This window comes from Denticeps clupeoides, chromosome 1 (assembly GCF_900700375.1).
Source record: "Denticeps clupeoides chromosome 1, fDenClu1.1, whole genome shotgun sequence".
NCBI lineage: Eukaryota > Metazoa > Chordata > Actinopteri > Clupeiformes > Denticipitidae > Denticeps > Denticeps clupeoides.
In genome coordinates this window covers 27932252-28058180 of record NC_041707.1, presented here as the reverse complement: position 1 = coordinate 28058180, position 125929 = coordinate 27932252, and the positions used below count along the sequence as shown (strand labels likewise).

The 125929-nt window shown below is 40.9% G+C and overlaps 3 protein-coding genes, 1 long non-coding RNA gene and 1 other non-coding gene across 10 annotated transcripts; 2 read left to right on the top strand and 3 right to left on the bottom strand.

Moving 5' to 3' along the window:
* Nucleotides 1-3644: 3644 nt before the first annotated feature.
* Nucleotides 3645-46871, bottom strand: sdsl (serine dehydratase-like). 3 transcript variants are annotated; one of them, XM_028972954.1, is made up of 9 exons: nt 46839-46871; nt 32557-32711; nt 24467-24637; nt 24120-24165; nt 23904-24043; nt 22721-22809; nt 10714-10941; nt 4394-4518; nt 3645-4162 (listed from the first exon to the last, which is right to left on the bottom strand). In XM_028972954.1, the coding sequence occupies exons 3-9, from the start codon at nt 24626-24628 to the stop codon at nt 3972-3974; spliced, it is 981 nt and encodes a 326-aa protein (XP_028828787.1). In that variant the 5' UTR covers nt 24629-24637; nt 32557-32711; nt 46839-46871; the 3' UTR covers nt 3645-3971. The 3 variants fall into 3 exon arrangements, with proteins under 3 accessions (XP_028828787.1, XP_028828778.1, XP_028828797.1); XM_028972945.1 differs by lacking the exon at nt 46839-46871 and adding an exon at nt 40169-40219; XM_028972964.1 differs by lacking the exons at nt 32557-32711; nt 46839-46871 and adding an exon at nt 24941-25001.
* A 761-nt stretch (nt 46872-47632) lies between these two features.
* On the top strand, nt 47633-50171 carry LOC114786122 (uncharacterized). Its single transcript, XR_003749166.1, has 3 exons — nt 47633-48125; nt 49547-49610; nt 49815-50171. It is a non-coding gene; the product is annotated as an uncharacterized LOC114786122 (long non-coding RNA).
* Nucleotides 50172-55041: 4870 nt separating this feature from the next.
* LOC114786093 (uncharacterized) lies at nt 55042-59883 on the bottom strand. 2 transcript variants are annotated; one of them, XM_028972924.1, is made up of 2 exons: nt 58668-59883; nt 55042-58423 (listed from the first exon to the last, which is right to left on the bottom strand). In XM_028972924.1, the coding sequence occupies exon 2, from the start codon at nt 58220-58222 to the stop codon at nt 55529-55531; it is 2694 nt and encodes an 897-aa protein (XP_028828757.1). In that variant the 5' UTR covers nt 58223-58423; nt 58668-59883; the 3' UTR covers nt 55042-55528. The 2 variants fall into 2 exon arrangements, with proteins under 2 accessions (XP_028828757.1, XP_028828766.1); XM_028972933.1 differs by having other exon boundaries at nt 55042-58043; nt 58668-59882.
* A 1423-nt stretch (nt 59884-61306) lies between these two features.
* LOC114788346 (zinc finger MYM-type protein 4) lies at nt 61307-120677 on the bottom strand. 3 transcript variants are annotated; one of them, XM_028976840.1, is made up of 28 exons: nt 120401-120677; nt 120241-120292; nt 119814-120095; nt 116603-116761; nt 116482-116531; nt 114124-114264; nt 112819-112894; nt 111296-111545; nt 103983-104154; nt 103634-103846; nt 98834-98972; nt 95705-95820; nt 95229-95600; nt 86793-86943; nt 85976-86148; nt 84808-84970; nt 84510-84641; nt 84122-84165; nt 83806-83956; nt 78533-78663; nt 73479-73575; nt 72338-72432; nt 72054-72204; nt 66706-66860; nt 65926-66040; nt 63749-63991; nt 63193-63316; nt 61307-61762 (listed from the first exon to the last, which is right to left on the bottom strand). In XM_028976840.1, exons 1-28 carry the CDS (start codon nt 120422-120424, stop codon nt 61558-61560), a joined length of 4176 nt encoding a protein of 1391 aa, XP_028832673.1. In that variant the 5' UTR covers nt 120425-120677; the 3' UTR covers nt 61307-61557. The 3 variants fall into 3 exon arrangements, with proteins under 3 accessions (XP_028832673.1, XP_028832681.1, XP_028832689.1); XM_028976848.1 differs by having other exon boundaries at nt 114124-114216; XM_028976856.1 differs by lacking the exons at nt 61307-61762; nt 63193-63316; nt 63749-63991; nt 65926-66040; nt 66706-66860 and adding an exon at nt 71257-71581.
* trnag-gcc (transfer RNA glycine (anticodon GCC)) lies at nt 64694-64764 on the top strand. The gene has a single exon. It is a non-coding gene; the product is annotated as a tRNA-Gly (tRNA).
* Nucleotides 120678-125929: the final 5252 nt, after the last annotated feature.

Here is a 125929-nt window from a genome sequence, read left to right as displayed (position 1 = left end):
AGTTGCACCTCAGTGGCACCTGGACAGATCGGGATTCGAACCAGCAACCTTCTGATTACAGTGCCAATTCCTTAACCGCTAGGCCACCACTGCCCCATATCATATGATACTATAATTTTGGGAAAAATTTCACACAGAATACACTCAAACATCATTTTATTACACATATATGTGATCATTTATATAGCGCAATTTGTCAAGTTAAAGTCAGTTAATTTATAGAGGACATTTAAATACAACAGCAGTTGACCAAAGTGCTATACAATAAGTATTTAAAATCATTAAGAATATAACATTTAATGGAAAAAATATAAAATAATTGCCAATAACAGGAACACAAATATATGTAATAACTCAGAGTTAAAAAACCAATGTATAATAATGCATTTTTTGCAGTGATTTAGAAATATCCAAAGATGGTGAAGAGCTGATGTGCAGAGGTAGTTAATTCCATTGTCTGGGAGCAGCAACTGCAAATGACTGATCGGTTTGGGTTTATTTTGTGTTTTGTGTTCTTTGGTGTTTTCAGGGTGCATATGTGTTTACACATCTGGTTGTGGTTTTTGTGTGATTTCATACTTATGTAACATGAATCAAGAATATATTTTCTCACTGAAGGAACGTTTTCTGAAGACCTGGGATGTAAGTGAACCTTTATGCAATTTGCACATTTGGTAATGATGTGATTCAGAATTCTAATTGTTTATTTGACAAACATATACAGTACAGGCCAAACGTTTGGACACACCATCTCATTCAATATGTTTTCTTTATTTTCATGATCATTTACATTGGGATATTCTCACTGAATGCATCAAAACTATGAATGAACACATGTGGAGTTATGTACTAAACAAAAAGTGGAGACCTGGCCTCCACAGTGACCGTACCTGAACCCAATTGAGAAGGTTTAGGGTCAGCTGGACCGCAGAGTGAAGGCAAAGGGGCCAACAAGTGCTAAACACCTCTGGGAACTCCTTCAAGACTGTTGGAAAACCATTTCAGGTGACTACCTCTTGAAGTTCATTGAGAGAATGCCAAGAGTATGCAAAGGAGTAATCAGAGCAAAGGATATAAAACAGGTTTTCAGTTATTTCACCTTTTTTATTAAGTACATAACTCCACATGTGTTCATTCATAGTTTTGATGCCTTCAGTGAAAATCTACCAATGTAAATGGTCATGAAAATAAAGAAAACACATTGAATGAGAAGGTGTGTCCAAACTTTTTGCCTGTACTGTATGTCAACTGGGTCAGTGTCAACTGGGTCAATCATTATATATGTCAACTGGTTTTGTGTGCCTTTAGTCAACATGATATGTGATATGTATGAATTGGTAGATGTTTATGGGCCTAGGTGTTTAAGCACTTAATGGTCTCACCCTGCAGTACCTGATATTTTTAGTTATTTATGATCTGCCTTTCAAAAAAGAGAGGGACTAGACAACAGCAAATCAGAAAATAGCAGCATTGTATCTGGGTAAAATGCAACAACCATTGAAAGGCCATCCTAGAATTCTATTATTTTGCTAGTTTTAACAAAATCTCCAGAAAAAAAATTGTTCAACCCATCCATAGGCGCACTGAGCATCATGTTTGACACAAACAATGACAATTTGACTGCTTTTAAATAAGGTTACAGAGATAATTAGCATCAGTTTTTCAATGCTAAGTGTCTGTAGCCTAAACTTTTACAGCTCGTTTACTGACAACACCTGTTCAGAACAAGTAGTCTTTGTCAACAATTCATTATCACAGGATCACAGACATATTCTCACATTATTATCATCTCTCCATTCAAACAGGCTAAATAACTGTATTGAATTACCTGTGCCATATATCAAATCTTTTCTTCTGAGCAATTGACAACAACAAGAACACTAATAATAATTGTATTAATTAAACATCCCCTGGTGGTGTGGTTTAGTGGAATGTCACTCTTACCTGTCTTCTAAACTGGAGAACCCTCTGTTAAATTAGCTTTTATCTACTACTACTTGTGGGGATGTGTCAACAATAGAGGTGGTCATAGATTAATTTTCTTTATCTAGATTAATCTCACTGTAATCTTGGAATTAATCTAGATTAATCTATAACAATCTAATTCAATATAGATTAATATATAGCAATCTAAATTAATCTAGATTAATTTTAAAAATTAATTTTCCCTGACGCAAACCCGGTGGCTTCATAGCTGCATCCATGTTTCCACGACACGTGATGTGGTCATTTCTAGAGCTGTGCGATTCATGACTCACCCGGGTTAATTGCCCGGATCCTTTAAATGACTCATGAGTCACGAATCTGAGGTCTCCATTGAACCGAATCCTTCGAGTCCTAACTACACCATGTCTAAATTGTAAACTCCAATATATTGGCTTACATGAGTCCGGTTGTAGAGGAAGTTAACCGCCAGGAGCGCTAACCCAATCTCTGATCCGGGTGCGTACTGACTCAAGTGACTCAAGTGACTCACGCACCCGGATCAGAGAGCGGGTTAGCGCTCCACTCAAGTGACTCAAGTGACTCACGCACCCGGATCAGTTTAGTGAGTGACTCAGAGGGAGCCGAATCCTAAAAAGGATCCGAGTATTACAGCTCTAGTAATTTCACAGTTCGAAGACTCGTTCTCGCCCCCTACAGTGCCCGCTAGGTATACATCCGCTAGGTATACACATCCGCGCTAAAAAGACACAACTAAAAGACACAAGAAAGAAGAAATATACTTATAAATCTAGTGTAACCATTTAACAATAGCTTGCGTAGTATAGACCCAGCTCCCAACCCAACTTTGTGAATAGATTAACGGCGATATTTTTTCTCACGTTAAAGCAGCACGTTTTTTATGGCCGATAAAGAGTCTCACGTTAACGCAGCACGTTAACAGCGATAACAGCCCACCACTAGTCAACAACCTCAGGTTTATAGTTTTTTTGTATTTCCTTGTACATATTTAAAATTTGCAATCTGTTTATTTAGATAAAAGAATTTCTAAAACAAAGCTGTATGATTCTTGTGAGTGTATCTAAACTAGCAGTGGAATGTAATGCGAAGCAAGATTGGTCAGGACTACATAAGAAAAGGCAAATGGAACGACTGCATTAATATGGACAATTTCCCTTCACACCCTCAGTCATAACACTTGTACTACATTGACATTTTTTAATAGAGAATAATAAAAAAAATACTATTTTAAACTAAAAATTAGACTAATTAGACAAACATATTCATGGATAATTCTGACTAAAGTAAGACTAATATGCTCAGTTTTAGTTGACTGAAACTTGACTAGACAAGGCTAAACAAAAAAAATAATTGTTGTCTAATCACAATTATTTATTTTATTTGTGGTATCTGGTGCTTACAATGAATTGCTGACCCCATCACCCAGCCACAACACATTCTAATACCACATCCTGAGTAAGTACACATCTGTTCCCTGGTATAGTGAGTTATTTACATTTACATTTAAGTCATTTGGCAGACGCCCTTATCCAGAGTGACTTACAACGCTACAAGTTATAAAAAGTGTTAGTAGCCTAGTGGTAGAAGTAGTAGTAGTAGTAGTAAGTTGTAGTAGCCTAGGAGTAACACAATCGCCTATGAATCAGAAGACCCAGGTTCAAATCCCACTTACTACCATTGTGTCCCTGACCAAGACACTTAACCCCAAGTTGCTCCAGAGGGACTGTCTCTGTAATTACTGATTGTAAGTCACTCTGGATAAGGGCGTCTGATAAATGCTGTAAATGTAAAAGTCTGTGATTAGATTAATAATATGATCTAACATACATTGACCACTGACTGGTCTGACAACAGAAAAAAAATAACTGTGCAGAGCTATAAAATATTGATAATCTAGAGATTGTACTATTAGAGTTTTAGTTTCACCCGTTTACTGGATATTGATGTATGAAATAAATTGGAATTACTGTAGCTGGGTGGGGTCAATAATGAGTTGTACTCGCTCTTCAGCAAAACAGCACAGATCGGAGCTGAGACAGCTGGGCCCGGTCTATGCTGCTGCCACCACACACTATCACCACCAGAGAGCTGAGAGGGTTGGGGAGGCGCCCCAGTTTCTGAAGTCTCTGCACAAGCCCACTATAGACAGCAGCTAGAGCTGCTCCACAGGCCATTTCCACCAACACACGCTCTTCATCTGCAGACACACAGAATAATAAAAAAAAATTTTATTATTTGAATTACACATCAGCACTGGAGATGCACATGCACACAATGTATAATGTAATTTGGCACTCTTTAAGGTGCTGCTCTGTTTTGTGAAATCATTCTTATTGCCTCTTGACAGCACCAATGAGTGCACTCTATGTGCAATACAAAATGCACCTTAAACAGTGCCAAATGAATCCCCAATATTCATAAAACTTACCTAAAAATAGCTCCATAGCTTCCAAAGTCTGCTGGTCTGTGACCAGCTCTGAAATAAGGTTCACCTCTTTTCTGTACTCAAATGCTTGTCTGCACACTGTCTTTGCCCCCAGACACGTTGCCTTGCTGCAAAATAGAACCAAATAGTAAATATAATCACAAAAGCTTGTCATTTTAAAAGTTGGTCATTTTAATCCCCTACATAAAGATTATTTCAGACCAAGTGGGTCATTCAGCTGAGATGACCCATGCAAACTAATTTTCCTAGCATCAACGTTTTCACATACACTGTTGAATAGCACTGCTTTTGTTTCATCTACATAAATCAGCTTTATATCCAAGAAGGATAAACAGTACATTTCAAAGGCTTGTGGGGGATTTAAATGGCTAGTGGGGGATGGGGGAGTGAATCGTAGACAACCCATAAAATTTACTGCATAAAATCAGCATAAAATGATTTTCTGACATTACTATTTAAAATGTACACTTATAAGAAATTTGAGTCATAATAAATACATTGAAATGACACAGGGAATAAGTGAAAATGCCATAGAAAGCCAGGAGATCACCTGAAATCTGTCAGAATTGAGAGAGAAACCGTGACCCCTATCAGTACTAATTGGTATCAGCTGCTTTAGTCCTCATTGATGGCCTATAAAGGCTTCTCATTACCCAGCAGGCACACAGTAAAGACTTCATGATGGGTAAAAGCAAAGTACTCTCCCAAGATCTTTGTAACCTTATAGTTGAAAAGCATTCTGATTGGAATGGTTATAGGCGCATTTCCAGAATGCTAAATGTTCCTGTGAGCACTGTGGGGGCTCCCTTTCGAGGAGAATAATCAGGAGAGTTCTCCAAGAGCCAAGAACCACTCGGGCAGAACTTTAGGAAGACCTTGGATTAGCAGGTACTGTTTTTCAAAGCAATGCACTGAACCGCCATGGAATCCATGCACCCAGCACATCATCATCATTAAATATGCTAATGAAACAACATCTTAGGGCTCATCAAGAGGGGGGATGATTTCAGGGTGACAGGAACAACATTCTTTCTCTACGGAAAGGAGAATGACCTCATCCTCAGGAAGAACCCTTCCCCTCTATACAGCCTCTTATCATCAAAGGGAGGTGGAGAGGGTCGACAGCTAAGATTCATGGGACTGCAGACCAGAACTTGGGACTGCAACACCACAAATACCGGGGGGAAAAACCAACAACAAAGGGTTTGTTTAATTCGGCTGCTCAGAATATCCGGTCTGAACAATCACTCTCTCTCAGGCCTAAAATAAAGAGCAGAGAGGATCACAGGGACAAAACTTACTTCCATGCAGTGGCAGGGCTGTGACGTTTTAAAATATGGCTTGACTTAAAGATCACACACCATTTTGAAAAGAAATTGCATTAAAGGGTTAAATAGCACTGTATTTCTTTGGTAAGACATGCCACCCCAAATAATCCTGGCCACCCCACTGAAAAATTCCTCGCTCTGCCATTGCTTCCATAGACACTATATATGTGCAATGTTGTCAGAAAAGAGCTGAAAGAATTAGAGACTTTATCACACAGCTCACTCAAATGCTGCAAGACACAAACACTGCAAGTACAACCTGAGACACAGTGGAGCAGACAGTGCAATCACTGATAGAACATGATTCTTCCCTGCCACAGTCAGACTGATGGCGAAACAGAACTGCTCAATATGTACAATAATATCGAAACGTTCCCTCTCTTCAATGACGACAATATTTATTTCTTATACAGCCCATAATCACATACAGTATGTCTCAATGGGCTTTGACAGGCCGTACAGTTGACGCCCCCACTTGACCATTCTGCACACAAGGAAAATGTCCACATAAAAAACTTAATAAAAGACTTTGGTTATTTTGGTTACCTGTATTCTGGTGTGGGTAAGGGAATTATAATGACAATCCGGGTGTTTGTTTAATTGTAGAATGTCGAAGTGTGTTAGTGTTTCTGGTTATGTCAAATGTTTCTGTATTTTTGTTTGTTCAATTTATGGTTATTGTAAAAATCACCCCCTGACAATTGTTTGGATGCGGCCGTGCCCTTGGGTTAGTGGGTTGGAGACCCGATTCAGTTCTCTTGGACACATGGCGTGAGTTGTGAGAGGTGCGTGGGGTTATTTCTTTTTTATTATAAATTATGTACATATACATATTTTGGATGTGTTATTTTGTGAATTTTTTTACGTTCCGATAATACTGTATATTTTAGAGAGAGGTGCAGAATGACGCAATGTGTGATGACGATGATATATTCTGACATGACCTTGCTTTTGTACAGGTATGCAGTATTATAAATTGTAAATACTTAATGTTATTACTCAGTTCTCTTGGACACATGGCGTGGGTTGTGAGAGAGTGGTGCAGAAAGACGCAATGTGTGACACGATATTCTGACACGACCTTGCTTTTGTACAGAATACACGTGGCACAGAAAATCTCTTGGTATCAGCTCATCATTTGCGGTTTGAGAAATGAAAAAAAAATAAAAAATTACACAACGCAGAAGGCATGGGGAAAGCACAAAAATAGTTAGTACTGACATAAGTCAACTGACATAAGTCAAGATGGAAAAATGAAGGTTCACCTTGCTATGCCAAAGAACCCTAGATGAGGTCAGTATCTTGTTACATGCACAGCTGTTCTGCTAAATACCAAAATACATTAGTCACAGACAACAACAATTACTGAAGAATGTCCTATAGACCTACATCCTGTGACATATATACTGAATAAAAATATAAACACAACACTTGTTTTTGTATGAGGTGAACTCAAAGGAGTAAACATTCTCTACATACGCAAAAGACCCATTACTCTCAAATACTGTTTACTAAATCTGTCTCTGGGGTAGTGGTTGGTGTTGATTAGACAGCATGAATATTGCAAAGGCGTGCCTTAGAAAACCAGGACTCATCTGTGAACAGAACGCCTATCCAATGTGCCAGACACCATCAAATGTGAGCATTTGTCCACTCAAGTTGGTTACGCTGATGAACTGCAGTCAGGTCCAGACCCCAATGAGGGCGACGAGCCTCCCTGAAATGGTTTCTGACAGCTTGTACAGAAATTATTTGGTTATGCCAAAAAACTGTTGCTGTAGCTGTCCGAGTGGCTTGTCTCAGACAATCATGGAGGTGAATATGCTGGATGTAGAGGTCTTGGGCTGGTGTGGGTACACATGGTCTGTGGTTGTGAGGTCTGTTGGATATACTGCCAAAAAAAAATTAAAATCCATTTTATGGGCAACAGATCTGGTAGACATTCCTGCAGTCAGCATGACAATTGCACACTCCCTTAAAAGTTCCGACATTGATCAAACTACACATTTCAGAGTGGCCTTTTATTGTGGGCAGTCTAAGGCACTCCTGAGCAATATTCATGCTCAGTGGCAGTCCTAGCCTGCTTGATGCCCTGGGCAAACACCCCCCTCTTGTCACGTCACCCCAACAAACACAGAAACATAAAACATTAAGAATTATATATTAACATATTTATTGTAAAATCTGTTGTTGGAACCATACTGAATTTAACCAGATAAACACATATGGGGCTTTGACCTTTTTTGTCATTTTCAAATGGTGTTTTTTGCACTTGTCAACACCCATCTTCCAACCTGAGAATAACCACAATGTTAACTTTTGGTTTGTTTTGCACAACCCAGGAAAAATTTATTGTGACATAATGAACTTGGATTGATATTGCTATGAATGAAATGTGCTTTATTTGGAAGCAGCCCCCTTTAGACAGGTGTAACTTCAGCCCAGCATCAGCTGCAGCAGTAAGCAGGCACACTTGCGCTCACATTCCACATATATGGGTGTGATAGAATTTAGAGTACAGAACAACGCTGAAGTTGGCTCATTATTCACAGCTCCTTATTCAACGTGTCTGTATTGGCTGCAATACTATTTATTTGACATAGAAATGTCCATATTTATCATAAATTAATGTGCACATGAGCAAATTTTACAATGCAAGGTATTACTTGATTCTATTTTACACTAAACCACTTTCTTTATTTTTTTAAAGAATGCCATTCATCCAATGTACAGTTCCTATGTGAATTTTTCAGTGAAAACAATGTTTGGCCACACAGGTAATACCATTTACATAGTTCAGAATTTTGAGTGGGCACAAAGATGATCACTATGTAGAGATTTAAAACGTTCTTTATTTCTGAAACAGATTTTCTGGCTGTAAGCCTCGCTTTAAAGTAAAGTGTAAAGTGAAGTGATTGTCACTTGTGATACACAGCAGCCCAGCACACAGTGAAATTTGTCCTCTGCATTTAACCCATCACCCTGAGTGAGCAGTGGGCAGCCATGACAGGCACCCGGGGAGCAATGTGTGGGGACTGTGCTTTGCTCAGTGGCACCTCAGTGGCTATTTCAAGTGGCGGCAGGAGATTGCTGCTTCAAGTGGCGGCAGGAGATTCTCTGATTCGCTAACTTCAGCATTGTGTTTTACTTTGTGAGCTGGTTTATAGATGCTGCTCCAGCAAGTCAGAGAATCTCCTGCCGCCACTTGAAGCAGCAGGTGCATCTTGCAAAATGAGGGTCCCTTTACTCCCTGCAAACCGCAATTTCCCACTTGTGGTACTAATAAAGATCTATCTTATCTTTTCTTTTCTTAAACGGGGATAGAAAGCATGGGTGCTCACACGGGAAAAAAAAAAAAAAAAAAAACACCACGATGCCGCCCTGGGCAACTGCCCATATCGCCTATATCAAATAACGCCACTGTTCATGCTGTCTAATCAGCACTTTGATATGCCACATCTGTGAGATGGCTGTATTAACTCGGCAAAGCAGAAGTGCTCACTAACACAGATTTAGACAGAATTGTGAACAATTATGGGGCAGTGGTGACCTAGTGGTTAAGGAAGTGGCCCCATAATCAGAAGGTTTCCGGTTCAAATTCCGAGTGGGCGCCTGTCATGGCTGCCCACTATTCACTCACGGTGATGGGTTAAATGCAGAGGACAAATTTCACTGTGTGCACCGTGTGCTGTGCTGTATCACTAGTGACAATCACTTCACTAATGGGTCTTTAGTGTTGTAGCGTCCTATAGTGAATGGCTACTAATCAATTCCTAATTTACTTTGGAGTACTATACTTGCCACCTTCTGACCTTTCTTTGTATGGCTGTAGTATCTTCAATTTAACCAGGCCGTGGATGGGCAGAGCGATTCTCCAACATGCAGCCTGAGGGTTCCCTGTTACCAGTGTATAACTCTGCGTGGTTCATGGTGGTCTATGTGTATCAACAGGAGTGTGTGTGTGTCCTGGACTGCTCATCTGCAGGAGAGCTGGAAAGTGCTCATAACTGTGCAAGGCTTAGGACTTGTGAAGGCGGGCAAGCAGGCAGCAGTATCAAGCTGCACGGATACAGCAGAACTACACACAGCAGTGCAATGCATGGTGGATTGTTTAACCCCAAAGATTTCCCTGTACCACAATAAATTGTGTTCTTCCATTTTCCCTTTTTCATTTCCATTCCCCCCATGGTCATGACAACTATGCTATTTTGTACAGAGGTGTTAGTTAGTGAATATTTTAATTTCCTTCTTTAACCATTACTATCATTATTATTATTATCATTATTATTGCTGTTACTATTATTAATGTTATTATTATTATTTTACTATACGACCCAGAGTTGCAGAAATGTACTTTCAGCCCCTCAGAACTTGCCTTAGCTGGCAATGTGTAGTCATGTGCTCTTGCGAGAGTTGGTGTTGGTGCTCTGAATGTTCTTGGTTTTATGCATGTGCCTTCTGCTTGGTGACATAAAGGGTAAACATGAGGGCAAGCCTAAAGTCAAGTCACAACTAAGTGTGACTTAAGTTTGAGTCTCAGACTCGAATCCCAATATAATGGTGGCATATGATGAATGACATCAGTCACACTTAACATCACCACCACTCCCATCACCAAGAAAGCTATTCATATACAAAACTCATAGTCTTGTTAATATTAAATGACCTTTATTTACTATTACCTTATTGTTTAGTCCTTGAACTGTAATATAAAGACTACAGACTTCTCAAAATCAAGTGAATGAAAGTTTGACTGATTTTGTGATTTCAGATGGCCCCTTAAGGCTCTTTAGGAAAAAATGATAGCCGATGAATAGATCATTAAATGTACGTTTCAACAGCATAGACGTGCTCTAGTCCATGGTAATATCAGAGGTGATCAGAGGCTCTGACTCTGGCCATGTTTTTGCACCACTGTTTTAGACACAATCATGGCACTTTCTAGTGCATTATAATAGATAATCCCAGTCTTACCTGGTGATGTCTGGTAGAGTAACTGGCTGGCCTGCTTTAATTGCAGCATTGAAGCAGTTGGCTCCTACAGTCTCCATGCAAAGAATAGGGATGTCCTCCCAACCCACCTCCTTCAGGCCTTGCACTAGCCCACAGAAAAGCCCTCCACCCCCCACAGACAACACTATTGCCCCTGGCTTCTCTGACAGGGAGGCTTTCAGCTCCTTCACCAGACTGGCGTGGCCTTCCCTGCAAAATAGAGCAAACAGTATATAACTTGCAGATATGTATTATAATCTTTTGGTTGGAATCATTATGTAATTATTTTCTCTCTCAGAAGTTAATATGGAATAATTTGGAATGCATTTAAAAATGTACAACATTAAAACTGAACTAGATATTATGAAATTTATTGTAGCGAGGGGTGTGGATGGGGAGTAAAGAGAGTCAAGATGTTCTGCCATGCTTGTATTTATTTAAACCTGAACAGCAGTATGCACTCAGTATGGTACAACCCAGTTCTAAACTCCACCCCTATCCAGAACATGAACTCACTAATCCCACTAGTATTCACTGCATGAACTCACTAATCCCAGTAGTATTCACCCAGACGGTGTGTCAAACTCTCCCGGAACACCTTGGATGCAATATATTGCTTCAGTAGAAGCACTTTAATTCATGAACATTTACCTAATTAATGTTTACTTACATGTAATTGGGAGAATGTGCGGTGGTAGTAGCCTAGTGGGTAACACACTCGCCTATGAAGACCCAGGTTCAAATCCCAATTACTACCATTGTGTCCCTGAGCAAGACACTTAACCCTAAAAATGGCCCCGGGAGGGACTGTCTCTGTAACTACTGATTGTAAGTTGCTCTGGATAAGGGTGTCTGATAAATGCTGTAAATGTGTTTTTAAGAGCAAAGACGCTGTGACGGGACGCTAGCATTAATGCTAACCGCATCACAGCATCATATCTTAAACCGGGCTGGATATAAGATGCAGCGAGTACATCAGTCCAGCAGGAGCAGTTGAAATAATGTGAATTCATGAAAAGAAACACACAAAAAATGCTGCATATAACAAGATTAGCATATGTTACAATGGCTTATATCGGCAGTGGAACATTTGTACAATCCCCCACAAACAGCTAATTTCTCTGCACTGCCCTGAGCGACCAAATTGTGGAAGTTCAATTCCCATTAACTTCAACGTTAACAAATAAATTGCTATAAAGAGAATCCTGAACAGTGTCAAAAAATGAATAAACCAAAAGAGTAAATCACTATGATAAAGTGATGTGAAATAAAATGAAGATACGATAAACAGAGTGATAAATAGAGCGATTACCCCATGTTATGTCAATGGGAAAATATAATATCCAAAAAATAATTATGAAAAGTGGAATGTCATATTGCTTATAAGCACACACACACATCTACAAAATATGAAGTTCAATCCCTGAAAATGTATAATGTATAAATGTAGCTTAAAAGATGTGGGGAGAAAAATTGCAGAGAAAAAGAATAATAAGAAGAAAAAATAAAAAAATAAAAATTTGTCTGATTTCGTCAGCCAACGAAACAAGAAAGATAAGTTTTTGAACACACTTCATGTTGGCCTGGCAAAGCCACAAAAAACATTAAAAGAGAAGAAGCTAAACATATTTAAACTGACAGGATTTTTGACAAACTGAACTTACATGAATGATCGTGCATGATTTTTTTTATTCAAGACATGTTGTGACGTCCCGTGGCAGACTATGGGTGTTTTGTGTTGTGTGTGTCTCTCTCTCTCTCTCTCTCTCGCTCTCTTTCTGTCTCTGTAATGTTGCAGGGTGGCTCCTCATCAGCCCATGATTGGACTCCTCCCACTTCCTGCCATGATTGGTAGGCTGTAATAGGGAAGAGGATTCAAAATGGCGGCTGCTTTGGGACAAGAGGAGGATGTTGGGGAAGAGAGGAACAAGACTTAGACTTAGACTGCCCAGACCTGTTTTGTGTTTGTTTTGTTGTTTAAATGTCTTTGTTTATAATAAAGTATTAGCCTTAAGTGTTGTTGCATCGTTTTGGAGTTTATACTCCTATGTCCCATTTGTTATGTCCCTGACCCTAGACCGGGGACGTAACAAATCTTGGGGGCTCGTCCGGGATTTCCTATCGCGTAGGTAGGATATTGTGTAGGCTGTGGCAACTGTTCTCATCTGGGTGAGTTTGAGTTTTTTTCTGTTTATGTGGGTTTTCTGGTGAACTCTGGTTAGGTAGAGCTGTCCAGCTGGATTCTGCCTTGAGCGGGTCCTTCCAACGGATACTGTTTGTTATGTTTGTTTGTTGTTTTGGTTTGTTATTTTGGGGGGAAAATCCAGGGGGAGGTACGTGTCGAGCATTTCTGTCTCAGTCAGAGACTGTAAATGTTGCGAGATTGCGTTTAAAGGTGGCTAAAATTGGTAACTTCCCCGAAGATTATCTAGATCTTATGTAGCTGGCTGGTTAGGTATATTAGGAGCTGGAGTTCCTAGAATCCCACAGGAGCAGACTGATCCCAGTGTGCCGTTGTAGTTGGGTCTGTGTAGTTTCTTTTTGTATTGGTGGGGTCACCAAGTTATTCAATTTATATTTTGCTGTGGGGTTAGAATAACAGGTCACAATGGCAACAGGTTTTGTTGAGTTCCCTTCCGATGAGATGCTAGGAGAGTTAACCAAGGAGCAGCTATTGGGTGTAGCTGACTTCTATGGCATTCCCATTACCAGTGCCGATAGAAAGTTGAAAGATTTATTAGTGAAGGCATTAAAAATCGGGTTGGTGGAAAAGGAGGTACCATGTTTTAAATCCGGTAGTCCACTCTCGGCAGAGGGCTTGGAAGAGTCCGGCGAGAGTTTTTCTAGTGAAATGCGGTTAAAGGAAAAGTCACTGCAAGAGAAGATGCAGCTTGAAGCAGCAAAACTGCAGGCTGACAGAAAAGCTTGTGGGCTGCGTGAGAAGGAACTAGAGCATCAGCTACAACTCAAGCAATTGGAATTGGAAGAACGAGATCGCGAACTCCAAATGCACCTTAAGCAATTGGAGTTGGATGAACGTTTGAGCGTGAACGTCAAGAACGAGACCTAGAATTAAAACGTCTCGAACTTGAATTGGCTTCCAAGTCTGTCCTGTCACCTCCTCAAATCCAGTCGCAAACACCTGTGGGGAAGGCTCACGAAGTTTACTCTTCTCTTTCTGTGAAGTAGAGCTCTGACTATGATGTGGTAAAGACTTCAATTCTGAATGCGTATGAACTTGTCCCGGAAGCGTACCGTCAAAAATTCTGGAAGTCTAGGAAAGGTGAGCAAATTACGCATGTGGAGTTTGCTAGAGAGAAAGAAGCTTTGTTTAATCGGTGGTGTGTTTCCAGTAAAGTCAGTACGTGGGAAAAGCTTTGTGAATTAATCCTTTTGGAGGAATTTAAAAACTGCGTCCCGGAAGCTGTTGCCACTCATCTGAATGACCAGAAAGTGTCAACGCTGGTGCAGATGAATTCGTGCTTACTCATAAAGTTGTGTTTTATTCAGTCTCACGAAAACAAGATCGGGATGTGAGTTTCTGACTGGATCGGAACGTATTTCGATCTTCGCCCATTTCCTTTAGTAATGGTCGTGCATGTTTTTATTGTCACGAGACCAGCCACCTCATTGCTAAATGCCCAAAACTTATAAAGAAGCACGGTTCACCTCCTAAATCCTCACCAAAAGGGGCTTGGTTTGTTCAGACTGCTGTGAGTGTCCCCACTATTGTTCATCCTGTTTATGAACCTTTTGTGCTTGCAGTTTCCACAGCTGCTGGAAACAGCAGTGCAGTGCCAGTGCGCATTTTACGAGACACCGGTGCTGCGCAGTCTTTTTTTTTTAGCGAATGTCTGGCCCTTTTCTGATGACACGTTCTGTGGCTCTTATGTACTGGTGCGGGGTATTGAATTGGGCATCGTTAAGGTGCCATTGCACGTTGTAAACCTGCACCTGCTTTATTTTTTAGGTTCGTGCAAAGTCGCAGTGCGCCCCGAACTGCCTATGCAGGGAATCAATTTTATTCTTGGGAACGATTTGGCTGGAGGGAAAGTTCTTCCCCTTCCGGAGGTCATCAATAACCCTAAGGTTCCACCCTCTTCAGTGGTGCCGGGTTATGAGTCAGTTTTCCCTGCTTGTGCAGTCACCCGAGCACAGGCACGCCGGCAGAGTACGGATGAGCTATATGATATGTTTATGGCTGTTTCTGACCCTCTGGTCTCCCATGCAGCGGCATCAGACGGCGGAGTGGTGGAGGGAGCGCTGCGGATGCGCGCTGTTAATGTCCATGGTGATGAGACAATGTCACTGCCTGTAAGTAAAACGCTTATGTCCCAGGAGCAGCAAAAAGACTCTACATTAACAGGGTGTCGTTCGGCTGTTGTGGAGAAGGCCAACATAACTGAAAAATCGGTAGCCTTTTTCTGGGATAAAGGGATCTTGATGAAGAAGTGGACTCCTCCAACTGCTGGTGACGTAGGTTGGAATTCAGTATATCAAGTGGTGGTTCCTCTTAAGTTTCGGTCCCAGGTACTGTGTTTAGGGCATGACAACATGATGTCTGGACACTTAGGAGTAACAAAAACATATAAACGGATTTTGCGCCATTTCTTTTGGCCTGGGTTGAAATCCGATGTTGCTCATTATTGTCGATCATGTCACGTTTGTCAATTGGCTGGCAAACCGAACCAGTCAATTCCACCCGCGCCACTTTGTCCTGTGCCTGTCCTAACCAAACCATTTTCTAAGATAATTTTAGATCGTGTTGGTCCACTTCCTCGTACCAAAACAGGTTTTAAATACTTGCTGACTATAATGTGTAGTGCCACACGTTTCCCAGAAGCAGTTCCGTTATGCTCTCTAAAGGCTAACAATATAGTGAGAGCCTTAGTGAAGTTCTTTTTTACTTTTGGACTTCCAAAATTGGTCCAAACGGACCAAGGTTCGAATTTCCTGTCTCGCCTTTTTAAGCAAGTTTTGGAGGAATTACAAATAAAGCATCTGGTATCAAGTGCTTACCATCCTCAGTCACAAGGAGCATTGGAACGTTTTCACCAAACTCTAAAGTCCATGCTCCGTACTTATTGCTTAGCTTCAGCTAAACAGTGGGATGAGGGTCTCCCACTATTGTTGTTTGCCATTCGTGAAACTGTTCAGGAGTCTTTGGGATTCAGTCCTGCTGACCTTGTATTCAGTCAAACTGTGCGTGGTCTTCTCAAGCTGCTTAAAGAAGCCTGGGTAGCTGAACCATTTACAGATACTAATGTGCTGGATCATGTCAGTTCCTTTCGTGAATGGCTTCATAATGCTTGTGTTCATAACCGCTCGAGCTTCCTTACAACATGCACAAGGATCTATGAAAGCCCGATATGATCAGAAAGCAGTCTCTCGATCTTTTCAGCCGGGTGATAGGGTTCTGGTTTTATTACTGCTAATGGAGTCTGCTCTCCAAGCAAAATTCTCAGGTCCTTATGTGGTGGAGTCCCAGTTAAGTGACACTGATTACGTTATTCGCACTCCTGACCGAACACGTAAAATGCGTGTATGTCATGTGAACATGCTCAAGAAATACGTTATGAGAGACAGTGATTCAACAAAGGAAAATGTAGATCCACCAGGAAAAGGAGCTGCTGTGTTATCTGTGGCTTCTATGCCCCTGCTGGATGCTTATTCTCCTGAGGAGGATGGGTTACATCATGGAAATGTTCCTGTGTCTTCGCCCCGATTACACAACAGTGTGATCTTACAAAACTTAAACGCACATATGTCACATTTGCCTCTTAACGAACGGGAGCAGGTTATGATTTTAATTCAGACATATAAGATATTGTTTGGTGATGTTCCGTCATGTACTACAGTGTTAAAGCATGACATTGATGTTGGTGAATATGCCCCAATCAGACAGCACCCATACAGACTAAATCCCACTGAGCGTTCGGTAATGAAGTCTGAGGTCGATTATTTGTTGGAACATGGGTTCTCCGTGCCAAGCTGTAGTCCATGGAATAGTCCCTGTCTGTTAGTACCTAAGCCTGATGGTACAGTTCGTTTCTGTACTGATTACAGAAAAGTAAATACAGTAAATTAGACTTGCATCGTGGTTACTGGCAAGTTCCGTTGACTCCCTGAGCTTCTGAAATTTCTGCTTTCGTCACACCGGATAATTTCTTACAATATACAGTTATGCCTTTTGGGTTACGTAATGCGCCAGCGAGTTTTCAGCGTCTAAAGTGCTTTGTGGAATTAAAAACTGCAATGCTTATTTAGATGACATTATTGTCTATTCGTCCACTTGGACCGAGCATATCCACACTCTGACAGCTGCCTTCAAGCGGCTGCAGGATGCATCGCTGACTTTGAACTTGGCGAAGTGTGAGTTCGGCAAAGCCACTGTGACTTACCTAGGTAAAGAGGTGGGTCAAGGCCAGGTAAAACCTGTGATTGCTAAGATTCAGGCCATTTTTTCCTTCCCAGTTCTCACATCAAAAAGGGAACTGCGCTGATTTTTGGGAATGGCTGGATACTACCGGGCTTTTTGTAAAAACTTTTCAGAGGTAGTGTGTCCGTTGACTCAACTGCTGCGAGGCAGAGTACAGTTTAGTTGGAACGATGAATGCCAGAATGGTTTTATGTCTGTGAAAACCCTTCTTTGCAGTACCCCTGTTCTTGCTGCTCCTGACTTCCAGCGCCCTTTCAAACTGGAGGTGGATGCCAGTGCTGTTGGAGCTGGGGCTGTGCTGTTACAGGAAGATGCAAATGGAGTTGATCATCCCAGCTGCTTCTCAAAAAAAGTTCTTAAAACATCAGGTGAACTACAGCACCATCGAAAAGGAGGCGCTAGCACTGATTTTAGCATTACAACATTTTGAGGTATACATTGGGTCCACCGCTCAACCTGTTTTAGTTTTTACTGACCACAATCCCCTGGTGTTTTTATCTTGGATGAAAAACACAAATCAGTGTATTATGCGCTGGTCCTTGGTTTTGCACGGTATCAGTTTAGAAATTAAATACAAAAAGGGATGGACAATGTTTTGGTTGACTCCTTGTCACGGGCCTTTTAGTTTTTTTGGGGTGAATCAACATAGTACGTTGATTTTTGGTGGTGGGGGTGTGACGTCCCGTGGCAGACTATGGGTGTTTTCTGTTGTGTGTGTGTGTGTCTGTCTCTCTCTCTCTCTCTCTCTTTCTGTCTCTGTAATGTTGCAGGGTGGCTCCTCATCAGCCCATGATTGGACTCCTCCCACTTCCTGCCATGATTGGTAGGCTGTAATAGGGAAGAGGATTCAAAATGGCGGCTGCTTTGGGACAAGAGGAGGATGTTGGGGAAGAGAGGAATGTTGGTGAAAAGGAGAGTGTGGTGTGGTGTGAGGAAGAAAAGAGGACGTTGTTGGTGAAAATAGAATGTTGGTGTGAGAGAAGAATGTCGTAAGTGAAGGATTGTGACCAGAAGACAAGACTTAGACTGCCCAGACCTGTTTTGTGTTTGTTTTGTTGTTTAAATGTCTTTGTTATAATGAAGTATTAGCCTTAAGTGTTGTTGCATCGTTTTGGAGTTTATACTCCTATGTAAAGCATTGGTTGTATTCCCCCATGTTAGCAGCATGCATCGCATGCCAAGTTTGTTTGCTTACTATCTAAAATACGGATGGATCTAAACATGGATCTAAAATATGGATGATAAAAAATGCATGTGAATGGATGTTGCTGTTAAAAATGCTAGAAAGCACATAGCTACAAATGGTTAATTTTATATTTAGTTGTTTCTAAATTTCTTGTTTAATAGGCATACATCATATAAAATGTCACAGAGGAATAAAAGAAAGACAATTACTTTTACAAAGTTATGGTTAATGGTCCTGGGGCGCCTGTCATGGCTGCCCACCAAGAGTTAAAAGTAGAGGACACGTTTCGTTGTGTGCACGTGTGCTGTGCTGCAGTGTATCACAATGACTATCACTTCACTTTCACTTTTCAACATCATAACTCTGGATAGTCTTTCTACCTTACCAAGTGCAGAAGTAAATTATCTAGTTCAGTGTTTCCTTACCTGGGGGCGCCAGAGATAATTGTATCTATGCTGAGGTTACCAAAATTATTTTTGTAAACATTAAATGTATGCTAAATATACTAGGGCTGTACATGTTTTCAATCCTGTAAATCTTCGCACTCCATTTCTATCATTTTATTCGGGCTTGGATTGGGTCGGTCTTCAAACATAAACTTCTGATCTGTAGTACTGTCAGGAGGAAGGTTGGAGGATGCAGACATGGATATGGGGTGCATGGAAGCAGTGTCCACTTTTATTTACAGTCACCTAATTAAGCAAAAACAGTGTTCAATTCACCTTAGTTAGGCTATCCTAGTTAGGGTATCGGGCCTCTATTGCACTAGTATACAGTGGGCAGTGGTGGCCTAGCGGTTAAGGAAGCGGCCCCGTAATCAGAAGGTTGCCGGTTCGAATCCCGATCCGCCAAGGTGCCACTGAGGTGCCACTGAGCAAAGCACCGCCTGTCATGGCTGCCCACTGATGGTTTAAATGCAGAGGACAAATTTCACTTTGTGCACCGTGTGCTGTGTATCACATGTGACAATCACTTCACTTTTACGTCATACCACCCTAACCACGTATTTCTGTTGAACAATACCACAATCTGCTGCTGCTGTTTCTGTTTGTTCTCTCCAAGGCACTGAATCAAGTGCCCAGGACTCCTCCAGAGTCCATTGATGAGACCACCAAAGGGATCCTGGTGTCTGGCACTGAGCTTCTGATGAGATAACCCAGCATGAAATGTACCAGATGGTCATCATAGCCACCATCACCGTAACAGCTAAAGCTTCAGGGATCAGTGGATGCAGTGTAGGCAATGAAACTAAACTAAAACCTACTCTGCACTTTCCACTACCTTTAAACATGAACATTTTCAACCACTATACTGGTTGGTGCTTTTTTCTTGGACAAATCATTATCATCTCCCTTCTAGCTGGTCTACCACTATGCACCATCCGACCTCTACATCTCATACAAAATGCAGCAGCACGACTGATCGTCAATCTTCCCAAATTCTCCCACACCACCCCTCTGCTACGCTCCCTCCACTGGTTCCCAGTAGCTGCACGCATCAGATTCAAAATACTGATGCTGGCCTACAAAGCCAAACATGGAGTAGCCCCATCCTACCTCACAGCCCTTATTACACCTCGCACTTCACCTCGTATTCTCCGAGCCTCCAGTACTGCTAGCCTGGTCCCTCCATCACTAAAGGTAAAAGGAAAACATTCATCTAGACTCTTCTCTGTCTTGGCCCCTCGGTGGTGGAATGAACTTCCCCTCGAGGTCAGAACAGCTCAGTCAATGAGTATTTTCAAATGACAGCTCAAGACCTTCCTCTTTAAAGAATATTTAATTAACGTGTAACTTTCTTATTGTTGAACTTGTGTACAGAATCTACAACAGAGTGAATAAAAAGATTGTATTTATAGTTGGGGTCTTAGTGAACCGGACTCGATCTCTTCATTGATGGTAACTTGAAAGCACGTTGTAAGTCGCTCTGGATAAGGGCGTCTGCCAAATGCCGTAAATGTAAATCATCAACCCTGCACTGACATCAATTACAGGCTCACTCTACCCTAGAAGTGGGTCCCCAATGTTTCTTTCTTTTTTTCTCTCCCCTAAAGTTTTTTTAGTGGATCTTTTTCCTTGTGTGCAGAAGGTTCATGTGGGGGGTGTCAAATATGGGGGGTGTCAACTGAAGGGCCTGTCAAAGCCCATTGAGACATACTGTAAGCTTTACTTTACTTTACTTTATTCAGCAGACGCTTTTATCCAAAGCGTCTTACAAGAGGAAGACACCAGCAATTCTCGTTCGATTTCTATAGAATATTGAGTTTACAAACTAAGAGCCCTCAAACTAGTCAGTGAAGAGCATGCTCAGAGATTGTTAGGTGCTAGACGAAGAAAAATTATAGTGTATTTATACATTTTGTATTGTTTGTGCAATGTGTACGCATGTGCGTGTGTAAGTGTTAGATTTGTCGGTAATATTTTTTGAACAAGAGGGTTTTCACCTGCTTCTTAAATGTGGTGATAGTCTCGGCTAGTCGTGTGGAGGAGGGCAGGTTGTTCCACCAGCCAGGGACAACAACGGAGAACAGAGATGATTGGAATCAGAGACCCCGTGAAGAAGGAATTTTTAGTCTCCTTTCGTTTGCTGATCTGAGAGAGCGTGCAGGAGTGTACCTAGGTAGTATTGTGTTGATGTAGGAGGGTGCAGTTCCATTTACAGCCCTGTAGGCAAGCATCAAGGATTTGAACTCAATGCGAGCAGCTACCGGGAGCCAGTGGAGGGAGGTAAGAAAAGGTGTAACATGGGTGTATTTTGGCTGATTGAAGATGAGACGGGCTGCCATATTTTGAATCATCTGGAGTGGTTTTATGGTGACTGCAGAGGCTCCAGCCAGGAGAGAGTTACAGTAGTCGAGTTTGGAGATGACCATTGCCTGGACGAGGAGCTGCGTAGCCTGTTGTGAGAGAAAAGGCCGAATCTTGCGAATGATGTAGAGAGTGAACCTGCAGGATCTGGAGATCGCAGCAACATGATGGTTCAAACTCAGTTTGTCATCTATCCAAACTCCAAGGCTTTTTGCAGATGCCGTGGGTGTTAACAGTAGCGAGCCAATTTGAATTGAAAGGTTTTGCTGATGGGAATTGTTGCCCGGAAAGATCAGAATCTCGGTTTTGGATAGGTTGAGTTGGAGGTGTCGCTCAGACATCCATGCCGATATGTCTGAGAGGCAGGCCGAAATTTTTGTTGCTATAGTAGCATCTTCTGGTGGGAATGACAGATAGAGCTTAGTGTCATCAGCATAAGAGTATGCGAATTTGGGCTATATAAAAATAAATGTTGTTGTTGTTAAAGTTTTCATCAATGTTACTGCAGAGGTAGGTAAAACTATCCAAAAATGAATGGAATATTATGAAAGCATTTAACCCTATACATTAAATGATGTATTAAAAACCACTGTTAATTAGTTTATTTCTCAGCTACACAAGCAGTAACAAAAATGCAATTTAGTTTTCATATTCAAAGTTGATTCTTCTTTAATAATCTATTAATAAGTACATCATATATTTTAGAACACTTTTTTTAAACTCAGTCCAATATATTGCCGTACAAAATAATAACTAAAACAACTTTTCTCATGAAAGAAGTCACATGTTTCCATCCACTGTTGAGGTCGCGTGTTTCCACTGCAGTCACTGTGAGCGCCACACCTCACAGTTGCTGCAGCCAGACCCTTTTCAATTGGACAGACAGGCAGCGAGTACCGTAAACACTGTGCATGGTCACAGTAATAATTGGAAAGTGACATGAACCCAAATGCAAACCTGAGTGTTTGAAACACATTTTTTGTTTTTCTTATTCTGTCCTGTTCTTTGTACAGTTTTGTATGTTCCCTGTGTGCATTCCTCACCACAAGGAGCGAACGAAAAGGGAGCGCTGTTGCCAGGGGCTGGATGCCTGAACCACCAGAGCACCCCATCTATACCTATTAGCTCCACTGGCAGGACACTGGAACGCCTTGGGACCTGGTTGGAACCATTCTCTCTTTAAAAAAAAAAAAAAAGCTCCTCTTTTATGGGGCTGGCCTAGACTATTTTACAGGAGTACTGTTTTTTTTTTTGTTTTTTTTTACAGTTTTGGACAAAGGGTCAGAGTGTTTATAGCCATATATAAATACATGGATTTATGGCAAACAGGTGTTTTGTGCTGGTGGTTTCCCTGACCTATACATTTCTATAAAATCTAAATGGAAGTGCTTAATTATAGCAATTATAGTTTCTTTTAACTAAATAACAATGAATGTAGCATACTTAAAATGTTGTTTCATTTCACTATGTACTGTCTAACATGTAGCTTAAATTACAATAAAGCTCAACTTCAACTTTGTAAATTTAAAAGAAATTTAAAAAAAGCCCTGATCTCACCAGATCAATGGGTGGTCAAATGGTGGGACAAAGGTCAGACCTTCTCTTTCAGCCAATCGTAGTGCCTCAGTATTAGCATCATCCCACACCTGCAGTGACCAAATGAAAAACAAGCCACCAAATTACAAAGTTCCTAACATAGTGAATAATGGGAAAGATGGAATGAGTAAATACTTTGAAAAGACCCACAGCAGCCTTGATTCAAAAATGGTTCAAGGATGGTTTGAAGACCACAATATTGTTTCACTCTCCAATAATATTGAACTTTGGTAGGATGCACTACAAAAAGATCTGCAACTGATGACATGGTGCTGAGCTTATTAAAATATTTAATTATATATATAATGTGTGTGTGTGTGTGTGTGTGTGTGTGTGTGCGTGTGTGTGTGTGTGTATTTAAATACATTTACAGCAGCATTTACCAGACGCCCTTATCCAGAGCAACTTACAATCAGTAGTTACAGGGGACAGTCTCCCTGGAGCAACTTAGGGTTAAGTGTCTTGCTCAGGGACATGATGGTAGTAAGTAGGATTGGAACCTGGTTCTTCTGGGTCATAAGTGAGTGTGTTACCCCTTAGGCTCCTACCACCCCCACCATATATATATTGTAGCGATGGGCTCCGTGATGGGGAGAGAGGAGATGCTTGACACAGCCAAGTAGCTCAGAGAAGCATTTATTCAGCTGGTACCTTTAGAATCAGATATCAGCACAAGAGATTAACAGCAGGGCAACCGGGGAGGCATTCACTGTTAGGGTGAATGTTGGGGGATTTAGTGGGGGGTAACTGGAGCAGGCAGGGGGTTTGTAATGATCCTGGGTGAATGCCTCCCCTGTTGCCCTGCTGTTAACCTCTTGTGCTGGTACCTGGTTCTATAGGTGCTACCTGAATAAAAGGCTTCTCTAAGCTACTCCGCTGTGTCAAGTGTCTCTTCTCTCCCCATCACGGAGCCGGTCACTACAATATGTTAATTGACTATGATACTTATGGGTTAGGTTATGTTTAAAGATTAAGTTCCAGTCATACTTACCAGCAAAATGGAAGCACTGCTTCATACGTTCTAGGAAAGTATGCCATTGTAACACTATCTAATTTAGTTCCTGCACTTATTTTAAATGCTTATTTGTATTCTATGTTTGTATTCTATGTTTGTGGAGTCCTGCCATTACAGTCGTGCCATTACCTTGCCTAGCACCTTAACAGTTGCCCCATGATCCCTCAGTTTCTGCACCACCAGTTCAGGTGAAGACAAGGGTACAATGATTGTGGCTGGGATACCAAGTTTCCGTGCTGCATAAGCTGTGGCCAGACCGGCATTACCTCCTATTACAAAGTGGAACAAGGCTTCAGTAGGAACTGAGTTTAGGACATAATAAAATTGAATACATTAGATACCAACCTGAAGAGCACACAACACCCCTGGTGTCAGAACCTGCACCAGCAAGCTTTAAAAACAATTGAACAAGACAAAAAATTGTAGGTTTGGAAAATAGCAACAATAAAGTATAATTATGATAAGATTATAAATTATGTTGACTATTTGAAATACTTTACCAAAATCTTTTATCAAAAACAGTACTTTTATGTTCATTTCATATTCAGAAATGAGAAGTACACATAGTTAGTCTCATGTAGTGAAAACCTCAGTTTTAAAATTAAATCCTGACTGAAGCATCTACCTTCTTACACAGAGGTGTGATCCATATGGAAACTGAAATGCAGCACACACGACCACCTGAAACCCACCTTCTGGCAGAGGTGTCCGATCCCACGAATTTTGAACGAGCCGGAGGGCTGAACGTTTTCCATCTTTAAGTAGACGCGGGTCCCAGACAGTTTAGAGAGGCTAATGCTCTCCAGAAGTGGTGAATGAATGTGAAATCTCTTGGGGTTCTCCATGGCATACATTCATATACACTGCAGAAAATACCACAGTTTGCTTCAGCCAAATGTGTAGCTGTTGTCAGTTTTACTACAACACTTCTAATAAATTTCACAGAACTCATTCTCCTTACAGTTGCACTCTAGACTCAGACTATCCAGCCATGTTACAAAGTTCACGCTTATCTTTGGCAAGGAGACAAATTGTTCAGAGGTATAGTTTGGGACAGCAAACGGAACTGTACGCCCTCTACTGAGAACATTGAAATAATTTTTTAATGTGAATATTATTATGACCACTAACAGAAGAATTATTTTTTCTGTTTTATTTACTCTTACCATGACACCATCGCAGCATACTGTGATTGGGCAACAAGGTCTTCTGGAGCCTTTAGCCTTGTGCTCCATTTTGCTGGATTAAACATTGACTGTGGTGTCATTTGTCCTGCCCACTGTATGTGGATACATTGGTAATCCTTGCAGATTTGCTAGTAGCTTCCACCCAGTGCAAAACACTGCCTGCTTATTTTGATTCTGCCAGTTTTCTATTCATAAATTGATCCATAAGGTTTAATTGTTAAAAGTTATAATAAACTGCCATTTTGGTGTCTATTTCTTCAGTTATTCATGAGATTCATGTCTTCAGCTTTGGTATACATTTTTAATAATATAATACATTTATAAAATACTCTTGGTGAAATTCCCAGAGTGGCGCAGTGAGACTATTCCAAATTCTTTATTACTTTGGGGATGAAAGCTAGAAAGCCTTTATATTGACTGGCCATCACTCTTGATGGGTGGTTGTAGTAACCACATTTGCTTATGAACCAAATGACCACATGGTTGCTCCAGAAGGATTGTAAAGTGATTGTCATTGTGATACACAGCAGCACAGCACACGGTGCACACAGTGAAATGTGTCCTCTGCTCTTAACAACAACATTTATTTCTTACATAGCCCAAAATCACATACAGTATGTCTCAATGGGTTTTGACAAGCCCTACAGTTGACACCCCCACACTTGACCCTTCTGCACACAAGGAAAAACTCCACACAAAAACTCTAGAAGAGAGAAAGAAAAAAAAAAGAAAGGAAGAAACCTTGGGAAAGAGTGATACAGTCCTACAGATGTAGGACTGTAAATGGACTTCTCCAACCAGGAATCTTCAAATGGACCATTAATTTTTCAATTAAAAATATAAAGCATGAAGAAAATGTTTAATGGCTTGTGTTATATTAGATACATATAATATAATTAGCTGTTAAATAAATATGTTGGAACTTAATGCCATTATAATGCCCTAGTGGAATTTGCATTATGATAAACTGTTGTGCTTGAGAGAAACCATCAGATCAACTAAAATTCCTTGTATGTGTTCCCTCACATACTTGGCCAATGAACTTGAATATCAGATGTCAATGTCTTATGGAGTTGGCAAAATGTTCTGTTTTTTCTATTTTAAATTTACGTTTTGTTGTAGTGTCATAGATATTTAATAGATTTCTTTTTATTTGAAGGGTACAAAAATGGTGTTGTCTTATCCAGTTTAGAAGGTAAGAAAATAAAAAGTATATAAAACATTTTATAAGTAGTTTTTATTACATTGTATATTAATACTTAAAAGAAAGAAAGTAAGATCACCAACTTTTTCACAAAAAAAAAAAAACCAAAAAAAAAACAGTTGTCATCACAGTCTGCTGTGTTGACATAAAATGCAAAAAATTGATAATGCGAAACCAAAAAAATGACAATGCAGTGGTGCCAGGCTCAGACATCATTGTGCATAGGGGTTGGCATGCTGGGGTTCTCTCTGACAGGAGCCAACAGACAAAATGTAGATTAATAGGGATTCCCAGGGCTTACCCTTGTAATGTGTTTTGTAAATAGGTACTAGTGTTTTTTTTTAAATATTCAAACAGTATAAAAATTGTGCCTTTCAAGGTCTATACATGGGTCAGTCATTTTTATATGGATTTAAAACACATTTTTCTATCTACTGCAAAGCAATTGTTTCTTTAGCTCAATAATCTAGTACATATTAGCACCATTAAGCACCTTGTAGATTATTCTCTGGACCAGGTCAAACTCCCCTTCCAGAACTGCCCCCACCCAGCAGCAGAGCCACAGATTAAACTTCACCCTCATGCTGTGACCTGTTCACTCAGAACCTGGCCTTTTCAGATGAATATAGAATTATCTTCAGAAGTAAATAAAGCATTTACACTGATACACTGGAAGATATTTGTAAATCTGTCAATTTGTTTTGTATAACCTGATTAAAGGAACCCAGAATCTTTATAGAACATGCCTTAACTCAGCAAGGAGCAGTTGGGGGTCAGATTACTTAATTATTAAAGAACTACAAAGGCTATGTTTCAAAGCCAGTGTTGCATGTTTGACAACATAGTGCATAATGTGCTGACTAAAAGCTGCTTTGAAAAAGATGACGCAGTTGTGCTAAGATTAAGGTTAAAGGTGATAAGATAAAAACTTTTATCTTATCATTCCCTTGTTAGAGCATCTAACATCTAAAATATAAAACATATAAACAAACATATGCATATTCATTGTTGATAGTAGCCTATGGGTTCGACTTTCTGGTTCCAGAAGACCAGAAATTCATGGGTATCATTGAGTCCCTGAGCAAGATACAGTGAGTTTATCCCAAGGGATAGTCCCTGTATATACTGATTATAAGGCGTTCTGGTTAAGGGCATCTGATATATGCTGTAAATGTAAATCCTGGAGCTCTTAGATTCACTGATTAATTGTTTTGTGGGTATCAGACTGGATTGCTACTTTTCAGGGTTGAGCTGCAGATGTATATTGTTGCTGTTGTCCTCTATGGTATCCATTGTTAGTACTGACACTGGCAAAGGAACCGGGGAATCACTAGGTGGTTCACTCCATATTACATTGGTTATTGGGGGAGCCATCGTGTTTTCATCTGTTGATTGAGTGCAGACAAAAGGGATCTGGGTGTCAGATGCGTACTCTACTGCCATAGGAGGTTCTGGATCAGTCAGTACCTGTGTGTGCCCAAGGTGGCTCTCAAGCTGATAAAAATGGGGAGCCAGCTGTGCCATATTAACAGCAAGTGTGTTAAAGGGTGGGTATCAAGCTTGTTCAGGACCCTAAGTCAGTTTCACTCTAATAGTGCATGGAGAGTGAGCCACTTGTGTTAGTTGGGTGGAGATTAAGGGCCATGGCAAAAGGTCCACACTGGGGGAAAGAAGTGGGGTCCTACTCATTCATGTTACTCTGCTGCTGGAAGGGCAGGACTGGTGTACCATACAGTACTGAATGAAATGGAGAAGGATGGATAAATGAAGAATAAAGAACCACACATTTATCCACATATATCAGATCCCTTCGTCCAAGCTTACTACACTGTGTGGTACCTGCTTTAACTGAAGACTTGCTGCCACAGCCACTGGGTGTGAATTGCGTCAGGTACATGTGGTAGAAGGAGTAAGAATTTATAGCAGCCAGACAGTTCCATGGAGACTGTGGCTGTTACCCACCGTACAAAACAAAGATCAGAACATTCACCAGTGACCAACAAAAAACCAGCCTCAGAGGATGAATACTGAATCTGCTGGGTGACTGAGACAATGTTGGAGGGTGGAGATAGCCTGTGCCAGAGCAGCATTCAGGGATCAGAGCAGTGCAGTGAGTTGAGGCCAGATGTTTGGCTAGGGCCATCAATACCTCCAACAGTCTGCTGTAGTTTACACTCTACAAAAAAACAGCAAAAAATAAATATGCTGTGTCTTATTACTGTCTTGTGATCTCATTTTGAAATGTGTAGTGTGACGAGATATACACTGCTCAAATACAAACAAACAAATAAATAAATAAACACTTAAACACAATGCAACTCCAGTTCAATCACACTTCTGTGATTGGGGCAGTGGTGGCCTAGTGGGTAAGGAAGCGGACCCGTAATCAGAAGGTTTCCAGTTCAAATCCCTGAACTGCTGAGGTGCCACTGAGCATGGCACCGTCCCCACACACTGCAATCTGCAAGACATTCGCAATAAAGAAGTGGTTCTGCAGATGGTGATGTTACATCCCTGGACGTAAGCTTCCACGTGTTCTGTTGCTGGCTGTGGTTTTGTGTCCTGTCTCTTTTAGGGTGACTTCGTGGGAGGAATTGAAACTGACCAGCTCCACCTACCATCTGCCTATTGGTCACCTCCACCTATATAAAGAGACTTCAGATGGTGTTCTGGAGGTCCCCAGGGTCTGCTAGGCACTTACATTTTTGGGAGGTCCCCAGGGTCCACGGAGATCTTCAAGGAGCTCCGTTAGGGATCTCATTCGTGTGTCTTGTTGCTTTGTGCGATAGACCCTTTGTTGTTAGCCTGTTAGCTTTATGTGCCCCTTTTGTTAACTTATGTGTGTGTTTGAGTTATCCCCACTGGACCATCCCTTCCTTTAGGCTGTACTGATGTTGGTTAGCTATGCTACGTCTGCTGTTTTATTGTACCTGTTTTTTATTTACAGTGTGCTCACTGTAAATAAAAGCAATGTTTGTATCCTTTGTTTGGTTGTGTGTGTATCAGTGGACCTCCTCCTCTCCACACCCTTGTCATGTTCCTAGGAATGTGACCATGATCACAGATCACTTATCAGTTCCTATGCTTGCTGCCTGATGTTTTTGTCACTTTTGAATGCTGGTGGTGCTTTTAGTCTAGTGGTAGCATGAGACGAAGTCTACAACCTACACAAGAGGCTCAGGTAGTGCAGCTCATCCAGGATGGCACATCAATGCAAGCTGTGCCAAGAGGATTTGCTGTGTCTGTCAGCGTAGTGTCCGGATCATGGAGGTGCTACCAGGATGGTGAGACAATCAGAAACAGACTCCATGAGAGTGGTATGGCTTACAGCCCAAAACTGTGTAGCACGTTTGGCGCCACTGTGTAGCACCACTGGCGCCCTGTGCTCTGCACAGAAGACATGGTGAAGGCACAGCTTTATTTATGTACAGTACATAAATAAAAAAAAAAACTTTAACACAGCACATGACCACTGAAACTATATATAAACTATATATAAAACAGCACAGAATAATCCAAATGATATTGCAATATACTGTTTTTTTATATGACGTTTATGTGATCAGTCAGGCTAGGCTACAGGATCAGAAACACCGTACACAACAAGACAAAAGTAAAATGTATTATTGGTCAGAGATTGTGTTTTTCCATGATTTATGCAGCTACTATGACAAAATGACAAAAAACGATGACAAACCACAGCGAGGCGGCATCAGTACCTCCATGGCAAAAAGTCTGGTAGTTCATTATGTGGCACGCAAAAAAAAATAAGCACAAGGGTTTCTCAATGGCCCTTTAGGGCTTCCGTATAATTCAACAATTTAAGGATGCAATCCTGTACTAACGAAACCCGGATGTCTCTTTATTTTCTCCTCCTGTGAGTTAGGTCCGGCAAATGGTGGTGCTTGTGGGTATTTATTCAAGTGTGCGTCCATTGCACAGTAAGTAGACCCCCTCGGATATTTCCATTCCTTTAATACAAGGACACGCACAATTGGTGGGGTCATTTTGTTTTATTAACTGCCTACAAGTTGTGCTATAACGGCATCAGAGTATGTGTATATGTGTAGTTATGTTATCAAATGCCTGACAGTGTATATTGTTCGGAGTGTGATCTCTAGATGGATCCCAATGAAATTGACCAAGCCACTAAATGCCTAGTATGTTAAATAATATAGCTCCCCTTAAAACAAAAATAATCAGAAAGAAAAAGTTAATACCCTGGTATAATTATAAGATGCATATGCTAAATGCAGTCCACCTGAAAATTTGAAGGCAAATGTGTCAAACTAAATAAATTTTATTTCACCTAGCACAGAATGAGAGCCTCTATAGGAAAGCTTGATCAACGTATCAGAATCAAAATAATCCCAGATTCCAGTTTAATACCATAGACAAACCAGGAATAACACTGACACAGGGACTCTCACTCCATATAAGGGAAAAGTGGTTACGATCAGGGATACAATTCAAAACTAAACAAACAGCTCTGTTGACAAAATTTGTTGCCAGATCTTACTGTAAATGTTGAAGTATCATACCAGTATCTTAAAATTATTGGATTTTGAGAACAATTATCGTACACACTGAATTTCCATTCTGATGTTGCTCAGAAAATCTGCTTCAATAACACATCATAGACTGTGCAACTTTTACCTACATAATCTTTGTAAAAACTACCTCTGGGCAGAACAGTGCCTCAAATGAGACCCTACACTGAACAGACATGAATTTGCACGTTACAAAAGCAACAGGAAGCTTTACTAGTGCTAGCTTCTTTGCGTGCTCCATAACTGCAACTCTGTAAAGAGTAAATGCACAGCAAATGCTTGGAATTGCATGCCAAGCTTAAACCACTCATCGTTGTTTACTTTTGCATTTCCACATGTTACATTGTGAAATAATTGGCTGTTGAGGTATGTGAGATGACTGCACATAAACAAGCCAAGTATGTCTGTACAACCAGATGAAAACAGAAATCTGTACGTTGTGCTAATGAAATAACTTGCCCATAAAAAGAAGGGGTAAATTTATTGTACATTATGGGAGTACAATTGTACAGAGGCTGTACAATTATGGTACAAATACAATAATTATCATACATCTTGCAACACTGCCAACACTTTCTGCTATAGAGCAAGTATTCCATAACTGCACTTGATATGTACACAGGCATCTAACCTAACAACTCAGTCCTATAGCCACCTGAGTCTTATCTGTTTCTCTTTGAGCTGCTCTAGATCCTGGTTCCTGGCAATGAGCTGCTGACGAGATGAACCACCATGAAATGTACCAGACAGTCACCAGCCACCAACACCATAATGGCTAAAGTTACAAGGATCTTCAAATGGACCAGTAGCATTATAATGGACATGCAGTGTAGATCATGACACTGGACAAAAACCTACTCTGCACTGTCCAATACCTCCAAACATTGTCAGGTGCTCTATACTGCACTTTGGAATTTCCTACAGCTACACATGTTAAACTATTTTTTTCTTGGACAAATCATTACCAACCCTGCACTGACATCTATTGCATGCACACTCTACGTTGGAGTCATTCTCTGACTCACTCTTTCCCAAAGTTTCTTCCCTTTTTTAGTGGAGTTTCTCTCTATGTGTGGAAGGATCAAAGTGTGGGAGGTGTCAACTGTTAAGCCTGTCAAAGTCTATTGACTTTACTTTACTTTTCTATTGACTTTATTTTACTTTACTCCAAAGCAACTTACAAGAGGAAAACGCCAGCAATTCTCGTTCAGTTTCTATAGATTTTGAAATTACAAAACTAAGAGCCCTGATAAGGCCTAACTTGTAAGAAAAAGAACATGCTTGGAAATTGTTAAGTGCTAGACAAAAATGTAATTTTTTAAAATGTATTTTGTGCAGTGTGTGTGCATGTGCATGTCTTATTGTTAGACTCTTCTGAAATACTTTTTGAACAAGTATGTTTTCAACTGCTTCTTAAAGGTGGTAGTAGTCTCAGCTAATCGAATGGAGCAGGGCAAGTTGTTCCACCAGCCACGGACAATAAAAGGAGAATAGATACTTTGAGACATATTGTATGTGATTTGGGCTATATAAGAAATAAATCGAATCTGTCTTCTTCATTCTGTTTATTAATTAAACCCTGTTTATGTACACTCACAGTTGGGTTGGTGTTGATTTTTCCAAGAAAACAGTCCAATAAGGGTTAGAACAAGGTTAATTTTAAATAGTCCCACATGGTGCACTGGCGATAGGGTCTATCCATGTTCAAAGATACTGGACAATGCAGAGTAGGCTACAACTAGTCCAGCATCATGGTCCACTTTAATAAAATTTGTAAAATAAAAATTGTGACTGTTATTATGATGCACAGCAAACAAAGCACACAATAAAACTTGTCTTACCTTGTTGAGCAGTGGGCAGCCATAACAGTCACCCTTGGAGAAGTGTGTAGAGTTTGTACTCAGTGGCACTTCAGTGGAATCTTGGCGGTTCAGGATTCAAACCGGCAACCTTCCAATTCCGGGTCCATTTCCCCTCCCACTAGGCCAACGACTGCCTGGGGAAGGATTTTATAATTGATAAACAGATGGATGGACATTCTCCTTCAGGATTTTTTGGTAGACAGCAGAATATTCCAGGTCCTGAAGCAGCAAAACAGATCATCACACTACCTACACCATATTTAAATGTTGCTATGATGTTCCAAAAATGTTCCAACTTTTGTCACTGTGGTTTGCTAGGGTCCAAAAGATTTAGAAATGGCATTATAACCTTTTCCAGACTGATAGATTGCAATTACTTTGTACCTGATCTGTTCCTGAATTTATTTCGATCTCGGCATTATATCTAGCTTTTGAGGATCTCTTGGTCTACATCACTTTATCAAGCAGGTATTTATGTAATTTCTTGATTGAGAACAGATTTGGCAGTAATCAGGCCTGGGTGTGGCAAAAGATTTTGAACTCAAGTATGATGAACCACTTTTTCTTCTTTTAGTAATAAACCTAAAGACACATTTGGTGTTTACTTGTTTTGTTTAGTCTTTGATTAATATTTAATATTAATATGATTTGATGATTTAAATGTGACTAACATGGAAAAGGGAAATCAGAGAGGGGGGGAAACACTTTTTCACACCACTATTCTATTTTGTGGAATCACTGATCACTACATAAACTCAAAGCCTGCATCCATAAAGATGAGAATTGCACTGGATAACAGAAGCCATGGTTTGCATGACAAAGCATTTGGTATTTCGCAATGTACAACAAACAGCTAAGCTGATCCTTTATCTTTATATTGCAATAATGACCTTACGACCTTAATAATGAGAACACAACTTCCAGCATGCAGTATATTGCGCAATAAACCCATGTGCGGATGGGTCCCACACTCATCTATAAACCAGAAGTAAACTGAAAGTGATCACCCTTGATGAGCAGTGGACAGCCATGAGAGTTGCCCAGCGAGCAATGTGTGGGGACAATGCTTTGCTCAGTGGCACCGTGGCAGTTCGGGATTCAAATCCACAACCTTCTGATTACGGTCTGCTTGCCCGACTAGGCCACCATTGCCCCATTAGAAAAGAAAGTCACAGGTTCAAACCCCACTTTCTTACCAATTGTGTCCCTGAGCAAAACACTTAACCCTGAGTTCGATATCTGTAGTTCCAGATGCATTTTTTCATCCCTTCTCAGAAACATCTCTCAGTGCTCTCCTGTTTAACTAAGCCCTGTAAGTTCTTATTTCCCTGTTATCTCAATTTAGACGTGTCAGCAATTGTCTGAACATTTACATTTACAGCATTTATCAGACGCCCTTATCCAGAGCGACTTACAATCAGTAGTTACAGGGACAGTCTCCCTGGAGCAACTTAGGGTTAAGTGTCTTGCTCAGGGACACAATGGTAGTAAGTGGGATTCGAACCCGGGTCTTCTGGTTCATAGGCGAGTGTGTTACCCACTAGGCTACTATCACCCTCTCACATGCACGGATGGAGCCAGGGAACTACAATACACTCCTCCCACTGACATGTCCAGAAATATATCCTAGAAAAGCTCACATTCAACCAAAGATGCAGCTTGTTCATGGCATCACATTTTGAGAATCTCAAATAATATTATTGTTTCATTTTTGTATGTTGTTTATATTATATTGTTTATTAGTGCAATTAGTAATAGTTTATACAAATTAGGTTCCTCTGATCATTAAAAAACTGGGAAAGTCATGCAATAAAATTTTTTAAAAAAAATTCTCAAAACAGGTCTCAAAAGGTTTTTCAGTAATGTACAAAAAAACACAGGAAAATGGAATCCAGCTCAGTGGTGAAGGATAAATATCAAACATTGCAGTGACCTTGTTTATCTGACTCCATTAATTATTAGCAATCTATTAAAACTCAATCTGATGCTACCTGGACATACAGAGATATGGCACAATAGAAGTTATGAACAATTTCTACATTATTAACAGAGTTACATTATTATTACAGTGACCTGTTTCTTGCAACACCAATATTACAAAAAAAAAAAACAAATTAAAGGAAAGTAGAAAGAGATATCAGGTGGCCAAACTCCAGAGAGGGAGGTTACACCTTGGAGGAGCACGGAGGGAGAAGAAGCCCCCGAATGGTTTGAACACTTCTTTTATACTGGCTCCCAAAAAGGTTGTCAGATTGTGCTAAGATGGTTGTGAGAGAGAGAACCCCGATACAGGAATATGGTCATGAAAATTTGCAGTAGAGCAGGGGTGAGATTTAAGTTGCCCAAAGCTTTTAAACCCTATTTATGTTTCATGGAAATGTCCATAATCATCATAAATCTGGGCAAAGTTTCCAGGTGAATTTTACAGCAAAAACGGTGTTGGGAAAGGCAGGCAATGGGTGCTAGTATTTCTAATAGTTCAGAATTCTGAGTGATCATTACCATATACAGCTTTATACAGATTTCTCTGGGTACAACAAGGACAGTGAAAGACAGGTACTGTGCAGTGGCAGAAGTTATTTCAGTGCTACTGTAAAACTTCTCCAAACATTTCAAACCTTCAGGATCATTACGATTTTCTACATCTTCTTCTACATTTGAATTTGAAAAAGATCTTGCTGCACCCACTGAGATCTTGATGTTATGATACTGGTGCAGCTTCTTGTGCATCTGTGACTAATTTTAATGGGATCATTTGGATCCTTGAATCCTGCTTACATATTAATTTAAACTAAAAAAACGGAAGTTCGTGACCAAACTTTGATTTTGACTTGGAAATCAACAAATGGTTAAAAGACAAGAGGATGAAAGGATGAAGGGTGAAATCATTGTTATATTAGTTAATCTCACGGAATTGGTAAAATTGGAAAAAAAAAAGAAAAAAGAATGGACTCAAAAATGCGACACTCAAAATTAACCAGAGATGAAGAATAATAAGAAGAAGATTTTTCAAGACAAAATATCAAGGTCCCTGAAAGGTACTCTGGTCTTAATTCCATTGATTATCATTTACAGACCCTCTGGACCTTACTCCAAGTTTCTTAGTGAATTTACAGATTTTGTCTCCAACTTAGTTGTATCTGTGGATAAAGCCCTAATTATCGGCGACTTTAACATCCACTGTGATAAATTAGAAGACTCAATAAGAACAGCATTCCTGTCTATACTAGACTCAGTTAGAGTTAACCAACATATAACAGGGCCTACTCATGAAGGTGGCAGTTTACAGCATTTATCAGACGCCCTTATCCAGAGCGACTTACAATCAGTAGTTACATGGACAGTCTCCCTAGGGTTAAGTGTCTTGCTCAGGGACACAATGGTAGTAAGTGGGATTCGAACCCGGGTCTTCTGGTTCACAGGCGAGTGTCTTACCCACTAGGCTACTACCACCCCACTTATCCCTACTTATCTTGACTTTTCATAATTCTACACGACTGGCTCAGGTGACACGTCATGTTCCTACGTCTAGGGGTCTAAGAAACGCAACAATGGTGTGGAGAGGAGGACGTCCCCTGTTACACACACAACCAAACAAAGCATACAGTGCTTTTATTTACAGGTACAATAAAACAGCGGACTCAGCACAGCTAACCAACATTAAAACAGCCTAAAGCAGGGATATGCACAAAGATAAACAAAAAGAGCACAGAAAGCTAACAGTCTAACAAAATAAAAGGTCTATCACACAAAGCAACAAGACACACTAATGAGATCCCCAACGGAGCTCCTTGCAGATCTCTGTGGACCCTGGGGACCTTCCAAAAGATTAAGGGCCTAGCAGACCCTGGGGACCTCCCGAACACCATCCGAAGTTATTGTAGCTGTTAGCTCGCTGTAAATAAAAGCACTGTTTGAATGCTTTGTTTGGTCCTGTATGAAACAGTGGACATCCTCCTCTCCACAGCCTTGTCTCATTTCGTAGACCCCTAGACTTAGGAACATGACACCCTTTCCATCCTTCAGTGGGGTTTTGCCTCTTTTTGCAACCATTCAGTCTTTGTTATCAGGAGTCTCAGACTCCCCCATGCACAGTGTGCCCCAAAATGAAGTCAGGAAGAGGCTGCCGGGATCTAACTTGAAGGAACAGACTTGGAAACGATTTTATTCTTGTACAAGTCAGCAGAGTGGTGCAGGAAACCTTCTTTAAACAACCCTACACTGGCAAATCTACCACTATGGAACGCATTAAATACAGTAGAGACACTCTTGCTTCTATTAGTATACAATGCACTTACAATACGAAGACTTTGACTGCTTTTCCGGATCCGAGCTGATCGAGTGAAATCCTGAGGAAGAACAAAGGACGCGACGCAAAGTGGCGGCCCCGGGGGAAACGAGCCGCCGTCAGGAACAGGCTGAGGGCCCGTGCACACCTCTGCCTAGCATCCTGCGTACCGTTTGCGTACCGTAGCAATAGGAGCACAGAGGATGCAGTCTCCATAGCGCTGCACTCTGTACTCACACACCTGGACAAGCAAAACACATATGCACGGATGCTGTTTGTTGATTTCAGCTCAGCATTTAACACTGTCATCCCCTCTAAGCTAATCTCTAAACTTAGAGCCCTGGACATCAACACCTCACTTTGCAACTGGATTATGGACTTTCTGACCAGCAGACCACAGCATGTAAGGTCAGGCCACATCCGCTCCACTACTGTCACGCTCAACACTGGTGTACCACAGGGCTGTGTGCTGAGCCCCTTCCTCTACTCCCTCTTCACCCATGACTGCCGACCTATGTATGGATCAAACTCCGTTATTAAGTTTGCAGATGACACCACGGTGATAGGTCTCATCGACAACAACGATGAGACTGCCTACAGGGAGGAGGTCCAGCATCTGGCCACTTGGTGCACAGAAAATAACCTTCTTTTAAACACCACCAAGACCAAGGAGCTCATTGTGGACTTCAGGAGGGAGAGAAGAGGCTCGCATGATCCCATCCACATCAATGGGATGACTGTGCAGCCTGTTACATCCTTCAAGTTCCTGGGGACCCACATCTCAGAGGACCTGTCCTGGAGCATTAACACCTCCAGCCTGGTCAAGAAGGCTCACCAGCGCCTCTTCTTCTTGAGAACATTAAAAAAGAACCAGCTACCCACTACCATCCTGTTGAACTTTTACCGCTCTACAATAGAGAGCATCCTTACCAGCTGTCTCACAGTGTGGTATGGAAGCTGCACTGTTGCTGAGCGTAAGGCGATGCAGCGGGTGGTGAAAACTGCCCAGCGCATCACAGGGACTCCACTTCCATCCATTGAGGAAATCCAGAGGAAGCACTGTCTGCGTCGAGCTCACAGTATTCTTAAGGACTCCTCCCACCCGGCCCACGAACTGTTCTCTCTCCTGCCTTCAGGCAGACGGTTCAGGCTACCACGGACAAGAACCAGCAGACTTAGGAACAGCTTTTTTCCCAGAGCTGTTTCCTTGCTGAACTCCTCTGCCCCCCCCATTCACTCTTGATAATCACTGCACTGCACATATCACTTTGTACTGCACATATCACTTTGTACTGCACATATCACCTTATGTATAGCACATATCACTTTATGTATATATATATATAACTTAACTTATTTGAACTGTATCCTGCACTTGCTGCTTATTGCACTTCTGGTTAGACCTAAACTACATTTCGTTGCCCTGTACTTGTACATGTGTAATGACAATAAAGTTGAATCTAATCTAATCTAATCTAATCCTGCTCGCCAACGTCCAGTCACTGGAGAACAAGCTCGATGACCTCAGGGCCAGGGTAAAGTTCCAGAGAGACATCCGGGACTGCAACCTCCTCTGCTCCACCGAGACATGGCTGAACCCAGCGGTGCCGGACCACGCCATCCAGCCGGCCGAGTTCTTCTCGGTCCATGGACAGGACACGCGACTCGGGGAAGACACGGGGAGGCGGAGCGTGTTTGATGGTAAATAACAACTGGTGCAATTCTGTTGTCCCCCTCACACACTCGTGCTCACCGAATCTGGAACTATTGTCCATCAAGTGTCGTCCCTTTTACCTTCTTCGGCAGTTCACATCGGTCATCATCAGTGCCACTTACATTACACCGAAAGAAGACACGGACACTGCCTTATGCGAACTGCAGGAGGCGCTCACACAGCACCAAACACAGCACCGGGACGCTGCGCTTATTGTGGCAGGAGATTTCAATAATGCCAGCCTCAAACGCGCAGCGCCGAATTTTCATCAGCACATCACCTGCCCCACCAGGGGCGAAAGGACACTGGACCATTGCTATACTGTCCATATAGCAATGGTCCATTGCTGAATGTCAATAAGCAGTTTCCTTAAATTTAAGGGGCAGTGGTGGCCTTGCGGTTAAGGAAGCGGCCCTGTAATCAGAAGGTTGATGGTTCGATTCCCGATCCGCCAAGGTGCCACTGAGGTGCCACTGAGGTAAGCACCATCCCCACACACTGCTCCCCGGGCGCTTGTCATGGCTGCCCACTGCTCACTCAGGGTGATGGGTTAAATGCAGAGGACAAATTTCACTGTGTGCATCGTGTGCTGTGCTGCTGTGTATCACATGTGACAATCACTTCACTTTCACTTTCACTTTACTACCATAAAGGACGGATACAGGGCACAATCTCGTCCACTATTTGGAAAATCCGACCACGCCGCCATCTTCCTCATGCCTAAATACAAACAGGCTTAAACAGGAAGTTCCGGTTCAGAGGGAGGTGGCACGCTGGACGGTCCAATCGGTGGCCGCTCTTCAGGACGCACTGGATGACGCAGACTGGGGCATGTTCCAGAGTAGTTCCGGAAACATCATTGAGTTTGCGGAAGTGGTTGTGAGTTTCATTGGGAAAATAATGGACGACACTGGGAAACGTTCTGACGATCGTTTTCTGAACAATCAGAAGCCGTGGGTAGATAAAACCATCCGTGATGCTCTGAAATCTCACACCATGACCTATAACGCGGGGCTTGCTTCCGGGGACATGGAACCATACAAGGCTGCGTCGTACAGCGTCAGGAAAGCGGTGAAGGAGGCGAAGCAGTGCTACGGGAAGAAACTGGAGTCGCAACTCGAACAGAGTGACTCTAGGAGCCTGTGGTGGGGACTAAGGACAATAACGGACTATAAAGCACCAACATCCGGTACGACGAAGGCGGACGTGTCTCTGGCAGACGAGCTAAATACATTCTATGCTCGCTTCGAGGCTGCAGCTAAAGGCGCTAGTGATGCTACGGCTAGCGGCTCCAACAGCTGCAGACAGGAGGACACTGCCAGCACCGAGAATGCATTTGTCATCTCCGAGTATGACGTGAGGAGAGCCTTCAAGAGAGTGAACACCAGGAAGGCAGCAGGACCAGACGGCATCTCGGGGAGAATCCTCAGAGCCTGCACGGACCAGCTAGCACCTGTGTTTACAGAGATATTCAACCTCTCTCTATCTCAGTCGGTGATCCCCACATGCTTCAAGGAGTCAATCATTGTTCTGGTCCCCAAGAAACCCCATCCTGCCTCCCTCAACGACTACCGCCCTGTAGCCCTCACCTCAGTAGTGATGAAGATCTTTGAACGGCTGGTCAGAGACTTCATAATTTCTTCAATTCCAGATACACTCGACCCACTACAGTTTGTGTATCGTCCCAACCGGTCCACAGATGATGCCATATCACATCTCCTCCATACAGCACTCACCCACCTGGACAATCGGAAGGGAAATTATGTTAAAATGCTTTTCATTGACTACAGTTCAGCATTTAAAACAATAACCCCTTCCACACTCACCACCAAGCTGGAGCACCTGGGACTCAGCTCATCTCTCTGTCAGTGGATCTCCAACTTCCTAACCGGGAGACCACAGGCAGTAAGGATGGGTGGACTTGTCTCAGCCTCCATCACCCTCAGCACTGGAGCCCCCCAGGTGTTTTGAGCCCCCTGCTGTACTCCCTGTACACCCATGACTGTACAGCCACTACTAACTGGGCCTGATCTCTGACAACGACGAGACAGCTTACCTGGAGGTGGTTGGAAATCTGGTGAACTGGTGCCAGAGGAACAATCTCCACCTGAATGTCAGCAAGACAAAGGAGTTAATAGTGGACATCAGTACAAAGCAGGAGAGGACCTACCAGACCCCTGTTATCAACAGGAGCCCAGTGGAGAGAGTGGACAGCTTCTGTTTGTCACGTTCCTAAGTCTAGGGGTCTCAGAAACACAACAAGGGTGTGGAGAGGAGGAGGTCCATTGTTACATACAGGACCAAACAACGAGTACAAACAGTGCTTTTATTTACAGTGTGCTAACAGGTTCAATAAGACAGCGGACTCAGGACAGCTAATAAACATCAAAACAGCCTAAAGGAAGGGATGGTCCAGCGGGGATAACTCAAACACGCACAAGTTAACAAAAAGGGCACATAACAGGCTAACAGCTAACAGGCTAACAACAAAGGGATCTATCACACAAAGCAACAAGACACACGAATGAGATCTCCGTGCACTCTGGGGACCTCCCAAAAGCATAAGGGCCTAGCTGACCCTGGGGACCTCCCAAACACAATCCGAAGTCTCTTTAAATAGGTGGTGGTGACCAATGGCAGATGGTAGGTGGAGCTGGAAGGCAACTCCTCCCATGAAGTCAACCTAAAAGAGACAGGATGCAAAAACACAGCCAGGCACACAGAACATGTGGGAGCATACGTCCAGGGACGTAACACGTTACCACGGTGTTAACATCACGCAGGACCCATCATGGTCCTGTCACATCCACACCTTGGTGAAAAAGGCCCGGCAGCGTCTCTACCACCTCAGACGCCTGAGAGACTTCAGACTGCCCTCCAAGGTGCTCAGGAACTTCTACTCCTGCACCATAGAGAGCATCCTGACGGGAAATATCTCAACCTGGTTCGGGAACAGCACCATGAAGGACAGGCGAGCCCTACAGAGGGTGGTTCGATCAGCCGAACGAATCATCCGTACCAAGCTCCCTGACCTTCAATCTATCTACAGCAAACGGTGCTGTACCAGGGCCAGGAAGATAGTGAAGGACCTCACCCACCCCAACAATGGACTCTTCTCTCTGTTGCGCTTTCGCTCCCCTGATCCAGCACAGAATGAGGAGGAGCTTCTTCCCGCAGGCTGTCCGAGCTCTCAACAACAACAGTACATAGAACTCCAGCACTTTCACTTTCACCTCCAATCACTCCGGACTCTTTTGCACAAAATCACTTTATTGTTTTGCTCTTTTTGAATCACAATCACAATTTCACTTTATTGCTCTTTTTTTTATGGCTCTTTTCTCTTTTCTTTAAACATTGTCTTTAACTCATTTGCACACCTTCGCCCTACCAGTTACACATATTTTATGTTAAAGATTTGGTTATGTTTGCAATATTTGCATATTGGTTCATTGTATACTTGCAACATTTGCAACCAGTAGTTACTGTCCCTGTAACTACTGGTTGTAAGTCGCTCTGGATAAGGGCGTCTGGTAAATGCTGTAAATGGGTCTGTAGTAGTCGCAAAAAGCATTTCACTGCATATCATACCATGTATGACTATGTATGTGACAAATAAAATTTGAATTGTCATTAGAAATAGGAACAGCATGTTAGAATGTAGTATTAGTACAGTTGGTCATCAGGTGATGAACCTAATGTGGCTCTTTCACATGCAGTGTTAATATGAGTTAGTCTGAATGCATTACATGCAGTGTTAGTAAGCATATCTCAGAGGCTTCGAACTTCCATTCATCCTCCTTGCATTTATGGATTTTATACAAATTCTTCCCAGCCAATTGGAGATTCTTCTTGATCTCCAATCTTATTAGCCTCAGTATTAGTTTATATCAAATCCTTGAAACCCAACATATATACACAAATACATGCATATATGCACAGAGTAATCAGGACAATCAAGAAAGCCCATGACAATTTCTTCATAAGCTTTACCATTCTCTCTGACACCTTTACTTTACTTTACTTTACTTTATAGACTTTTTTTCTTAATCACAACAATAAAATCAAACATTACATCCCAAACTATTATAAAGAGCAAAATAAAATAGCAAAAATGTTTTTTTTTTTAATTATAATTAAGCATTTAATCAAAGTTAATTTTAAACTATTGTTCAAACTTATTTGACTGAAAAGGATATTCAACTAACCCAATATATTTTAAATCATCGTTTAGTCTTGGTCACATTTATTCTAGCCCATTTAAGTCTAATACTGAACTGCTTCAAGAATAAGCATTTTACTCTTAATCTACACAAACACTTTTAATCTACAGCAAAACATTTTAATCTTAAAAATGTTTTGCTAATCAGATTTTTGTCCCTATGTACTCAGTGTCTAACCCCTGCATGTCTCTAAACCAACACACTCTTCCCTATCTAACTTTACCTCAAAAACTAATCTTTATAAGGGGCAGTGGTGGCCATGGTTAAAGAAGCGGCCCTGTAATCATAAGGTTGCTGGTTCGAATCCCGATCTGCCAAGGTACCACTGAGGTGCCACTGAGCAAAGCACCGTCCCCACACACTGCTCCCCGGGCGCCTGTCATGGCTGCCCACTGCTCACTCAGGGTGATGGGTTAAATGCAGAGGACAAATTTCACTGTGTGCTGTGTATCACATGTGACAATCACTTCACTTTCATCGATTTTTCATCATTTATTACATTCCCTATTACTCTCCCTTGTCCCTGCTTCCTGTGTGTTTTGTTTGTGGTTGTATTTTTATAATTGTATATTAAACAGGCCCTAAGTAAGTCCTTATACTCATAATGGATTTAAAGATAATTTAATTACATAAGTAACATAATTTTGTTTCTTCTTTATTTATTATCTATTATTTTGTTTGTATATTATGGCTGTAATTGTGGTCAGGGGTTAACTGGGCCTGGACTGTAATACAAGGTGCTATTTTTTTGTTAGTCTTTATTTATTTTTTTTTACGTGTTTCCTTTGTTCTATATATTTATTTTGAACAACCTAATTGTATTGTCACTACAATTTTTATTTATGAATCTATTTTTATTATGAAGTAGTTGAACTTTTAAGTCCCCCCCCCTTATTACTAAATGTTTTTATTACTGTTTTTTTTTTTATTACTCCTTCCTAGGCTGATGTGTCTCTAAGATTTACCACCCTTACTTACAGTTGCTGTTGTGTACAGTTGCTCTTCTCTCACTTCTGTATGGGGAGGAAAAAACAATCTATACCTATCTGTTGCACTCTTTTCCTTTATTACCAGTAACTGAAGTTCTCTTTCAAACATTTGCTCGGTATCTCACTATGGGAACGCCCTCAGCGTGACCGATCGCGGAAGCACCAATGACACCATGTCCGTCACAGACGGACCAATGGCAGCTGCACCCCGGGAGCCCCGCCTCCCTATATCAGGTGCTGCAGCCCACCGGAACGGCCTTCTCGCACTCTTCCCCGTGAAGATCTGCAGACTTTCCTCAGCTGCCCCCTGCTTACAGTTCACAGGCGAACCGTCAAGGACCTCACCGCAGAACGCAGGTCTGCAGTCACCCTCCGCGAGGTACTGAGAGGTCTTCCTTTCACTTAGTTTCTGTGGAGGAACAGTGGGCTCAACCCCCGCTGCCCTCCGAATACCTCCTAATGCGTCAAGGCGAGGGGGTAGGAAAGCAGAAAAAAAGCGAAAGGACGAAATTCGACGCTAACGCGTTGTGGCGAGTGTCCCCGGCCATTTAGAGCTCTCACCAAGTTCTAATGGCTAACCCCTCTCCTGCCGGGTCCTCCGGGACAAAGGACGTTGTGTCCCACTATTGTCGCGTCATCGCCACCGTTAATTAACAGCAATGGGGTGAGGCCCCATTGCTGCAGGAAGCCGCAGGAAGGTCTGAGAGATGCAGCCTGTGGTTTCAGTATCTCAGGCAAGGACCCGCACCCCATGTGCATCACGTGCATTGGGGTGAAGCACGCTCAGGAGTCGCTTGCGGGCCCGGATGGCTGCGCTCACTGCAAAGCCATGTCGGTCAAAACTCTGGAGAGGAGACTACGTATCGCCGCGTCCACACGCACCGACACGTGTCTGCTGCCTAAGACCGCGGCGGAGGGCGCCTCAAAACCCCCTCCACCCCGTGCCTCCACGAGTTGGGCAGACATAATGGACGGCGAGTCCTCTATGCTGCCCCCGCTGTTCGACGAGCACATGTTCGCGGACAGGGAGGAGGCAGACGTCGAGGAGGAGGATGACGATCAGCTCCTCCGAGACGAGCCAGAGGAGGACGACGAGGATGCCATTCTCCCGGATGTGCAGCCCTCTAGACCTCCCAGCGCTCAGGGCAGCGAGCCCTCCACGGGGGACTTTGGTTTGGTCGAGGTTTGTAAAAGAGCCGCGGCCAGGCTGGGCATTGCATGGCCAGCCCCCCGTGGTGACCTCGGGGTCGAGAGGGACTTTTTTTTTTTTTTTGACGGGAAAAGACTCCCTTCTCGTCCGCCCGCATGCAGGCAATCGCTTCCCGCGGTGCCTGCGTGTGTGACTGAGGTCAGATGGTCCTGGGATAAACCCTTTTCTAACCGCATTCCCGTCAAGGGCTACTCGGTTTTGGATATTGGCGACATGGAGGAGCTGGGGCTCTCCAGCCCCCCCATGGTCGAGGTTTCGGTAGCTCATCACCTCCACCCGACCAGGAGGGCTTCATTTTCTTCAACAGGATCGTCGCTCCCAGGTAAAATGGATCGCTTCACCGCGTCCATTTATCAGAAGATTTTTAAATCTTCTGCGCTTTCCGCCAGAGCGCTTAACGTGACCTCGCTCCTGACGGCATACCAAGCTCGAGGAGCTGGGAAAGCAGCTGGACTCCAGCAACCCCAATCCAGCGACCTGGGAGGAGATCTGCATGATCTCAGACCTGAATCTGCACACTTCACGCGGCAGTTGTGGCTGTACAATGGGTCTCGCCGTCGCGGGCGAGCGCTCGTTGTGGTTAAACTTATCCAGTCTCACCGACCGGGAGAAAGTTGAATTTCTCGACGCGCCGGTACACTGTAAGAGCCTTTTCGGCCCAACAGTCGAGGCAATGCGGCAGAGGTGCAACCTCCAGAAGAAAGAAGGAGAAGCCTTCGACTTCTGTCTGCCTCGCAAGCCGGCGCCGCGCGCCCCCCCCCCTCGCCTGGGACCCTCGCCTCAAAACCGAGGTTTCAAAACTTCTGGTCACCTGGCCCGCAGGCCACGGGGAGGGCAGCTGAACCCCGAGCTCAACACCGGGCTACCAGCTTCAGACAGGGGACAAAGCAAAAGCCCAGGGGTAAGAAGCGCCGGAAGACATAGGGATTCATTTCCCTCACAGCAGGGGCGTCGCCAGCACCACGTGGTCACAGTTCTGTTCAATGTTCAGTGGCCACTTTTGTTCCCCCGCTTCATTGCAGGACCAAAACACCAGTTCACACCGTGCTTCCTCTTACGCCCTCCCCTCAGCTCGTTCGGTCGAGCTTGAGAGTGGAGCGGGTAAGACGGGTTTGTCCCAGTTCATTTTCCCCTTGGCATTCTCAGGGTTCATTAAAAATTGCGCTCTCGCATCCAAGCCTTAAGCGGAGAGCGTCATGCCTCTGCGCCTCCACCAGATGGTGCTCACGCGCCGCTGGTGGGGCATATGAACCCCCTTGTACGCCGTGTCGACAGCTGGCGCGCATGCGCAGTTCACCCCTGGGTCCTGGCGACGGTAGGGAAAGGTTACAGGCTGCAGTTTGCGGCACGTCCCCACTCGTTCAACAGGGTGGTTTCGTCGCTGGCAACTGGGGATACCGCTCAGGTTTTGGAGGCAGAAATAACCTCCCTTCTGAGCAAACGAGCAATAAGGCCCGTCCCCGTGGAGGAAATGCAGCAGGGTTTTTATTCTCGCTGTTTCCTGGTTCCAAAACGGGACGGAGGGCTCCGCCCTATTCTGGACCTGCGTGTTCTCAACAAACACCTCAGACAGTTCAGATTCAGAATGCTCACTCACAAGGGCCTTTTTCGCTCGGTTCGTCCCGGCGACTGGTTCACTAGAGTGGACCTGCAGGACACGTATTTTCACATAGGAATCTATCCTGCCCACAGGCGGTATCTCAGGTTCTGTTTCCACGGTGTGGCTTACAAGTTTCTCACGGTCCCGTTCGGCCTGAGTCTCACGCCCCGTGTGTTCAGCAAATGTATAGAAGCAGCTCTGACCCCGCTCAGATCATCAGGCGTCAGGGTTCTGGCTTACCTGGACAATTATCTGCTCTGCGCCCGATCAGGCAGTGCACGAAACGAAGGTACTGGTGACCCACCTCACCAGCCTGGGTTTCAGTATAAACTACACCAAGAGCGCACTGGTTCCGTTCCGGACCAGAGAAATTCTGTGTCTTTTCGCGCTTCACTGTCCGAGAGACGCGTACTGTCGTTAAAACAGGACATTGGTCTGTTCAGCAGTGGCAGAGCGGTCCAGTTCAGGACCTGCCTGCACCTGCTGGGGCTCATGGCTTCTTTTTTAAAAAAATCGCTGCTTTTAAGAAGTCCCCTGTTTTTCTCTCTGAAAGACAGCGACGCGCCGTTGGGGGTGGACGAGCTTGCGCACCCGTGGCCGGACACGCTGATGTGAGCATTCCCACCCCTGAGCCTGATTTGCCCCACACTCTCGTGAGTGAGAGGGCGGTCTGACTCTCCTGCTGGTGGCCCCCCGCTGGCCGGGGCGGCTGTGGCTGGCAGAGATATTTCAGCTTCTGTGGGACGAGCCCTGGCAGCTCCCGCCGTGCAGGGACCTTCTGTCACAAGCGCGCGGGGAGATTTTCCACCCCTCTCCAGGTCAGCTGAATTTATGGGTCTGGCCCGTGAGAGGCTGAATTTGGATGTGGCTGGTCTCCCTGCCAGGGTGATCACCACCATCCAGAGTGCCAGGGCTCCATCCACGCGCACACTGTATGACAGCAAGTGGCGTGTTTTTGAACAGTGGTGCGAACAGAGGCGGGTTGTGCCCTTTGTGTGTTCGGTTACTGATGTGTTATGTTTCCTGCAGGACATGTTGGACAAGGGCAGGGCTTTTTCCACTGTTAAAGTGTATCTAGCTGCTATAGCAGCGTGCCACGTGGGGTTTGACAACACGTCTGTGGGTAAGCATCCTCTCGTGTGCCGTTTTATGAAAGGCGCCCGCCGGCTCTGGCCGGCTAGTCAGCTTTTCGTCCCTTCGTGGGACTTGCCCTTGGTCCTGCAGACGTTCTCAGAACCTCCTTTCGAGCCTCTGGAACAGGTGAGTGTGAAACTCCTGACCCTCAAGACAGCTTAGCTTCTTGCGCTGTCCTCAGCGAAATGGGTGAGTGAGCTTCATGCATTCTCTGTTCACCCTTCTTGTATGAACTTCGGCTTGAGCAATGCTAGGGTCGTGCTGTTACCTAACCCTGCATTTGTTCCCAAGGTTGTTAACTCTGCTTATAATTGTAGCGCTGTGGAGCTGAGCACTTTTCACCCCCCTCCATTTGCTTCAGAAGAAGATCGGAGGCTGCATTGTTTGTGTCCGGTACGTGCTTTGCGGGTTTAAACGGACAGAACCAGAGATTTCAGGAGGAGTGACCAGCTGGTGGAGGCAATTGGCATGGCCTACCATGCACAGGCTCTCCCGCCCCCGCAGGGGCTTAGGGCTCATTCCACTAGAGCCACGGCTACCTCTTGTGTATCTGTGTCGAAGTCAACAATCAAGAGAAGATTCCACCAGTGTGACTACAGAGGGTTCACAACAAGATGTAAACCATTGGTGAGCCCCAAAAACAGGAAGGCCAGATTAGAGTTTGCCAAACAACATCTAAAAAAGCCTTCACAGTTCTGGAACAACATCCTATGGACATATGAGACCAAGATCAACTTGTACCAGAGTGATGGGAAGAGAAGAGTATGGAGACGAAAAGGAACTGCTCATGATCCTAAGCATACCACCTCATCAGTGAAGCACGGTGCTGGAAATGTCATGCCGTGGGCATGTATGGCTGCCAGTGGAACTGCTTCTCTTGTATTTATTGATGATGTGACTGCTGACAAAAGCAGCACGATGAATTCTGAAGTGTTTCGGGCAATATTATCTGCTCACATTCAGCCAAATGCCTCAGAACTCATTGGACGGCGCTTCACAGTGCAGATGGACAATGCATACAGCATACACCAAAGCATACAGCAAAAGCAACCAAAGAGTTTTTGAAGGGAAAGAAGTGGACTGTTTTGCAATGGCCAAGTCAATCACCTGACCTCAATCCAATTGAGCATGCATTTCACTTGCTGAAGACAAAACTGAAGGGAAAATGCCCCAGGAACAAGCAAGAACTGAAGACTGTTGCAGTAGAGGCCTGGCAGAGCATCACCAGGGATGAGACCCAACATCTGGTGATGTCTATGTGTTCCAGACTTCAGGCTGTAATTGACTGCAAAGGATTTGCAACCAAGTATTGAAATGTATAAGTTTGATTTATGGTTCTTATTCTGTCCCATTACTTTTGGTCCCTTAACAAGTGGGAGACACATATGCTAATCTTGTTTGTTTCATTTGATATCCATTGTGGTGGTGTATAGAGCCAAAAATGTTAACATTGTGTCGATGTCCCAATATTTATGGACCTGACTCTATGTATAGTGCTTAAAGTGTTATATATGCTCCCCTAGCTCCTTTCATGGCTGCTCACTAAGGTAATGATTAAATGCAGAGGAAACATTTAATTGTGTCACCTTGTGCTGTGCTGCAGTGTTTCACAATGACAATGACTTCACTTTCAAACACAAGCCTTTACAAACTGAATGCATATTATAAACATGAATCCCAATATTGATAACACATAAAACAATAAAAAGGCAATTTGGCTTCAACATTGACATTTAATATTTATCTGATAATACAGTACTATTAATCGATCAATAAGGCCAAACCTTAACTGTTCTCTATTCTTGCCTTTCCAGACTGTTGGGTTGTTGTAATGTGTGTCAGATTCTGCCATGTGGATGGAAACCACAAACTGAAAAGGTGAAGGCTGAAACAATAATTTTACAGCTGTACAATACAAAAGGCAAATAATTCACAGACATTTAATGTTCATGTGTATGTCTGATTTTAATGGCCTTTAAACAAACCGTATTGTTCTCCATTTCATGGAGGAGTTGATGGCTTCAGCAGGCTTACATTTTATGTGAACCTTACGCATTATTTGTACTTTCCACGGATCTGCAGCTGCATTTCAGTGGAACAACCATGGACTCCGGACTGGGAGACACCAGAGCCAACTGTACATCTTTGTGTGTAGTTTGGAGCTATGTGATCGATTATGCTGTTCTTCATAGGGCATCACAATAGCATTGTTTAATTTTCCTTGTGTACATAATGCCACTCTTGTCAGTGGTTTTCCCTTTATGACAAATTACATATTGCTACTGTTTAAATAAACTGGTTACTGTTTGAATAAATTAACAACAAACTTTGCACAGACATGTTTAGGTTTCCATTAACACAACCATTAATTCCAGAAAGACTACAATATATATTTTATTATACACTGTTGAAATAATAGTGCCTGAATAAGCATTTTTGCGCTCTTGTAATTGAATGCACCATGACTTAGGGGAATTATAATTTCATACCAAAATTGAACACCACTGAACCAAGTTAAGACATATACAGGCGCCGGGGGAGTGGTGGCCTAGCGGGTAAGGAAGCGGAGCCATTATCACGAGTCACTAATGTGCCACGGAGCACATACACCTGTACATAATTACACACATTATTACTTGACAATCATGGTAACGTTCTTCATGTGTAACTTAATACTTAAGTAATGTCGACAAACTATTAAAGCATTTTGTTCAGGCACTGGGGATTTCCATCTAGTGAGGGTGATAACGATTATTAAAGAATGGTCTGCTTTGCTAGTTCTGCCTGTGTCGCACGAATTGCTGCTTGAAATAATAGATTTAGTGAAACTTTCCAACATGAATATTCATGGGTAGAGAACAACCTTTTGGATTTAGCTTTCCTGATAGATGTTACAAAATTTCTCACTGATCTTATTTTGGAGCCACATGGAAAGGACAAGCATATAATCAACATGGTCACTTCTGTGAAGGAATTCAAAAACTGCTGTCTGGTAGGCTGTAAATGCTGTGACCATCGGAACTTGCAGGTAGGACAGCATCACGGTAAAACTATAACTTGACTGTTCACATTATGAGAAAAATTTGAACATCTTTGAAGAGTGATTTACTGACTTTGCATCCAAGCCACCTGTGTTTTCCATTTGGTGCCATTAATTATGTAGATTGCATTGTTTCTGCAGTAGTAGCAGCTTGAATAGATCTGCTGTTCATAATGAGATTACCACACTGCAAATGACACTTAAATGAAATCCAGGGAAACTACTGGTATGAATTGGGAGTTCTGGAACCTACTGCTGGTAAAGGGTTCATTCATGTATTCAAAGGAGTTTGGAACTATTTCCAATTTTTTTTTAGCTAAGAGGCCACATTGACAGGAGTATTGTAGCAGCTCGGTGCAGTCATTGGCAGCATCGGAAATTTGTCCTTGACTGGTGTGTTTTGACTTTCTGCCTTACTGATTGGGTCCTGACTGTTCAACTTTAAAAAGTGAAGTGATTGTCACATGTGATACACAGCAGCACAGCACATGATGCACACAGTGAAATTTGACCTCTGCATTTAACCCATCACCCTGAGTGAGCAGTGGGCAGCCATGACAGGCGCCCGGAGAGCAGTGTGTGGGGACGGTGCTTTGCTCAGTGGCACCTCAGTGGCACCTTGGCGGATTGGGATTCGAACCGGCAACCTTCTGATTACAGGGCCGCTTCCTTAACCGCTAGGCCAGCACTGCCCCTAAAACTGCAGAGCTGCATTGGCCGGGAATTTGTTATTTGTTGTAAAGCACACAGGAATTCATTAGTGTATCACAAGTGACAATCACTTCACTTTAAATAGATCTGGCCGTCCAGCCAAGCTGAGCTATTGAGGCAGAAGAGCCTTAGCAAGAGACGTAAAGAAGAACCCAAAGATCACTATGACTGAGCTCCAGAGATGCAGTCAGGAGTTGTAGAAAGTCAACCATCACTGCAGTTGTAGAAAGTCAGCAATAAGTGCAGCCCTCCACCAGTCATGGCTTTATGGCAGAATGGCCCGACGGAAGCCCCTCCTCAGTGCAAAACACATGAAAGCCCACACGGAGTGCTTAAAATAAATAAATAAAATACAATCGCTAAACACTAACACTGCTAAAAAAGAACTAGATTCTCTAGTCTGATTAGACCAAGATAGAACTTTATGCCCTTAATTCTAAGCAGTATAAACCAGGCACCAGTGCTCAGGACCTCAGATTGGGCCAAAGGTTTACCTTCCAACAAGAAACCTAAGCACACAGCTTAAGTAAAGAAGTAGCTTCACAACAACTCCATGAATGTTCTTGAATGTTCTTTAACATAATTGGGCATCTGGAGAGACCTAAAAATGGCTGTCCACCAACATTTACCATCAACCTGACAGAACTGGAGACGATCGGCAGAGGATCCCCAAATCCAGCTATGGAAAAACTGGATGCATCTTTCCCAGACAGATTCATGACTGTATTAGATCAAAAGGGTGCGCATCTACTAAATACTGAAACAAACAATTGTGTTTTTATGTTAATATGGGGTACTATGTGTACATTAAAGTGAAAACTTAATTGATTTTAGCAAATGGCTGCAATATACAGTGACAAATTTAAAGGGTTCTGAATACTTTTCGTATCTACTGTATGTGTAACATCATTTATAGTTAATACCCCTATATAGGTCCGAAGCTCCTGTATTATCAATTGTGTGCCTTGTGTTTCTTCTTCAACATGACAGAAGTCATAAATCTCTCCCACGGGAGAGATTTTTTTTATTTAGACTTTTCCTACAGTAAGAACATTCAACAGTTTCTTATAGACAGCAAAGTGTCTATAAGACACTAAATGTGTCCTCTGCTTTTAACCAATCACCATTGGTGAGCAGTGGGTAGCCATGACAGGACCCCAGGGAGCAGTGTGTGAAGACGGTGCTTTGCTCAGTGGCACCTCAGCGGCTCGGGGTTTGACACAGAAACGTTCAGATTACCACTGCCCCAACTACCAGCACTAAGTGCAGGATATTTTTTGGTTGTGTTCATTCACATCAGTAAATAAAAACTTTAAAAAATGTTTTTGCCTTTTAAAATGTTAAAAAAAGAGGAAAAAAAACTGAGACATCCTGGTGAGAGAATCTCTGGTTGCTTGAATGTCCCTGGAGCAAAGACCAATGCAGCTGTTTGTTTAATGTGATCAGGAAGGGACAATTCATTGGGGGTTTTGTATAATGCCATCTTTCTTTTTTATACTGCATTTAATTGAAATATTGTGATAAATTCTGTTTCACTCGCAAATGTTAACACTGGTGGTTGTTTCAGAATCAGTTGTTTAGCATTATTATATCAAACAAACAAAACAAACAAATCAGAGTTGTCACTGAAATACCTGCTAGCCTATGAGGCGAAGCCCAGCCACCCAAGAGAATTGTGCCAGAAGTCCAACGGAATCCTCAGGAGGCGTAAACATCAAGCCTCCATAGGATTGATTTGTTTTTTAATGTTTCTCAAGTGAATGATAGACACACATAGAACTCTTTGACAACATTGTATGAAGCACAGCAGGCTATAATGAACCAGTTTTCTCAGTTTGGCCTTGGGTGCCGTTGGCATGGATGCCATTTTTCTACATTCTGGGACAAAGTGGACACACTGTACCATCTGGACTCACCATTTAATACAGGCAATCTTTAACTTGTATGGGTATTTACTGCCATCAAAGCCATCTTAAGACCAAACAATTAATCTTGATTAAAAAAAAGTTCAAATTGAAAATTTTTATATATATAAAATATTAAACCATTGTCCCAGTCCCTACATTTTATTCCTAAATTAATTCAATGTATTACAACATAATTCACAGGATTAACAAAGACTTAAAAATTTCTTCTCTAGAACACAAAACAATTGCAGAACAATTCTCAGGTTTTCAAAAAATATTTATGCAGTATTTTCAACACAACCAGAAAGCAAATACAAATTTTTATAACATGTAATTACATAATAATTTTCTTATTATTATTGCTTGTAAATACTATGCTACTTACTAAGGTTGTGCAATAATGATTACCACAAACAGCTGTATATTTTTGTATAATTTGGTGATTTACATTTATGTTTTTCTGTAATAAATTAAAAAATCTATAAATAAAAACTTTCAGTGAAAGGCTTACATGAGCACATTTCTCTGCACGAAAGCATATTTTTTAATATCAGAAAAACACATTCTTTTCTTATCCAACCCACTCACTTTATTCTCCTAGTTCTCTTTATTCATTCATTCTTCTTTTTATTCCAGGTCTATTATACCTCCTACGAGCAGCACACAATGTTTCAGTCTTCAGCTAAAACACGTTTTTAAACATTCAACTCCATTACATGCTGCCCAGCATACTTTCATTTGCATGTTATGTAAGGAACACCCCTTGATATTTCTCCTCCAGCAACGCAGTATTTCACTCCCACTCTGAGAAGGTGGGTAGTTTGTACAAGACATGGCAAACATTTCATTGCTTATTAGTGTTCACGTTACCACATGATCAAATACATATCTTGCATTTCTATTGAATCAGATGACAAGTTTTTAGTGGATCTTAATGCATCCGTCTTTATTACACAAGAGCACAGGACATTCTACAAGACCAATCACAGACTCCAACTCCTACACACATGCCCTGGTAGCTATTCATACACACACAAAAACACACACACATGACAAACAAGTACACAGACAGAGAGGGAGGGAGAGAAAGAAAGACATTTATAAATAACATAACATAATGACTAAAGTTTTAGTAGTTTACTCTATCGTTAGTTGTGCATGCTGCAAGGCATTAGTCTTGTTTCAATTATAACGCCAATGTACTTTTGATGCCCAAATTTAAAACAATTTATGTCAGTTATGTATTCAAATAACATCATGTGGATTACAGCAGAAGAGCACAAAACATAGATAACAAATCAGTCTACAACAACATTACACACAAAAATAAGAGAACATTGTGTTTCATAGTGACCCTCCCGTGCGTATTGTAGGTGGCTCATAATGCTTTACAATATGGCCTCATTTAGACTGAACTAATTAATACCACCAGAAATAGCCCTACAGAAAACCAGCCCATTACACACTTGAGATTTCATATATTTCTAGGCCATGTGGCAGATGTGGCAGAGGGCTACTGAGCATGGAGAATGATCCATGAGATTACATGTAATGAGAGGAGGAAATGCAGTGCTCACCAGCATCCTGAATTTTTTATTTTACTGAAGAGCACAGTACCGCTAAAAGAAATTAAAACAAAGGACTTCAAACATCAAGCCAATGCAGTTTTTCTTTATTAGCACAATTATGCAATATGTCAAAGGTCCACTTCCCAAAATTGTCTAATATTGCACTTTTGAGGCACCTTGTTTCACCTTGTTGTCTTTAACACAGAAAATATGCAAAAAGAATACAGTATTTGACAGCTTAAATACACCACATTATGTTTGAATTCTTACTATGCTTTACTCATAACATGGTAATCCTGTTAAAATATTATAGCATTGCAACTAATTTGACAAATGCAACCATCTCACTTGTAAATTTCACATAGCAATAAATACATAAATGGGCTAGATGACAACAGGTAAGAAGATTCATTAAAATTGCTAAACATTTCATCACAATATACTGATAATAAATTCTGATCATCGCAGTATTCACAAATAACTTTCACAGAATGCAGTGATATATTGATCTTATATTGTGATGAGCAGGTCCAGCATTTGCAAGCTTAACTACTTAAGTGAGATGAGCTGCTAGTGCACAGACTTTACCTCAGTATGTGTTTCTCCACCCTCTGCATGCTCAGATGCTGATGCAACCTGCTCAGAATCTTTTGGTGCAGCAGAAGATTCAAGTGTCAACTTGCTTTGCTGCCAGGCAATCTGCTGCTGTGGTATGTTGGCATGAAACATCCCTGCCTCCCAGTGATCTTCACAAAATAGCCCAGAGAGCACCCCCTGCTCCATTTCATCCCAATGGTCCCACACAGGGTGGTCTCGTTCAGATTCAGACAGATCTGAGTCCCAGTCACTGTCTTCAACTGTAAAACTGGGTGCACATTCCACCTGAGATTCGCTGCCCTCCTCAGAGTCTGAATCCTTAGAGTCAGTACAGATAGAAAGGGTCTCTGTGATCATCAAGTGGCAATCGGGTGCTGCCAGATACACAAAGCTGTCAGTGGAGAGAAAGTCACATTCATCTAGGTTTGTGCAATGCTTAGAGTTGGAGGACTGTATTTGAACTTCAGTGGAGATATTCTGCTGTTCTGCCTGTGCCACATCAGAGACAGCAAGGTACACAAAACTGTCTGTAGCAACAGAAGGATCCAGATCACCACTGTCAAGCATAGTTTTCATTAGGGGGGTCAGGTGCTTTGATGGTGATAGTGGTTGAGGTGAATCTGTGCCATGATTTAATTCAATTGTCTGATTCCTGTTTTTCAAAACTTCTGTGTTGAAAAAAATACCTTGTGCTTCTGTATCCAAGATTTGAATTGCCAGTTTTACTTCAGCAGGATAGTGTTCATCCACTTGAGAATCAGTCAAGTGCTCGTCTTTGTTATATGATTTATCTCCATCTACATCTTCCAGCAGCTTTAAGCATTTGACACCACCAAGTTCTAAGACTGTCATGGTTCTGTCACCATCTGTGGAAAAGTCCTCTTGACTAGTGTGGCTGGGGTGTGATATACCGATTTCATTGTCAGAAGTGATAGGTACCTGTTTACCTTCCATTATAAATGTATGTGCCCCAGAAGTGACAGAAGGAATTAAGCTTTGTTCAGGTATTTGTTCCATCTGCTCCAACATGATGATTCTTTCATTATCCTGCTGGGGTTTAGCCGATTTTACATAGGGAAGAGGATTCAGTTGAACATTCACATCATTTTTCTCCAGTATTTCCCTGTCTAGCAAATCCTCAGCTCCAACTAATGAGTTTGAGCAAGAGGCAGTTTGGGAGCCTCCAAAGCCTGATGGAGGGTTTAATAAAGGCCAATACTGCCTCAATGAGTCTGAAAACTGAGATTCAGAATCCCCCCAGACTTCATCCCACATGCTGTTCACTATTTGTAGAACTGCTTCCCAGTTCTCCTGACCTATCTCTCCTCCTATCTCTGCTTGCTGATCAGTTATTCCAGGCTCCTCAACTTCTTTCACAGTTTCCATTTGGCACTTTTGTTCCTGAACTACCTCCTCTCTATTCATTTTAGAAGATGACAAACAAGACACAACATGTTCTACCTCCTTAAATATTTCCCAGTCCTGTAAAGAGCAGTCCTTGTGTTTGACTTTCAGAGGTGACCTTCTAAGTAAGGAAATTTCCACATTCCCATGGTGTTCAGTGAATGGAGTAAGACAAGGGAGAGTCTTTTTGTTTGTGCCTCCTCGTTTCAATAGGGATGGAAGTGGAGGCAAAAGTGGTAGGTTGTGGATGGCACCACCTTGTCTGATTGTCCTCCTTCTTCCAATCAGTCGTCGAGGCCAGGTGGACTCAATTGTCACAGACGCCACAGAGTTAAACTGTGACTGTAAAAGTGGTGAAGTGTCATGATCCGGCTCACCTTTTGGATCAAATGGCTTGTTCTCAACCTCTATAAACACCTCATCCTCTATACTTTGGGTTGTAGAGACCATTCTCTCTGTTGTGCTATCTGTGCCTTGTGAAAAATAGTGGTCATACTCAAAGGCACTAACTGACAGCTCAGATGGAGGGGGAGTACAGAAAGGGGAATGTAGCTTGGCAGGCAAGGACTGTCTGTGAATATGCTCTTGTTGAAAATATAGAGGTTTTCCTGGGGAGAAAAATACAGGTGGTGTACGAAAGCCAGAGGATGGTGAACTAGAAAATTGAGAAATCTGAGGAGACTGTGGTGATGTGCCACTGCTGGGGAAAAACACCATGCTGGGGTTCAAAATATGCTGTTCACCTGGTGGCACCTCAAGGCATTCAGGATATTTTGGAGTGGTCATTATTTTCCGTGAGCGGTGGCAGAGACTTTCTTTTTTGCAGCTGTCCTGTTGGTGTCTTTGGCTCATGGAGCCACTTCCACATGGTGCAGAGCTGCATGACACACTTGGGGAAATGGCCCTTACCAACTCAACAGGCAACCTGGTCTGTCCATCATTTGCCAACTTCAGTGAATCAAAGATGACCCTCTCATCCAGCCTCCTCTCCACAGTTGCAAGTATTGATGTTCTTTTTTCAAAGATGTCCACCAGGCCTAACTCCAGGGAACCATTACTGGGGAATCCTGCATTCTGAGCACCCCTAGAACGCAAAGTGCTGTGTGTTGAACCATGGTCAATGTGCTCATTGATACACATGGTGTCATAAATTGAACGTTGAGGGATATATCCATCCTCACTGAAAGCATCGCCATCAGCACCATTCTCTGAACAACACAGGCTCTGCCTAAAGCAACCTGGTCGGCTGAGTGGTTTCCCCATGATGTGGCCCTTTTTCAACCAATGACCCTGTTTAGCTGAATTTACACCACTAGTTATTGGCTTGGTATAACCAAGATGCACGTGCTCACAGCCTTGGATCAAATTAATGGTTCATTTATCCAGATGAATCAATTTCCTACTCCCAGATTTCGCTTTTTGTTCCTTTCCAATCAACTGCAACAGCTCTGGATACAGGATCAACTTCATGAATTTTAACGCACAGAAAAAAAAAAGTAAAGAAAGAAAGAAAAAAACAAAACGCTTTAAGAAAATAATAAAATCATGGCAACATTGGTAGATCTATACATTGTTGATGCAGTTAAAACTGTTTTTTAATAATTTGATTACTTGACCCACACTACAGAAGGAACTGTGAGTTTCATAAACAGTGGACATTAAATACTGCATATCAACTGAAAATATTATCTTAAACAATAATACATACCTTTCAAATGCAGGGTATTTTCTTTTCATTGTCATGTCTCTTCCTAGGGGTCAATATACTAATTTTCATCATGAGAGTCCAAAGCAAATCAGATTATTAGCTATGTCCTCTTAACAGCTGATGAGTAACTTCCTTGTGTTCCCGGAATTTGTCCAAGACAGGAAATTTGTCATCAGTCCAGGCATATCCAGTACTTCTGTGAGATCATACAATCACTATGCAGCTTCTCTCCCACAGACACAGCGACCGTTTGGTAAGCAGACCCTTTCAACACTGCCTGCCTGCTTGCGCACGTTCTCTCTCACTGACTCTCTCTCACTCACTCTTTATATCACAGATTCCACACCCCCACGAACAGAGCTTTGGACTACAGTGCCTTTCAGAAGATTTCTCTCTCTAACACACACTCATTTGTTCTTTAAAATTTCTAATTTTTGGGTATGATTTGACTGACATTTTAAACACGAAAGACAATTAAACAAGTTATTTAGTATATCTCTGATCCTGAAAAATGTAGAATACCATGTTCAAATTCAATTGACAATGACAGCTAAAAGCTTAAATATTAACTTCTTGACTGTACATGACTGGTCAAGATAATAAGCTAAGGAAACCATGTAAAATAATGTGGAATACAGTAATTACTTGTTAGCCTCATGGTCTTCCCACACACACTTCTTTCTCACATTCAAACCCACACGTCACTAGTGCTTTATCCACCCACACACACGGCACTTTGTTGCATTTTCTATGCATTTTTTAAACATTCTAAGAGAAAAGAGAATCAAAACAGTAAAAAACAGAGCACAATATTTACACATCTAGACAGCCTTCATAGACAGCATAAAAACAAATTGCAATAAGCTGTATTTTTCCTATGTGTAGCCAGCAACAGATTCAAAACCCCCAAGCTTCAGACATAGAACATGTATCAGTTACCATGGCAGCCGATGTGACAATGGGTCCTACCTCACTGTATAGTGATTATCAGTGCAATTATTTGTCTGGAGCTCTACAAACTGCTATGCCATTTTATTCTGAGGTTTTTGTTCCATGTGCAATGTAGTAAATGACTATATTGTGAACAGCAAGTATAAATCCAAACTTTATTGTAATAGTTAAAGCTCCCATACCCATCCAGAAAACCCATAAGACAGCTCCGTGCCCCAGTTGTTGTTCAGTGCAAGAAGTGTGAGATTTGGTGACAAGGGCATGAAGTGGCCATGATCCTTGTTTATTCAGTGCATGATTAACAAATTATTTATTTAAAGTATTTATCAAAAATGTTTTATACTAGAATACAGTAGCTACACATTGTTTTTAATTTAAGGAGCACAAAGCTGTCACTAAGATGCTTAGGGGTTCAGATTCCTTCTCAACAACATTAGAAAGATTACTCAATTTTTATCAACACAGTCTATGCAGATACTTATCCAATCTCTGGTATTCTCCAAACGAAACTACTGGAACTCAATTCTAGCTGCTCTGCCTCTATGCGCTACTTGACCTCTCCCGTTGATTCAAAATGCTGCAGCACGACTTGTTCGCAAATTCTCCCAAACCACTTTATTGCTAAGCTCCCTCCACTGGTTTCCTGTAACCTGCATTAGATTTCATAATACTAATGCTTGCCTTAAAAAAAAACAAGGAACGGTCAAGCACCCTCCTACCTCAGGTCTCAATTCCGTCCTCACTGTGCACCTCAATCTCTCTGATCCTGCAGCACTGCTCACCTGCTACTATCTCTCAAGCATTTATGATGTTAAACTGATTTTTGAGTCATTTAGCATGGCTCAAAAAAAGCAATGAAAATTGTCATCATAACCATTCAGAATACAGATTTTATTATTCCCCAAACTAAACATTCTTGTTTAGCAACTGTGAAATTAGAGCAAACAATAACACACTGGACGACAATAAATCTGACAGTATTCACATCACCATTTTGCAAAAAATTAAGTACCTTATCTTTGTTTCAAGGTGTTGATATTTTATTGGATTGAATCTCACTCATGGTAGAAAAATGCATGGTATTTTATGGATTTCCTGAGCCTGTACACATTAAATTAAAATATGGATGAAGTACATTTCCTATGTCCGCTCATAATCTGCAAATTTGTGTGAATAAAGCTGTTTGTCAATGTCTGTCTTTTCTGTCAAGGGAATATGAGTCTTATATTACAAAGTCAAATGAATACAGTGTATTTAAAGACATTTAAGAATTTAGAAGTTTTGGAAGATTCTGATGAAATGTATATCTTGTAATTATTTTAAATATATAAACACTAAGTTATATACAACCAATGAAAAACTTAAGAACAAAAACGTAAAAAAGGCAAACCTCAAATGTAACATTTGAGTGTGCACCATGAGAACACTCAGTTATGACAGACTGTGAAAAGATTTCTGATTGGATGGAGCCCAGCATCACTGGCAGCATCACCCTCATGTTGCTAAAAAGCATAATTCTCAAGGCTTCATTATAATGAGGAAGAATCTGACAAATTCACTTCACACACTGCCTGGCATTCAGGAGCCACATGATCATTACACATGCACTTTTTCACATTTCAGGGCTGCGCTAATGCTGTCCATCCCAATCACAAACAGAACCAATGAGTCACCAAATCTTAACTTTGTTTCATGTACTGAATTTTTTATTTGATAACTTCTAAAAAATATACGTTGGTCAGGAATAAGTGATCGGTTTTCAACATAGGAAAAAACAATTGCTTTTGAGCTGAAGATTCGTGAGTAGCTAATGAGTAATTTACTTTTATTTGACTGCTCTTTATTCCATTTATCTACAAATTCTCAACAGTACATCACTAAAAACCAGGACTTCAATTTCAAGATTTAAAAAAGCCTCCACATAAATGTCCACGTTGTTTTAGGTGCTCTCATCTGACAAAGAACCTTCCTGTTGATTGTCAGTGTTCAGGTTCACCTGTCGCACAGTCAGGATCCGTGCAAGGAGGCTCTCCAGTGTGGCACTATCCAATGGCTCATTTGAATACCACAGCGGGCTACTGGGGTCGCAGTCATGCTCTGGCTGGAGGTAGAAAACATCTCTTCGATTCCTCACTGACTTGGGACTGCACCAAATAAGAACATCAGTGAAGATCTTTTTCAAGAAAAGTGCATTTTCAGTACACCATAAATGTAAATCTAGGAATGTATAAACAGCAATAAGGACAAGTAGACTTTTTATGCAATGAACATTGCAGCTCTACAACGTGAATAAATGAGTTGCCCATGGCGACTCGTATGGTCTTTCTAGCTCATGATGCTTAATTTCCCCTAGCCTATTGTAAGATTGGGCATCACAGGACCATGCTTTTGATTTGCATAGCGATCGTCTGCAAGGAGAAATGTGACATTCCTGTGCCAATTGTTGTGCATGAAGATTCAACACCTCTGTTTCACATGCCTGTTGTCGGATGGCCTTTTGCCAAGCCAAACGTGTGAGGTCTTGGCCGTCAGGACCACCAACTCTCTTTGTCTTCCCCAGATGGGAGGCACCGGGGGCGTGACATCAGAAACAACAGGTTCTGATTCTTTTTCTTTTCTTTCCCAGCTGTCTTTCCATCGAAACCGGATCTTCAGGTTTTCGAGCCTGCTCTATCATCTCATTATTTCTCATGGCTCTTTCTCTCTCTCTCTCCCCCTTTACTCTTTCTTCTCATTTTTGTTTGAAACCTTGGTACCTTTTTACATTCAATATTCACATGTAACTGCAATAATTATTTACCGGTGTTAATAAATTAGAAACTGTTCATTTTTAACCTCTATTGTGCCATTCCTCTTTCTCCCTCCACACAAAATCACTGTATTCAACCACTCCAACTTGATGTTACCTGGCAGAAAGTAGTTACATGTGAATATTGAATGTAAAAAGGTACCAAGGTTACAGAGAAAAAACATAAATGGGAAGAAAGAGTAAAGGGGGAGAGAGAAAGAGCCATGAAAAATAATGAGATGATAGAGCAGGCTCGAAAACCAGAAGATCCGGTTTCGATGGAAAGACAGCTGGGAAAGAAAAGAAAAGAAAAAGAAGTCCCTTCCCCACATGTGAGCAGACCTTTATACCCCTGGCCTACAGGAAGTTGTCACAGACCAATCAGAACCTGTTGTTTCTGATGTCACGCCCCGGTGCCTCTGGGGAAGACAAAGAGAGTGGGTGGTCCTGACGGCCAACACTTCACACGTTTGGCTCGGGGGCCTCCCGTCCGCGCAAAACAAAGAGGGTAGGCGGTCCCGACGGCAAACACCTCACATGTTTGGCTCGGCAAAAGGTCGTCCGACAACAGGTCGTCCGAAACAGAGGTGTTGAATCTTCATGCACAACAATTGGCACAGGAATGTCACATTTCTCCTTGCAGACAGTCGCTATGCAAAACAAAAGCATGGTCCTGCGATGCCCAATCTTACACTATTGATACAACAATCCAATAGGAGAGACAGTAAAATCGGTGCAGGAAAAATGTAAAACTTGTGAAAATACAGTGCAGCTCTATTTTCTAACCATTTGGACAGGTAAAATTCATAGAGTCGGATGGGGCAGTGGAGAGGGTTCTCTGTATTCTCTGGCATTTCCAAATCTTCAAAGTCTTCCTCATTATCATCACCAGCAGGTAACTCAGGTAATTCTAAAACACAGAACAAAAATGTCTAAAGACTGCATATCACAAAGCAAATCAAGAAATGTTCACAGATTCAGATATTCTTTACTTGTATGTAGTGCTAAACCCTTTTACTCGAAATGCACACACAAAATCCAAGCCATGCTTCTCAATGCCCAATTCAATCACTTTGGATTACCTGTTGTAGTTTAAGTTTGATGTTAAACCAGTGTTCAATACCCAGATTGAAGAAATGTTCAGACACAAATCAAGGCTGAGATTGAGGCATTGCTTTTAAAAATACACTCTTATCTACTACCATTTGTCAATAGCCACACAAAAGCCGGAAAAGTCTAGATTACCTGAAGACTTAGGGAAAAACCAAAACTGCTGTCTGTTAAATAAGATCTCAGTCATGAAAGACCAACTTAGGGATCAAAATTGAACTCTAACGCTCACCTGTCTGGTCCATCCTCTTGCTGGCCAGGCTGAAGCGTAGGTAGGTGATTTTGCCGGTGGGAGTATTTCGGTAACAGTGGGAAATACCTGCAAATGCTAGGTGCTGATGCTGGCATAGAGTGGTGAACTGGAAGAACTTGGTAGCAAAGAAGAGCAGAGTGTTGAGCAAAATTAAGGGTGAGTAGGTTCCCAGCAGCTTACACTGCCACAAGTAATCCTCCTCCACACATGACTGGAGCAAGACTGGACCACATGCGTGCACAGGTAAGAAAAAGACATACAAAACAAAATCATTTTAAGCAGAAGGAAACAAAAGCCCACATAATAGACATAGTAGAATTATATTAACAGACTACTTAAATATGTACATGTAAGTGTACCCTGCTTGTATGCTCAAATTATGACACCAAATTGTGTCAATTAATGATCAAATCAAACCAAATAAAAAATGCATTTAACCACATTCAGCATGTTTAACTGCTTAAGAGTGTGTCCAAGAATTCTACACACAACAGCCCATAATGTGAAAATGTGTTTTGGGGAATGTATTAAAGGTAAATAAAACAACAAACAAACAAACAAACAAACAAACAAACAAACAAACAGAAAGCACATATACATACAGTGGGTATGGAAAGTATTCAGACCCCCTTAAAATTTTCACTCTTTGTTATACTTCAGTCATTTTCTAAAATAATTTAAGTTCATTTTTTTGCATATTGAATACAGACATTTGTTGTTGACGTTTTTGCAGATTTCTAAGCGAAGTTAATATGGTGTACTATGTGTACATTAATGAGGAAAAAAAATAACTTAAATTATTTTAGCAAATGGCTGCAATATAATGGTGAAAAATTTAAAGGGGTCTGAATACTTTCCATACCCACTGTAAGTATTCACAGCCTTTGCCATGAAGCTGAAAACTGAGATCACCGCTCATCAGCAGAATTGGTGGTTCAGTGGTAGAATTCTCGCCTGCCACGCGGGAGGCCTGGGTTCGATTCCTGGCCAATGCAGCTGTGCAGTTTTGGGGCAGTGGTGGCCTAGCGGTTAAGGAAGCGGCCCCGTAATCAGAAGGTTGCCGGTTCGAATCCCGATCCGCCAAGGTGCTACTGAGGTACCACTGAGCAAAGCACCGTCCCCACACACTGCTCCCCGGGCGCCTGTCATGGCTGCCCACTGCTCACTCAGGGTGATGGGTTAAATGCAGAGGACAAATTTCACTGTGTGCACCGTGTGCTGTGCATCACACGTGACAATCACTTCACTTTAAAGAAAACATTACATTTACATTTACAGCATTTATCAGACACCCATATCCAGAGCGACTTACAATCAGTAGTTACAGGGACAGCCCCCCTCCCCCGAAGCAACTAAGGGTTAAGTGTCTTGCTCAGGGAAACAATGGTAGTATGGTAGGTGGGATTTGAACCTGGGTCTTCTGGTTTATAGGTGAGTGTGTTACCCACTAGGCTACTACCACACAGCTACTAGGCCAAAACCATCCCTACAGTGAAGCATGGTGGTAGCAGCATCATACTGTGTGGATGTTTTTCAGCTGCAGGAACTGGGAGACTAGTCAGGATAGAGGGAAAGACATCCTGGATTAAAGGCTGGTCCAGAGTGCTCTTGAACTCAGATTGGGTGAGTTCTTTTTTCAGCAACCCTAAGCACACAGCCATGATGTCAAATAAGTGGCCTCAAGACAACTCTGTGAATGTCCTTCAGTGGCCCAGTCAAAGCCCAGACTTGAATCTGATAGAACATCTCTGGAGAGTTCTTAAAATGACTGTGCACTGACGCTTCCCATTCAACCTGATGGAGCTTGAGAGAGAAATGGGTGAAACTGGCCAAGGATAGGTGTGCCAAGCTTGTGGCATCATATTTAAAAAGACTGTAATTGCTGTCAAATGTGCATTGACAAAGTACTGAGTAAATATTTATATACTTCTGCTTTCTCAGTTTATTTTTTAATAAATTTGCCAAAACCAAGTTATGCACTGTATCTGTTGTCCTGCTGCACACAGCATTTTACAAAGCATTAGTCCTTTGCTTTTCACCTTGAATTAGTCATAAACCTCAGATTTAGTGTATTTGAATGATTGTAATACATGTAACATACAGAAGTACAAATAACAGACACTGACAGTCAAATATAAGACAATGTCCATGATTACCATGTGATTCCACAGTCCTTGTCCAGTTCCTCAACATTCTGGTTATTTCAGTGGCGAATTTGATGAATATCGAATCAGTAAAAATATTCTCATTCCTGTCATTGTCGATGAGATACTGAGGAAAAGCACAAAGCAAGGGCAGGGTGTGTTCAAAAAGAATATGTGCCAGACATGTTGTCTTAACTTATAAAATGGCCAATGCAAGTTTGTATACCAGGCAGGGACCTTCTATACCTTCTTTCTTTACATAATTGGTTACTGAGCAAAGTATGGCTTTAACAGTGTGTCATTACAGCAGTAAAAAAAGTAAATAAAAATGAAACAAAGAAAATATTTCTCTCAGACAAAAAGGAAAGTGTGTGTGACATTTCAGCCTATGCATCTTTGCATATATAAAAGATTTAATAAAGAGTGTCATGCAGTATTTCAATTACACAAAATGCGTTGTACAATATAATTCCACTATTGTTGCAGTGGTGTTAAAGTACCATCCCCTGTGGAAATATTGTAAAGATAATCTCTGCTGTTTAGCAAGTAGTTAAAGGCTGCAGTTTCTGTAAGAGAAAATTTGGTCTTCGCCATGAAACTGTGCATAACGAACAGTGACCCATACCATAGCAGTTTAGTATCAATACACATACCATTACAGCCCTATTACCAGTCCATATTTATGAGAAAGCCTATGAATGTTGTCCAAACTAAACAGGCGAGACTACAAGAAAAAAAAAATCAAACTGATGGAGGTCCGTGTGAATTGCAGGTTGGAACAGGAGGAATTACCTTCTGAATGCCCAAACAGAAGCAGAAGATGCGGTCGGCGGTGTATTGATGCCCATCCGGCTGCTTGACCTCTCTGACAAAATGGTACAGACTGTTACTCAATTCCGATGAGCAACATAATAGAATGTCCTCCTTGACCGGCATTGTCCTTATACCTTTAAATAGGACAGACAGTTGGTGTCAAATCAAGCAGTGATTGCTAATCATATTTTTAAAGTCAGCTAGTGAGAAATAGTAGAATTTTTTTTAGGTTAATAGCCAAATATGCGTAATTGTTTTTTGATTTCCTCCTACAGTTGTCCTTGTACATCCTCCAAACTTGTATGATTTTTATCCACCCTATATCCACGGGGTGTGATATTACTTTAACCCATTTCTTCAACATTTTTCCAGGGCAATCGTTCCCATTGACTTAACATAGGACCACTTTTAGCAACCACTATTTTAATCATAGATCATTCACTTTTTCACCCAAAATCTGCCAATGTACGGTCCTCTTTCCCGGTCCACCAAGGTGCTACAGAGCAAAGCACTGTCCCCACACACTGCTCCCTGGGCACCTGTCATGGCAGTCATGGTTGCCCACTGCTCACTAAGGGAGATGGCTTAAAAGCAGAGGACACATTTCATTGACTGCACCGTGTGCTGTGCTGCAGTGTATCACAATGACAATCACTTCACTTTCACTCTTTCAGCCCATTTTTCTCCATACACTTATGAAATATTCAGCCCATTCCCGGTTCCTCAGCACAAGTTTCACATATTCAAAATATGTAACCAATTAAATTTAAATTTACATACTCATTCTACCATCCAGTCATTTTTCTCGTCCCTCCATCCAACTACTCATTTTACTTTTCAGCCACAGCCTTCAGCCTTCCAACCACCACCAATTTCACCTATTCATTCCACCTCTGTCTCATCTCTTTATACTCCACTTGTCTTTTTCATCGCTTCTTCGAAATCCATTCATTTAAAAATTGTTCACCACATATATGCAAACTTCTTATATCTTCGCTAGTCCACCAGTAAGGGTCATTACCCATTAAAGCAACCACCCACTGACCTTCATAGATTTTCCACTTGTTTATTTCACCCCTTCATCTTCCCATTCACTACTGTTCAATTTATTGATAACCACAAAATGCATAATCAGCCTTATACAAAAGCCAAATGAAGACTAATATACAGTCCTGGAGAAACGTCTTGAGAATGACACAAATATTGGTTATCAAAAAGTTTGCTACTTCAGTTTTTTCAATCCTTTTGTCATTTGTTTCTTTGGTGTATTGAAGTATAATTACAAGCATACCATTCTGGAGTATGTGTTAGAAGGCTAGAAAGGGGAAAAAACATGTCCTGCGTTCAAGGCTGCCACACTAAAACCTTTAAAGTGCACAGAAACAATGGGCCAGGCCAAAGTTAGGTAGATCATGCCAATTTTTTGACATATGGCTTGCCTCGGCCCGACTTACAGATCACACACAATGTTGAAAAAAAATTTGTACGCTATTGTGTGAGGTGTGCTATTACTTTATTAAGCAATTGGGAGCTGGCGTGGCTGAGCTATTAATGCTCAAATAGGGTCAAATCCACATAGGAATGCATTTATTTTAGCATTGGTAGCATTTAAAAAAGGGTGCTGCAAGGAGTACTGCTAAAAAATAATTACAAACATTGTCCTTCAAAACAATCTTAAACCAGCCACTTCATTAGGATGCATGCTCTTTTGGGCACTTTATTACAACTGCCAGGTCCAGCAGCCATTTTGATAAGATGCATGCTAACATGCATGCTTGTTTTTGAACATGACACATCTTGGCCACGCCCTGTTAGCATTTTTTGACGTTAGCATGCTAACATTAAAACACTAACATTTGTAGTCATTTCGGCTACATACATGTTATACAGTACACAGTAAAAAACGAAATAAACTAATAACGCTGTAGGGTCTTGCGGTGCAGTTCCCAAAGCAGACCGTGATGCAGCTGGTGAGAATGCTCTCAATAGTCCCTCTATAGAAGTGGTGGAGATGGGTGGTGGGAGATGGTCTTTCCTCATCCTCTGCAGGAGGTTAGAGATGCTGCGGGGCTTTCTTGACTGTTGAGCTGGTGTTGAGAGTCCAGGAGAGGTTCTCCTCTAGATTAACACATCTTGACAAGCTCTATACAAGCTCCATAAATGTTAATTGGAGAGCGGTCCTTCTGTTTTCTTCATCTCCTTTGTTTTGTCCACATTCAAAAACAGATTGTTGACTTCACACCAGTCTGTCAGTCGTTGCACCTTCTCTCTGAATGCTGACTCATCCTTCTTCCTGATGAGTCACCAGTTTAGGAATGTCACGATTAAGCGGTTTCACGATTAACCGCGATTTAAAACGGCACAGTTAATTAATCGTAAAGGCTCCTCAACGCCGTGTTTCTGTTGCCGCTCTTAAAAACATAGATTATGACAATGCTATCAACAGCTTGGTGGCACTCGCCGGAACAAAAACGTTTAACCACCAGGGGTGCACTTGCGCTAGAAACACAGACAGTACAATCAGCGCATGACGGCTCACTTGACTGCGTTAAACAATGGCAGAGACAAAAGCTGAAAACGCTTTATTTCAACCAAAAAAGCGATTGAAGTCTGCCATATGGGAGTTTTTTGGATACCCCAAGAATACAGAGGGTCACATTCAAGACGATGGGTCGCCCACATGCAAAACGGCAAAAGGAGGTAATACCTCGAACATGACTCAGCACCTGCGGGATCATCATCCAGCTTTATACACCCAAGTAAAGGTAATACAAAATAACTGATTTAAACTGTTAGTAGCAAGTTATTTAATGAGTTGGAGGAAAAAGGCAGTGCCACAGTACAAAGTTCCAAAAAGGAACTACTTCTCCACAACAAAACTACCAGCCATGTACCAGGAGGTACGAGCTGGTGTGGAAGAACAGTAGTTGGCGGAGGGTGTGTGGTTTGGTGCAACCACAGACCTGTGGACCAGCACTGGTGGTGGAGGAGAACCATTTATGAGCTTTACAGTCCAATACATCTCTGCTGATTGGAAGCTTAAGTCTCACTGTCTTAAGACCACACAGCAGAGCATATCACAGAAATGATGGAAAACATGCTCATAGACTGGAAGATAAAGAAAGAGACTCTGTCTGGAATTACAACAGACAATGCCAGCAATATGAGGAAAGCCTTTGAATCATTTCCCTGTGCTTGGTTTTCTTGTTTTGGTCATAATTTAAATTTGGCCATTTCCAAGGTCCTTAAGGTGCCAAGGGTGGAATCCGCTATCAGAGCATGCAGGCATTTGGTGCAAGGGTTTGCTTGAAGCTGGAAACGGAAATGTGAGCTTCAAAAGAAGCAGGCACAATTGAACATCCCTCTGCATTCACTTATATATGATGTGGTTACCAGGTGGGGATCCACATTTGAGATGATTTCCAGGTTCTTAGAGCAGCAGCAGGCCATCTGTGGGGTGCTAGCAGAAGACAGAAGCACCTGGCATCTTATGCCTAAAGACAATGAAATCACTGTCCTGGAGGAAGTAAGCCAGCTCCTATGCCCACTCCATGATTTCACCGATGTCCTAGCCTCAGAGAAACAAGTTACACTTTCCTCTGTGAAGCCAGTCTTAGAGCACATAAACAATGAGAAAAGGGGGACGATAGCACTCTCACTAAAAAAATAAAACATGTTATGAAACAAGACCTGATAATGCAGCTGAGATACACAGAGGAAATGAAATATATGCAGTTTTGTGGATCCTAGTTTCAGAGAAAACTTTATTGAGAATCTGGATGAAACAGTCAAGGCATGCACCTGATGAAGCAATGGCACATGCATCACATTTAGAATCAGAACAGCCTCCAGAAGCAACCACAGAGAGCACCTCCACAAACACCACCACCAAAAGGAAAGAGAAGAGCCTGTCTGGGCTGTTACAGCAAATCACAGCAAAGAAGAACATGTCAAAAGCATCAGGAAGTGCAGTCACAGTGCCATCAATCCAAGAAAGAATTGACTCTGAGGTGAAACTGTACTTGTCCCTCCCTACAGTCAGTGCTGATAGTGACCCACTGGTGGAAAGCACATGTGGAAGAAATTCCAATGCTTTCAAAAGTGGCCAGAAAGTACCTTTGCATCCCTCAGAGGTCAAGACTGAGCACTGAGAATGTGAATATGCTCACATTTTTGCACTTTAATATAAACTGATAGAACTGAAGCAAGCACTCCAGACAAAAGAGCACTCCAATCCTGTCGCCTTTGAATGTTTATTTAAATAATATGTAAGCTTAAATTTAATTCTAAAGAAAGACTGTTTATTTTTGTTTTAACTATAATGCATCACTGTTTACATTATTATTTATGTTCCAAAAGGCAGTACCCATTTGTTCATGTTCCATTTATTCACAGTATTGTTTGTTTATGGTTTTTTATTTACAGCAGTAAATAAAAGGTAAAAACCTCTAAATAATGTGATTGTCTACATTGTGAAATAATCGTGATAATCGTGAAACCGTGATTATTTCCCAGACGATAATTGTGCCATCAAAATCTAGAATCGTGACATCCCTACCACAGTTGTGTCATCAACAAACTTGATGATGTTGCACAGTCGTGGGTCAGCTGGGTGAACAGAATTTGGACTGAGCACACAGCCCTGAAGGGCTCCAGTAGTCAGTATGGTGATGCTGGAGATGCTGTTCCTGATCAGGACAGACTGAGGTCTCTCAGTCAGGCGGTCCAAGATCCAGTTGTAGATGGAGGTTTTCAGGCCCAGCAAGCTTAGCTTCTTGACCAGGTGATGAGGAATGATGGTGTTGAATGTTGAACTGAAGTCTTGTGCATGTGTCCTTATTGTCCAGGTGGGTGACTGTCAGATGCAGGGTGGTGGCGATGGCATCGTCCGTGGAGCAGTTCACATGATAGTACAATTATTAGTGTTAACAATAGCATGTTAAGATGCTACCATTAACAGGCTAAAATGCCATAGAAAATCCTAAAAAAAAAATCTTAAATTTCAGCCAATTTCACAAAATAAACAAATGTTTATCTTTTTACGGCCTTCCCACTTACGTTTCTTTCTTCCTCTGATCTCTTAACCTTCTAAACCAAAATGTTTGTTCACAAAATTTATTTTTCAAATTTTTCATTATTTCTTACAAGGCTTTTGTTGTAATACTTTTTACCTAAATTAATTTTGCTGATAGCTGTCAACTAAATTATGATATTGAAATGCTGCAGTGATGCCACAGTCTTTCAGTGCAAACTGTTGCCATGCCAACAGTGAGAGGCAACAGCAGGCTATTGTGTACAATTTCTGAATAATAAACATTCAGACTCACCAGACGTTTTGTTGATCTCAGATCTAGATTGTTGGTTTCTCCACTGAATCCAGCTGTGCCAGGCCCTCACCCCAAATGTGGAGTTCAGCTTTGAACAATCAGAAGGCATGACTTCACCGGTCGACACATCTGGTGCTATATGCTTACAACTCTGTAAAAAATTAATAAACAATAAATACTATTACAATACTATATAAAATAATGCTATTTTTCTTTAAACTCAAACTAACTAAACATTCAAATGACACAACCTAGCAACCCTGCGCCTAAACAAAAACACACACCTGTTTCCTCGGAGGAAGTTTTTCTTGTGGTTTCCTGCATAGTTTGTGCTTACGGGCCAGTCTGTGTTCTGGTCTGATATTTAGATCACCAATATCTAAAAGGGGAAAATAGCCATGTCAGAACAACTCTTTGAGATGACAGCTGATAAGAAATGCACATAAGCTTTTAATGATACTGAAAGTATCACTTCAGTCTAAACTCTGCACCTAATATTATCTACTGCAGTTTTGAAAAATTCTTTACAAAGTGTTGAGGAAATATGGGGAGGACCTGAAGAAGGCAGCATTGTTGACTTAAGTTGATTAAGTTGACTTGATCTGGACAAGCGGCTGTGTTTTCCAAAGCACATCACCACAACAACACTGCATCCTAACATAGTCATCCTTTCCAATTTCACCAAACAGGTGGTGGAACACGAATAGATGAAACTAGTGCAGTCAGAAGTTGGGAGCCTGGCCTGGATGACATACAGTCAGCCTATCGTGGTGGGAAATTGGGGCTCTGCAGACTGATCTATAAGCAGTCATTGTGTGCATCTTCCCACAGCAACCCTGACTCAATTTAATAATTGCAGCGTTACAATTATTAAAATTGTGTTTATTAATATCGCGATTTCAGATTGATTTCAATATGTCATTCAGCCCTATTGTGTATCATGTGCTGTGCTGCACAATGACAAATCACTTTCGACTGTAATGCTTCGCTACTTTGGAAGCCATGACAAGTCAGTGGAGATAATGTTTTAGGTTAGGGATGGGAAATTATCTGGGTGGAAAAAGCATGAGAAACGAGAGGTAACCTTTCAGCTTATGATGACATAAAAGGACATATCCCAGATCAGACCGTATTATTGGTCAAAGCAATATTTACACCTATCACAATTTTTGCGACTGCAGGAACGTAGACAGGCTAGAAGGAAATCAAAAAATCAAGAAACATGCTTTATGATATTGATAATGCCTTTAAAGGTACTCAGGCAACTCAAGTCTCACACACAGACACAAATGACTACCAGTTCACAAACCAAGCCTTGTACTTTACAGATTACTGCAGCATTCTGACTTGGCAAGTGTCCTCCCTTATTATTCATATTAGCATAGTTTTTTTTAAATATAACAGGTGATCAAAATGACCTCTGACCTTCAACAGACACAAGTTTGTCCTCCCCCTCTTCCTCATCATTAGTCCCCTCTAGAGTGCCATCAGGTTTAGAGGGCACAATCAGGGGAACAGGCACCTGCAGCAGGGCACACAAACATCAGGATGCTTTTAGCACATAACAATAAAATAATCACCTCAAGCCATTCTTGATACCCCATACAATACCCCATAAAGACAACATGAAAAAGGTTTTTTATAAAAAAAAAAAATATTCGGACCCCCTTATATTTTTCACTCTTTGTTTTATATTGCAGTAATTTGCTAAAATAATGTTATTTTAGCAAATAAAGTTATTTTTTTCCTCATTAATGTACACACAGTACCGCATATTGACAGAGAAACACAGAATTGTTGACATTTTTACTAATTTATTAACAAAGAAAAACTGAAATATCACATGGTGATAGACCCTTTGCTGTGTAAATTTAACTCAGGTGCTGTCCATTTCTTCTGATTATCCTTGAGATGGTTCTTCACCTTCATTTGACTCCATCTGTGTTTGATTGGACTTGATTAGGAAATCCACATAACCTGTTTATATAAGACCTTACAGCTCACAATGCATGTCAGAGCAAATGAGGATCATGAGATCAAAGAAACTGCCTGAATAGCTTAAGGACAAAAAATTCTGCTAGAATTAAGGTTCCTAAGCGGACACTGGTCTCTATAATCCTTAAATGGAAGACGTTTGGGATGACCAGAACCCTTCCTAGAGCTGGCCATCCAGCCAAACTGAGCTATTAAGGGAGAAGAGTCTTGGTGAGAGACGTAAAGAAGAACCCAAAGATCAGTGTGGCTGAGATTCAGATATGCAATCAGGAGATGGGAAAGTTGTAGACAATCACTGCAGCCCTCCACCAGTCAGGGCTTTATGGCAGAATGGCCCGATGGAAGCCTCTCTTGAGCCCACATGGAGTTTTCTTAAAAACCCCTGAAAGACTCCAAGATGTTCAGAAATAAGATTCTCTGGTCTGATCAGACCAAGATTGAAGTTTTTGGCCTTAATTCTAAGCGTTATGTGTGAAGAAAACCAGGCACTTTTGTCCAATACAGTCCCAACAGTGAAGCATGGTGGTGGCAGCATCATACTGTGGAGGTGTTTTGCAGCTGCAGGGACAAGACAACTGGTTGCAATCGAGGGAAAGATAAATGCAGTCAAGTACAGGGATATCCTTGTCCAGAGTGCTCTGTTTCTGCTGCTTTGAAAGTGTCAATGAGCCACATAAACTGCACGATCATGAGAGAAGGGACTTAGTCATCCCCAGTCCCACCAAGGATGGGACTGCTGCTTTCCTGGCGTTCACTCTCCTGAAGGCTCTCCTCACGTAATGCTCGGTGATTATGAACGTGTTTTCAGTGCTGGCAGTGCTTCTTGTCTGCAGCTGTTGGAGACGCTAGCCGTAGCTAGTCCCGTTACATGCTTGATATGGTAAAGACAATAATTGGCTTCTTTTAGTGGAGCAAGCAGCTAATGTCACTCAACAAGACTGCGTAGTTTGCTTGGGGCCACGACCATTATTGCAGGTAATACCAGCGGTTTACCTGTTGTTCATATATCCAACAACAATAAGTAACCTATTATTCAAATTAGATAGGTGCCTGCAGACTGGCACAGGAGAAGCTAACAGATCCAACATACATAGACGCAATTGGGGTTCCCAGGGGGGTGCCTGATGAAAATAAGTTGGCAAATCAAATAGCAGCAGGATTCGAATCGATCTTGTGTTGGTGGTGTACGATTAATAAGAACATGGACAGGATCAACCTCATCCGCTACAATGTTCAGAAACTAGGAAATTGGACACAAGACGGTTTTGAGACCATGCATGGGCAATTATCCGCCACTTCCCTAAAGGCTTTTCAAAACAGAATAGCGCTGTATATGCTCCTGACTGATGCGCAATGTTTGGAGAGCAATGCTGGTCGTTCATACCAAACAACACAGCTGCTGGAGGCAGTCTGACATTGGCCATTGACGGCCTGCGCACCCTCAACCGGAAGATGAAGGAGCATTCAGGGGTGGAAACTACGATGTGGGATTCCTGGATGAATGTATTTGGGAAATACAATGCCTTAGTTCAATCTGTTTTAACATCTATGGCTGTATTTGCAGCAATTCTGACCTTGTGTGGATGTTGTTGTATTCCTTGTCTTTGCAGTCTTGTGACTACGGCTTTATCCAGGGAGGTTGATCCCTCACAGTTATACCCGCTTTTGGAGCCCAGTGACTGACAGTTGAGCCAACTGTTCCGAGAATCTCTTTGAGAATTAAAGCAACAAACCCTTTGAGTGTAAATGTATTGCCCAGTTTATGAACTTAAAGTCAAAAATCCTAAAGGAAGAGGTTATTAGGGAAAATAACAAAAAAAAATAAAAATAAATGATAAACAGGGGGGAAATGTTGGAAAATGTATATAAGTTATCATGCAATTACCTTTTATCACCTTTTTGACATATATATGTCACATGTATTAAACTGTATTAATCTTTTGAATATGTGCACTATATTAAATCATTAGTCTCTTGGATGAGAAACTGGTGGGCTAAAGGTTGCTTGCAGAACAGAATGACCGCGACTTGATAAGAGGAGGCCTGCAGCCATGGAGAAGCAAGAAACCATTGAGCATGACCTTGTGATGGAGCGTCTACCAAGAGACAAGCCTACATGCAAATTATAAGCTTATATGGTGTGATCCTGTGATGAATGTACCGCCCTGTATTAAATAAAAAGAGAGGAAGCGGAAGAGACGGCAGAGCTTTTGGAGGCATGATCGTCTCTGATCGCTCTCCTTGCAAGTAAAAAGAGCTCAACTGCTTCGTGTCATTTCTCTCTGGTTTATAAGTGTTGGATAAGACGAATAACTCTAACAGTAGCATTGCTAGCCTCTTTAGCTGCAGCCTCAAAGCGAGCATAGAAAGTGTTCAGCTCGTCTGCCAGAGACACGTCCACATTCTTCATACCGGATGTTGGTGCTTTATAATCCATGATTGTCCTTAGTCCCTGTCACAGGCTCCTAGAGTCACTCTGTTTGAGGTGTGACTTCAGTTTCTTCCCATAGCGCTGCTTCGCTTCCTTAAGCCCTTTCCTGATGTTGTACGACGTATGGTCCTATGTCCCTGGAAGCAAGCCCTGCGTTATAGGTTGTGGTGCAAGATTTCAGACTGTCGCGGATGGTCTTATCCACCCATGGCTTCTTATTGGGAAATGTTCTGACGATCGTTTTCTGAACGGTATCGTCCGTTAGTTTCCCAATGAAACTCACAACTGCTTCCGTATATTTGCTGATGCTTCCAGAATTGTTACGAAACATGTTCAAGTCTCCGTCATCCAGTGTGTCCTGAACAGCGGACACCGATTTACCTTCCAGCGTGCAACCTCCCTTTAAACCAGAACTTCCTGTTTGAGCCTTTGTTTGTATTTAGGCATGAGGAAGATGGTGGTATGGTCGGATTTACCAAACGGTGGATGAGATTCTGCCCTGTAACCATCCTTGATTGTAGTGTAGCACTGGTCCAGTGTCCTTTCACCCTGGTGGGGCAGATGACATGTTGGTGAAAGTTTGGCGCTGTGCGTTTGAGGCTGGCATTATTAAAATCCCCTGCCACAATAAGCGCAGAGTCCAGGTGCTGTGTCTGGTGATGAGTGAGTGCCTCATGCAGCTCGCATAATGGCAGTGTCCGTGTCCGCTTTCATTGGAATGTATGTGGCGCTGATGATGACCGATGTGAACTCCCTAACTCGGCCGGCTGGATGCACCGCTGGGTTCAGCCATGTCTCGGTGAAGCAGAGGAGGTTGCAGTTCCGGATGTCTCTCTGGAACTTTACCCTGGCCCTGAGGACATCAAGCTTGTTCTCCAGTGACTGGACGTTGGTGAGCAGGATGCTAGGCAGAGGTGCGCAGTGTGCATGGGCTCTCAGCCTGTTCCTGATGCCGGTTTGTTTCCCCCGGGGCTGCCGCTTCACATAACGTCCTTTGTTCTTCCTCAGGATCTCATTTAGCCAGCTGGGATCCAGAGCAGTTAAAATCTTTGAATTGTAAGTGCCTTGTATACTAATAGAAACAAGAGTGTCTCTACTGTACTTAATACACTCAATGGTGGTGGATTTGCCAGTGAAGGGTTGTTGAAAACAAGTTTAAAAGACAAAAACAAACTAAACAGGGTCAGAGCAGTCGCGACGGCAGCCGACCTCACCAGCACCTCACTAATTTTAAACCACTCTTGATAAGGGAATCTGATAAATGCCGTAAATGTCAGGGAGGTGACAAAAAAAAAACTATGTCAGAGCTCCAGGGGTCCTCTATGTACAGAGGAGAACCTTTTAGAAGGACAACCATCTCTGCAGTAATCCACAAATCAGTCCTGTATGGTACAGTGGCCATTCAGAAGAGAGGTATGGTAGTGGCCAAAAGGCACTTGAAGGACTCTCATACCATGAAAAATTCTCAGGTCTGATGAGACAAAGATTGGACTCTTTTGTGTGAATGCCAGGCGGCACTGCTAATTACCAGGCCAACACCATGCCTACAGTGAAATATGGTGGTAGTATATCATTGTGTGGGGATGTTTTTCAGCTGCAGGAACTGGCAGACTGGGAGGGACAGATGACTGCAGCAATGTACAGTGACATCCTGGATGAAAACCAGCTCCAGAGCACTTTTGAACTATTCATCTTTCAGCAGGACAACAACCCTAAGCACACAGCAAACACATCAAAGGAGTGTCTTCAGGACAGCTCTGTGAATGTCCTTGAGTGGCCCATCCAGAGTCCAGACTTAAATCCAATTGAACCTCTCTGAAGAGAGGTTAAAATGGCTGTGCTCCAACGGTTCCCATCGAACCTGATTGAGAGGATAGGTGTGCCAAGCTTGTGGCATCACAGTGTGCATGGGCCAAAAAGACTTGCGGCTCAAAAAGATTTGAGGCTGTAATTGCTGGCAAAGGTGCATTGACTAAGTCTTGTGCAAAGGCTCGGAATATGTAAATGTGATCTCTCTATTTGGTCAAAACCTTAATGGTCAAAAGGTACCTACCAGAACAGGAACTCCTATAGGTACCGGCGTGTACTGAGTGTACATGTGCATGGGGACAGGGAGGAATACTGGTACAGGCACAGGAACAGGAAAAGGCATCAGTCGCACCTTCTCCCCAGTTTCACTTTCCACTGCAGGAAGAAATATAACTCATGTGATGTAATGTTATAGAAACCTACTGGTCAAAAAGCAATTCATTTATTAATTAGAATTTCCAAGATACATCTATTTGTAGATATGCAAAACCACAGTTAGGGTTTCAAGGAAAGGTTTTTTAGAGCAGAATTCACTCAAACAGGCCCAGGGTTTGTAAGCCCTAATTTGGAGTCCTAAACCAGTTCCTCCAGAATCTTGTGATGTTTCCATGTTTTCTGCATGAAAGTGCGGTTAAATATTGAAGAAAATTTGATCAATCCAACTTTGAAAACCTATTACCCTTTGAATTTCAAAAGTTTTTTTATATTAAAACAATGATTCTGATTACTTTGCATATACAATAATTTTAATGTGTATTTTCAATACCAATTAATTTACAGTAAAAGACTCAAGGACCAAATTTAAGTAATATTATTCAGTGTGCTTGAAATAAAAAAATCAAGGTCAGAAATTAAACTCCAAAAAAAGTGTTATCATCCAGCAAACTACGCATTAGCAATTAGCAATCACCTTGACTCAGCATTCAGCCTATCTAGTTACACTCTGGCCATAAAGTTACATGCTGGTGGCTTAATGAATCAATTGGTGACTCAAAATAATAGAATATATCGCAATAAGATTATGATAGCCCTTTAATGCTGTTGAAATACCCCATGTCACAAGTGTTGTTTCCAGATTCATGCTGTAAATTTTCAGCATCAATATCCTTACTGATCCTCAGCCAACATTCTCTGCAGAGCTGAAACGTTCTCTGAAATGGAATCCAATTTTGCGATCGATAATCACAGTGACAGTCTGAGCACCAATAGCTCTGCTCACTCCTGTAATCATCCCGGCCAGTCAAGTTGGGTTAAGGGCGACTGTTACAGTTCTGTTCAATCTTGGATAAACTAAGGCAATGCCTAATCGAATCAAATGAGACCTGTTATCATGTTTCTGATATCAACAACAACATTTATTTCTTATATAGTCAATAATCAGATACAATTGTCTCAATGGGCAAAAAAAAAAAGAAAAAAAAGAACGAAAGCTTGGGAAGGAGTGATTCGGAGAGGGGCCCCCTTCCAGGGTAGATTGAGCCTGCAATTGGTGCAGGATTTGTGATGATTTGTCCGAGAAAAGTATATATTAAAAAAAACTATATGTAAATAATGCTCCCTAATTCATGTTCCGTTTCCCATGTTTCCTGCTTCCCAGCTGGTTTGTTTTTGGTGTTACTCTATATGTAGTGTGGGATTTGTATAAATGTTTGGATTTGTGTTTGGGGTATCTTTGTTATTTTTTATATTTGCAGGCTATGTGATAGGGAAGCTAATTTCTGTTAATAGTTTTGAGAATAGCTTTACTGCTCTATCATGCTGTCAGCATTAAAAAGTGAAAGTGAATTGATTAACTGCAGCGCAGCACACGGTTGCAGCACAGAAACAAAATGTGTCCATGTATACCATGTATACACCTGTAACTTTGTGTGAGAATTATTGTCCCTTTGTGATTACTACTGAGCTGTGGTGTTTGGAAACTTGGTGTTTTGTCTTTTTTAAATGTTTTATTTAATTGTTTATTGACAATTCATTATGGAGAATCTGATATTTATTTAGCAGCCATGTTGGTACACTTAAAATACAGCATGGTGCCTGAATGCTGTCAGCCAGTGTCTAAACTTTTGACTGGTAGTGTATTGGGGCAGTGGTGGCCTAGCAGTTAAGGAAGCGGCCCTGTGAACAGAAGGTTCGAATCCCGGTCTGCCAAAGGAACAAAGCACCGTCCCCATACACTGCTCCCCCGGCGCCTGTCATGGCTGCAAACTGCTCAGGGTTATGGGTTAAAAGCAGAGGACACATTTTGTTGAGTGCACCATGTACTGTGCTGCAGTGATTCACAATGACAATCACATCACATCACATTCACTTTTATATATTTATTGCAATTTTCAATGCATAACAGAAAATGATCTTTGTATTCAATTGCACTTATCTTGGCCCATACAAAGGAGAGGTTTGCCTTCTCCAAGCACCTGATCAATGCTGTGCTGCTGCAGGGAGTACAACAAACAGTTCCCTAAAAACTAAACTGTCACTCATTTACAACAATGAGTTCAGGAACTGCAGGTTGAGCAGAACAACCTCCAGGATGGAGGTTGTGATGCATAAGAATGGTGTTTTGGCGTATCATAGTGGTGATATGTGGTTAGAACTCATCTGAAAAATTACTTGCAAAAGTGTGTCCCACCAAAAAGTGTTGCAACTGGTTACTGCACATGATTCAAATTATACCGCAATATAGATTTTAGGCCATATCGCCCAGTGAACATCTGAAATATTTTTTCAATACAGAAAAAAAATCAGTGTTTGAAATGCAAAAGCTAACAAAAATGAATGAGTTTTCTTCCATTGGTAAACTATTTAGTAATGGATGCAACAAATGATAGTTATCTACATTTTTTTACTGCAACGCACTCACTGAGAGTTGCAGACTTGCGCAACCAGCAGAGGCAAATCACCAAGACGGAGTCTCACTTATTTCTTCAGGCATTTTAGATTGCAAAAAGGACAGGGTTGCTAAAGATTTTCAAGGTGGTTGGTAGGGTTCATGCAAGTTCATGAATTAAAAATTGATGTTCAAATTTATAGTGACAGGTCTAACTGTCATTTTTATTTTATTTTGGCTAATGAATTTTTTTTTATGATGTAAAGATTTACATTTACAGCATTTGGCAGACACCCTTGTCCAGAGCAACTTACAACATGCTATCAAGTTACTATCAGTGAAAGTAAACACTTCTGGTTCACTAGGACAGAAAATATGAATACAATCATTCTACGCAATCAGTTGGAGTTAGTTAAATAAAAGTCAGAACATGACTCTGTGAACATACGGTGCAGTGTGAGGTAGAATAAGGGCTGTGAGGTAGGATGGTGTTACCCCATTATTGGAGTAGGCCAGCATCAGTATTTTAAATCTGATGCAGACCGCTACTCAGATCTAGTGGAGACAGCGTTGCAGTGGGGGGATGTGTGAAAATTTGGGACGGTGAAAATGCAGTCATGCTGTTTTGTTATAAATAATAACCAAAATACTGTTATGTAAAAAATTCTGGAATTTTCTGACTTTTCTCACAATATTTCTGATCCAAAGGTGGAAATGTCAAACTAGCCATGTGGCCCATCATTTATATTTATATTTAAGGCATTTGGCAGATGTCCTTATCCAGAGCAACTTACAATCAGTTGTTACAGGGACAGTCCCCCCCTGGAGCAACTTAGGGTTAAGTGTCTTGCTCAGGGACACAATGGTAGTATGTGGTATTTCAACCTGGGTCTTCTGGTTCATAGGCAAGTGTGTTACCCACTAGGCTACTACCACCATTTATAAGCTATCCTTTATATCGTAGGTATCCCACAACTGTGAAAGACAGAATTAAAAAACACACCAAAGGCTATTTAATACACATTGAGTTGAACATTAGAGTGATACAGAGAGCTTAAAGAAGGTCAAAAGCTACCGTAGCACTATTTTGAGTGCATAGAATGGAGCATATTCAGAGAAGCAGCGACATAGATATTAACCAGAGCTGGGTTGTAAAGAGTTACATTTAGTCCATTACATTTCTTTGAGTAACTTTATGAATAAAAGTTACTTCTAAGAGTAGGTTTACAACGTAATACTTTTTACTTTGACTTGAGTACTTTAGTGAATAAGAAGCTTCACTCTTACTTTTTTAAAACCATTTATTATTATTATTATTATTATTATGATTATTATTAAGCAATACCAAAATTTGCTCTTTTACCATTTTTCTGTCTGAATACATAGTTTCCAAAAATAAATGAGATATGACATTCAAACAATTACTCAGTACTTGAGTAGTTTTATCACTAGATACTTTTGTAGTCTTACTTCAGTTTTTGGCTATTCTACCCACCTCTGATATTACCTAATAATGCAGTCACAGCAATGGTATACATTTCCAAAGGCATTGAGGTTGTCACCATCATCAAAACCATGGTTTATGGCAGACATTATCAAACTGATGAAAAAGCAGTATGCCATTTTCAGAGCAAACAACAACGCGGTGCTTAAAGCAGCAAGAACAACCTGAATTGGGGCATCAAGCTGGATAAACGTGCAAAGGAAATTCACAGAGACTTAACCTGTTCAAACCAGTTTTGCATCTGCCAGTTCATGGAAATTGCCAGTAGATTCCTTTTCAACAGGAATAGCAGTGGGCTGCTACACAAAGGATCTAATGTATATATGTTAGACACTTTAAAAATGTCAGCGGGCAAAAGCAGCTTCATCATTAATTCTGCAGCATCAAGCTTGCTAGACAATGTGAATAGCAAAAGCACATTCTGGAAGTATTTTGGATATCAACCAGATGAATGGGGAAAAACAAAAATATGTGCACATGCCCATTTGCAAGAAGTGCTTTAAAGTTTTTGCTATCAAAGCAAGCAGCAAAACAAATATAGGAAAGCATTTGAAAGACCATCAGTTTTGAGAGATAAACAATATGAACATTTTAATTGCCAGTCAAGCAATACTTTGCTATTCCTTCGCTTCTCTCCCCATGTTTTAAGAATATGTAATTGCATAACGCACATATATTTTTGCACTTTTGAAGCATGACAAGCAAGGTGTGTTTTTTTTTTTTTGCTCAATTTGTCCTTATTGATTAAAAAAAACTATTGAATATTTCTTGTGTTTGCTTTTTCTCCCCCTACACACACTACAGAATTAATGTCCCCTACACACACTACAGAATTAAAAGTCCATGCCGGCCTTTTAAGAAGTTTCCCTATTGTCCTGTAGCCCATCCTAGCCTTGTTCAGGGCTATAATTTTGTCCCACACATGCGAATGCTGATTTAAAAAAATATCTTGTAAAAGATCATTTTTTTAATTGAATCAGAATTGTTTTTGCACCTTGTAAATTTACCTAAGTATATATTCTGTTTTCTGAATATGAATCATTATTGCCTTTAGATATATCCAAACTAAATTAGCCTTTATTTGTGGAGCACTTTTGATGCAGAATAATCAAAAGCTAATCCAGCTAATGATAAGATAGTATGATTCTAAGGATGATCAGTGTCATGCCGCATAGTATAGGTGTACCTGTCATTCCATGGTTTGTGTGTGGCATGCCTGTGTCCAGTGAACACTGTATGGCCTGATCCTCTGTAAGTGGCTTGCACATCAATGCTTTATTCTTCAAGAGGCGGCGTGGGGGGGTGGTTAGTTTTGTGCAGTCTGTCTGAGTGCTTGCCTTCACAGAAAAACACAAGAGAACGTGAACAATCCCACAATAAAATTGGATGATTTATGTATTCATCTATATTTTTACACACAAAACGCATGGTAGACAGATGAGTGCATGTGGGCTATGTGTGTGGTTCACAGAGGTTCACAGAAGACAATAAGAGATGCTCACATCGTCAATGACCTTTGATTGGCCTTTAGTAGTAGGAAGAGTTCCTACATTTGTGAAGAGAAAAAAAAAATTAAGTAAATATGCACAGTACTGTGCAAAAGTCTAAAAAAACAGCAAACAGTCAAACAATGAACAAATCAAACCATTTATTGCAGACTTCACTCATTTTAATTAAACAATGGCATTATGTATATAGAAAACGAGAGAAAAACTGTCCAAATCTCTGTTATCCTATTGTTCTCTTAGGAGCAATACAATATTGTTTCCATAAGAGATCACAGATTTATTTGCCAAGCCTAATCCAGTTCTTTTGGTACATCTGTAGATAGTGTCAATGGTGTTTCTGAAATTTCACTGAGATGGTATCAAGCACAGTGCCATCTCATACCTGGTAGAACAGCATGGCTGGAGTCTTGTGGTTGACCAGTGAGGGCAGAAGCCAGTGACACCACACCCCTAATCACTGGCATCTCCTTAGAAAAAGAAGTGATTTTTCTTGAGACAGGAGCAGACGCTGAGCCTGTGGATACCCGAGAAGGCTTAGTTTGCAAACAGAGTTAAGACAAAAAAGCTTAGCTTTTCACACTGAATCAATTTTCACACTGAATATACAAGTGGATTTCTGTATTTGCTTCTGTTCAGTACAAGTTTATTGTGTACAATCTGTGCAATGTGCAAGTGTGTACCTGTGTATGTGTGTGCCAAAGGGGTGATGCTGGACAAGTTGAGTGTGGTTTGCTGGCAGAAATTTAGAAGGCAGTGGATGGCACAGAAGTATCTCATTTCACTCCCCCACCTAAGAGCTTCACGCAGAGCACCCCGTTTCCTACACAAATCACAGCGAGCCATCTGACAAAGAGAAAAGATCCATTACTGAACCAATACATACTAGGTAAGGAACAATTTCCAACACTGACAAAAAATTGTCGTAGACAAAATGGATAATTGTTGCATGGTGAACACAAGTGAAGGAGCTAAGTGTGAAGAAAAATAAGGCAAACCATGAAGAACAACACTCACACAGATGCTGTGTGAAGCTGTATTATTTCCATCTTACTCACCATTTATTAACTTCTAGTATTTCAACCTTACTATGCCTGGTTGAATGACTTTCTATGCTCAAACATGAAACAATATACAGGTCACATACGCTTTACTGTTACTGTTCTGTACAAAGGTGAATGTAAAATACAAGCAGAATTAATTACAAGCTACCCAGTCCATCATATAACAACTACAGTAACTCACACAAGCACCACATAACACAGCTTGTTTTAAAGGTGCATTTCACATATTACAAACCATAGCAAAACGACAACTGTCTTATCGAAAATGCCCATGTACCGAAAACTAACCAAAACTTTGGCCACAATTCCTAGCACACAATCACCATCCCATCTCCAGAACTAGCACTCTCCCAAAAAGTTCCATGAAACTGTGACCAAACATGCGTAATTACATAAGCATGCCTCCCAGACACCAATTCCTTTCCTCTACAGGGTCCAAACCACACTGTAATGAAATAATTTAAATGCCTGCTCATTCAGTGTAGTTTCTCACACACTGAAACACACACTTAAACTTAAACTTCCAATGTAACTTTTCATATATATTCTGTTCTCCAGTTTTAGCCTACAAAATGTCTCTGTTAACATTACGACAAATGTTATAATGCATATTCCTCTATAATCATCTATCACACAAACTACAGCAAAAACATACAAAATGCATATACAGTACATCTGTGAGTATAGCATAAAATCTGTACCAACACCACTCATTCACTGTGCTGTCAAAGATTATCCAAAATAATTCTGGCAGGTATATACATTCTTCAGTGCATGCGTTCCTCACCTCATAGAAGAGGACAGTGTAGAGGGACATACACTCTTTGCTGCAGAACTCCTCCACCTTGCTGCTGAAGTGGTTGGAGACCACACAGTCAGCCAAGTTGCCGCAGTATGCACAGGTCTTGCACTGAGAGCCTGTTTTCTTCAAAAGGTCATGTTTAAACAGCAGCTTACATCCTGCACATGGTAACAGTTATTCAGGAAATGAATTATGAAGAAACACCATACACCAACAAATAATTACACGCAAACAAATTCACACTTCTACTTTTGTGTTCTTCATGTAAGGAAGTGATAGTTTAAGATAAAAGGCTTACTGCAAATAGGAATTAAGGAAACAATTTCTTATTAAAGTGTGCCTTTAAAGGTCCCCTATCATTTCCGTGAATGCCCCGTCAACTTCTATAGGCTGCTCTCCTCCTCATCCCGCCTCTCTCATCTGCATTAGCAGTTAAAGCTACACACTGAAACAACACATTTTATTGAAATCTCACTGTGTGGCTGTAATTCTGCCTTTAGATATAGTATTTGGAAACCACTAAGACCTATATAAAATAAAAAATATTAATGTCAGGGGACCTTTAAGGAACAGAAATTACAAAAGGAAAAGCTTGATTCTGTGTGATCTATTATACCTTTTTTAGCATTGTGTACATACAAACACTGCTGTATAATTTGTATGCTGAGGTCCGGTGTAACATGCAAAGTAATGCAGAAGTTGCAATGGTCAGAATTTGTATTATTTATCAAAACATTGGGAATTTTGAAAGAAACTTTTTGGAATTATGCAACAGGATGAGAGAAATAGCAGCCAGACTGACCATCACTGCAGAAGTTGCATAGTCTCTTCCCAAACTTGATTATGTCCTTCACCACCTTCTCCAGCTTGCAGTACTCACAAAGTGCTGTGACATTATTGTTCCGTTTGAACACCTCACAACACGTTTTCCCACAAAATAGCCACACATGTCCCTACATAGAAAGGCAAAGCAAGTCAAACTACTATACACAATCTATTTATACAAGATTTTCTGTTACATACGGTGGCAACAAAAAGTATGGTAACCCTTTTGAGGTTTCTGTATTAATTGGTCATAAGATCTAGTCTTTATCTTGGTCAATAGTATTGACAAAAAAAATGTGTGACCACCCCCCCCCAAAAAAAAGAAAAAAAAAAAAAGAATGACCTTTCATGTCTTTATGGAATGAGATATTGACCTTCCAAAAACTAACTTTTGTCAGGTGTTCGCACACCTGCAGCCTGGTAAACATAATGAGCTTGGAGAAGTGGTCCGGAGCTACAACCAACAAATAACATTTATTTCTTATATAGCCCATAATCACATACAGTATGTCTCAATGGGCTTTGACAATCCCTATAGTTGAAACCCCCACACTTGACCCTTCTGCACACAAGGAAAAAACTCTAGGAGAGAAAAAAAAAAGAAAGGAAGAAGGAAGCGAGGGACCCCCTTCCAGGGTAGAGTGAGCCTGCAAATGATGTCAGTGCAGGGTTTGTGATGATTTGTCCAATTAGAAAAAAATAAGTCAGACAGTTATATGATTGGAGAAGTCCAGAGTGTAGTCAAGTGTCATAGTCCACATTACATGTCCATTATGATGCTACAGGTCCATTTGAAGATCCCTGAAGCTGTAGTTGTTATGGTGGTGGTGGCTGTGGTGACCCTCTGGTTTGTTTCATGCTGAGTCATCATTTAGCATTTGTCAGGAACCAGGATTTATTAGTAGTCTGTGTGCTTGATTCAGTGTCTCGGAGAAAACAAACAGAAGCAGCGGCAGACGGTGGCATTGTATGTGGTAATAGTGGTAAATTGGTGCTACAGTGGCCCAGTACCCTAACTAGGACAGCCTAACTAGGGTGAGTAGCCTAGGGTTAAGACACTGTCTGTGTCTAACAGGGTGACTGTGTGATAAAGTGGACTTTATAATTGACACTGTCAAATTGAAGTAAAATGAGTGTCAGACACAGTCTCAGTGTTTAAATCCAAACTGAAAACGTATCTTTTCTCTGGGGTTTTGTTAAGGGCCCTGAGTCCCGGACACTGACTGGCAAGCCGTTCCACAACTGCGGAGCTCTATATGAGAAGGATCTGCTCCCAGCTGTAACCTTCTGTACTTTGGGTACCAGTAGTGACCCCACACCCATTGATCGAAGGGGGCGTGGCAGTTCATAAAGAACTAAAAGTTCACTCAGGTACTGCAGGGCGAGACCATTTAGAGCTTTATAGGTCAAAAGTAGGATTTTGTAGTCAATCCTAAATTTGATGGGTAGACAGTGCAGTGATTGTGAGACTGTGGTCAAATTACCTAGTTCTACTTAGAACTCTGGCTGCAGCATTCTGTACTAGCTGGAGTTTACTCATGCACCTACTAGAGCATCCAGACAGTAATGCATTGCAGTAATCTAACCTTGATGTAATAAATGCATGGACAGGCTTTTCTGCATCGTGCATAGAAATAATGCAAAAATAAGAAATATAATTTCAAAGGTGGAAGAATGCTATCCTATTGACATTATCTACATGTGAATCAAATGAGAGACCTGCATTAATGATGACACCTAGATCCTTTATTTCAATACTTGGGGAAATAGAAAGGCTATCCAGAGTTATGATGTAGTCAGCCAGCTTATGTCTGGCTGTTTGAGACCCAATTACAAGAGCTTCCGTCTTATCAGGGTTTAACAGAAGAAAGTTAGTTAGCATCCACTGTCTAATGTCCTTCAGACATTTCTCTATTCTGTTCAGCTGCTGTCTCTCATCTCACATTGCTGATTGCATCTCACATTGCTGATGTGTGTCGTCAGCGTAGCAATGAAAGCTAATGCAGTGTTTGCGGATGACGTCACCTAAAGGTAACATGTATAGGAAAAATAGTAACGGACCTAGGACAGAACCTTGTGGAACACCAAACTCTACTTTACTATGTGAAGACCAATCACCATTGGTGTCCACAAACTAATACCGATCGGTCAGATATGATCTGAACCATACAAGGGCTGTTCCCTTAATCCCAACAACATTCTCTAACCTGGCAAAGAGAATAGCGTGATCGATAGTGTCAAGGGCTGCAATCAGATCAAGCAGGACAAGCAGCGAGATGCGTCCCTGATCAGAGGCCAATAGCAGGTCTTTAACCAGCGCTGTCTCAGTGCTATGATGAGGTTTAAATCCCAATTGATATACTTCATGGATATTGTTACTGTCTAGGTATGTGCTCAGCTGCTGGGCTACGACTTTTTGATATAAATGGAAGGTTGGATATCGGTCTATAAATTGAAAGCTGACTGCGATCAAGATCAGGCTTTTTAATCAGTCTAATGACTGATACCTTGAACTGTATGTTGATTTAGTTTAATTATTAGTTTAATTAGTTCATTCACAAGATATATGGAAACACAAGTCAATTTCATTTATGAAAAAAAAAATTATTTCAAAAATTGTTTCAAACTTTGCAGCATTTGCAGACCCAGTGACAATCGTCCCTGCAATTGGTGCAAGTGAGTTTGTAAAACTTTGAACAGGTAAACTGACTGCGATTTCTGTTGGAGTTCTCTTGTACCTGGCACTGAGGTGTCCATACAAGTCCTGGCACAGCAGCAGTCTTCCTCTCTGTCTCCATTAACTTTTGTTGCATAAATTGGCAATGGAGTTCCTTGGCTAGAAGACTCAGAAAGAATCTTCTTTTGCCTTCCCACCCTGTACATGCCTTGTACAGAACATAGGAATTTGCCACCACCAGGTCCAGCATGTTGTAAAATACAGCTACTGGCCACCTGTTGTAAAATACAGCTACTGACAAACACCTCGGGACTCTCACCAGAAAATTAAAACTCTTTAAATCTAGTGCTAAAGTACTTCACGCATGGCTGTGGTATGGTTACGGGTACAAACAAGCCGCAAAGATGCCAAGATAATACACTGCTGCAGAGGCTTTGGCTCTGCATCAAAACATGGACTCCTGTGACTCGGATGGCGGGGAAGTATCCATTCATTTGCAAGAGAGTTCGGACTCTGATGAGATGTGTTCCGGGTTAGAGAGTAGAACTCCTCCTCCGAAGAAAGGTCGGTTGGAGACACAGCCCACACGGAAAGACTCCAAGTATGAGACGATACAGTCTGGTTTGAAAAAGTAGGGAGGCTGCTACCTCACAGCCAACTAGAAAAATATACATGTGATGCGAAGCAAACAGAAGAAGTCAGAAGAACTGTCAAAAATTGCTTGCAGAGCTTCTTGTTTTTGATGAGTTGGGACATCCTTCAACTATAAGTAAATGTACTGTTGAGCATGGCCGCAAGATGGAAGCAGATTGGGACATGTCTGTCTATGAACTGATTGCCTGCAAATCGCCACATTTGCAGAACAAAGGCAGCCGTTCACACGTGATTAAGGATATTATTTTCCGTAGAAATAGACAGCTGTTTGTTGTGCTATGTCTCACTATGATGATATTACACAAGGTTTTTGAGTTTGCTCCACACAAGAATAATACTATGGAACTTTCTATTGGACTTTATTATTTGTAACTCACAGAATAACATTTGTGAATTTGTTCCTTTGTATTTATGGACTTTTGTCCACTTAGTACTACATGCAATCTGCAGAAAATGAAATCCACAAATGCATAATAATCCACAAATATGTATTTTGCCTGTGTTGTATAATACTCTACTTGTAAAATGCATGTGCTTTGTGCAACTGTGGGACATTTCCTGTATGTGTGTCCCGTCTATTTGTAAAGTTTGTGGATTTCTGTCAAATTCGTACTGCATTGAGTGATCAAAATATCAATTGTGTGTTATGCAAAATGAAAGGTCTCAACCAATTTGCCTTTACTCCTTTATTCCTCACAGCAACCAATTTGCCTTTACTCCTTTATCCAAACTCAACACTTTCAAGTGTTTTATTTCTCACTCAACTCAAATATTATTTGCATCTGTTCACTATATTCTGACACAAAGCCCCCAAAAACAAGGAGAGAGAATAAGTGAGGCAATGTGTTAAGGCAAGTTCAGCAATTTTTTTCACGTAGTGCATGGCTGACTGTAGTCAGGACAAAATCAACAACCTGTGGCGATGGAAATGTGTTGAACTGCATGGGGCTAATGGTGTCCACACCAGTTACTGACAGTCTATCAAGGTGTGTAAAAAATGTTTCAGATGTTTGAGTTCATTAAAAATGGGAGCAAAAACTAAAGTGTTGCATTTATAATTCTGTTCAGTCTAAGGTAGTATTTTAAATTGTCATTTGAAAATGCTGTTTGAGTATGCTGTTCTGAAATCAAGTTCATTCCACCACCTAGTGGCCCAGATAGAAGAGTCTTGATGAGCATCTTTCTTGGACCTTAAGAGGTGAAAAGACCAAGCGAGCAGTACAGGAGGGTCAGAGAACGTGAGGTGCAGTGTGAGGTATATTAACAATGCAGGTTTTAGTGACAATTTTAACCTTTTCTGGAATCGTCCAGCATTGTATTTTAAAGATGGTGTTCATCGTAATAAACTGGTGAACAACTTTTAACAAATATATTTTATACTCTTTTAAACTCTAACTACATACATAGATAAAGTTAACAGTAGCCTTGATACATGAGTAGTTCCTGAGGCTCTTAAGCATGAATTTGTATGACTTCGATGATTTCGATTTACAAAAAATGCTCAAGGAAAATTTAGTTTAATTCGTCACAAAGTCCATCTATTAAGATCAACCTTTATTATTCCCACAAGTGTGAAATTGCATCCCGCGGAGCTGCGCGATGCGGAGCTGCGCAATGCGGAGCTGCGCAATGCGGAGCTGCGCAATGCGGAGCTGCGCAATGCGGAGCTGAGCAGCACTGGAATCATTGTTTTAAACGGATTGTTTTAACTGACGTGCATTTTTAAGGAAGTGCAAGATTTAAGGAGGCATGATTTATTTTGAGCTTTTTGGCAATGGCGGAAAATGAGGATAACGGTGTGCGTAAAAGGCATAAAATGTCTAAACTGTGGGACCATTTTATGCTGCGTAAAGTGGACGACGTAGTGCAGTGTATACACTGTACAACGGATCTGTTTTACAAATCCTCACTTAAACCGCCCTTCTCCAAGAGCACTTGGAGCTTCTACAAGGTATCATATTTTTAACACACCTTCCCCATACATAAGGTAGTAATAATAAATGCTACAGATGGACTATTTCCTTTTTTTATTAAAATAAAACTAAGGACAAATAGGCTAACCTATGTTTGTGATTTTCATAGTTTTTTTCATGTACATCATAAATGTTTCACAGAAAGATTGATTAAATGGGCTTAATTCTGGAGCTAGTAACCCAGGTTTTAAGCTTTGATCTAATAAAAGCGTTCAGTTTGAATAAAAACTTTTTTTGTGAGGAATAATTGCCAATTGCTTGCTCATTTTAAGAGGATTTTCATGTTGCATAACACATTATTGTAAGAGTTGTTTAAAAATGCAAAAGAATGATTTATCCGATTACTTGATTAATAGACAGAACACTCAATTCCAAAAATATTCGATAGTTGCAGCCCTAGACCACTTATTAAAAAACTCCCATTCATGACAAAATTCTGGAGAATACTGTTTTATTCAACTAAGTACGTTTTTATAAAATAATGGACTTTTGAAGCCATTCCAGTTTAAAGCCAGACATAACACTGAAACTGGTCTCTTAAGGGTTTTAACGATATTCTTTTAGCTGATACCGGTAGTTTTGTAATTCTTGTGCTTTTATATTTAACTGCTGCTTTTGATACTGCTGATCATAGTCTTTTTCTTTTATAGTCACATAGTCTCAAGACTGGACTACTACAACTCCCTTCTAGCTGGTCTACCAGTATGCACCGTCCGACCTCATACAAAATGCACGACTGATCTTCAACCTTCCCAAATTCTCCCACACCACCCCTCTGCTACGTTCCCTCCACTGGCTCCCAGTAGCTGCACGCATCTGGTTCAAAATATTGATGTTGGCCTACAAAGCCAAACATGTGAGTAGCCCCATCCTACCTCACAGCCCTTATTACACCTTGCACTGCACCTCGTATTCTCCGAGTCACATACAGTGCTCGCCTGGTCCCTCCATCGCTAAAGGTAAAAGGAAAACATTCATCTAGACTCTTCTCCGTCTTGGCCCCTCGGTGGTGGAATGAACTTCCCCTCGAGGTCAAAACAGCTCAGTCACTGAGTATTTTCAAATGACACCTCAAGACCATCCTCTTTAAAGAATATTTAGATTAACTTGTAACTTTCTTATTGTAATAATTGTGTATAGAATCTACAACAGAGTGAATAAAAAGATTGTATTCATAGTTGGAGGTCCTAGTGAACCAGAATTGATCTCTTCATTGATGGTAACTTGAAAGCACATTGTAAGTCGCTCTGGATAAGGGCGTCTGCCAAATGCCTTAAATGTAAATAGTCACTTGACTATGACTGGAACACTGGGTAGGTATCAAGGGTCCTGCTCTGGACTGGTTCTGTTGATATCTCACTGACAGGACTTTCTGTGTGACAGATTGCCAGGGGACTTGGGGATTGCGCAATTGCAGACTCCATCACCACAAGAAGACACACAGCAGCAACAGCCATTAACAATCATATTTCAATCACATCTTAATAAATATATATGATCAATAATTACAATTGATTACAATTAATTCAATTGAGCAGTTGATGTGAACAAATCTCATTCAATAGGTGGCGAACATGAAATACGATCATGATGACATGATGATTAGAGGGCCAGACTGGAACGTCAGGCGCAAAAAAAAAAAAAAAAAAAAAAAAAAAAAAAAGCGCCTCTGGAAGAACCAAGCACCTATGTGAGCCATGCCTCATCTCATTTTCAGAAGATGTATGATCACAAATTGTGGATTTACATGAAGCTGGAAAGACTTCAGAAATTGACTAGTCCACCACTTGTAAACAATCTACAAATGGAGACACTTTGGGCGCCCAGTTAAAATAACCCAGGAGAACAACGAAGACTCATCAAACTCAGGACTGTGCGATATGGAGCAAAAAAAAATCATATTGCAATATAAATTGAACCATAGAAAGTAGACATTACGGTATATCATTTGATCTTTAAATTTAAATGAAACTGTTTTTGAAAGGGTAACCTATGTCCATAGCCCTTTAGCAGGAAGTAGCCATGAACAGAGAATATTTATTGGGCAAATCCGCAATTATAGGAAAAATATGATAACACTTAAACATCTCTCCCATAAAGGTATTCACCTCAGTAAGGTTAGCAGTGGGTCCTGTAATTGACAGACATTCATAGAACATCGCTTGATTTTCTCTCTCATTAAACAAAAATATAGAAATCTCTGATAATTTATGAAAATGCTAAATAATACAGCCGATCTTCCACTTACTGCACGGTCATGTCATGCAACATTTCAAAATAAAAGCCTAAGCCAATCCCCCTTACCCTATATCACCTACAGCTTTCACAAGCATGAAGTGCATGATGTACACATGTAGTTTGACCCAAAGCTGAAAGGCACAATATTATATTGAACTTTGAAAAGTCACATACAGTCAAAACATGCCTTAAACCGGAAGAGCTGCTGTATTAAAAAGTGAAATTTTTTTTGTCCAAAAATAACGCTTTGTGCGTGAAGTAGGCATGGTTTTGCGCATGTTTTGAAAAAGTTTTTTCAAAAGAACAAATTGACACTCAACATAAAAACCTACAGCTGGTGTAAAAAGGAAACTGTAAATAATCACGAAAACATCATTCCTACCATGAATTACAGTGGAGGAAACATAATTTGCTGCATCAGGAAATTGCCAGTTTATTGGTGGGAAGATAATCATGTGCAGTAAAATTTGAGTGTGTATGTCAGCTGAAACTCTATAGAAGTTGGGTGGTGCAACAGGACAATGACTCAAAACATCAAAATCTGCAATAGAATAGACTCAGAAGAAAAAAATGATCAAGACAACCCAAAAGAGATGCTATTGAATGAGTGTCCAAAAATCTGTCCAAAAAATATAACAGTGCTAGATTCCTCTTTTTTAAAATAAATAAATACATTAATTATTTTATTATTATTATTTTAGGCACATTTTTCTTAGATGGAGGATCAAATTTTATGACATATTAATGCAGAAAACCATAAAATTCAAAAGGGTTTAAATGTTTTCTTGCCAATCAAAACTGTAGAATAACTGAGGCAGTAGCTATCAACAAAGTGAAGTGCCATGATGAATATAAATGCTTGTTGACATACCTTGTAATGCAGCACCTGTGGTTTGGAGCAGAACTGCAAACTGCACTGATTACAAGAGACTTGGGCGAGGGCATGCGTACAGTCATAGCCAGAACCAGGGGAGACATGCTGCTGATAGACCTCATGCAGGTGAGGAACACCTGGTGCTGGACCGTACTGCACTGTAGTATTGTGAGTAGAGCCAGGTCCAAAGGCTGGAGCAAGTCCATAGGATGGGGCAGGTACATAGGGAAGAATTGGGTTGGGGATTTGAGGCAAGGAAGGTACTCTCTGGGTTGGTTGATGGATGGGAGGTTGACCCATGGGGTGTGACAATGCTGCAGCAGTGCTCCCATTCATCAGGTCTTGAGGTAAGGAAGAGTTTCTCTGCTCCTGAAAGAGGAGACATTATAATTTAAATTAACCTAGCTAACAAAGACACTGATCCAAAGAACATTTGAGCAAGATGTGTATCAAATGCACAGTGACAGTAATACCTGAAACCCAATTACGCACTCATAAGAGCAGAAGTTACGAATGGAACCATCAGGCATGGCCAGATGGTACTGAGAAATGGCCATCAGCTGACAGTTGGTGCAGGGGAAGGGTGTTCCTGAAGACAACAGAGAGTACTTTTACTATTTACATTGTAATAGTGACTGCAAGGCATATATTACTGCCATCAATTATATTACTAAGATATGGCACAGACCGTGGCTGACTTATTTGCTACAGTTACAGCATTATCCAGAGTGACTTACAATCAGTTGCTACAGGGACAGTCCCCCTCTAGAAACTAAGAGTTGAAAGTCTTGATCAGAAACACAACGGTACACCCAGTATAGTATTACGGTACAGTCATGAGTATTGTGGTTAAAACAAAAAAAAAAAAAAAAGATTTTCAGATACTAATCAATACTAATATATTGATATCAATTACCACTTATATCAATACTTAAATTCCAATTTTGCATCTGCTGGTTCGTAGAAATCACCAGCAGACAACAATAATTTTCAACAGGCATTGCAGCAGGTAGCCCCTCTCCCAACTAAATGGTTACATGCAACTTTGAACAAACACTTTGAACATACACTGCTAAAAAAAAAATAAAGGGAACACTTAAACAACACAATCTAACTCCAAGTCAATCACACAGACATCAAACTATCCAAGTAAAAAGCAACACTGATTGACAATCAATTTCACATGCTGTGCTTTCACAAATGGAATAGACAACAAGTGGAAATTTTAGACAATAAACAAGACATCCCCAATAAAGGAGTGGTTTCTGCAAGTGGTGACCTCAGACCACTATTCAGTTACTATGCCTTCTGTCTGATGTTTTGGTCACTTTTGAATGCTGCTTTCACTCTAGTGGCAGCATGAGATGAAGTCTACAACCCACAACTTGGCGGCAGATGCTTTAGTCCAGAACATGCTCCTCATCAGCAAGCAGTACAACAAATTTAGCAAATAACTTGAAAGACCATCACAATTATGTGCAGAGTTTTGAGAAGTGAGCAACGCTTTTGTTCATAATATGAATATTTTTAATTGGGCATAGTCGACAAATAGTACACCCAAAACAACATTTATTTCTTATATAGCCCAAAATCACATACAGTATGTCTCAGAGGCAAAGAACCATATGCTAGACTAAAAGATACAAAATCGTCACTTTCTGGGGTTGTAGTGGTTTCAAGTTCAAATTGTCCTTTCAGCTATATACGTTAGACAATATATAGTGAAATCAAACAATGTTTGTCCAGAACCTGGTGCTACATGTAACATTTGAACAATTAAACAAAGTTACATATTAACAAAGTGTGTGCACGTGTGTGACACCGACAAACCTAAAAACCAGTGTAACATGTCTGGAAGGTGCAGAGTAACAATGTGCAAATGCCGCTGTGGCAATGTGCAAATACTGCTGTAATAGAAATGTAATAGAGATATGTTATGAACATATGAGGTAGTGGGGGCCCAAATGCTGTACCTTTTTCTAGATAGTAGGAGGGTGAAGAGTGCATGTGAGGGGTGTGTAGAGGGGTGTGTAGAGTCCATCAAAATGCTGGTGGCTTCTCTGATGCAGTGTGTGTTGTAAATGTCCGTTATGGAGGAAAGAGAGACTACAATTATCTTTTAAGCTGTCCTCACTTTCCGCTGTAGGGTCTTGTGGTCCTGTGCAGTTCCCAAACCAGAAAGTGATGCAGCTGGTCAGAATGCTCTCAATAGTCCCTTTATAGATGCTGAGGATGGTGGCTGAGGTGGGCTTTACTTCCCTTCCTTATGATGTAAAGACACTGCTGGCCTTTCTTGGCTAACAAACTGGTTTTGAGAGCCCAGGAGAGGTTCTCAATGATGAACACAGAGAATCTTTGTGTTCTTGACAATCTCCACACAAGATCCATCGATGTTCAGTGGAGTAGTCTCTCCATTCTCTTTTGAAGCCAACAATAGTCTCTTTTGTTTTGTCCACGTTCAGAAATAGATTGTTGACCTTACACCAGTCAGTCAGTCATTGCACCTCCTCTGTATACTGGCTCATCGTTGTTGCTGATGAGGCCCACAGTTGTGTTATTGGCAAACTTGATTATGTGGTTGGAGCTGTGCATTGCTGCACAGTCGTGGGTCAGCAGGATGAACAGCATTGGACAGAGCACACAGCCCTGAGAAGCTCCAGTGCTCAGTGTGGTGGTGCTCGAGATGTTGTTGCCGGTCTGGACAGACTGAGGTGTCTCAGTGAGGAAGTACAAGATCCAGGCTTCAATCAGGTTCTAAGGAATGGTGTTGAATGCTGAACTGAAGTCTACTAACAGAACCGTTTTTTTTGCCTCTGACGAGTGGTCTGTAATCTGGAATTAGCATAACAGTGATGTGGTCTGATTGATCCAGCACTTCTTCCCTTCCCTCTCATTGCAAAGTCCACATATTGGTGGAACTCCATATAGCACACTGAGCATTAGCCTAGTAAATAACCCACTCACCTATAAATCAGAATACCACAAAGTAACATGTTAAAACCCCACTTACTACAAATGTGTCCCTGAGCAAGACCCTTAACCCTGAGTTGCTTCAGGGGGATTGACCCTGTAGCTACTTACAGCAAGTCACTCTTGATAAATGCTGTAAGTGTACTACAGAGGGTAATTAAAACTGCACAGAACATCTCTGGAGCAACTTTCCATTCTATATAGGATATACAATGGGTACGTAAAGTATTCAGACGCCCGTAAATATTTCACACTTTGTTATATTGCAACCATTAGCAAAAATCATATAACAAAGAGTGAAAAAATGTATGGGGTCTAAATACTTAAATCTGAATACCCCCTTAAATACCCAGTATATAATCACAGCCTACCAATGGACTACCAATGTATGCCATCAACCAGTACATGCATTTAAAACATACTTTTGTGTATTTATTATTAGTATCTTTTCAAATGTATTTATTATAGTGCAGTATTTGCATGTTGTTAAGAATTAAACAAAGCATTTGACAAACTTTCTAAACAAAATATTTTTCTGCACTAATCGCCAACAAACTCCAGAAGAAACATGTATAAAGAAGTTCTCTTAGCTCAGGTGTTAGTGAATCATGAATAAAATGTCAACCATGCACCTGATAATCCTGAGCTGCTGGTCTGGCATTTTTGGGTGCAGAACAGCTCAGTGATGCCCTGGACATTAGTGCAGTCCTGCATTTCAATCGCTGGGCACTGTACATGGCAGCGTGAGCACTGGATCTTCTGTTGACACTTCTGGAACACAGATAGCATAAGTAAAAGCTCAACTGACCAGAAATTACAGTGCATCTGGAAAGTATTCACAGTGCATCACTTTTCCCATTTTGTTATGTTCCAAAATAGCCTTTCACAGTCTTTTCCCTGAAGCTCAGGGAAACCATCAAGACTTTTCCTAGAGCTAGCCAGTCAACTAAGCTGAGCAACGTGGGGGAGAACGGCTTTAGTCAGGGAGGTGACCAAAAACCTGAAGATCACTCTATCAGAGCTACAGAGGTCCAGAGGTAGAGTGGCCAGACGGAAGCCACTCCTTAATAAAAATGTATATGGCAGCCCATCTGGAGCTTGTGGAAAAAGGAATCTCAGACCATGTGAAACAAAATTCTCTGGCCTTTGGTATGAATACCAGACATCACATTTGGTGGAAACCAGCCACCACTCATCACCAGGCCGATACGATGCCTATAGTCAGCTTCAGGAACTGGGAGACTTGTCAGGAGAGAGAAAAAAAAGACTGCAGCAATGTGGAGAGACATCCTGGATGAAGACCTTCTCCAGAGCGCTCTTGAACTCCGATTGGGTGAGAGTTCATCTTTCAGCAGGAAAACGACACAAATTACACAGCCAAGGTATCAAAAAAGTGGCTTCAGGACAACCATGTGAAAGTCCTGAGTGGCACAGCCAGAGCCCAGACTTAAATCTGAGTGAATCTCTCTGAAAAGAGATTAAAATGGCTGTGCACCAATGCTTTCCATCCAACCTAGAGGAACTAGATGGAGAAATGAGCACAAAAATGGCCAAGGACAGGCGTGCCAAGCTTGTGGCATCATATTCTAAAAGAGTTGAGGTTTTAATTTTTGCCAAAGGTTCATCAACAATGTACCTAAATACTTACAGTATGTACAGTCATGGCCAAAATGACAAGAGAATGACACAAATACTGGTTTTCACAAAGTTTTTTTTAGATTTTTTTTGTCAGTCGCTTCTGTGAAGTATAATTACAAGCATTTTATCAGTTTTAACCCTTTCAGGCTCAAATTAACTTTTAGCAACAGGAAAAATCCTATATTTGGGGGGAAGTATCATATGGGGTAGTACAATAGAATCCTGACTTTTTTTTTTTAGAGAGACCTTCACATGCAATGCATTCTGAGTTGTTGCAGATTTGCAACATTGGCCCGTTGTGATAAATTGACACTGACAACTGAATATGATATGAACACTAACTTTATTTGTATACCACTTTGCATCAACACAATACAGTGGCAGAAAAAAAAAAAATCAAAAACAACATGGTATAAATGAGGAAAAAAATCTCAAATCCTCATTGAGAAGGCCATGTTTGCATTTCACTTTGTCGTGTGATACTCCAAGAAACAGTTTTTGTCCTTTGTAAACCACGCAAGTACTTTGCACTTCAGGCAGGCCATTTGAGTGTAGCCAGTCTTGCACAGTCTGCATCGTCCACGTTTCTCTGCATGGATGGGAAAATGATTGTATCGGTCTAGTCTGACATCAACCAATGGTGCAACGATCCTCTGTTCAAGTCAGCCTGTTTGCAAACCTTGATGAGGGCGTCTGCAACTTGAACACGGAAGTCAAGAAGCGGCATATACTTCTTCTCCTCTCTTCTGGCTGAGATGACGGCGATAGAGGAGCCAGCCATTGATAGATCAATCAAGTAGTACAGGATGCGCAGATACCAACGACGTGGGCGGATGTCGATGCGATAGAGAGCTGCAAACATGTCTGCTAAGTCTACTCCTCCCATGTTGTGGTTGTAGACCTTGACAATGTGGGGTCTGTCCACCTCCACATATTCTTTCTCCTCTTTTGACCACCTTCTGCATCTATCAACAGGATCAGGGCCAATGAAGGATGAGGCCTGTAACACTGCCTTGTTATCATACCACTTCACGATGGACATCCCACTTGTTTCGTATTTCACTTCATACGCACCACGCCCAGCCTTTGAGAGTTCCTTGTCACTTTTGAGGGTACATCCACGGAGACGGTTACGATTGATGGTAGCATTTTCTTCAGTTCCAAAATGAGTTCAGGGGAAGTGAACCAGTTGTCGAAGAAGCACTTGTAGTTTAGTCCTTTTGGAACTTCTGATACGAGACTAAGAACAACTTCACCGGCAACACCAAGTCCACGCTCATTAGTCACAGTCCCTTTTCCAGTGTATACTTCAAAGTCATAGACTAGTCCAGTGACACCTGCACGAGTAAAGACCTTGATTCCCCATTTTTTGGGCTTGTTCTTGATATACTGTTTCATTCCAATCTTTCCTTTGAAGGGGATCATCTGCTCATCAATGGAGTGGTTTTCTTCTGGTTCAACCTTCAAACAGTTGGCACGGACTTACTCAAGTACTGGTCGTACCTTGAACAATGGATCATATCCAGGCTCACCCTTTTGCTTCACATTGGTATTGTCGTTCATGTGGACGTAAGTACGCAGATGATCAAATCGCTTGCGTCCCATGACTGTTGCAATTGGGTCGTAGCGAGTTGCCGTCTGCCAGTACATGCGGTACGATGGCATACGGACTACGGTCATCAAGATGCATAAACCAATGAATTGCTCTATTTCCAAAGGGGTTGTTTTCAGTTCTGGGCCATTCTTCATAACTGCATACAGGTTAGACTGGTGAGAAATATGTTCAAACACGGATTTGTCCATGAACTGATCAAAATACCACTTTGGACTTGGTATTTCGTCTGGTGGAGGTGAGAACGCAGGTCCTCGGAATGAAGAGCCTATGTCAGCTGCTGGGGGTTTTCTCTGCCTCCAAGAAAACTCTTTGTTGACTGGAGCTGGGCCTGGCTGAGTTTCATTGTCATCTGGGACCTCAGTGTCACTGTCTGCATATACGTTATGAATTTCAACATCAAGGTGATTGGGATTAGCTCTTGTTATTGCTGCCCGTGGCTCATCATCAAGGCTGGAGTCAGACTCGTATGCTTCATGAGTTTCCTCAAAATCTGGATCAGCAATTTCATCGTCTGAAATGGATTCTGTGTCAGATAAAGCCCCAAATCAACTCAATGGCTTCCCTGGCTGAGTAAAATTTTCGTCGACCTGCCATTACGTACCAGAAATCCTGCAAAGAGAGTATTCTGTGAGATAGTTTGCGAAAAAATGCTTTCACTCAATAATCTATACTAATATATTTCAGTTTTTCTCACAGCACAGTCAAATGAACATCATATTATGCCATTACTTTTGATCAAATCTGCCTCTGATTGTTTGCAACTTCACTCCAAATTATTTCACTATCCATAGAATATACCTTCAGTGACATCTCAAAGTAATAAGTAAACACTGGTGATAGGAAAATAACCCTAGTCAGGGGAGTTTCCTGGCCATGCACCCAAAAATGTAAAGTTTTGTTCCCTGAGCCACTTATTTATCACTTTGTCCTTATGGCATGGTGCTCAATAGTGCTGGAAAAAGCCTTGTACTTCACCAAACTGTTCTTGGATGGTTTGGAAATGCGTCCAAAGCATCCAAGATGGTTTGGATGCATTCTTTATTCATAGCGGTGTTCTTTGGCAAAACTGTGAAGCAGCCCCACACAATGGTCTCAGGATGCTTTACTGCTGGCACGAGACAGGACTAATGGTAGCGCTCACCTTTTCTTCTCCCGACAATCATTTTTCCAGATGCCACAAACAATTGGAAAGGGACTTAATCAGAGAAAATGTCCAGTCATCAGCAGTCCAATCCCTGTACATTTTGCAGAATATCAGTCCTTTACGTTTTTCTTGAAGAGAAGTGGCTTTTTTGCTGCCCATCTTGACCTCAGGTCATCCTACGAATGTCTTCGCCTCACTGTGCATGCTTTCACACCTGCCTGCTGCCATTCCTGAGCTAGCTCTGCACTGGTGGCACCCCGATCCTGCAGCTGAATAATCTTTAGGAGATGGTCCTGGACTTTCTTAGGCGTCCTGAAGCCTTTTTTCAAAACAATTTAACGATTGATAAATGGTTGATTTAGGTGCAATATTAGTGCAGCCCTCTTGTAATGTAATGATGACTGAACGCGTTTCCTTGCAGGTAACCATGATTAAGAGAGGAAGAACAATGATTTTAAAGCATGAAATCATCCAGTCTGCTATTCTAACTCAATCAGAATGACAGAATGATATCCAGCCTTGTGCTTGTCCACACTCTCATGTGTTGACAAGAGGATCCCTGAAATATTCTGAAGTCCTTTTGTGCCAGGGCTGAAATGCAGTGGAATTCTTTTTTGTGGTCATTCTGAAAACTTTTGGCCATGACTGTACATTTGCTAATTTTATTTTTAATGAATTTGCCAAAACCTAAATGAATTGAATTTATTTTGGAATAAGGTTGTAACATAATATATGGGATAAGTGATGAAATGTAAAAACTTACCAGATGCACTGTATAACATTTAAAAAAAAAAAAAAACATTATTCTTGGATAATTCTTATTCTTAAAAAAGCTTTTCTTTTTTCAAATAAACTTATAATTGAAACTATAGACAGATCCTTTTAGTGGTGAAACAAAATCAGCAGTGGTTCAAATAATCTCTCCCTGACTGTACTGCAAATCTCTACAACCCATTGGTGTTTCACATCAAAACGCACTCTGGCAGACTATGCATCACTATGCACCAGTTCTCCTCAAACTGCACAGGTCACTACCTGTCTGAACCTGGTGATGCAAGTGGAACTGCAAAACTTCTTAAGGGTGTCATCTGCCTGCAGCAGACAAAGGTTGCCTGTGGAGCTGGAGCAGTGTTGGCCGCAAGCCTCACAGCAGTTGATTGTGAGGTTGTGGGAGACACAAAACCGAGAAAAACATGAATCACTGCACAGCTTGTGCAAAGAACCAAGATGGGTCACCTCATGTTCCACCTACAGGAAAAAAAAAATCATAAGAATAAGGTCAATAACTCCAAAGCCTTCATTTGTTCTGATAAGTACCAGATAACAAGTTCTCTTCTACCTGAACACAGTTCATCCCCCAAGTGAACAGTAACTGAGCACTTACATTAGCAAACCTTCTGCATACACTGCATTTGCTGTAGTCATCACGGTCATCAGAAGGACTGGCCTGTGCATTTTTCTTGAAAGTGAAGTTCATGAGGCACACCTGGCTGCAAAATTCTCTAGTAATGTTGTCCACTGGAACTTTGATCAAGTCTTTAGGTTGTAAAATATCCCTAAAACAAAATAAAAAAAGATGATTGGTCCTGGTCTAAGAAAATTCAGGTCACACATTGTTAAAAATAATGAAGATAATACATCTTATTATCGCACATCCCTAGTACACAAGCCACTTCTAACTATGGGTTAGATGTAGGGCTGCAACTAACGATTATTTTAATAATAGATTAATCTGTTGATTTTATTATTTGGAAAATCTGAAAAAACAAGAAAAGCATTCATTTCCAACCCTTTATTCAAAAAACAGAACTAGAATCTTTAGAAAGTGCACAAACATGTAGCTCGAGCTGTTATAATAACGATAAATTAAAATAAAAATGTACTAACACAAAAATCACACACATGTATGCTTTACATCTGCCAAATATATACTTTTTAAAAATAATCTTTCACTGCTTAGTGCCACCTGAGCTTCCAGAACAGTAAATAATTTAACAGGATTTGTTTGAATGTCAGAACGTGTTCTCTTAACTACACACACACTTACTCTCTCTCACTCCCTTTGTTCAGACACTTTGCATTGCAATGCAAAAAATGTGAGCATATCCACATGCTCCTGGCTCAGGCTCACTCTTTGATGCTATGTTGCCTGCTGCAGAAACAGCTGCTCAGATGGTGTTGATGTGGCAGGGATGAAGTGATTATCATTGTGAAAAATAGCACAGCACACAGTGGTCTACCACTGTGTTCTAGTGGTCTAGCTGGTCTACCACTATGTTCCATCAGACCTCTACAACTCATACAAAATGCAGCAGCACGACTGATCTTCAACCTTCCCAAATTCTCCCACAGCACCCCTCTGCTACACTCCCTCCACTGGCTCCCAGTAACTGCACGCATCAGGTTCAAAATACTGATGCTGGCCTACAAAGCCAAACATGGAGTAGCACCATCCTACCTCACAGCCCTTATTACACCTCGCACTGCACCTCGTATACTCCGAGCCTCCAGTAATGCTCGCCTGGTCCCTCCATCGCTAAAGGTAAAACATTTATCTAGACTCCTCTACGTCTTGGCCGCTCGGTGGTGGAATGAACTTCCCCTTGAGGTCAAAAAAGCTCAGTCACTGAGCACCTTCAAACGACAGCTCAAGACCTTCCTCTTTAAAGAATATTTAGATTAACTAGTAACTTTCTTATTGTCGAACTTGTGTACAGAATCTACAACAGAGTGAATAAAAAGATTGTATTCATAGTTGGGGTCCTAGTGAACCGGAATTGAGCTCTTCACCGATGGTAACTTGAATGCACGTTGTAAGTCGCTCTGGATAAGGGCGTCTGCCAAATGCCGTAAAATGTAAATTGTAAATGTAAGACAATGAAATGTGTGCTCTGCTTTTAACCAATCACTCTTGGTGAGCAGTGGGCAGCCATGAAAGGCACCCAGGGAGCAATGAGTTGGGACGGTGCTTTGCTCAGTGGCACTTTAGCAGTTCGGGATTTCCGTCACATGTGGTCTGTTTTAGTGTGTACAAAAAAGCACACGTAATGCGTGGAAGTGTTGAGCATATGCACATATGTGTCCCATACGTCTTTGTATCTTTCCTCTCACTCCGCTTGTCAAACTAGCATCAGTGTGCAAGAGACCAGGTGTGTTCGCTTCACGCAAATGTCTCATTGTCACGAAATGATCATTTTAGCAATCAATTTTTATCAATTTAAGAGATTCATTGTTACAGCCCTAGTTATAATTTAAAAAAAAATTTAACTAATATTTGTAGACAGTATTTAACTGAGAAATGTATTTAACTGAGAAATATATTTTTATGCAAACCACTGGCTCTGGTTGTACACATTTCAAATAATCACTTTGAGGTGTTTTTTCAGAAAACAAGACAATGAACCTTGCACTTACTACATTGATGGTAATAATTTAATGAATAAGCTTCGAGAGAGAGAGAGATGTGTGTGTGTGTGTGTGTCAGTGTGAGAGTTTGTGAGTGTGTGCATCTGCGATTGTGTACATCTGCAGTGTAGTGTAGAGAACAAATTCTGACATTCAAACAAATCCTGTTAAATTTTCTGATTTTTATTGTTCTTTATTTTTTTTATAAATTATTTGTAATTCTGGCAGCTCACGTGGCACTTTATTTTTTAAAAAGTCTATATATTAGGCAGATGTAAAGCATACATGTGTATGTTTCTTGTGTTAGTCCATTTTTATTTTATTATTATTATAACAGCTTAAGGAGCAACATGTTTGTGCACTTTCTAAAGATTTTAGTTCAGTTTTTGAATAAAGGGTTGGAAATGAATGCTTTTCTTGTTTTTTATACGATTCTACGATTAATAAAAAAATAATCGACAGATTAATCGCTTAATAAAATAATCGTTAGTTGCAGCCCTAGTGGTAAATAACTAAGAATTCACTCAGTTAAGGTTAAGTGAGACCCTTAAGAGCTTCTACTAAAGCATCCAGACAGTAATCTAACCTTGATGTGATAAATGCATGGACCAACTTTTCTGCATAGTGCATTGTGATGATGTTTCTTTGCAATATTTCTAAGGTGAAAGAATGCTATTCTAGTATTAAACAAATTCATAAATTGTCAATACTATGATGATATTGAGTGATAGTATTTGTTTCTGTCTTATTCCTGGTTTGGCTATAGTGTTAAACAGGAATCTGAGATTACTTTTGTTCTTGTCTATTAATGGAGAAAGATACGTCGAGCCACACTAAGAGCCTTCCTATAGTGGAGTGAAAGTGAAGTGATTGTCATTGTGAAACACTGTAGCACAGCACACAGTGCATACAATGAAATGTGTCCTCTGCTTTAAACCAATCACCCTTGGTGAGGTGTGGGCAGCCATGACAGACGCCTGGGGAGCAGTGTGTGTGGACTAGGGCTGCACGATATTAGGAAAATATGCAATATTGTTGTTGAATATTACGATAACGATATTTCTTGCAATATAACATTTCCATTGAGAAATTATTATTATTTCCCTTGAGAATTATTATTATTATTATTAGCTATTTAAAAATCTTTTATATCTAGCCTTTCTTATGCACGTAATGATGGCTTGGAGTCAGGGAGGGGTGGGGTGGGTGCTATAGGGTTTATAAGGGGGTTATAAAATTTACAGTCTATTGAAACATTACATGTTTACCCTGTTATATCCCTGTTTAAAATCAATAAAAATATTGTTGAATAAAAAAAAATTCATTTATATATGTAATGATCATTCTAAAATAAACATATATAATATATAATATAAACATATGTTATATATATTCATCTGATCTAATTAAATCTAATTCAGGCTAAAAAGAAACAATATGTCAAGGAAGTTGCAAATATTTAGACTTCAAAACATTATGAATGACTTAAAATTGAGCATTAGACCACCTTCATGAGTAGGTCCTATTATATTTTGTTTAATTCCAACTGAGTCTAGTATGGACAGGAATGCTGTTCTTATCGAGTCTTCTAATTTATCCAGTGGATGTGTAAGTCACCAATAACTAAGGCTTTATCCACAAATATAATCAGGCCGGAAAGAAAGTCTGTAAATTCACTGTGAAACAGGGGGCCTATAAATAATAATCAAAGGAATTTTTTTTATTTTGCGAGACTACATGGGCTATGTTGGTATAAAGAACCTCAAAAGAGTTAAATCCATGTCCGGGTATATGTGTAATACCGAGGTTATCATTATAAATTACTGTGCCACCTCTTCCAATTAAGCAAGGTTGGTGTACATAGCTGTATCCAGGAGGGCTAGATTCTCATGCACACCTGGCTGGCCGGAACAATTGTCTGAGTGGGCAGAGCTGTTAGTATTGTTTATATTATTGTATACATATATTGAGTATTGTGACTATGTATGGTCAAGTTGATGGCCAGTCTTTTCGCTGGTACGAATGATATGGTGTATTTCATCTAGAGGTGTGAATCTTCACTGGTCTCATGATTCATGATATTTTCAAATACAAGAGTTAAGGTCTCGTACCCCTGTGTGGACGCTTTGATTTGCTACAATGAGCAGAAAAATGTTTGTATTGTTCTCTTCCAAGATGGTGGCCTATAACCACTATTAACTTTTCAAAAGAAAATGTCTAATTTCACTGTAGTGACAAAGTAAAGAATTAAACTGACATTATAGTTTTACTGTAATACAAATAATCATAATACAAGTAAATGGCAGTTTTTCAGTGCTTCATGAACTCAATCACAGCATAGAAACTAGACATTTTCTTTTGAAAAAGGTTACAGGCAATCACTTTGAAAGAGAACAATAAAAAATTCCATTCAAGGCCTCAATTGTAAAGATTAAATAAAATAACATTTGTAATTGTAAACTATTTAGTAACAATAGATTTATAGAACAAATTATTTCATGTCTAATACCTTTCAATTAACATTATTTTTAACTTAAAAAATTGGTAAACAGTTACATTTACATTTAAGGCATTTGGCAGACGTCCTTATCCAGAGCAATTTGCAACGTGCTTTCATGTTACCATTGATGAAGTGATCAGTTCTGGTTCACTAGGACCCACAACTATGAATACAATCTTTTTGTTCACTATGTTGTAGTTTCTTTACATAAGTAAGACAATATGAAGGTTACAAAATAATCTAAATATTATCTAAAGAGGAAGGTCTTGGCATTTGAAAATACTCAGTGACTGTGCTGTTCTGACCTCAAGGGGAAGTTCATTCCACCACCAAGGGGCCAAAGACAGAGAAGAGTCTAGATGAGTGTCTTCTTTTTACATTCAGAGATGGAAGATCTAGGTGAGCATTTCTGGAGGCTCGGAGAATACGAGGTTCAGTGCAAGGTATAATAAGGGCTGAGAGGTAGGATGCTGCAACTCCATGTTTGGCTTTGTAGGCCAGCATCAGTATTTTGAACCTGATGCCAGTGGAGGCAACGTAGGGGTGGTGTGGAGAATTTGGTAAGGTTGAAGATCAGTCATGCTGCTGCATTTGTATTACCTGCATGTCAAAACATTTATTGAAATATAAACAATGAACAGCAATACTGAGTGTAAAAATAAATCCAACCCTGATGTTATTGTGACATCTTAGTTCAAAACAGTATTATCTATAGAATTCATTTTTTTTTAATTCAACTGAATTAAACAAAACATCCCATTTAACTTGTCAAATAAAAATATTGAGAACTGTACACATCTGAGAAATGTACACTGTGTGGACACTTTGATTTACTACAATGAGCAGAAAAATGGTGGCGACAGGTGAGCACAGACTGAACACAGAACGTTTTTCTGCTTATTGTAAAAAATCTTAATCTGCTTTCAGGCCAAATTAGTGTTTTTCGAAACTCCCGGTAAGACAATCATGTAGTGTTGTAGATCTCTGGACTCAGAGAAAAATCAGCTTTTCCTCCATTCCCGCTTTGTGTGTGTGTGTGTGTTTCGAAGTGGAGGAAAGAACACTTGCCCGATTGGATATTATTGGTCGTTCAAAAATACTTCATGGCTGCACATTGTGAAACTCCTACCCGGAGTGGCGCTGTATTCAGATCAGGCCGCCACAGTCACCACCGGCACTACGTTTTAACTAGAAATTTTATGCCACTGCCAGGAAATCACCAAGCAACGTCATTAGGATATGACTAATTATGTTCTGTACATAATTCTGTACTTAATTATGTTATGTACTGAATCGATGCAAAATGGATGCACGTCTGCATCGTGAACCAGTGATTATACTATTAATTTTAACACCCCCACTCACAATGCATGTCAGAGAAAATGAGAATCATGAGGTCAAAGGAACTGCCTGAAGTGATCAGACAAAATTCTGACAAGGCACAGATGTGGCCAAGGTTACAAAAAAAATCTGCACTTAGTTCCTAAAAGCACAGTGGCCTCCATAATCCTTAAATGAAAGATGTTTGAAGGACCTGAAGGACTCCAAGATGGTGAGAAATAAGACTCTAGTCTGATCAGACCAAGATAGAACTTCTTGGCCTTAATTCTAAGTAGTATGGGTGGAGAAAACCAGGCACAGCTCATCACCTGTTCATCACCGTCCCAACAGTGAAGCATGGTGGTGGCAGAATCATGCTGTTGGGGGTGTTTTGCTGCTGCAGGGACAGAACAACTGGTTGCAATTGAGGGAAAAATGAATGAGGCCAAGTACTGGGTGGTAGTAGCCTAGTGGGTAACACACTTGCCTATGAACCAGAAGACCCAGGTTCGAATCCCACTTACTGCCATTGTGTCTCTGAGCAAGACACTTAACCCTAAATTGCTCCAGGGAGACTGTCCCTGTAACTACTGGATAAGGGTGTCTGATAAATGCTGTAAATGTAAATGTAGGAATATCCTTGACGAAAACCTTCTCCAGAGCGCTCAGGACCTAAGATTGGGCCAAAGGTTTACCTTCCAGCAAGACAATGACCCAAAGCACACAGCTAAAATAAAGAAGGAGTGGCTTCACAATAGCTGCATGACTGTTTTTGAATGGGCTATCCAGAACCCTGACTTAAACCCAATTGATCTAAAAATGGTAAAACATTTACCATCAAACCTGGAGGAAGCCACCCAAACATCTATGTAACTAGGTTTCCCTACCCTACACCTACCATGTTCATGAAGCCTTTATTCTAGACTCCCACAAATATAGTAAAATGCATGAGGGAAAACTAAATGTGTAATAAAGAAAAATAAAAATGCAATTTCTGTTATGGCAGTAGTAGAAGGATTTCCAAGAAATCCAGGTGTGGAAAAACTGGCATATTTCCCCAAAAGACTCATAGCTGTATTAGATCAAAAGGGTGCTGTGTATTACAACAACAATCACTTTACTTTCACAAATACTGAGAAAAGAGTCGGAATACTTAAGTCCATGTGATATTTCGATTTTTCCTTGGTTAATTATTATTTTGCAAAAATCTAAAAAATTCTGTGTTTTTATGTCAATATGGGGTGCTGTGTATACTCACTGAAGAAAAATGGCTATAATTTAACAGAGTGAAAAATTTAAGGGCGTCTGAATACTTTCCATACCCATTGTTTATATACACACACACTTTTTTTTCATGAATCCTTTCTTCTACATCCCCACAAATATAGTAAAATGCATGCATGGAAAACTAAAGAGTAATAAAGAAAAATAAATGTGCTTAAAAAAAAAAAAAAAAAAAAGCAATTTCTCACTTATGGCAGGAGTAGCAGGATTTCTTGGGTACAGCAGTGGTGGCTGGCGGTAATGTGAATCCCGTGAGACAGACCGTGGAACAAAAGAGCTGGTTGGAGCCCTTACGTTGGAACGCAGTCTGGCCCTTCTGAAGGATCTTGGAGCAGCCAGAGCAGCTAACTCTGACCATGGAGGAAGAGGAAGCAGGGGGCTGAGGAGGTGTAGGAGGTTGCTGGAATGGCACAGATGGCCCATGTGAGGGCTGGGCAACTGCAATTGCAAGGGGACGCGGGTTAGTGTTTAAAAAATAAAGTAAGAAAGTTTCAGCAATAGTAACTGGCCTACCAAACTCTCAAAACAATTAAGTGAGTAATTGTTTTATCCATTACAAACACTATAAAACTAACACTATGCAATATTGTCTCATCACGTGATCATAAAATAATTTAAATATTTCCAATAATAATAAGCAAGGCCACCCCCCACACCATACGACGCACACAAAAACCCCTGCATAGGGAACACTCATTAGGCATTGCAATGCTCCCTGACAAGATGGGTTAAAACCACAGATCACATTTTGCAGTTTGCACTAAGCCACATCATGTGAGCAGAATGTAGTCTGCTGAATCTGGATATAGAACTTTTTTATTTAAAAGATCCGAAGTCGCTCTGTCTCACTCCAAGTTTTCTCCAATATCAGTTACAACATAAGTCTGAGGCGTGCCCAAATCCACAGATAATTTGTTTATACGAATGTTAAAGACTGTTACACCTAAAAACAAAAAAGCCTTTGTAAGATCATTGATAGAGATGGAGTTAACAAAATAGTTCACAAAGGATAGTAACAATACACTAATATGTGACCTATCAAACAAACACATGAAAATAATATAAAGCAAAAACAGAAAGATTGAAAGATTGACTTTAGAATCTAAAAAAGCCAGTAACAGTTGTTAGGCATGCAGCTTATGGAGCAAACATGTAGCAATTTGGCTATGATGGATAGTGAGTGAGAGTGACGTATATATGGATTAAAACAGATTTTTAAAAAATGTGAATCCTGACTGAATCCCACAAGTACAACTTGTGAACTGGTGACCAGGGCAATCAGCCATTACACAGTAATTATTAATATGGGACGGCAAATTATCTGCTCAATCAATACAACTAAACAGCTTTAAAACCATCAAGGACCTTTTCTGTGCTGCTTACATTAGGGTAATTATAGCAAAGTCATATAATTTGTTAACTTAAAACTCCCTCAATCTTGATCCAAAACCCAGTCATTTTAAATTTTATGAGTTAATCATGTGCCAAATAAGCATGCAAATTTACGTTTAAAATCTGTGATAAGATTCAAAAGTCATAAATGACATGGAATGACCCATTATGTAATTAGGGCAAGCCAGAGGATTATCGCAGTTCGACCCTTGTCAATGTCACTCAACTTGGCTCCTTATGGCTGATTGATGCACTGTATATAACACACAAAATTGAATTTTAAAAAATCATGTTCTATGAATGACCATGTGTACCATACCAGATGATAGATCGCTGGTGTTCTTGCCCACAGAATAAACAGAGCTGATGCGTAGCTGTTCTGTGCTCCGATGTTCCTTTAAGAAAAAAAAATATATATGCCAGTTTGCTAGAACCAAGCTTGCTAAAAGAATGTTAGAAGCAAAATCACTGTCTGGAAGTATTTTGGATATCAACCAGATGAAAAAGAAAACCAAAAGATGTGGACAAGCCCATTTGCAAGAAGTGCTTCAAAGTTGTTACTAGCAAAGTGAGTGGCACAACAAATTTAGCAGTACATTAGACTGTTACTGTTATCTTATTGTTATATTATCATTACCTTATGGACTCAAGAATACATTAGGGCTGAACTATATATTGAAATTAAACCAAAATAGTGGTCTGAATAAATGCAAAAAAAAAAAAAAAGGGGTCTAAATAAATGAATAAAAAAAACTATTGCAATTTTGCAGACTAGGAGGGACATGCAGGGATGCTGCAGACAGTCAGTGAGCAAGAGACTGTAGCATTGGTGACCCCTTGGTGCTCTGAGGATGCAGGCAGAAGAGCGATGCTGTAGCAACGCCACGGTAGGAAGAACCAGACCAGGCAAATGGCAAATGCAGCCGAATAGGCAGAGCATGGACAGTTGGCTTTTGTCCGACCAAGGAGGCATGCAGCAGTGTAAACATACAGTAAAGCAAAATGCTGTGCTCTCCATGAGGTTTGCGTTTCCTCTGAAAAATCAGCAAGTGTTAATGGCCTTTTGCTATTTTTTTTTTCATTATGTTTGGCTTTTTATTTTTTGGCTGTGTTCTGAGTTTAATTATTCTCCTTGTAAGTCGCTTTGGATAAAAGTGTTTGCCAAGTAAAGTAATTAAATAGTTTATGTTTCAAAAACATTTTTAAAGTTCTTGTGTATCAAAACTTGCATCAAGTACCATCCTTAGTATTGGTATCAAGATTGAAACTTCAGTATAATGAGAAGTATAGTGCATACCTAAATTTTCTTTCCAGATTTTGGTTGTTTTTTAGATTCGAATAGAATATTATGTCCCAGCACTATAACGTCCCTAATGATGTAATCATGAATTATGTTCAAAAAAATAGCAGCAGTGTTCAGTGAGATTCAATCAAAAAAATGGCAAAATGTCATTTCTGCAACTCCATTTGAGGCATGAGGTATCTCTAGTCTTCTTTAGCCATGTTGTGAAAGTAATATCACTAAAGAGCCCTGCTACTGTTTGTTGCCATTAAAAAATGCTAATTAAATGAATACAGCAGGTATATGTAAAAACTTCTCAGCGCTAACAGAAACAAAGCTCACCTCTGCAATGTCCAGCTCCTGTTTGATAAGGCTGACCATTGGCTGAGGCAGTAAGGCGACATCATAACCTTCATCAATCGGCTCATCCTTTATCTTCATGAGAGAATAAGAGAGTCCGTTTGAAGTGGGATCACCACCACCCTGCTCAATACACAGCCACAGATTATGTGGATTTTTGTAACATTAAATTTGAGGTATTATTACAGTAAGCATATAATAAAAAAAAAAAGTTATTTATAACTTTTACACACCAAGACAGTATACAATAATTAATATTAATGGCCAATATTCTATACTCAGCACTCAAAGACTGATTTCATGTTATGATATCCCTATGCACCAATTGTTCTTATATTTTGAGCTGAAGGAACATCTCATAGTTAATTGGTTTCATATGGCTCTTAAAAATGTCTCATTTCTGTATTTAAAGATCTCATACTAGGGATGCACCGATACCACATTTTCTAAACTACTCGTACTCGTTAAAAGTCCCCCAATACCGGGGACCGATACCATGGTTGTGAAATGTCTATGCTTGAGTGACGTGTAAGGTGTAAGGTTAATCACCGGCGCCGAGTGACTGACACAGAGCTGCCTAAACTACACGACTCTGTAAAAAAACACAAAAACACAGCCTACTGCAAGCCTCCTCTGTGTTTAGTTTCACCACGAAATATTAGTAAAAGCCATGTTAGCCCAGTGTCGCTATTTAGCCTAACCTCCCAGTGGATAGACGAGAGTTTTACGCTGGGACAATTCCACGGCTCGCACACCAGCCAGGCTATAGCGCATGTGTTTGAGGAAATGCTCTAGACATGGGGTATACAACATGCTTTTCATTTAAAAAAAAATAAAAAATTCTTAATTACAAACTAGTCCCTTGTTTTTTTGTTAAATTATATGACTAAAGCTGTAACCTGCAAATTTAAATAATGTTTTAGTAAGTACTTGGTACTGAAATGTAAGTACACGTACTCGTTCTCCAAAAAAGTGGTATCGGTGCATCCCTATCTCATACCTGTCCCCCAAATTTAATTCAGTAAGATTAAATTGATCAATGGCACCCCATGGTAGAGCGATTGAGGGCACATTAGGAAAATATGTGTTGCTCATCTCATAACCTTAATCATCAATTTATACATATGAATACATATAAAATTGTTCTACACCCAGCTCCCCATGGACCCATCTCTAAGTGAAAGTGGAGTGATTGTCATTATGAAACACAGACGGTGCACACAATGAAATGTGTCCTCTGCATTTAACCCATCATTTTAGTGAGAAGTGGGCAGCCTTGGTGGATCGGGATTGGAACCAGCAAATTTCTGATTACGGGTCCATTTCCTTACCCTCTACACCAGCCACTGTACCTTCTTAACAATTAACATTTTTCTTCCTAGTTTAAATCCAAGAAAATGTCCAAGAATATCATTTTCCAAGTTTGTCTCCCTCCACACAATCTATCATTGAAACACTGGCTATATACATTGAACTTGAACTTTCTTCTGCAATGGTTAATGGTGCCAAACTAAGGACTATACAAATATAGAGGTCTTAGTGGTCGTTTTATACAGTATCTGTGGTCTCTCTATGAAATTCAGCCTTGGTGCAAAATTAGTCACTATAGAAATGAGACCTATAGAAGTTGCAGGGGGATTTGCAAAAATTAATTCATCAACACTATTCACCAACCACAATGTTTGTGATAGGAAAATAGTGTTGTGGTTGGTGAAGTGTTGTGGTGGGCAGTGGTGGCCTAGTGGTTAAGGAAGCGGCCCCGTAATCAGAAGGTTGCTGGTTCGAATCCCGAGCCGGCAAGGTGCCACTGAGGTGCCACTGAGCAAAGAACCGTCCCCACACACTGCTCCCCGGGCGCTTGTCATGGCTGCCCACTGCTCACTCAGGGTGATGGGTTAAATGCAGAGGACAAATTTCACTGTGTGCACTGTGTGCTGTGTATCACATGTGACAATCACTTCACTTTAAAGAATGGCCATTTGAGCTGCCGCTCTCTGAATGGCAAAGCAGAATTTCTAGACCATTTCTAGACACTGAAGGCCCATAGACAAACTAGGGAATCACATATTAGAAGTGGCAACCTTCTGATTACGAGTCCAATGCCTTACCCACTAAGCCACCACTGCCACAAAGTGAAATTTTCATGTCAGGGAGCTTTAAGGATATTATAATGAAGAAGAACTGTTTGAGAAACTTATGTAGAGATATGGGGAGTTTGATGGCACATTTTGTTGGAGCATGTTGTTACATCTAAAGCCTAAAAAGTGAATACAAAAAGCAAACAAAAAAAACATGAAATGTTAAAGTTAATTTCAGTGAAGAGATCTTAAAACACACAACCTTTTCATGTGAGCCAGCATCTGCACTTCCAGTCTCCTGTGCCTCTTCATCTAACAAACAGTAAACATACTTTTAATTCAATAAACAGTGACAAAGTCAATGTAACTTAACTCGTACTGACCTATAACAGATTCTGTAAGATTCTGTGTCTGGGTTGATGCATCAGGTGCTGGGTGTTGCTGGTCCTCTTCAGGCCCATCAACAGATATGGCTCCACTGGAACAGTTTGAGACTTCATTCTCTGCTCTCAGTTGAAATGTCTCAGGTTGGGAACTAGACTCTTTTTAACAATAAATATTTTGAGTACAACATGTTATTAAAGCATGTTTAAAAATGCACAGTAAGTTGTTCTCAAAGTTTAAACAAAGCTGAAGTCATGAATGGTAATTCTGAGCAGTGATGTCTTTGAACTGTTCCATGTAATACACACACACACACACACACACACACACACACACACACACACACACGCAGTGGTGGCATAGCGGTTAAGGAAGCAGCCCCGTAATCAGAAGGTTGCCGGTTCGAAACCCGAGCCACCGAGGTGCCACTGAGCAAAGCACCGTCCCCACACACTGCTCCCCTGTCATGGCTGCCCACTGCTCACTCAGGGTGATGGGTTAAATGCAGAGGACAAATTTCACTGTGTGCTAAGCTGCTGTGTATCACTTGTGACAATCACTTCACTTCACACACACACACACACAGAGAGAGAAAGAGAGAGACACTACAAGTCACGTTTGGACACACCTAAACATTTTCGGGTCATGCATTTTTTTTACATCAAGAATATTGAAGGCAAATGTTTAACATTTGAGGCTCTCCAAAACAGAGTTAACCTTAAGGTATCAAACAGTCCTGAAGGCTTTTGCTGAACCTTTTGTTATCACTGTCAATATGAAACATTCAAAGAACTGTGTTCTCTGCATCTCATAACCCTAATCATCAATTTATATATATAAATGTCTCATGGAGCATACCTTACTCCATTGAGTCAGACTGACAATAGAGGCAAAATCCATTTTGTACAGATGCAGTGGGGATCTTTAGGCATATAATGTGGGACTCCCCTAAATTCTATGATTTTGGGAAAACTGTTGTACACCTAGCTCCCCATGGACCCATCTCTATGTGAAAGTGGTGTGATTGTGATTGTAAAACACACACGATGCACACAATGAAATGTGTCCTCTGCATTTAAACAATCACCTTGTGAGCTGTGGGTAGTCATGAAAGTCGCCATTGCTCAAGAGTACCTCAGTCCTTTGCAGTTAAGGATGTGAACCAGCAACCTTCCAGTTACAAGTCCTCTTCCTTAACAACTAGGCCATCACTGTCCCATGTTAATGAGCATCTCATGAAGTGGCTTTTGATGATGACAATATTGATCAAAGCAGTAATTAAGGTAAAAAGAGGCCTCTCGAGGAAATAATTATTTCAACATACTTTGCTTTCTCATGCTACAAAAAATAATACATATGTTTCTTGCAATGGATTCTTAAAAATGGATTCAATCTTAGTTTCCCTCACAGAGGAGGTGCATCCAAACTTTTGACTGGTCATGTTTAGGGCTGCTCGAGTTATCGAAAAATTATCATTATTGCGATGATAATAATACTTGTGATATCTGTATCGCAAAGAGTTCCGATAAATGAAATTTATGCTGCGTCCGTAATCGCATACTATATACTATTGTGACGAGCCATTGTCGCGAGGTCAGGAAAGGAGAAAAGGAGAACCCCAACAGAACACATTTACTCGTAACATGTCCCGTCGGCGCGTATCTCACCCGCAAGGCATGCTGGTCCCAACTCATGGCCGGCCTCTGCCGACACACGACATTTTGTATGTGAAAAAAAGTATGCGAGGCGAGTAGTATGCGCTCTACTTCTGCACGTGTGAACTGGACACCAACACCGGGCTGGAACCTGACGAGCTGAGCAGTGAATTCATAGCGTTTGAAAAACAGTAGACGAGAAGTACCCGGATGACCTACTACTTCCAGCCGAATTCTGTAGTAGGCATTCGATGGACACTTCACTATCCCATAAAGCAGCAGGAGAGGCGGCGTTATATTCGAAACATGGCGGGAAACGTCTCTTTTCAAGTGTAAAATGTAAAAATGTAATTCAAATGTAGTATCTACTCAAGTAGTATGCGATTTCGGATGCAGCATTAATTTATGTGCCAAGCATTTGTGTGTCCAAATATGACCAATCAGATGGGCCCTTACTATCTTTATACCCGCCTCCCAAGTAGGTGATATAATGGTATTGGCAAGACTGGGCCATGTAATGTTTACATGTTGATATTAATTTGAATGTTGACAATATGTTTCCACTACATACCTATTTATTTGAGGCCTGTACACTTTGTTTAAAAGCATTTTTTTTTTCATTTTTGTATAATATTTTTTATATATATAAAAAACAGGCAAGGCAAGGAAATGTTTTGTTTAAAAGATGCTCTTGTTTTGATACACTCTTGATGAGTGTATGGTCACATGTAAATAAAAAGTAATCTTTGAAAGCAATTCATATTGTGTTGAGGGGTAACACCAAACCAGAAATCAGAATATCTGCTGAGGGTTTTAAGTCATTCATAATGTTTTGAAGTCTAAAAATATTTGCTACTTCCTTGACATATTGTTTCTTTTTAGCCTGAATTAGATTTAATTAGATCAGATGACTATATATTGCATGTTTATTTTAGAATGATCACTACATATATAAATGACTTTTTAAAATAGCTAATAATAATAATAATTTAAAAAGCATTTCTCTTGGGAAATGTTATATCGCAAGAAATCGTTACCGCAATATTCAAGAACAAAAATATTGAATACTTTCCCCAATATCGTGCAGCCCTAGTAGTGTGTGTGTGTGTGTGTGTGTGTGTATACATACACACACACACACACAGTACAGGCCAAAATATTCTCATTTAATGCTTTTTCTTTATTTTCGTGACCATTTACATTGGTAGATTCACACTGAAGGCATCAAAACTATGAATACACACATGTGGAGTTACCATTCATTGCAATCTACCAATGTAAATGGTCATGAAAATAAAGAAAACACATCAGATGAGAATATTTTTGGCCTTTTGGCCTGTACTGTGTGCGAGTGTGTGTGTGTGTGTGTGTGTATTAAAGAAATCTCTGAAACGTCAAAATTGCCATGACATTATAAGTGCATGTGTCTGTAAGCTATACTGTTAACCTTAGAAAGAGAAAAAACAGATCTTAGTTATTTCAGCAGAAAACAGAATTATGAAGAATAATGCATCTCATCATGCAATAAGTATACACAGAAAACATGTGTTCCCACCCATTTCTTCCTCCATCAGAGCAGCAACTTCATGCATTTGACTGTCAGACTGATCTTGCTTGGGTATCTCAGTTTCTGACAGAACTCCCAATCGTGTATCTGTGTCAGTATGAATGGCACTTTTGCCCATATCCCAGTCTTCTTCATCCACCCCAAAAACAGGCAGGCCATCCAGCTCATCCGGATCCCCATCACTGTCCTGACCTTGTTGGGCCCCATCTGTGGTCTTTAGGCAGGCCTCACTCTCAGGCACTGTATCATTATTCTCAATGACACCCTCACCTGAGAGGAAGCAGAGAGCACTGGCTTAAGTAAGCCAAAACCATTCCCCTCAATTGTACAACATCACATTTCCTGTATCTGGCCAACAAACATAGTCTGTGTTAAAGATTACAGTCTAAACAGCACAGCTTGGTTCAGGTCGTACCTGCAGAATCTTCAGAATGTCCCTGAAAAGTCTGGGTTACAAGGTCCTCGTTCTGAAAGTTAAAACAAAGTCTTACTAAATGAATCTTAACATTTAAACGCAGATACCGTAAGCAACAGCCGAAAACTATACAGTTTAAATACTCTTTTACCCTACTCACCTCATAACAATCTGGCTCCGCCATGTTAACCCTACACAGTGCTTCTCACATCAGCAGCCGCCGGCATTAGGAATCTTGGCTAAATGTATAGATTTAGCCAACGGAGGCAATGCCATTTACAAGACCAACCCACTGACAAGGAAGGCGATTTTACTAGCCAAAGCTACGAATATCTACAATGCATCCTTATAGAGTACAAATATATCCCCTAAAATTAAAACAATTGATCCGCAAAGAGTACAGTTCGCACAATGCGCGGGGAAGCGTTTTCTTCTGCGGTAAGCGCCTCCCGTTCAAGTCCATTAAAAAACGTGGCACTGTACTGCCACCGTACGACGAGGAGGAACTACAGCAACACATGTCGCGTATTAACACAGTGAAGTAAGGGAGAGGGAGAGAAAGAGACGGATGTTTTGTAAGCATCTGCATTATTAAATACGATGCACAAAAAAAACACCCCGACTATCTCAGTATCCGATTCAGTTCGCCCGTATTGACATTGTTTTCATCACACAAATTGAAGTGACTGGCTGACAAGTGTCACTGAAAGCAAAACATTATGCTTAATATGTTTAATTTAATACATACTTACATTGTCCAGAAAAATCGACTTTGACAACAAAAACGGGAAGTAAATTGTGTTTTTGTTACTATTGGTGAAGCTGAGAAATATACAATGTTAATGCAAAGTTTAATTTATAGGGTTAAATGATTTCACAAAATTCCATTCATTTTTGGATAGTGTAACTCATATGTCATACAGACTTTGATAAGTCCCCACAAAGGGATCAATAAGTATAACAATTTTCATGTGTTATGGCTTACAAGCTAATACATAACTGTTAATGGTAAGTGTAAGATATAAACAATGCTGTTACATTTACACTGCACTGTACTTTACTACTGGTTACTTACCTCAAGTATGAACATGGAAAGAAGTGGGTGGTAGTAGCCTAGTGGGTAACACACTCGCCAATGAACCAGAAGACCCAAGTTCAAATCCCACTCACTACCATTGTGTCCCTAAACAACACTTAACACTGGGTGTCTCCAGGGGGGACTGTCCCTGTAACTACTGATTGTAAGTCACTCTGGATAAGGGCATCTGTGAAGGGTGTAAGTGAAACAATTAGTGAAATCAGTTGTATTAACATTGACAAAAAAAAAACACATTAAAATCAAACAGCTAGTGCCTTTCTGTGTGCATTACATGTTAAAAGTAACAAAGACTGAAAGTGCCTGGTCATCAACACATGCTTTAAAAAATATTTGTGATGAAAACAATGTCAATACGGGCGAACTGAATCGGATACTGAGATAGTCGGGGTGTTTTTTTTTGTGCATCGTATTTAATAATGCAGATGCTTACAAAACATCCGTCTCTTTCTCTCCCTCTCCTTTTGTCTTCTTCTGTGTCTTCTCCCTCCAGCATGTCTCTTATGACCCACTGACCCTCTTTACTCATGGACTGGTAACTTGGCGTGTACAGATAACAATGTATCATCATTACCCATAATGAAATTCTTAGGCTCATGTTGCCCCAATTTATTTAAAAAGGTAAAGGTGTTCAGTATTTACAAGTGTTGAAAATGTAGTAATATTCTAGTGCAAAATGGTGCAGTGTGGAATTTAGAATGTGGAGTGTAAGTTGTCAATACATGTTGTTAAAGTATGTGCAGAAGGTCAACAGTTCAGAAATTGGACAGCTTGTGGATAGAAACTGTCTGAGTCTGCTAGTGCGGGTCTGGATGCTCCTGCACCGCCCACCTGATGGTGAAAAGAATGTGGCTGGGACCAATGTGGTGTGACCAGCTCAGATCCTTGCTGATGCTGATGTTCACAAATCTGAAGCAGAGGACTCTCTCCACCTCAGCTCCCTTGATGTGGAAGAGTGCCTTATTTTGGACAACTCACTGCACGGCAATAGGATGATCACTTGCAACTGCTGGGTCCTGGGTCAAGCAAATGGGATGACACAGCTATTCTCTGATGCAGAACAGTTATTTTAACAGTGACCCAAAACTCACTAATTAATTACACTAGTGTTTAAAGTGAATACTGACCTGACTGAAAGTTCTGGTATTGTTAATGTGTCTAAACCTTGAGACTATTTTGTACAGAAGCAAAAGATAAAAACCTTCTGAGATCAAAGTTTTCCATCAATCGCAAGCACCACCATTTCTGCAAGTCAGGTGATGTGCGGTATGTGCAATAAAGAGGTATTGTTGGTTATAAAAAGGTGACCCCTTTGAAGAAAATAACAGACTTCCAATTGGATATTGAAGCACACCATGTGAATAATGTAAATGGAAAGAAGGGGCAATGATAGGAGATATTGTCTTGAGTGATCGTCCCAGGTTGGCTGATGCATTTATATATTTTTTGGCCTGATATATGCAATTAATTTGGAGTATACAAAAAACGTCATCCATGCATTCACCTTCATCCAGATAATACTAATGTGTCTGAATGACAAACTACTGAAACCATATCTGCTGATTTGCTGAAAAACTAAGATACAAGCTGAAACGCACCTGCGAGTAAATGGTCCATGCATATCAACACACCATAAATGGCAATAGAACACAGAAACCTATAGTTTAATAAATAAAAAAGAGAATGACATGTTTATGATAAATTAACAATGTAATAATTACTATCAAAATGCAGATTATTGTTTTGCCATAAAGCATGAATTGTGAAATGATTTCGCATATTGATGTATGATTTTATCTATAATCTACACACTGCTCCCTGGCCGCCTGTCATGGTAATTGCCACATGCCTGTGGGTTTGTTGTTGTTCTTCCTTGTTTCCCGTTTTGACCCTTGTGCCATTTTCTTTGTGTACTTTAATAAATCCCTTTTCCTGTCAAAATATCCTTTGACTGGGCTTCCTTCCTCCCTTAGCCCCTGGTCGTGACATTCATATTGGTTATTTAATCAATTTTATGGAGTAGGTTTCCAGGTGTTGAATTGAGAACATTAAGTTGAGTTCTGGGAAATCTGTTGTGTTAAGTGGGTTTAACTTAATTAGTGTTATTGAATTAATTCAATTTGGTATGTAGCCGTTTTTTTTATTATTTGAATGCCTAATATACTGCAATAAGACATCTTTGATCTGAATGAATCTAATATGTCGTTTTATTTAACACAAATTATTGATCTGGATTTGGAGTCACACTCAAAATTAAAGTGGAAAAAAAGGGATCTCCTTGAGAGATCTCCTCCCAGACCTGGACTAAAGCATCCACATCTCCTGGACAGTGTGTGCTGTTGATTTAGGTCTGGGGAACGGGTGGGTCAGACCAAAGCATCAATGCCTTTGTCTTGCAGGAACTGCTGACACACTCCACTCACATGAGGTCTAGCATTGTCTTGCAATAGGAGGAACCCAGGGCCAACCACACCAGCACATGGTCTTACAAGGGGTCTGAAGATCTTATCTCGGTACCTAATGGCAATCAGGCTACCACTGACAAAATGGGTCATGCTGGAACATATTGGAGGCAGCAGAACATTCTCCACAGGGTCTCCAGATTTTGCCACGTCTATCACACATGCTCAGTGTTAACCAGGGCGCCAGTGTGCAAATTTACCAATCTTTGTTTTCTCTGGCATATGCTAAACATTCTGCAAGTTGTTGAGATGTAAGCACAACATTTACATTTAAGGCATTTATTAGACGCCCTTATCCAGAGTGACTTACAATCATTAGTTACAGGTACAGTCCCCCTGGAGCAACTTAGGGTTAAGAGTCTTGCTCAGGGACACAATGGTAGTAAGTGGGATTTGAACCTGGGTTATAGACAAGGGTCTTACTCACTAGGCTTCCACCACCCTAGGGAAACCTCCACCTGTGAACGTCAGACCCTCATACCACCCTCATGCAGTCTGTTTCTGACCGTTTGAGCAGAAACATGCACATTTGTGACCTGCTGGAGGTCGTTTTGCAGGGCTCCTTGCACAAATGCAGAGGTAGCGTTTCAGCTGCTGGGTTGTTGTCCTCCAACAGCCTCCACCATATCTCCTGATGTACTGGCCTGTCTCCTGGTAGTGCCTCCATGCTCTGCATACTACCCTGATAGACACAGCAATCCTTCTTGCCACAGCACGCATTGATGTGCCATCCTGAATGAGCTGCACTACCTGAGCCACTTGTGTGGGTTGTCTCATGCTACCACAGTGAAAGCGCCACCAGTTTTCAAAAGTGACCAAACATCAGCTAGCATACGACCTGAGAAGTGGTCTGTGGTCACCACCTACAGACCCAGTCCTTTATTGGGGTTGACTTGACAATTGCCTATAATTCCCACCTGTTGTCTATTCCATTTGCACAACAGCATGTAAAATTGATTGTCAATCAGTGTGATTTCAGTTTGATTTCACAGAAGTGTGATTAACTTGGAGTTATATTTTGTTGTTTAACTGTTCCCTTTATTTATTTGATCAGTGTATATTAGTTTAAAGAACTTCACTTTCACCTTTTTTTTTTTTTTTACTTCTTTAAAAAATTTGATGTGTCTTCATGTGTTTTGCCACCACACCTGCTTTATGTTGCGTGTGGGCAATTGCTTTTGTTTTGTTCCAGGCTCGTCCCCCAGGCTCAGATGATGAGGGTTGAAGTAGTCCTCGGCCTACCGGAAGGGGAGTAAGGTAGTAAGTGCATGCACATATTGTAGGACTTATACTGTTATACAGTATACTGTTCTCTGTGTGAACCTGAAGTATTCTGGACACACCTGACAGCAGCATCCAATAATGAATTGATGAAAGACATCTGAACTGTTGGAAGTTACAGTTTTGGACCAGTTATAACCTGTAAAGTGGAGTAATTGTGCTGTTATAACAATAATATTTGTATGATTTACCAAAAACCCTTATCCAGACAATCAGGGAGATCATTTTATCTTCAGCAGGAAACACCTGTTTTTTTTTCAGCCTTTAGATCTATATAGGCAGTCGATAAAGTAGTGATGTCAAATTGAGTTTAAGTTTTAAAATAAACTTTTATTTTAGGGTGGTAGTACCCAAGTGGGTTAATTCGCCTATGAACCAGAAGAACCTGGGTCAAGTTGTTCCACGGAGACTGTCCTTGTAACCAAGGCTGAAAAAAACAGGTGTTTCCTGCTGAAGATAAAATGATCTCCCTGAAGACAAAGTTCTCGGAACTGGGAAATGAAAAAACGGCATGCAAATAAGTAAGTGCATAACATAATTAGGTACATACATGCAAAAGAACGCTTCTGGATGTGATTGTCAGTGACTCAAGCAAAAAAAAAAAAAAAAAAAAAACTCATACTTGCCTATCATGGTATTTTCACAAAACAGGACTACTTTTCAGTGCACTTCTAAGAATCAACAAGCAGTAGAGAACAGAAAGATAGCCTATCAATGGGTCAGGTAAGAATGATCTTAAAATATTTTTTCATGGCAAGCTCTTCCAAACATACATTTTCGTTGATTATAGCTCTAAAATAGGAATTCCTGTTTTCCAGGTAACTCAATAAACATTAATGATAAAACTGTT

Excerpts from the sequence above, each read along its gene's own strand:
- LOC114788346 (XM_028976840.1), bottom strand. The coding sequence starts at position 120,424 with ATGGCGGAGCCAGATTGTTATGAG. Across the intron at positions 116,532-116,602 it reads TCTTACAGAATCTGTTATAG|ATGAAGAGGCACAGGAGACT; the intron begins GTCAGTACGAGT and ends ACTGTTTGTTAG. Across the intron at positions 95,601-95,704 it reads AGTGCGTAATTGGGTTTCAG|GAGCAGAGAAACTCTTCCTT; the intron begins GTATTACTGTCA and ends CTCCTCTTTCAG.
- sdsl (XM_028972954.1), bottom strand. The coding sequence starts at position 24,628 with ATGTATGCCATGGAGAACCCCAAGAGATTTCACATTCATTCACCACTT. Across the intron at positions 24,166-24,466 it reads TCGGACACCTCTGCCAGAAG|CTTGCTGGTGCAGGTTCTGA; the intron begins GTGGGTTTCAGG and ends TTGTTTTTAAAG. Across the intron at positions 4,163-4,393 it reads AGCTATGGAGCTATTTTTAG|ATGAAGAGCGTGTGTTGGTG; the intron begins GTAAGTTTTATG and ends GTGTGTCTGCAG.
- LOC114786093 (XM_028972924.1), bottom strand. The coding sequence starts at position 58,222 with ATGGGGAAACCACTCAGCCGACCAGGTTGCTTTAGGCAGAGCCTGTGT.